This window comes from Lagenorhynchus albirostris, chromosome 1 (assembly GCF_949774975.1).
Source record: "Lagenorhynchus albirostris chromosome 1, mLagAlb1.1, whole genome shotgun sequence".
Taxonomy (NCBI): domain Eukaryota; kingdom Metazoa; phylum Chordata; class Mammalia; order Artiodactyla; family Delphinidae; genus Lagenorhynchus; species Lagenorhynchus albirostris.
The window spans coordinates 131,981,645-132,088,678 of record NC_083095.1 but is presented as its reverse complement, the minus strand read 5'-3'; the positions used below and the strand labels follow the sequence as shown (position 1 = coordinate 132,088,678).

General features: G+C 53.8%; 6 protein-coding genes and 1 long non-coding RNA gene across 14 annotated transcripts in view; 3 read left to right on the top strand and 4 right to left on the bottom strand.

Moving 5' to 3' along the window:
* SCAMP2 (secretory carrier membrane protein 2) overlaps positions 1-15,137 on the top strand; it is a 21,838-nt gene extending 6,701 nt beyond the window's left edge. The window contains exons 2-10 of one of the 3 annotated variants that reach the window (XM_060154095.1): positions 4,917-4,985; positions 5,424-5,522; positions 6,090-6,218; positions 7,491-7,608; positions 8,139-8,267; positions 8,959-9,118; positions 10,241-10,342; positions 13,225-13,342; positions 13,599-15,137. In XM_060154095.1, the coding sequence (XP_060010078.1) occupies positions 4,917-4,985; positions 5,424-5,522; positions 6,090-6,218; positions 7,491-7,608; positions 8,139-8,267; positions 8,959-9,118; positions 10,241-10,342; positions 13,225-13,342; positions 13,599-13,733 (1,059 nt within the window). In that variant the 3' untranslated portion in view covers positions 13,734-15,137. Of the gene's footprint in view, positions 1-3,294; positions 3,403-4,916; positions 4,986-5,423; positions 5,523-6,089; positions 6,219-7,490; positions 7,609-8,138; positions 8,268-8,958; positions 9,119-10,240; positions 10,343-13,224; positions 13,343-13,598 lie in introns of all 3 variants that reach the window. The other 2 variants (XM_060154076.1, XM_060154086.1) reach the window with 2 other exon arrangements.
* A 598-nt stretch (positions 15,138-15,735) lies between these two features.
* ULK3 (unc-51 like kinase 3) lies at positions 15,736-22,392 on the top strand. 4 transcript variants are annotated; one of them, XM_060154052.1, is made up of 17 exons: positions 15,795-15,915; positions 16,357-16,484; positions 16,599-16,739; positions 16,824-16,944; positions 17,507-17,611; positions 18,082-18,225; positions 18,405-18,487; positions 19,016-19,171; positions 19,343-19,448; positions 19,653-19,693; positions 19,911-20,013; positions 20,150-20,214; positions 20,301-20,379; positions 20,455-20,495; positions 20,862-20,909; positions 21,065-21,131; positions 21,252-22,392. In XM_060154052.1, exons 2-17 carry the CDS (start codon positions 16,374-16,376, stop codon positions 21,266-21,268), a joined length of 1,428 nt encoding a protein of 475 aa, XP_060010035.1. In that variant the 5' UTR covers positions 15,795-15,915; positions 16,357-16,373; the 3' UTR covers positions 21,269-22,392. The 4 variants fall into 4 exon arrangements, with proteins under 4 accessions (XP_060010026.1, XP_060010046.1, XP_060010035.1 ...); XM_060154063.1 differs by lacking the exon at positions 16,357-16,484 and having other exon boundaries at positions 15,738-15,915; XM_060154037.1 differs by having other exon boundaries at positions 20,301-20,495.
* Positions 22,393-26,505: 4,113 nt separating this feature from the next.
* CPLX3 (complexin 3) lies at positions 26,506-29,873 on the bottom strand. The gene is made up of 3 exons (XM_060170112.1): positions 29,710-29,873; positions 28,447-28,534; positions 26,506-26,730 (listed from the first exon to the last, which is right to left on the bottom strand). Exons 1-3 carry the CDS (start codon positions 29,871-29,873, stop codon positions 26,506-26,508), a joined length of 477 nt encoding a protein of 158 aa, XP_060026095.1.
* Positions 29,874-30,945: 1,072 nt separating this feature from the next.
* LMAN1L (lectin, mannose binding 1 like) lies at positions 30,946-42,112 on the bottom strand. Its single transcript, XM_060164543.1, has 14 exons — positions 41,980-42,112; positions 39,290-39,444; positions 39,066-39,173; positions 38,916-38,974; positions 37,397-37,496; positions 36,909-37,029; positions 36,474-36,487; positions 36,298-36,348; positions 35,540-35,672; positions 35,080-35,231; positions 33,984-34,144; positions 32,891-33,014; positions 32,114-32,245; positions 30,946-31,071 (listed from the first exon to the last, which is right to left on the bottom strand). The coding sequence occupies exons 2-14, from the start codon at positions 39,401-39,403 to the stop codon at positions 30,946-30,948; spliced, it is 1,395 nt and encodes a 464-aa protein (XP_060020526.1). The 5' UTR covers positions 39,404-39,444; positions 41,980-42,112.
* Positions 42,113-47,483: 5,371 nt separating this feature from the next.
* Positions 47,484-65,392, bottom strand: CSK (C-terminal Src kinase). Of its 3 annotated transcripts, none has more exons than XM_060154004.1 (13): positions 64,735-65,392; positions 52,391-52,470; positions 51,933-52,094; positions 51,698-51,810; positions 51,130-51,349; positions 50,233-50,326; positions 49,973-50,038; positions 49,790-49,889; positions 49,610-49,700; positions 49,046-49,119; positions 48,765-48,960; positions 48,570-48,656; positions 47,484-48,343 (listed from the first exon to the last, which is right to left on the bottom strand). In XM_060154004.1, the coding sequence occupies exons 2-13, from the start codon at positions 52,403-52,405 to the stop codon at positions 48,161-48,163; spliced, it is 1,401 nt and encodes a 466-aa protein (XP_060009987.1). In that variant the 5' UTR covers positions 52,406-52,470; positions 64,735-65,392; the 3' UTR covers positions 47,484-48,160. The 3 variants fall into 3 exon arrangements, with proteins under 3 accessions (XP_060009987.1, XP_060009996.1, XP_060009976.1); XM_060154013.1 differs by having other exon boundaries at positions 51,933-52,046; positions 64,735-65,391; XM_060153993.1 differs by lacking the exons at positions 52,391-52,470; positions 64,735-65,392 and having other exon boundaries at positions 51,933-52,382.
* LOC132523265 (uncharacterized) lies at positions 64,188-72,214 on the top strand. Its single transcript, XR_009541449.1, has 3 exons — positions 64,188-64,717; positions 65,696-65,929; positions 69,461-72,214. It is a non-coding gene; the product is annotated as an uncharacterized LOC132523265 (long non-coding RNA).
* Positions 72,215-93,618: 21,404 nt separating this feature from the next.
* Positions 93,619-98,830, bottom strand: LOC132531970 (cytochrome P450 1A2). Its single transcript, XM_060170097.1, has 6 exons — positions 98,000-98,830; positions 97,297-97,417; positions 96,736-96,825; positions 96,337-96,460; positions 95,098-95,184; positions 93,619-93,916 (listed from the first exon to the last, which is right to left on the bottom strand). The coding sequence occupies exons 1-6, from the start codon at positions 98,828-98,830 to the stop codon at positions 93,619-93,621; spliced, it is 1,551 nt and encodes a 516-aa protein (XP_060026080.1).
* Between the last annotated feature and the right edge of the window lie 8,204 nt (positions 98,831-107,034).

The following is a 107,034-nucleotide window of genomic DNA, read 5'->3' as shown; positions in this document are numbered from 1 at the left end:
GTGTACGTGTGTGTTTAACGTAAACATAACATAATCACATTATAGAAAATTGGTAAAACAAAGTAAATCATCCATATTTCTACCAGTCTTTTACAACCGTTGTTATTTTGATGTATTTTCTATATGAGTACTTCTGATAGAATTGTCATTTGATATTCATATAACCAAGCCTTTTCTCTATTGCTGCCCTGAGTTCATAGCTGTGATTTTTAGTGTCTGTTTAGGCCATTGAGGGGATGTGCACCAAAATGTACTTGTGCTCGCTGTCACTGGATATTTAAGTCGCTCCCTGCTTTTTTTCCCCTGTTGTAAATACTGGTGCAATGAATACATTTGCAGCTACAGATTTTTACATATTTTCCTCATGTTTCCTTTGGATAGCTTCTCAGGCTCTGGCTCAGAGAGTACCAAGGTTAACTGTGGCTCTTTGTACACCTGGGACCCAGCCAGCCGATCTGGCGATGACTGCCCCTTCTTGTTCTATGACACACAGCCTTGGCGCTAAAGCAAATAGGACTTCACAGAGGTTCCGAAGTATTGGTGACTCTCTGCCTCCCAGAGAAAGTGGCCGAGTTTCTTTTAGTCCATGAGGTATTTATTTAATGTATTTATTTGGAGCCTGAAATAAATCTCACATTGGGAGCCTGGGTGGAGTGTAGGGTGGGAAAGCAAGGAAGAGTCACAGTAAACTCGAGCACAGCCAGGACCTGGGAGATGCATGGAAAGGGGTTGCCAAACTAGTGAAAGCAAGTGTGTTTTTCAAGGCCCTTCCCCGGCAGAGTTGCAGCCTAGCTGTGCTGCGTCTTTTTCTCAGTCCCTCACACCCCAGCTCCACGGAGTGTTCCTTTGCCCCGCAGCTGTGGTGGCCTGAGCTTTCTGACTGGGCCTTTGCTCCCCTTCCTCCCCTCCTCTTGGAACTGTGCCTTTCTCCAAGCCCGCCTGGGCCTCCTCTCCCCTCCCCTCCCCTCCCCTCCCCTCCTGTTTTTACTCCCGTGCTGTGTGCACGTGTCTCAGCTACCAGATTTTGGTCTCCAGAAGGGCAATAGCCGCGTCCTTTTCCTCTTGGTGTGTCCCTCACACTGTTTGTGACTGCTTGCTGAGTGAAAAGAACTGAGATCAGGAGCATTCTGTTTGTTATAAATTCAGTAAAGGGCATTAACCAGTTTGAGTCCTTTGGGCACTGAGGGAGTGTCAGGTTACTTCTTTGTAGTTGAAACTTAGGTCTCACCATGCTTTTAAATAACTACTTGACCCACTTGTGAGCCAGCTGATGCTGGGTGAGTGGGAAGGAAGGTTGCTGCTGTTGACTTCTTACTTGTGACTTGGAGTAAAATCTGAGGGTCCTCATTCAGGCCAGTCAGTGTGGTCCTTACTTGCAAGATTCTCTGCCTGTGTCCTACCAGGGGTGTTCGCCAGGAAAGACTGCTCTGAAGTCTGGGAATAAAGAGCCGAGCAGAAGCAGTCGTCCCAGTCACTCACGGTGCCCTTGTCAGCATCCCTCGACCCCTCAACCCCACGTTGACTGAACACCTTCCGTTGGTCAGCCCCCAAGCCAGGCTTTGGGGACGCACTGCCCACTCAGGTTTACCACTTGTGTCTTTGGAGACAGACAGACTTGGATTCAAAATTGGGCTCAGAGACTTCCCTGGTGGCGCAGTAGTTAAGAATCCGCCTGCCAATGCAGGGGACATGGGTTCGAGCCCTGGTCTGGGAAGATCCCACATGCCGCGGAGCAACTAAGCCTGTGTGCCACAACTACTGAGCCTGCGTTCTAGAGCCCTTGAGTCACAACTACTGAATCGCGCACCCTAGAGCCCGTGCTCCACAACAAGAGAAGCCACTGCAATGAGAAGCCTGTGCACCACAACAAAGAGTAGCCCCCGCTCGCCACAACTAGAGAAAGCCCCAACGCGACCAGAAAGCCCCAACGCGACCATAACTAACTAACTAACTAACAAAAACAAAATCTGGCTCAGCCACTACAGTCCCTGAGGTCTTGGATGAGCTACTTCCCCTCTCTGAGCTGGGAACTTCCCCTCACAACAGGATGGTTGTGAGGTTGAATGAGGAGGTGCGTTGTAGCTTTTCTCAGCCAGTGCTGGTCAGCTGGGCTGTGGAACACAGAAGCTGAGTGGAGCTAGTGTTTTCTCCATTCTCCCAAGGATAGAACATAACCAGGACTGTTCTAGATGTGCAGGAGAGAAGTCAAGTCACTGCAGACAGTGGATGCCATGGGGCAGTGGGGCTTAATTCTGTCGAGGAACCAGGTTGAAAAAGAACCTGGTAGAACCTTCTTTTCTGGTGGCTTGACACAGTGGCCAGTTCTGGGATGACTAGAATTCCACAGTAGCATCACTGTGTGATGAGCCTGGCACATGGTAGACAGTAAATGTCTGCTCCCTTGGCTGTCCCTCTTCTTCCCTCCCTCTCTCACCAGGCCTCAGCCTCTCTTGAAGCCGTATACATCTTTCAGAAAGAGCCTAGATCTCCTCAGGTGGAAAGTACCCATGTCTCCCAGAGTGTTCCAGGCTCCTTTTCCCAGGCAAGGTGCTTCTGGGCCCCAGGGCTGCTGCTGTGATGCAAGTGGCCCTCCCCTTCTGTGTGCCCTAGCATTTGGGCAATAGCTCCTGGAGAAAGCAGAGGAGGGCCTGCAGCATCTAGCACTTATTCTCAGACATTACCTGAGCTTCTGCTTGCATCAGGCTCTCTTCACCAAGCACTGGGGAGCCAGAAATATGAACTAGATCCAGAAACACCTGGTTACAGAGTTTATAGCCTGCTAGAGGAGACAGGATTTGTTTGTGGTGAGCCTGGTGAGGGTCCAGGGCCGATTTTTTTAAGATTTTAGAGAAAGGAGGAGGGGTCACTATGGATAGGGTAGTCAGTCCCCCTGCCTCCCAGAATCCTCTTCTGGCTGACCTTGGTAAAGGAAATGACATCTCTTCATGGCTCTGGAGGCTGCCTATTAAACATGCGTACCACAGCCAGGCGTGTACGCTGGCTCCTGAAACTGCTGCCAGAGCTGCCCTGCTGTCCTTGTCCTGTAGTGACAGACTCAAGTTCCTTGGACAGTGGATCTGATTTCAGTGACTTCAGCTCACTTTCTCTGCTGTGGCTTGATGTCTGTAGAGTCTGAAAGGGGAACAGATACTGAGCCCCAGATCTTTCATGCAGGAAGGCAGCTCAGTAATTCTGGGATAAATCTGCTAGATGTTCAGCCAACAACCTCAAGGCCAGTTCGCCAACTTCAGGTGGCCTCTCAGGCCTCACCTTGTCACTTTGTCCAAGTTGCAGGAGCCACCAGGCAGGGATGGTGTCCAGCAGAAAGGACACAGCCACACTGCCTCTTTGCAGAGGAGACTGGGTGAGGTGCAGAGGACAAGGACCATCCAGAGATGGGAAGTGAGTTGGGGCTGGGCTAGGCCCTGGGGCCCTGCAGACACAGTCTCACCTTCTAGGAGCTGACGGCCTTGGTAGGAAGTTAGTGTGTGTGAAAAAGGTATGTTCGGTGCTGACCCGTGGCTCTATAAATGTTCAGAATAGCGAGCCAGCTCCCATTTTGAGACCTAGGACAAGTACTGCACTGTGGCGAATATCCATTTCCACATCTAAAAATTGAGGGGTGGTTTTCTGAGGGTCTGTCTGTTGTTAATGTTGTGTTTAAGAATCCAATCTATGGAGGCTTCCTGCTGGAGGGGAAGCTGGGCATGAAGGACAGGAGCATCCGGACCAGTAGTGAGGGACTAGGGGTGAGGTGTACAGACAGGGGAGCCTAGGTGAGGCCTTATAACGGGGACCTTGGCAGAGTCTGGTGGCAGCTGTTTCCCTCAGAGGCATCTCTGTCCAGCTGGACCTGAGCCCCATGCTATTTTGTATGGGGAAGGGGAGGGAGTGTACAGGAGCTCTGTTGGGTGAGGGGCAGGATGAAGACAGCCCAGCCTCAGGCCAGCACAGAAGCTGCTCTGGTGGAGAGGGTGGCGGAGATCCCTGCGTGAGGCCCTCACCATGAAGGGTTGGCCTCGGCAGAGATCAGATGGGAAAGGGAAGATTGAAAACTCGGGAAAAGGCTGTGTTCTGAGGACATTTTTGCATTTTCTGAAAAGAATCTGGAAAAAAAAAAACCCAAAACAATTTCTTGGCTTTTCATCTGCGTCCTTCATATCTGTATTCCTAGCAAGTGTGCATGATTTAATAAAATTAGCACTGGCAGCCAGCAGCATGTTTTTGTTCCAGAATCTTAAACTGTCCTTTAAAAAATAAGAGGAATAAATGTTTTCTGTAAAATAATAAAACAGTACAGAGAGGTTAGAAAGTGAAAAGTACATATCCATCCACACCACCTCATTTACCCGCCTCCCCCACCTGCTTCCCCTCCAAAAAAAAAAAACAAACCCTCCCTGGAGGTAAATACTATAAACCATTTTAAATTTCTTTGTTTTCTTTGTTTTTTTTTTTTTTTTTTTTTTGGCTGTGCTGTGTGGCTTGTGGGATCTTAGTTCCCCGATCTTAGTTCACTGGCTTGAACCCAGGCCCCGGCAGTGAAAGCGCCAAGTCCCAACCACTGGAGTGCCAGGGAATTCCCTAACCGTTTTGAATTTCTAAAGGGCACTAATAGGAACTTGTGTGGTGTCTATTCCCATGCCTCAGAGTGTAGACCTTGCTCTGGGTCTCTTCCGGGAAGTCATCTGGGCTGAACCGCTCCTTTTCCAGAAAGGGAAAAGCGATTGCAGCTGTGGTGTGGCAGAGGCTGGGCACAGGAGCCTTCGGGAGAGGCTTTCCAGGGCACTAGGAAGGGCCATCAGCAGCCTTACTTCAGCCAGGTGTCCCTGGGAGGGGCCAAGAGATGTGATCTCCCTCTGCCTCACCAAAGTTCTCCCTTTTCCCTAGCGTCTAATGGCTCTTTTTCACCTTCTCAGGATCCCTCTGTGACCCAGCTGACCAGTGCGCCACAAGGAGGCCTGGCTGAATTCAACCCCTTCTCCGAGGTTGGTGAGCATGCCCTCTGTCTGAGTCCCTGGGTCCTCTGGGTGGTGCTGGCGTCTCTGGGGTAAGGAGACTTGGCAGAGACAGAGACAGAATAGCTGCAATCCTCAAAGGGACAGTCCTAATGTGAACTCAGGGGGGTGGGGTAAGGATGAGGAACTCATCCATTCTCCCCCTGGGGTCCGTGATCTGGGCCCCTCCCAGAACAGGGCCAGGCGATGCTGGGGAGCTCTGGATCCAGCAAGGGTCTGGGTTAGGCATCACATCGTCCAGAGCCTGAGGCTCGTTGGCCAAGAAGGTGCAGAAGGAGGCCCAGGGAAGGCCCAGAGGGAGTGCCCCTCACAGGCAGGGGCATATCACTCACCCTGCTGTGGGTTTGTCCCCACATGGCCAACTAGTGGAGGCCCACTCACCTCCGTCCTCTGATCTGCCCCGTGCAGACAAATGCGGCGACAACGGTTCCTGTCACACAGCACCCCGGGCCCTCGCAGCCGGCAGTTCTCCAGCCCTCAGTGGAGCCAACACAGCCAACCCCCCAGGTACTGTTGACAGGATCCCTGTGACCGTTCCTTTCCAGAAAGGGACACACCCAGACCAGTAGCTGAGCCCTGAGATTGAGGGGTGGGCAGAGGGCTTTCATCCCTGGCTTCCCTTTCAGGGCCCTTTGGATCATCTCTTGGAAGTTGGTCACTTGCAGATGGAGAGTCTGCTCTGCCAACCTATATCGTCTCCCAATATCCTCTCCCCCACCCTACTTCCACCACCCAAAATAAGCTCTACTCACCAGGCCAGGGTCCTTGGTGTCAGAGAGAGCATTTGATCCCGTTGTGCCATTCCACATCCTCCTTGGGCCTTTGGTTTGTTCTCTCTTACACAGGGCCCAGAATCTCTCTTCTCTCCCTCCCTTCCTCTCTCTCTCTCCTCCTCCTTTTTTTTTTTTAACCTCATTTATTCCCGCCCACCTTCCTGTTTTCCTTTGTCCCTTCACCAAATACTGTGAATCTTTCTGCTTTGTGCCCGACACTCCCCTCCATGCCTCACTGCCCTACCCCACGCTCCTCACTGCCCCCGGTGAGTATGGCCCACAGTGGAGTTGTATGTTGCAGCTCCTGCTTAGACAGGCCAGCAAGTTCCTGCCTACCAGATTCCTGGCAGTGAGCGAGCTCTCAGAGAGGCAGATGCTACTAGGAGGAGATAGTATTCTCAGAGACAGCTACATGCGAAACCTTCCGAAGGTAGGCAAAGTATAGATGAGCAAGAGTGAGGGCAAGGCCTATAAATGTGCAGTCCAAGCTGGGCTGTGGACTCTAGCGGGCCCCAGGCTGCCCCTACCGTCTGACTGGACTTGCTCTGAACGTTCTGCCCTGCCTGGGCCCTTGAGCCCCACCCATGGCCCTAGAACCCTGTGGAGGTGAGGCAAGGCTTAGGGGCAGGGGTGACTTTGCTGTTCGGCAGGGTGGTGGGCCGTAGGGACCTGGTCCTACTCAGCTGAAGTTGCAGACTTGGGAGAGGAGGCTAAGCCCCTCCACGTGGTCTCGGGTGGTCAATTCCTCCGCCCCCACTGCTTGAAGTTTACCTCCTGAAGGTAGCCTTAGCTCTTTGGAGAACGCCTTTTGGAGAGAGAGCGCATGCGCGTAGCTACGTATGTACAGGTATGCCTGCCTTGTCATCCTGTGAGATGACCTGTTTGATACCTGCTCCCTAAAGAGGACTGTAGACTTCAGGAGGAACCAGGTCCCAACAGGGGGAGCAGGGCCCTGGGCTGGAACACCAGACCCAAGCCCAGCCGTATTCAGCCTCACGTGTAGTATCCTAGCTGCCTCACTCAGAGGGCCAGCTCTGCCTGGAGAGGGAGAAAGCTTGGACTCTTCATGCCATGAAAGGCAGGCGAGGCAGGGCCACACCTAAAGGGCTGTCCTGGGTTATACTGGGTAACAGTTCAGGTGGACCTCTGGGCAGCTCCTGGGGGTGGGGCGGGGGGTGGTGCTTAAACATAGATCCCCAAGGCTCTGGGTACCCAAGGCTGTGCTCGAGTATCTCCCTTCCCCTCGCACTGCTGGTAGGATTGCACTGTTTCCCCTTCACACACACACACACACACACAAACACACACACACACACTTCAAGTGAGGTTGGGTCTCTGGGTTTCTGGCTGTAGGTTAGTTTCTTGTGAGGTCTTTTTCCCTTTGCCGTTACTCCAGAAATCACTTTAACTGAACTTTGCCTGGACTCCAATATGGGAAATAACCCTAACCCTAACTCAAGCTCAGGGATGAAGGGGAGAGAAGAGCCCTGGTAATGGCTAAGGGGCCAGAGGTGGTATAGAGGTGGTAGGGGGCAGGTCACCTTGGCCTCTCTACGGTGGTCTCAGGTACCCAAGACACCCTGGGGCTAGGACTCTGGGCTCTCCCTGCATGGGGGCAAGGCCCCTCTGACTTCTGCTCATGCTGACACTGTCTCACTGTCTCTTGTGTCTGGCCACCCGCCACCTCCTCTGTTCCCTCCAGGCTGTGGCCTCTGCAGCCCAGGCAAGCCTGCTCCGGCAGCAGGAAGAACTGGACAGGAAAGCAGCTGAGCTGGAACGCAAGGAGCGGGAGCTGCAGAGCACTGTAACCAACTTACACAGTAAGGGAGGCCACCGTGCTTGGCTTAGGGAGTTCCCCAAGCCCTCTTGTTCTGGGGCAGCCTCGGAGCTTTGCTGAACTCCTGTTCATCTTAGAATGGCATTGGCCTTGGGGAATACCAAGTAAGGTGGAGGTTAGGAGACTTGCCATGTACTTCTAATGGATATAGATTATTTCTACACTCCTTCCCAGCTCTAGAATTCTTAGATAGAGTGGGGGCAGTGGTCCCAGGATTCCTTACTCATGATGAGGACCCTTTGCGCTTATGGTCTGGTTGTTAATGAAAATAATCACTTAGGCTGTTGAGCTCTGTGTTTCCCAGTACATTTGGGGTCCATTATCTTGGAGTGAGCTCATGGGTATTTGTGTCCCATCACCCTTTTCCCATCCCACTCCGTATCCATAGACCCCGAGCCCCGCCTGCTGGCTCTGCTCTGGGAGCCCTGGTTTGACCCATGAATGAGGCCAGTGTGTGCATTCCGCCAAGCTGCTGCTGAGGCTGGGCTCACGTCCTCACCTCTTTCCACACAGTGAGAGAGAACAACTGGCCGCCCCTGCCTGTGTGGTGCCCTGTCAAGCCCTGCTTCTATCAGGATTTCTCCACGGAGATCCCTGCCGACTACCAGCGGATATGCAAGATGCTCTACTATCTCTGGATGTGTGAGTCCCGTTCCTGCCCCTTTGAGCTCCAGGGTGAAATGGGCTGTGACTCAAGAGCCCTATCTCTGCTCTGGCGGCTCCTCCCTGGCGGGCTCCAGCCTTTCTCAGTGCTGGGCTGGGGGGTGCCTTCTGCCCGCATAATTGGCCTTCTACAGTCTGCTGCCTGTCCTAGGAACCTCCCCTCAAGGGCCAGTCCAGACCATGGATCGGGTAGAGTGGGACTAGCTGGAGGCTTCTGAGTTCCTGCAGAGCTCACTACACTAAAGGACCCTCCTTAGGTGAAGGCCTCCCCTCCCCACAGTCCCCTCAGCTCCTAGGAGTGAGGATAAAAGACTTCCTGTAGCTCCATTGTGGGCTGTGCAGGACCAGGGGAAAGAGTTGCTGAGAGAAAGACTTCATTCCCCAAGGGTCAGCCCTTGGGTCTGCATCTGCCCCTCCACTGCCATTCCTCATATACCTATGCTGTCCCATCGTCTCTTAGGAACTTGGTTTGGTCCCTGGTTTTAAGGTTGCAGAAAACCAGGATTTGGGAACTAACCCCGCTGGTGTACAGACTGAGGTCCTCTAGTATTTCTGCAGCTGCCCTCATAGCCTGGACTTCTTTTCCTCTGCAGGGGGTGGTTTGCCTTGTTGGGGAAGCCTTCAGTCACCTTGGTACAAGCCTCTCTATCTCTCCCCTCTCCTTTCCCAGTGCATTCAGTGACCCTGTTTTTGAACCTGCTTGCCTGCCTGGCCTGGTTCTTAGTCGACACCTCCAAGGGAGTAGACTTTGGCCTCTCAATCTTGTGGTTTGTGATCTTCACCCCCTGTGCCTTCCTTTGTTGGTACCGACCCGTCTACAAGGCTTTTAGGTGAGTGGGGCTGGGGCAAGGGGTGAAGCTGGCATCCCCGGTCGCAGGCCAAGGGCCATAAGCCCTGGGGCCCCATCCTAGTCTTAGAGCAGAATGGATTGGTGGGCAAATTCACTTTCCCATTTCCACCCATAGTGAGAGCAGACAGGAAAGCTGTTTTCCTCAGTTGTACCTGAGGTCTGCTCTGGGCCCTGTCCTTGGACTAGACACAGGAGACCTAGAGAGGAAATCAGGAGCCTTACTTGCCTTCCCCCTGCTCCCAGTTTGTCTGGTTCGGTGGGATTTTAGTCACTGGGAAGAGGGTGTGCTTCTCTGATAGAAGTGGGACTTCTCCGATAGTCAGACAGAGTCTGACAGATTCGGATAAGCTCTCAATGGCTTACCCCTCCATGCTCATTTCTGCTCCTCCCCCACCTCCCCAATAACTCATGAGCATCGCTGAGTGCCAGTATTTGACCGGATGACCTAGAGTCGATTCTGTGGACATGAATGAATCCACCTCACAACCCCCTAGGGCTTTAGAACTGTGCCTCAGAGTTGATGCTTTCAGGACAGAGAGCCCAGCAGGCCCCTGGAAGAGGGGGTGGGGCAAGTGGCTGAACCCTCCCATGCACTCAGCAGGGTTGCACTCACTGAATATGCACTCTGTATTCTTGCCCTCCAGGACACCGAGATGGAAGTACTCAAAACACCAGTTTTGTCTGATATTCCCTACTCCCCAAATACCTTTTCTTCTGCCCAGGACTACAGTTCTATTATAAAAGATTTATAATCTTTATAACAGGCTTAGATTTTCTTCCCTGTTATAATGCAAATAAGTACTCCAGGAAATGGACTGTTAGGCTGTTTACATTGTCCTTGGGGTGAGCAACTTTATTAGTTCTTTGAGGAAGCAGTCAAGCACTGACCCCTTAAATTGGAAGGCAGTGGAAGGCAAGCCCTTTTTGATTATGGTGGTGAGTGCCTGTGTCCTTATGGACAGTGTGGCTGGCCCGCTGGAGCTCTTTCTACTAGCATCCTACCTCCTGGCTCCTAGCGAGGAAGGTGTCATAGCAAGTGAGGAAGGCTGAGGAATGAGCCCCAAACCCTCTTGTGACTTCTCGTTTCCCCCTCTCTCCACAGGTCTGACAACTCTTTCAGCTTCTTCGTGTTCTTCTTTGTATTCTTTTGTCAAATAGGGATCTACATCATCCAGTTGATCGGCATCCCTAGCTTGGGGGACAGGTGAGAGCTGGGGTAGCACAGAGGGAGTTGTGCCCTGTTTCTCTGCTCCTAGAAAGCCCCCACAGATGACCCATCTTCCACCCTGGCAGGGAGAGGGGACGGTGGGTCAGCTGGGGTGTGCCTTTGTGCCCCCGTCCACTTCTTCACTGGTAACCTACACTCACTGTCTTGCCTTGCTCACCACTTTCTGGGGCATTGTGAGTGGACTTGGCCTGAATCCTTAGGCTACCAGGGCTGTGTCCTGCCCGGGATGGCCTCCTCCTCCTTTTCTCCTGCCATGCCCTCCTAGAGGCTGGTGCTACTCTCATAGGCCCCAGACAAGCCCTGAGGTTTGGGCAGCTGCTGATGGGTGTCCTGGCCTTTGCAAACTGTGAGCTGTGACTTTTTGCAGAGGCCCTGTCATCTCAGGAGATGGAGCCCTTGCCCCTTGTGAATCGGCTCCTTCTGGCTGCTCTCCTTGAGCACAGCTGGCTTGAGTGTCCTGGCTACTGCAGTCTTCAGCTCAGAATTAGTCTCAAAAAGAAAAGCCAATGGCTGATGTTTTCCTTTCTGCTCCAGTGCACAGGGAACATTACAGAAAGGTCAGGCTGGCACTTGGCTGAAAGCCTGAGCCTGGAAGGGCTGTACTATTTTGGTCCCCTCCCTCCAGTGGAGCTGGCAAGTCCAGAGTGGTGGGGAGGGGTGACTCAGCTCGCACTCGGAGCAAGTGCACGCTGCCCTCCCCCCACCCCTCTTCCTTCTCACCTTGCTGTTTCTAATCTGGCCCCTTTTCTCTTTGACTGGTGACCCAGTTTCATTACTCATTACCCTAAGTGAGGTCCTGGTAAAAGGCTGTGATTAATAACTGCTGTTTATACCCCGGACTGGGAGCCAGAAGGCTTGAGTTCTGGTCCTGGCTCAGCCACTCACTGCCCTGCCTGGATGAGCTCTGCAGCCTCCAGCCTCCCAGTGCCTTTCTCATCTCACCTCAGAACCCCCCCCCCGATTCGGTGGATATAATCCCCCCTCCCTTTTTTGTTATTGATTGTAAAATACACATAACATAAAATTTATCATTTTATTTACCACTTAAACCATTTTAAAATGTACAATTCAGTGGCATTTAGTACATTCACAGTGTTGTGCAAACATCACCACTGTCTAGTTCCAAAACATTTGCTTCACCCCATAAGGAAACTCCATGCCCATTAAGCAATCACTCCTCATTCCCTCGTTCCCTTGTTCCCTGAGCCCCTGGCAACCACTGAGCTGCTTTCTGTCTCTCTGGATTTGCCTATTCTGAACATCTCATATAAATGGAATCATACAACATGTGGCTTTTTGTGCCTGGCTTCTTTCACTTAGCATAATGTTTTCAAGGTTCATGTTATTACTTCATTCCATTTTATGGCTAAATAATATTACATTGTTTTTGGAGATACTGCATTTTGTTTATCCGCTCATCGCTTGATAAACATTTGGGTTTCCACCTTTTTGCTGTTGTGAATAGTGCTGCTGTGAACATTTGTGTACAGGTTTTTGAGTACCTGTTTTCAGTTCTTTTGGGTATGTATCCTGGGGTGGAATTGCTGGGTCATATGGTAATTCTGTGTGTAATTTATTGAGGAACTGCCAAACTGCTTCCCACAGAGGCTGAACCATTTCACGTTCCCAATAGCAATGTATGAGAGTTCCGGTCCCTCCATATCCTCACCAGCATTTGTTATTTTCCTCTTTTTTTTCCTTTTTTCTATTATAGCCAGTCGAGAAGTGTGGTAATTCATTGTGGTTTTGATTGCTGTTTCCTGAATGATTGTGATGTTGGCCATCTTTTATATGCTTGTTTGGCCATTTGTATATTTTCTTTGGAGAAATGTCTATTCATATCGTTTGCTAATTTAGTAATTGGGTTGTCTATTGTTGAGTTCTTTATATATTCAGCATTGTAGCTGCTTATCAGATATAATTTTTTTTCCTTTCTGTGTGTTGTTTTTCACTCTTGATAGTATTCTTTGATGTACAAAGGTTTTAAATTTTGATGAAATCCAGTAGTTTTAGTTATTATTAGGTTTGAGTTAATTTTTGTATGTGGTCAAAGTAGGGTCCCCCGTCATTGTTTTGCATGTGGATATCCAGTTGTCCCTGCACCATTTGTTGAAGAAGCCATTCTTTCCCCATTCAGTGGTCTTGGCACACTTGTCAAAAATCAGTTGACGATTGGGATTTCCCTGGCGGTCCAGTGGTTGGGACTCCACACTTCCGGGGAACTAAGATCCCACATGTCACGTGGCCAAAAAAAAAAAAAAATCAGTTGACGATAATATATAGGTTTGTTTCTGGGCTCTCAATTCTATTCCGTTGATCTATACATCTGTCCTGATGCCAGTACCGTACTGTTTTGATAGCTATAGCTTTGTAGTAAGTTTTAAAATCAGAAAATGTGAGGACATCCCCTTTATAGATGAGGACACTGGGGCTCAGGAAGGAGACATGACTGGCTGGAGGCAGAGGGGCTGTCCCTGGGCCGCAGTGGCAGGAGCTGAGGTGAGAGGATAAATGTAGTGGGTTGGCCAGTGGTCCTCCTTCTCAGAGAGGGGGCCCTCAGGAGTGAGTAGCCAGGCTTTCCATGTCCCCCCTAACCCCCAGAGCAGCAGGAAAAGGCTCTACCCAGGGCTATTCCTGACTGTGAAGGCAGCAGCCACATCCTCCTTTCCAGACCTCACATGGCCCAAAGATTCCCAGTGGGCAGTGTGGGGCCTGATGGCCTTCACAGAGGCATGGCCTCTGCAGGGAGATGCCTGGGTGGTGTTCAGCACACAGTGGCCATTTGGAGAAGAGCCCCTCACGGGGAGCTCTGGGGCCCAATCCCACTACACTCCCTACGGCCTCTTCCTCTCTTGCAGTGGTTGGATCGCAGCCCTGTCTATACTGAAGCAAGACTTGGCTGTGTCGATCATCATGATGGTGGTGGCCGGCTTCTTCACCCTCTGTGCCGTGCTCTCACTCTTCCTCCTAAAGCGGGTGAGTGGTGGGTGCTGGGCCAGCTGCAAGCCCAAGGAAGCAGGCACCTCTCTCCTGCCTTCTCCATGGGGGTGTTCACCACTACAGCAGTTGGGCCTCCTGGGTCCTCAAAGGTCCAGCAGCTTCCTCCAAGGTTCTGGGTGGGAGGTCAGGCAGGCTGGGGTTTGTGGTGGCTCCCTTGGGAATATAACCTGGATGACTTGGTTCCTGGTGGCCCACAGGGCGGGGCTTCTCTCACCACAGCCTCTTTCCGCAGGTGCACTCCCTGTACCGCCGGACGGGGGCCAGCTTCCAGCAGGCCCAAGAGGAGTTTTCCCAGGGCATCTTCAGTAACAGGACCTTCCGCAGCGCCGCCTCATCTGCTGCCCGAGGAGCCTTCCAGGGGAATTAGTCCTCCTGACTCTCTTCCTCTGCCCTGGCCTTTTCTCTCACCTGCCTTCTGAGCTGCACTTTCCGTGGGTGCCTTAAGCAGTGACTATGCCCAGCACAGACCTGGGGAGGGTCTTGCCCGTGGCTCTTCCTCCTTCCTCAGCAACCAGCTCTCCCTTCCACCCGAGGAAAGTGGCGGGAGGGACAGGGACTGTTTTTTACACAAGAGGAAAAAAAACAGCTGTCTTTCCTTCTCTGGTGGTGGTTTGGTAGGATTTTTTTGTCTCTCTGGAAGCAGCGGGACTGAAGTTCTCTTCTCCCTACACACATACACACACATGTACTCACACACATACAGACACACATGTAAACACTTGGGGTCACTGGCAGCCCTTGGCCCACCCCAGCTGGAGTTTTATTTCTGCTGGAGTCCTGAGATTCCACTCTTTCCCCAACAGGCCTGGCCTGAATCTGGTGTCACAGACCCAGCCTGTGACTCCCACAGTCCTGCCCTTCTTTCCTGCCCAGGCTGGGGTAGCCTCCTAAGGGCTCCCCTTTAGATGAGCTGCAGTCTGAACTCTGTTCCTCAGATCACTGGAGTGGTCTCCGGGCTTCCAGAGCCTCTAACCTGGTTGCCCCAGCCTCTTTTCCTGCCTCATGTTTCTCACAAACAGTTTCATAGCCCTTTAGGCCCCCTGCACCCTCCCAGTGTGCCCTCTGGGGCCCTTCCCTCTTTAGACTTACTGAACGTGCAATGGGGTTGGTAGGGATTTGCGGATGGAGAGGGATAGAGGACGCCGACCCAAAGTTGTCTTGGCCAGCCTTTGGCTGTCTTCTAGGAAGGTGGGTTTGACTGTTTGCTTGTGGTTTATTTGGTCCTGTCTGTTTTGATTTCTTCTCTTCCGGAGAGATAGCTGCCCTTTCCCTTGGCCTCAGATTCTGCCCCCCCCACCCCTGCCCCCCACCATCAGCAATATCTAGCTTGTATGACTCAGAGGGAGGGCAGGGGGAATCAGTTCAGAACTGCATCCTACAGGCCACCTTTCTGAGGATTCCAGACTAATCCTCTAGGGTTCTGCCATACTCCCAAGTAGAGTCTAGGTCACCTTCCACTAGTCCTGGGGATTCCCAAGGAGGTGTGTCACTGTGATGGGTGCTTAGGAGTTCATGGTTAAAACCTGTACCCTGTCCTCCAGAGGCGGTAGGAGTCGGTGGGTGGACTGAGGGGACTTCTCAAAAAGCTGGCCAACCTGCTACCCAGAGACAGCCCTCAAGCTGCCAGCTTACACAGCCCCAGAGCCACTGAATGATAATGGCAGTGACCAAGGTTTTGTAAACTCCTTTCTGGTATTTTTTTCTCCGTGTATAAATGTATATGTTATGTCTCAATTTTGTCCTTAAATAAAAACAAGACATTTTCAGACAATACTGGTCCTCATGTCTGCTGGACTTGGGAGGATGGGAGTGGCCCATAGGGTAGGGGCTGAGGCACGCCAGCCATAGGCGAGAGGAGACAGTGAAGACTCTGCGTCTGGCTGCTCTACTCCCTGGCTGGCCCCGTACTGAGATTGCTTGTTGTCTTACATGGTACTTTCTCGTCCCAGTACTTCCACTTTCAGAGCTGCTGGTCTTGGGGGCGGGGGACCTCTTTGAACCCCCCCTCCCCGTCTTACACACCTGCTCAGCCGGGCTTCTCTCTTATCACCCCTTCACGTGGGCGATCTCTAGGATGCTGTCTGAGCCTGGATGGGATTCCCTAGGTGACCTCGTCTGCTGGCCTCCACTAACTCCCGTTAGGCCCGCGAGCTCCTCAGTATCCCCAAACGGATCTTGCGGGTACTGGCGGGTCATGTGATTTCCAGTGCGGGTGGAGGCGGTGGAGGCGCCCAGGAGCAGCCACTGGAGCCCCTGGAGGGGGCGGAGCTCGGGGGCGGTGGGGAGCCGGCGCCCCGCCCCGCCCGCCGCGCTGCACTTTCGGCGGGCTCCGCTGGGGGCAGCGTGGAGTTCTGTCCTACAGCCGCGCGCTGTCCGTTGTGGGCTTCTGGCCGGAACCTGGCGCCGGAAATCAGGAAGCGCCCGGCAGCGGGCGTGCGGCGGTCGGGATGGCGGGCCCTGGCTGGGGCCCCCCGCGGCTGGACGGTTTCATTCTCACCGAGCGCCTGGGCAGTGGCACGTACGCCACGGTGTACAAGGCCTACGCCAAGGTGGGTGCGGGGCGCCCCGGGGCTTCTGTGCGAGGCAGGAATCGGGGGCACGAGAACTTTTGAGGGCCTGGCCCCGGTGCCCGCCAGACCCTGAGCAAGCCCAGGCGGGTGCCGGGCCGGGAAACTAGAAAGGGTTAGAGAGGGTGTGAGAGCCGTTAGCGGCCCACGGCCTGCCCCGTCCCAGGCCGACCTTCCGTGGAGGAGGTGGGTGGTGACCGCCACCAATAGGTTTTCAAAACAAACACACATACACACACCCCTGTTGTGTGAAGAGACAGGTGGAGACCTCGATGGAGCCTCGGTGTCAGTGGCTGAAGAACAGGCTCAAAACAGGGAGGATACCTATGGTCTGGGAGGAGTATGGGGCAGGGTTCTAGAAGGCTGGACCCACTTAGGAAGCAGAGTGGGCAGTTTAGAACAGTGAATAACATGCTTAAACAGGGGCACTCTAGAATACAATGAAAGGGATTGTGGAGCAGAGAACACCAGGCTGGTGGGGAAGCCGGGATTCCAGAATCCGGGTGCCTCATTGGCCTGAGAAGGGGCAGCTGGGAAGCCTGGATGCTAGTGTGAGTGGGTAGGCCCTGTGAGGGGGAGAGGGGCAGAGGGAGCCAGAGCCCTTCTGGCCACACGTAGTCCCTGGTACCCTCAAGGCAGAGCCGTCAAATCTCCTTTCCCCACAGAAGGATACTCGTGAGGTGGTAGCCATAAAGTGCGTGGCCAAGAAGAGTCTGAACAAGGCATCTGTGGAAAACCTCCTGACAGAGATTGAGATCCTCAAGGGCATTCGACACCGCCACATCGTACAGCTGAAAGACTTCCAGGTGTGGGCCTGGGATGGGGCCACCCCTAAAGGGGGCTGGAGAAGAGACACTCTCCTCAAGCCTCCTCTCTGCCTTTAACCACAGTGGGACAGTGACAACATCTACCTCATCATGGAGTTCTGTGCAGGAGGTGACCTGTCTCGCTTCATCCATACCCGCAGGATTCTGCCTGAGAAGGTGGCTCGGGTCTTCATGCAGCAGCTGGGTAAAAGCCTCTGACCCCAGCCTGACACCCCTTCCCATGATCTCTGCCCTCTCACACTACCCCTGCCCCAGGCTTAGTGCTCTGACACTCTTAGCAGTTGTCTCCCAGCCCAGCTTGGATTTTTAGGGCCCATCCTTCCTATGTGCCCATCCCTGGCTTAAGGATGCTGTGAGAGAGACGGGGAGGAGCCTGATCTGTGGGGAGTGCAGGCTTCCACACGTGGAATGTAATGCAAAGACCTTATAGAACATACCAAAGACCCAAGTGCTTTGCTAAGGAAGAGAGCAAGGACCTAAAGGGCTGGGGCATCTAGGGAAGCTTCTAGGAGGATGGGAGACTTGTGAAGGGGTACAAGGGAGGAAGGAGGTCACTTGAGGTGGGGGTGGGGAAAATTCTTAGCAGAGGGGGAGCCTGGTGCTTGTATGTAAAGCATTTGGTAGACCAGCCAGGTCAGAACTGGGCTTGTGCAGACTTGAAGGGGCAGATATAAGGCTGGGGAGGTGAGAGGGTGTGGGAGATGGGCTTCTCTGACCTGTCTCTCTGCATGGATCCTACTCCCCAGCTAGTGCCCTGCAGTTCCTGCATGAGCGGAACATCTCTCACCTGGACCTGAAGCCACAGAACATTCTGCTGAGCTCCTTGGAGAAGCCCCACCTTAAGTTGGCAGGTATGAGTCTGGAACAAAAGGCATGGAGGTTTGGAGGGTGGCTCTCATGGAGCCCTCTACTGAGTCATCAAACAGTGACAGACTGGGGAGGTCCAGGGATGGGCCCCATCACCAAAAGGTAGGGCCTTTCTCAGGCTACCCAGGCTCGACTCCAGCAGTGTCATGGGCGGGCTCAGGGCTCAGTGTGTGACCAGAGTCAGGTTTCAGAGTGTGACCAGGGTTAGTACTTTATCTGTCACCAAGATTGGGGCTCAAAGTATGACTCAATCTGTGGTGGCAGTGTTGGAGAGTGTGAGGTGGGAAAGCAGTGGTTGTGGCCCCTGATAAAATTTGGAGGAGAACTGACTTGAAACTGGAGGCCAGAGAGGCACCTTAACCTGAAACTGCACTGGAGCCCAGGGTGAGGCTGTAAAGGCCAGGAGCAGAAGCAGCTGGAATCTGAGCCCTGCTGCCTGGCCTCTTGCCTGCAGACTTTGGCTTTGCACAGCACATGTCCCCCTGGGATGAGAAGCATGTGCTCCGTGGCTCTCCCCTCTACATGGCTCCCGAGATGGTGTGTCAGCGGCAGTACGATGCCCGTGTGGACCTCTGGTCCGTGGGGGTCATCCTGTATGGTGAGAGCGCTGTCCCCTGCCCCCACCTGGAGGCCTGCACTGCAAGGCCTCTCTGGGCCACTCCTGAAGCGTTTTAATGAGAACGCTGACTCTCCTGGTCTGGGGCTGCTCCCCAGGAGTGGGCCAGGCCAGGCTTGACCCTATCCCCTCCCAGCCTCCCCTCTGCCTCCCTTCCACAGAAGCCCTCTTCGGGCAGCCCCCCTTTGCCTCCAGGTCGTTCTCGGAGCTGGAAGAGAAGATCCGGAGCAACCGGGTTATTGAGGTAGGTCTAGCAGGGCCTCGGCACCTGCTGCGGGGCGGAGAGAGTCAGGGCCCTGAGGTAGGAGACCTCACTGCCACCTGCACAGACTGGGGTGTGGTCTCCAGGCCACCTTCATGGAGCTGGGGCACACTCTAGCCTGGAAGTCGGCTCCATTCAGTTCCAGGGACCCAGATCAGCCACAACAGGGAGCAAAGCCCGCTGCAGGCCCCCCATGGGGAGAAGGCCAAAGCAGACCTAGGCCCAGCCTTCCCTGAAACATATTCCAGAGAGGGGAAAAGGATCTGGAAACAGGGTTCCATGACAGCTACGGGTTCCAGTGAGGGCGTGGACAGGAGCCTGGGGGAGGAGGCTTGGCTCTCACTGGCTGCGACACTTTGACCCATCACTGTTCTTCCTGGTCTCACTTTCTCTATCTGTCAAATGTGTATCTCTGGGGCGTCCCAGGACAGGGTAGTCCTGACCGGCGCCTGGGGCTGGGGGCCGAGGTGCCGGAGCCCAGTGTGATCTGTACCTCCCCCACCCCCGCAGCTCCCCCTGCGTCCCGCCCTCTCCCAGGACTGCCGGGACCTGCTGCAGCGGCTTCTGGAGCGGGACCCCAGCCGCCGCATCTCCTTCCAGGACTTCTTTGCCCACCCTTGGGTGGACCTGGAGCACATGCCGAATGGGGAGAGCCTGGCACAAGCAGTGAGCAACCAGTGGAGATGGGTGGGCTGAGGGCAGGTTGGGGGTTTCATCTACCCCTTTCAGTGGTGACCAGGTGACTTGCCCAGCAGGAGGCAGAGGGTGGGCTCAGGGCATCGCCCCTTGTGGTGAGTATGGGGGGTGGGCATGACTTCTCACCTGTCTGTCCCCCAGACCGCCTTGGTGGTGCAGGCTGTGAAGAAGGACCAGGAGGGGGACGCCGCGGCCGCCTTATCTCTCTACTGCAAGGCTCTGGACTTCTTTGTGCCTGCCCTGCACTGTGAGTGCCAGGCCGGGTGCAGCAGGGGTGGGGTCAGCCGTAGCTGCAGTGGCTGGAGTCCAGAAGCAGCTCCCCTTCCAGAATTTTGTGGGAGACAAGGCAGAGGGTAAATCTGGAACTTAGTGCTTTGGGGGATTCCGGAGGGTTTGGTGTGGGGCAGTCGTCTCCTCGCTCTAGACTCGTATAAACCCACACTTTCTGCAGATGAAGTGGACACCCAGCGGAAGGAGGCAATTAAGGCAAAGGTGAATGAGAGTCCCCTGAGGAAATGGGTGAGGGATCCCAGGGCCTCTGGGGATTGGCTCTTAGAGGAACCTCTCTCCCTGGGAAGGGGGTCAGGCCAGCCTCAGTTGACCTCTGACGTTACAGTTTGGGGCGGTCCCTGAGGGAGAACCTGGAGGTGGGTGCTGGCGAGGCAGGCAAGGTGAGAGAGCCCTTCCTCGGCCCCTTGCCCTCCTGCAGGTGGGACAGTACGTGTCCCGGGCTGAGGAGCTCAAGGCCATCGTCTCCTCCTCCAATCGGGCCCTGTTGCGGCAGGGGACCTCTGCCCGAGACCTGCTCAGAGGTAGGCCCCAATCCTGGCTGACCATCAGTTCCCAGCAACTTCCCTCCAGCCTGAGGGGGAGGCAGGTTGGGGTCAGCATCCTGAGATGAGAAAGCAGGCTGCTCCCCTCACCCTGAGCCTTTGCGCCTCGTCCCAGAGATGGCCCGGGACAAGCCGCGCCTCCTAGCTGCCCTGGAAGTGGCTTCAGCTGCCATGGCTAAGGTTTGTAGCCAGGGGGAGGGGTCTGGGCAGGGCAGGGAGGAATCCAAGTCATGCCCCTAAATGACCTGGTGTCCCTGTGGCTGCAGGAGGACGAGGCTGGCGGGGAGCAGGATGCTCTGGCCCTGTACCAGCACGGCCTGGGGGAGCTGCTTCTACTGCTGGCAGGTGAGGCCCCATCACCGTACTCCCCTAAGCCTCTGGCTGCCCTGCCCTCACCACGTGCCCTCCCTCTCTCTGCAGCGGAGCCCCCAGGCCGGAGGCGGGAGCTGCTTCACACTGAGGTGCCCACTGGGGTCGGGAGGCTTGGGGGGCTTCCTCTTCCCTGTTTGCCCCTCTCCCATTTGTGGGGACCTCCTTGGGTTCCCTCAGGGTGCTCCAAGTCTGGGAGTTAGACCACACAGACTTGCTAAGTTGGTGGCCCCTCGCACTCTGTCAGGGCTTGGGTGCTCAGGTCAGGGCAAGGGGACAGGCAGGATCTGGGAACTCAGCAGCAATCGGGAGGCTTCCTGGAGGAAGGAGCAGATAAGGACTCAGCGGCAAGTTGTTCTAATGAGGCAGAGGGTTCTGGAGAGCATCGGGAGTGAGGAGGAGCTCAGTTTGGAGGCCTCTCCTCGCCCCACGTCCATGGGCATGTCTTCCCTTGGCAGGTTCAGAATCTCATGGCTCGAGCTGAATACCTGAAGGAGCAGGTCAAGGTGGGCACATGGGGGCCCACACTGGGATGAAGCTGTATGTGTTCTGTTCCTCTCTGCCTGTGGCTGTCTGTCCCCTGCTCCCCGCTGTGTATGTCTTCCTCTCGTCTCTGTCTGAAGGCCTCTCCATCACTGTCTCTGCCCTTTATGTTCCGCAGATGAGGGAGTCTCATTGGGAAGCTGAGGCCCTGGATAAAGAGGGGCTGTCGGAGTCTGTTCGTAGCTGTGAGTCCTGCCCTGGGGTCTGACCCTCCCCGCAAGGAGGGGTGAGAGCTGGGGCAGCCCTGGATTCTGCCTCTTTTGCCAGAGACCTGAGACCGACGCTTCCCACTTTCCCCTCCACAGCTTGTACTCTGCAGTGACGCTGCAGGATGATTGGACAGGTCACTGGGAATTGGGGACACTCTCACCCCAGCTGACCCTCAGAATTCTGTGGCCCTCTGCCACCCTGCGGAGCAGGCTTCCTGGATGGGCAACTCTGGGACACCCCACATCCCAGCATCCCCAGCACCACTTGAAAGACTCTTAACCCCCTACCCACTGTGTGTACTGGGAGCACCGGGGTGGGGAGGACTCTGGGAGAAGAGTGTTTCTTTCACGTGACTTCTGTTATTTGGTGGTTGCTGAGCCCTGAGCCTGTTGATTTCTGGTTTTGCTCTGAGACGATCAGGGAGCCCTCTGCAGGGCACTTGTTCTCTTTCCCCTCCTTGCCAGGAGGCAGCTGTGCCCACCCCTTTCCTTCCTGGGAGCCTTTATTGCAACTTACCTCCCTCCTTGCAGTGGAGCAGGGCACTCCAAGACCCCTCAGGGAGCACCCATCCCACCATATGCACTCAGCCCCACAGAACTCACCAGTCTTCCTGGGAGCTGACCCCTGCCCACCCTCTCAATATTTTAAGATAATCCTTCATGCATGAAAATAATATCTTTTGTAGAGGTGAGGCAAATTTGAGAAATCCCATGCCTTGTTCTTGCCCTGGCCTGGGGGGTACAAGGGGAGGGGTCCTCAGTCATTCCTCCCACCTTCATCCCTCTGTGGGGAATGCCCCTACTGGCCTCGGAGCTGGTCCTGGCCTGGGATGGGGAGGCATGGGGGCTGCCTGGCCTTTCAGGCTCCAGGGGACCCAGTGATCCAGGAGACCTGATTCTAGGTCTGACACTGCTGCTACTCCAATGTGTGACCCCAGGCAAGCTCCTTCCCCTTTCTGGGCCTGGGTCTCCCCATCTCTCCAATGGGACTGCTACTATCTCTTCAACCCCCTACATGGGCTTTCAGGAGAACAAAGTGACTTTAATCTGGAAAGAATATATACACCTAGAGTTATTTAGGGGTTTCTTTTCTAAAAAGTCAGAGAGGGTGTTAGTGATTTCTAACCCTTCTGCCCTGAAATGCCTCCTTGGGGCAGGAGTTGTCTGCCTTCCCTATAGGAGGCTGGGTGTAAAGAATGTAATTCATTGTTTTTCTATTAAATTATTTTCTAAACTTGTTCTTCTCTTCTTGACCTGGGAAAAGCTGGAGGTAGCCCCTGTTCACAGGCTGGGACTAGAGGAGCCCCAGGAAAAGCTGGGTGACATGAGGGAGGGCTGGGGAGGCCCCAGGGTGGGCGAGTGAGAGCCACATCTGCCTCCTGCCCTTAGCCCCTGGGAGATCTGGGAGAGTCAGGTGGACCAGCCACCAGTCCTCCCACCACCCAGGAGACCAGCACAGGCCTGGGAGCCCAGGCAAGGCCCTTCCTCTCTGCACGTGGAGGAGGGCTCAATGGCAAGCGTGCAGTCCTGTTACCCTCTGTGCTCTGCACTGCACACTCCCTCACCCCAGTCGCTACCCGCTCTTACCCTGGGCCAGTGAGTGGGCAGTGAGCTAGATCGGGGAAAGGGCATCCTCTAGGGTGTCCTGTGTTCATGCTCAGCTCCCCAGACCCCCCAAGTTGGGGTGGTTTCCAGCAGCCCTCACCCCAGCCACTGATGGGGTCTTGGCCTGAATGGCACTCAGGAGCATCTTTGGGGACTTAGGGGAAGGGGAGCTCACCCCCTGGACAGCCACCAAGGCTGCTCAGCCTTCCGTGCAGACCTTAAAGGGCTGCTGTACAGGGAAGGAAACGTTAGGAGGGACCTAATGTCCCTGAAGCCTGGCTGTTGGGAGGCAGTGTAGAGCAGTGGCCCAGAGGGCAGGAGGCATAGCTAAAATTCTGGCCTTGCCATTTGGCCCTGAAGCTTGGGACCCACTGATTAGCCTGTTTCTCAGTAAAATGACGATGAAGATAAATGCCCCGTGGGAATGTTAAGGATTAAATGAGTCACCATACATGAGCCTGGCACACAGAATTCAATAAATGTTATTTTCAGATGGGGAACGGGCTGGACGAAAAAGCCTCAGTGAGTAAAATGAGGGGAAGGAAGGAGGAGAATGAATGGACCCAGCTGGGTGGGTGAGTGGAGAAGAATGGGTGGGAGGGAGAGTGGGAGTGAGGAGGACAGGGTTTGTGAAAGACTAATTGAATAGAAGGATGATGGGATGAAAGGTTGGCCCCTCAGACCCCAGTTGTTTGTGATGTCTGCATTGGCTGTCTGAGAACAGGGGCCTGGTATTATGATACATGTGGATGTGGAGAGGAGTGGGCCCCCATGGGGGCACTGGGTACAGGAAAGGCCTGGGAGGCTGAGGCAGGTGGAGGAGGCCCTGGGGAAGGGCCCTTCCTGGGCAAGACATTTAGATGTGTCTAAGCCACCTGCCAAGGAGGGAGGCAGCCCAGCCAGAGGAGGTGGGGCTCCCTAGGGCTTTCTTTGAATGACAGAGGCCTATGGGAAATATGCTAATCTGCTTTTTTAATAATATGGTTTTTCTCCTAGGAGTGAGAGTTGTTTCTGTCTCTCACCTTTAAAACCTTGAAAGTGCCCAAGTAATGTTTGTGATGTATCTATGGTTCTTGACTACCAGTTAGAACTAGGTCTGTAAAAAAAAAAAAAAAAAAAAGTGCCCAAGGCAGGGCAGGCCTCCTCCACCCCCCTGCTGCCCACCACCCCCTCCAGCATCTGGGCGCTTACTCTGCCCTGTTCTCCTACCTCCACTAAGTCCCCCAAGCCCAGCCAGCGTTGGGCCCTTCTCCCAAAGGACCAACCCTGGGAGAAGAGCAGGGGAAGGAAGCGGGAGGCGGGGGAGGCCAGCAGAGCCTGGGGACCCCTCAGCCTGTCCTCCATGCCCATCTCTGCCTGAGCCCCAGAGCCAGCTCCTGCCCCAGAGCCTCCACTACCCACCCCCCACCCCGATTCCAGGGACGTGCAGACAGGTCAGAGCTGCTCAGGGTTCTCAGGCTGTGAGGAAGGAACCTGCCGCTCCCTAACCCCAGGCCCCAGCCAGCCCACTGTGTGAGGGTTCAGTGAGTGCTCACCCCCCAGCCTCCCCATGGCCCACATTCCTGCCTCTTTTGCTCTTGGTCCTGAAAACCACTGAGGGGAAAGGGGTCTGTCCAATCCCATTAGGCAGAAGGCCCCGGAGGGTGGAGTGCTGACGTGAGCCTTGCTGCTGACGCTGCCAAGGAGGCCCATGCCCGCCCCCCACACACAGCCTGGGGCCGGGACTTGGTCTCCTCCAGCTCCAGGAAGATCAGGAGGGGTTTTTGTCCAGTGACTACCCCGGGGGGCAGCCTAGGAGCAGCTCAGAGGCCCAGACCCCTTCCCCTGGGATGCTCAAGAGAGAAGGCCCAGCGTGACAGCCTGAGCAGCAGTGCCCAGCTCCTGGGCCTGCGTCCTTCCCTGCCTCCACCCTCCTAACTCCTCGTCCTCTCTCCTCCACCTGTCTCTCCCCACATTACCTATTGCACAGGTTTTATGTTCCTTGTTCTTATTTTACAAAGGAGGCCTAACAGAAGCTTTGCCCTTGAAACCAAACCCTCAGCTCTTCCACCTGTAAACCTTGGCTGGCTTCTCCACAGGCTGGTGTCAAGTGGGGGCACCAGGGTCAGCCTGTAGCACCTTGTTCCTCTCAGGCCCCTGGGATGGCCTGCTTGTGGACCCTCCTGGTTGGTCTCCTGGATACCCCCACCCCCCCACACACACACACACCAGTGAGCAGGATGAGAGGATGAGATTTGGACTCTTCACTTTTTTTAAAGAACGGGTTACCATTTATTGATACGGTCCATCATGTGCCAAGGGCTTTACGAATGGTCACCTTTGGAAACGTATTATTATTGGGTGGGGTGGGGCTCTTAATTTCACAGGGGGGAAAACAGGTTCAGAGAAGGAAAGGGACCTGCTCAAAGTCACACAGCAGTGCCTGGGCTGGAACACAGTTGCCCTGCCTTCTTTTTGTTACACCTTCCATTTCCAAGGTGTGGAGGGGGATATAGGCACAGGTGCCAGAGACAGCTGTGGTTGAGCCTCAGCCCCTCCTACAGTCTCAGGTAGTGACCCAGCCTTCCTGAGGTGCCGCCCACCCAGATGGCTGCCACAGCCTCCTCAAAGCCCAGAGTTATTTCATCGGGCCACAGGCTGAACCTGGTGCTCAGTCAGTGCGGGGACCCCGCCCCAGCCCAGGGCCCTGAGAGGGCAGAGCTTGAATATGCTATAGGAGCTGGCACTCCTGTGAAGCTGTGGGTGGGAGGGAGAGGACACCCCTCCAAGGGCAGGGTTAGGGGCCTGTGAAGCCCAAGACTCCTGGAGGTCAGTAAGAAGTGGGAGAATAGGCAGGTCATCTGGAATTTTTATTTTTCACTGAGCTGAGAGAGGAAATCCAGCTATGGAATCCAGAGAGAGTTCTACAGGAACAGAACAGAAATTGGCTGGGCCCTGGGCCCAGAGAAGGCCCGGAGCCACCTGGGCTGCTGTTCAGTGCCAGCTTCATCCTTGGCACAAGGCCCCTCACAGCATCACTCAGCTTCCGAGAGCCAGCGCCCACGGTGGCAGCCGCTTAAGGCGGTGGCTGCAGCTGCTGCCCTACCCAACGAGGGCTGTGGGGTTGGCTCTCAGGGGCCGGGGAGGCCAAGCTAGAAAGCCTTGGAAATCACCCAGTCCACTCCCATGTTACAGATGATGAAATAAGGCCCAGAAAGGGCACTGGGTTTTAAGGAGAATAAATGTGGAGACTTGAACTCAGGCCTCCTGACTGCTGAGGGTGTCTGCCTCAAGCCCCTCTCTAAGCGCATCTGAATGTCGGTGTCTAGAGGAGCTAGGCACCCAGGGGAGCTGGCCTGTGTTTGTGTTTGCGTGGGCCAGGATGCATCTGCGGCATACCCCTCTGCACATGCAGGGTCTCTGTGTCCCTCTGTGTGTCCCTCTATGTGTGCTTCTATGTTCAGGAACTTGGGGCCATGGCCAGAGAGGGTCGGGCCTATTCTTACAATCTTGGGAGGCCTTCCCAGGCTGAGTAGGGAGGGTGGGTCCTGAGGGGTAGGGTGAGGAATGGAGACTTGGGTCCCATGGGAGAGGGAGAAAGCAGAAGGCAGATTGGAGCCATGGATGAGAAGGGTCCTGGGGCTGGCCTGGGGCAGGGAAACAAAGCCGAGATGGGCTATGGGTCCCTGGAATTTGAGGCATGCTGTTAGCACTTACGTGGGGCCAGCCCTCTGGTCACCCCCGTGGGCAACCCCAGAGGAAGTAGTCACATGATGCGGCACTTCTCAGCTGATTGCTTGAGGCCCCCCAGTGTGGTCTGGGCCTTGTCCTTAAGTGAGCCAAGGTCCAAGCCAGGGAGACTGGGCAGCTGCCCAAGGACCGAGGCCCTTTCCTCCTCCTCCACTGTGTCCTCCTCAATCATCTTGGCCAGCTCCCGGGGCAGCTCCACGTCTCCACCTGCCATCTGGATCTGGCTCTCATCTGTCTCATTCTGAAGGGAAGAGGAAAAGGGGTGGGGTGGGGTTGGAGCTCTGTGAGAACCCAGAGTTGAGTGGCAGGGAGGAGGCCTGGGCTGGGTTCCAGGCCCCAAGATTCTGGAGCTCCATGTTCCAGTGAGCTCAGTCCCCCTCCCCCATCCCAGGATCAAGCTTTTGACGCTGGGATATGGAGACCTTGCACTTTTACACCACCTCACTTCACTCTGAGATGCTGAAGGTAAGACACTAGCATAGTGAGTAATGACAACATGAAAATCCTTCAGAGACAGACTGAGTCAGCTAAGTCGTCTGTTGACTATCATTAACTACACTGAAGGATGTTACCAATCACAGTGAGGGGTTCCATTCACCAAACACCTATCCTGTGGCTGACACTGAGCTGAGTGCTTTTAATTCTCACAACAACCCCGTGAGGTAGGTATTGTTTTTCCCATTTTACAAAAAAGGAAATTGAGGCTCAGATAACTTAAGTAACTTGCCCAAGGTCACACCACTAGGAAGTGAGGGAGCTAGATTTAAACCTATGTCCCTGATTCCAACATCTGTGCTCTCCTTACACAGCACCTGCCTACTGATTGTCATTGCACTTCCCTGTCCCTTTGGGGGCCCTGGGGCTTTCCACTTTATGTCCTACTGAGTTACAGCCAAGTCTGCTCTCTCCTACTGGACTCAGTGTTCCCCGATGGCAGAGTTGTGTCTCTTATACGCTTAGTGCGAGCATTGGAGGAATGACTCCATTCCTAGCTGAGTTTAACTCTCCCTTTGAGAGATTTTCAAAAGACTAGTGTGCTCTGGGGAGTCAGAGGCAGCCACGGGCTCAGTGAACATTTGTTGAGTGAGTGAATGTGACATTCACATATCTGATCTTCCAATTCAAGTGGAAGATCAAGGTCAGGTGTACCGCAGCCTGTGCTTCTGTATCTCTTCAGAGTCTAGCACAATTCTGGGCACGGGGAGTGGCTTGTGCCTCAGTTCCCTCCTTAGGCAACAGGAGTAGAACACTTACATGGTCCTCTGATGCTGCAGTACCTAGGGGAGACATCCTCCTGGCTGCTTGGCCAACCAAAGGGGTTCCTTTGCTCTCTGCAGACAGACTTCATACTCTGGAAGGCAGCAAGGGGTCCGGGAGCAAGTGCAGGCTCAGCGTGCAGAGGCTTGATCTCTGATCCCGGTTCCATCACTCGCTGGCTGTATGGCCTTAGCCAAGTCCCTTAATTTCTCTGAGCCTCAGTTTCCTTATTTGTAGGTGTGGGTAGTAGCTACCTGGCAGAGTCACTGAGGGGTTAGGTAAGAGTGTGAAGGTCAAGTGCCTGGCCCACAGAAGGTGCTGCCTTCTTTCCACCCACCTCCCTCCCTGGGTGTTCAGAAGCCCCAAGAGATTTCACCTGTGGTAAAATCTACTGCCTTCCAACTCTCCATCTGCCTAGGCCTGACTCTGGGTTGGGTGAGTGGGGGTTGGAGGAGAGAAGGGGCCTGGAATGGCTCCAGAAACACAAACCTATCAGTCCCCCGAGGACTGGACTACCCCTCAGCGCCAAGCCCTGGCTTGGCGGGCTCCAGTTAACAGTGAATGAATGAACGAGTGAGAGAACCCATGATTTAATCAAACACTCCCTGAGAGCTGCGGCGCCGGGAGCGGGGCAAAGGAGTTCGGGGCCCAGAGCTCAGGGGTCCCGGTGGTGCCTTACAGCCCGGGCTCCTAAGCTTACCTTGGGCAGCCGGTATTTGTCTCGGAAGTGGCTCCGCAGCGTGGCCCGCTCTGCCTTCCTCTGAGTGAACTGCGCGTCCCGCTCCATCCTGTGGGGGCACCGGGGGCGGAATCACTGCCCGGGCTGTGAAAATGGGCGGGGTCTGCGAGGAAGGGGCGGGAAGGGTCTCTGGGTCCTGGCGGCAGTTTGCATCCCTCCTGCCCGAGGGCCTGTATTTTGGGTGCTCGGTGCTCTGACCAGCCGGGATTAGTCTTTACTGCCTCTCCCAGCTATCACAGAGCCCTTTATCGCCTCCGTACCCGTCGCTGGACGGGAGCTATCGGGGCGGGGGTGTCTGTCTGTCTCTGCGGACCCTAACATATGTCCCTCGCGGTCTCCGACTCGGTCTTTTCCTTTCCTGACAGGTTGTGTCGTGTGGGGCGAAGTATTCAGGACAGACATGGGTTCGCGTCCTGAATCCACTACCACTTTGTCTTTGAGTAAGTCACTTACCTTCCTCTTTTGTAAAATGGGGATAAGACTTTGCAACTCACAAAACTGTTATCACGATTAAGTGAAATAATAGCTAACATTTAATGACTTGCCATGTTCCAGGCGCTCCGCTAAGCAGTTTATGTGCATTAAGTAATTTAACCCTCATAAATACATAAGGCACGTTTTATTACCATTGCCATTTTACAGAAGAAGAAACCGAGGCACAGAAAGGTTAAGTAACTTGCCTAGGGTCACCCAGATAAAAAGAAACGAAGCCAGGATCTGACCCAAACAGCTTAGCTGTGGAGTTCAGCCCCTAACGCCACCCCAGCTCCCTCTCTATCCCAGCGTCGTCCTCACACAAGTAGCCTCAATTATCTATGAGTGCCCCCATCTCAGGATCTGTCTCCATGACTGATTCCGCCTCAGCTGCACCGCTTTTCTCAGAGCCTCAGGCTCAGAGGAGCTCCAGCTGGAAGACACAGACGGCTGGGACCAGATCGGATTAAGGGATTACTTGTTTCGTCAGAAACAAGTAATGCACGTGCCCTCACCTTGTCCCAGGCCCCTATCTCCCCGTCCCCCACTCCTTCTGGGCCCGAGTGTGGAGCGGGGTTCTGGGTTTGAGATGGGATGGCTCTGGGGGCAGCCTAGAGGGCGCATCCCAGCCTCTCACCTCGTCTAGAAAAATAGGGGAGGGGCTCGGGGTCTGAGACTGCCCTAAGGGTGGGCCGCGCGGCCCTTGGGGGGTGGGGAGGGCTGCTGGAGCCCGGAAGGGATCCCACTCACTTCTCTTCCACCAGTTGCTTCTGGTACTCCTCATACTCCTCTCGGCTCATGCCCTGCGCTTCGGCGGCCGACTTGTCCCCGTCCCCCTTGTCCTCGCCGCCCCCCAGGCTCCCAGTAAGGTTCTTCAGCTGGCCGCCCACCATGGTCTTCACCATGAACGCCATGGTCTTCGCTGGCCCGGGCACCGGGCGCCGGGTACCACGCGGCGGGCACCCAAGCACGTCCGCGCCTACTTCAGCACTAGGGCTTACGGACAGCTCCTGCCTGCGGCAGGAGCCCCACGCTCTGCACCGCCCACCGCCCGCCCCTGTCCGGGCCCGCCTCCACCTCCCCAAACCCCTCCTCACAGGGGGCGGGGGGCATGCACGGGGCTGAGGAGGCGGGACCACGTGCTCGCTCCTCACACCCGCCTCCCCCACGTGCCTCCTTCAATGCCAAGCTCCTCTGGGCACTGCTGCCAACGGATTGGGGCCGGCCGCGAGGGGTTCGGGGAGGGGGTCGCTCCCCAGGGGAACGAGCTGTGCTGTTATACGCCCAGTACACAGCTCCCTATTCTCCCGCCCACTTCCTCCTCCCCGGGTAGCCAGGATTTCAGCTGGGAATGCGAGTAGCCGTGGTCCCTCCCAAACCTTCTTTCCAACCCACTGCCCCAGCAGCTGCCCAGACAGCTTGACACTGGGAAAGGGAGGGAGATCAGAGAGCAGGGAATACCAATTATGGCTCCATGGGTTGCCTCTCAGAGTTCTGGGTCACACGCCTGCCCTGCTGACCCCTGGAGCTACAGGGAGCATCGAGATAGAGTTGTTCGTGGTGATGCTGCCTGGGCTGGACCGGGAGGCACCACTCCTTGTTCTGGCTGAATTTGGGAACAGAATTATACACAGCTGTGACTCCATCTCCCACCATAGCCCAGGGTTCAAGGCCTGTGGGGTAACTGGTCTTTTGTCAGTCAAGCCAGTCCTTGGCCTCCTTGCCTGCTTGGAGCCCACTCTCAGCTACCATCTAGAAGAGGTTGCCTTCAGAGAGATTAAGGTGAAGCTGGAAGGTAAATGACCATATCAAAGCTTGAGGAGAGGGAAATCACCTTTAATAAGGTTGGAGCTCCCCAGAAGCTAAGGTGTGGGTAAGAGCTGGGTACCCAGAGGCAGAGGACACTGGCCAAGCTCTCCACCTCCCAGACGTAGAGTGACTTCCTAATGATGAGAAGTGGACATTTCTTCAGGGCGTTGAGGTAGGTCACCCATGTATGCTGGGGGAGAGGGGCTGCCTCCTCAGAGCCCCCAGCGTCCTAGGGACTTGTGGTGCAGGACTCAAAAGAAGGCTGCCTGTGGACAAATAGTCCTGAAGGTTCTTGTCCAGCCCCTGCTTGCTGCCAGGGAGAGAAGAAGTTTACTTGGGCTTCTCCCTTCTGGGCTCTCGAGACCAAGCTCCTTATATTTACTACACCCACCTCCCTGCACTCACTGCACCATAGCACCCCCTGCTCTGGGGCCTTCTGTGGCTCCCTTGGCCTGCTCCATCAGTACCACACTTTCCTCCTGGCATTCAAGGTCTGTCCAGGTGGTTCCAGCCTTATGGCCACCATTGCACTCATATATAACACGTAAGCCTGTCATCATTTCCACCTCATACCTTTGCTGTTCTCCACATCTGCCGGCCATCCCCTCTCCCACTGTGCTTTTAAAACAGCACACTTCACTCCTCCTCCAGGACCACCCCAGCACGCACTGATTCTTCTTGTCTTGAAATACCACCAACAAGGACTGTCCCGTTTCTAAGCTCCTTAGCACACCTTACATCTCTAAGTGTTTCATTCATTTACGAACACTCATTAAGCAGAAACGGTGACCTCCCCCCAACCTTTTAAATTCTCTTTGCCCAGTTTCACAAACTGGTCCCACCCTTTGCTCTACAGTATTGAACTTGCCACTTTTTCTCCAAAAGATATATTTTTTCATGCTTCCATGCCTTTTCTCATGCTTTTTCCTCTATATCAATGCCTTTACTTATCTTGTCAGGCTGGAAATCTCCTAGTGGCCTTGAGGACCCATATCAAATGTCCCTTCCAGGTGATTCCCTGATCTCCCCAAGCTGGCTCAAGTACTTTTTCCTGCACTCTTATAGCCCCTGAGCTTCCTGCCATCATGGCATTGACCACAAAGGACATGACTGTCAGTTACTTGTCAGTTTCTCACATTAGAGAGTGAGTTCTGTGAGGGTAGGACCTAGACGGGACCGGGAGATGAGCAGTCAGTCAGTAGTCTCTATTGAAAAAAATGGGTCCTAACTTGGGCGCTGCTTCTTGCCAGCTGGGGGACCATGCAGGTCCCCTGCTGGGCCTCAGTATCCCCTCTCTCAAATTGAATAGAGAAGTCCTATGTGGGAAGTCCTGCCATGGGAAGGCCCACCTGAAGTGTACATAGCAGAAGAAGCCTGCAGTCTGGATGAGGAGGAAGAACAGGAAGATTCCAGGCTGCAGACACGAGGAAACCCCTGGGGGCCGACCAGGTGGGCAGGAGTCCTTGGCTGCCGCTTTCTGAAAGGAGATGTTCTAAGATCCTGGATCAGCTTCTTACCCAGAAGGAGGGAGGGGACCTAGAATCTGGGCCACTGTTGGCTTTGTTTCCCTCTCCCAGTGTTGGGGTACCCTGACTCTCATCCAGGGAACTTGGAGAGAGGGCAGAGTACAAAGCTCTGATCCCATGGCTCCATCTGTGGGAACAGCTGGGAGGGCCTGGGGCCTGGGATCTCCAGGGGGCCGAAGTCTCTAGAGATAAACAAGAGAGAGAAGTAGAGAGCAAAAGACAGAGTGATGGAGAGGGCAAGGAAAAGAGCAAGATGGGGCGGGGCACAAGGAAGAGTGGACTTCACCACGAAGCTTTGAATGATCTTGGGCACAGCCCATACCCATTTATCTTCTGGTCATTGTGGAAGCTGGGCCAAGTGGTCTCCAGGGCCCTGCTGGTACTGAGTCTGTGGGACTCTCCAGAGAGCAGAGAAGGCAGAGAGAAGATGATATCTGTGGGCCTGCATGCCTGTGTGCATGCACACACAGACACAGACACAGGTGTGCCTGACAGGAGTCCCAGGAGGGGAAGGCAAAGGCAGGAGGGGCCTGGGGCTGCAGAAGTGCTGGAAGAAGGGGGCTGAGCCCCACGGCCCCCCCTTCCTTGCCCCTCACCACTGGACCCCGCAGGTCCTTCTGCAGAAGGCTCAGGATCTGGGCCAGCTCTAAGAAATGATGCTTGGTGCCCACAGGCAGATAGAAGACCTGGGCTCTTGAGGCCATGTGAGCAGCTGCATCCCTGGTGCAGGGTGGAAACCAAGGGAAAGAGCTCATTATCCCCTCTGATTGCGCCCAAACTGCCTAACCATTTCTCATAATCCCCAAAGGCAGCACCTGGGTGAGAAACAGACGCCATCCATATGGCTCCTTTTGGGGACTGGTCTTTTTAACCCCAGAGCTTCTCCTCAAGACAGCTTTAGCTCAGAGAAGCATCTCCCTAAAGCTGTCTGTCTCCACCCCAGGCTCCCTGGGCTCTGCCTTCAGTCTCTGGCCCCCAGGGATTTAGATCCTCTTCCTCATTCCATCTTCCCTCCCCCAGGCATCTAGATGTAGGGAGGAGGGCTGGGGTTGGGGTGCAGCCACAGCATACAACCTGAAGCCATCCTCCTCCCATGGCATCAAGGTGACCCCCTGCCCCCAGGGCTCTATGGGTAACTCCAGAGGCCTGGCCTAGAGAGGGCTGCTGGGAGGCCGGAGGAGGGTAAAATGAAGTCATGGACTGCCCACCCCCCAGCTGGGCCTGATTTTGGTTGTGCTCCCTCCAAGAACCCCATCAAAATGTTCCCTGCTGGGACTTCCCTGGCAGTCCAGCGGTTAAGACTCCGTGCTGCCAGTGCAAGGGGCGCGGGTTTGATCCCGCATGCCGCGTGGAGCGGCCAAAAAAAAAAGTCCCCTCCTTCCAGAAGCTATCACTGAAGGAAGGCTCAAATTTACTAACCCTCCTGGGGTGAGAATGTCTCAGGGAGTTGTGCTTAAACTAGGAGTTTCAAAATTTTCACTTGATTCAGTTAATTTCAGGTCAGTTCAACAAACCTAACTCAGCCCCTAGCCCCTCGCTATGCTGCAGACTTTGTGCTGGGTGCTCGGGAAATGATGAAAGGAATAAAGGATTAATGGGGGGGGGTGGTCTTCAGGCAGAGAAGCCAAGTTGGTGGATGGAGACTTCTCCTTCCTCTCCCCCAGGATCCTCATCTCCCTGTGCCCTTACCTCATGTCTTGCAGGTCTTGGAGCAGAGTCCGCTGTCCACGGAGTAGGGCACTGACCTTAGCTGAGTCCTGCAGGAGTGCCAGCCTCTTCTCTAGGGCCCAGGGCACAGCCCCTCTCTTCTCAGAGTTCACCTTCCCCCGGGATTTGCAGCCCTCTTCCTTCTAGAGGCCTTACCCCATTACCTGGGCCCTCCTCATTTGGGATACCTTAGGTTTATCTAACCCTCTCCACCTGGGCTTCTGACTCCCGCCTCCTCTCAAAGCCTCTCCTTGAGGATGGTGGTTTCCCCCTTGACAGTGGCCAATTGGGAGCTTTCTCAAAGTCCCTCCCCTTTCCAGTAGTGGTTCTGCCCCGAAAGGAGGCCAGTCCTCTCCTCCCCACTTCCCCCAGGGCACAGTCAACTCCCGGTGCTTGGGTCGTTGGCCACCTCTCTCAGGGGTGGGTAGAACCTGGCAGGGGGAGTCCTGGGCCTGGCCTTGGAGTGTGGCCTCCCTCCCCTCTGCCCCACTCCAGCAGCCCAGCCTCAGCTGCTCTGTCCTGAGGACATGATTCAAAGCTCACAGGAGCCGCTGGCCTCTTCTGCCCAGCGTCTAACATCTTGACTGAGCTCAGCTCTCAGGCCCCAGGCTGGGTCTGCCATGGGACATGACTCCCCAGGGGAGAAGCCAGGATGGCAGTGGAGGGGAAATGAGGATTCTGAGCATTAAGCAAGCGTATGTGAATCAAATCACACGTGGAGCTACATGCAAATAAACACCCGGTCTATTTCTGTCCCTTGTCTGAAGACCCACATCTAAATACGTGGCAACTCGTTTCCCCAGCCCCAGCCGTGGGGCTCTGTGAGCCTTTGCTTGTGCAGAGCCGCCCTCCTGCCCCCATTCCCCTGCCTGGCAGGTCCACCCCATCGTGCGACCTGCAGCATTTCACCCCTGCCCTCCGTTCCCTCCAGACCCTGGGGGAAACTAGTTCCCAAGTACGGTGGTTGCTCCTCTTTCTGGACAGAGGGAGTGCACCGGTGCCATCAGACCCAGTGCCCGTGGGGCTCGGCTTCTCCAGGCCTGCAGGCAGCCCCTTGGATGCCTGAGGGGCCACTCACCCAGGCTTCCTCCAGCCTGGCTTGGCCTGGGGACACCAGCTGCTTCTTCCGTTGCCTCTCAGCCTGTGCCAAGTGCTTGGAGAGACCCTGGAGAGCCTGCAGAACCTGGCTGTGTCTGTGCAGTGTCTCCTCCAGGGCAAAGCTTCTTCCCCCTGGGGATAGGGGCAGAGCTGGGACAGGCAGCCGGCAGCTGGGGTGGGGCAACAGATCCTATCTTTCGAAGGCTTCTTGGAGGGCCAGAAAGGTGTGGCTTCTGCCTCCAAGACTCTCCCCTGGAAAGAGGTGTTTGGGTGGTGGGGCAGGGACAGGACACATCACCTGGGCCCCAGAGCCTGCTTACATATGGCCTCCTCAGGCCTCCGTGTCCCCACTGGTTAAAGGACTCCTGGTTCGAAGGGAAGAGGATCCTGTGACCCTCAATCGAGCCCTTGCCCCACCTGCCCGTTCCCTGGGTCCCTACCCTCTTCCTGGACTTCACAGTTCGGCTTTGGAATCATGTCCTCCTTGGTGCCCAGGGCCAGCCTTGCCCGCAGCCCTTCCAGCTGCCTTGCCAGGCAGAGCTGCTCTGTCTCCAGGAAGGGCTGCGGGGGAGGCTGGAGGAAGAAGATGAAAACTTAGGCCCCAAACCCATGGGAGATCTGGGGGCCGGGGAGTCTCCTCACAGGGCCTCCCACAAGCCCAGTCCCCCTCCCTGACCAAACATTCACCCCAGGATGGGAAGACACCCCCACCCCGCTGGTTCTCTTTCCCATACAGCTGGTTCTCCTTCTGCCACCAGGCCCAGAACTTTCCAGCCCTCCCAGCCCCACTGCCCTGCCGACCCTCACACCCTTCTCTCCTGCTGCAGCCCAGACCCCAGCAGCTCTCTCAGGCCTCAGGCCTTGGTCCATGCCACTCCCTGTGTTCTTCCAAGCTCATCTTTGCCATGCGGTCTTCCCGGCTCTCCTGGCTGGTTAGGACCCCGCTGTGCTCCCATAGCTCCTAGTCAGGCTGGGAGGTCCTTGAGGACAGACAGGGCCTGGCTCTGGGTCACCTCTGGTCCCCAGCACCGCCTAGCACAAGACTTGGCCTGAGCAGAGCTCCATGAGCCGGTAGAGATAAGGGTTGGAATGACAGGTCTGGTAGCTGGACATGAGAAGAGCATCTGGGGAGGGGAGGGATCCCTGGGCTGCCTCTCCCCCAGCCCTGCCCCCAGGGAAGGCCCAGGGCCAGCGCCACCTCTGCACCCGGCTCACGCAGACTGAAGGTCAGGAAGGACATCACGGTCATCTGGAAAGGGGGGTAGAGAGGGAGGGTAGCTCCCACCCGGCAACTCACTCACTCAGCCCTCTCTCCCCAGCCTCCATTATGTTCCTGGCAGGCAAGAGATCTGGGTGACTTTGGGCAGCTCTGACCCTTGTCTTGTTCACTTCATGGGAAAGGTGTGAGGATCAGACCAGCAGAGACCCACACACAGAGCCAGAGGGGGACCGCCAGTGAGTGAGAAAACTGGACCGTCCTGACCTAGAGCCATGATCACAGGCCAAGCAACCCAGAGCCTGGCTGCTGCTGGCAGGAGCCACCACACAGAGGCCACTTCCTCCGCGTGGCTCTGACCATGTCACTGTCCTCCTCAGCAACCTTCCATGGCTCCCCAGCCCCAGCTCCCAGAGTGTAAAGACCAAAGCCCTGTCGTTCCAGGACTCCCACCTCTGGTTGCTCCCTGCTCCCCAGCTGAGTTCCTCCACGGGTTCTCTGTTATATCACATCCTTTTGCTCCATTTCTCTAAATGTCCCTTGCAGCTGTCCCTCCTCCTCTTGCCACACAGCTCCCAGCTAGGGGCCCTCACCTGCCAGGGTGCTGGTGGCTGCCGAGACCCCAAAGAAACCTCCAGGGGCCAAAAGCAGGGGCCCCACATCGACACAGACCTCATCCGGGTCGCTGGGAGTGAGGTCACTGTTCAAGGACACCTGAGGGGCACAGAGGGCGTGGGCCCCTTGCAGAGGGAGCCCACTCCTCTCCCCTGACCCCGGCAAGGGGATTGTCCCCACCTGACTCACTGGCTCCCCTGGCCCGGAAGGCGGGCAGCAGCTTGGTGTCAGAGTGGTGCAGAGGGGCTCGCACACCCGGTCTCACGCCAGCCCTCCCAAGCATGTGCTCAGGGCCAGTTGGGAGTCTGTGTAGGGAGGAGGATCCCTGGGGTGCTGCCTGCATGGACCAGGGACAGTGTGTGGTGTCACAGGTATGTCTGTGGGGTCATGGGCATTCAGAAAGCTCGAGCCCTGTCATCTGCACTCCCTGCCTGGTGAACCCACAAAAGCAGGAGGGGAGACTCACACGCAGCCTCTGCCCCCAGTAGGTGATCTGTGCTCTGAAGGGGTAAGGCCGGTTCCGGAAGTCCTGGTGGCAGGAGCCCAGCACCCTGCTGGCTCCATCCCTGTCGGCACTTGGAATCCAGCCAGGCCACACAGGACCCAAGGCCTAACCAGCAGGTGTGGTCCCAGAGGCCGTTCTTCCCAGGCCTGCAGTGCCAGCCACCCCCACTGGTGCAGGACCTGTCCTTGCTGTCTAGCTCGAGCCTCCCTTGCTGTCTCCTGCTCCTGTAGCAGAAGAGAGGGGAGCGGGGAAGCAGGCCTTGCCTGGCAGAATGCTGGGACTCGGCCCTCCCTGGGACTCCTCCCTAGGGGGCAGAGCCTGGACCAACAGTGGGGTTTCCACCCCCAGTCCCCCGGGCCTCGTCCCACGGGCTTCCCTCTGGGTATGGCTTCTCTTTCCTTTCCCTTCTGCCAAGCTTGGCCTGCAGCAGGACAGACAACACGAGACTCATCCTAGCAGCCAGGGACAGTGTGACCAGCCTGCCTTCCCCGCAGGGGCGGTGCTGCCAGCTCTGGGTGTTTGTTAGGAGTGTTGAGCCTGAGACGTCCTGAGTCTCTCTGGGCTCATGGACACACAGAAGCTGTCACACCAGAGAGCCTGTCACCACTGCCTTCAGCCACGAGGGAGGCGGCGCGGGGCAGGGGAAGAGCCGTGTGACCTGGGGCAAGTTACCTCAGCTTTCCAAACACTAGTTTCCCTACCTTTAAAATGAAGATAATAATTGAGATTCCCTCATAACATTGTTATGAGGGTCAACCAAGTAATGAATGTGAAGTACTTGGCGCTGTGCCTGGCGTACAGTAAGCTCAGGTCGTAAACGTTAGCAATTATTCTAATTGTTACGAGCTAGGGGATGCCTGCCGAGAGACACTGACGAGCTGGCCCAGCTACTGAGGAGGCAGCCTGGCTCAGGAGGGATGGGCAGCCACGTCATCTGAGAGAAAGAGACGGTGCAGGCAGGCAGCTGGTGCGGGAAAGGCGTGGACACTCCATGGGCAAATCTGCCCTCGTATCTCAGCTCTGTGCACAACGGTGTGACCTGGGGCAAATCACTTCCCCTCTCTGGGCCTCAGTGTCCTCACCTGTAACTGGGCACTAATGATCCCTGCTTCTCAAGAGTGTCAATATGAGATGATGTGAGTGAAAACACTGAGCATGGGCCCCACCTCGCGTCATTTCTCTGCTCCCGCTGCCTGAGGCTGTTGGGTTGAATGAGTTGAGGACTCAGTGGGGGGTTCCCAGGAACAGCAAGCAAACTCTGGTCCCAGGCCCCGGAGGAGGAGGCACCTCTGGGACCGAGTGGGAGGGAGTCCCAGGGCAGTGCCATCAGCTTAGATGAGAGACCAGAAAGGAGGGCACCGCCCTAGGAGTGGGGCTCCTCGCCAGAGGCCAGGGCAGGGGCATGGTGGGCGGAGCGGGTAACCGCCAAGCCCCTGGCAGCGCAGGAATGGGGTGCGGGGCAGGCCAGGCGGGGCCTTACCCAAGCGCCTCGCAGGGGTTGTGCCCATCACTGGCCAGCACACGGATGGCAGGGCTGTTCTGTGTGGGAGGTGACAAGCCGCCTGGGCCACGGGCACAGGGAGGAGGGGGAGGGTGTGGGCGGGACGGCGGGCAGGAGACCATGACTCACCTGGGTGTCCTCAGCTGAGGAGTCGAAGAGGGTCCCAATGCCGTCCCCCGAGTCCAGCGCCCCCAGGACAGAGCCTACTTGGCCCCTGCCCTGGGTGTACCACACGGCCTGCGGGTCCCCAGCAGCTGCTCAGCTCAAGGGTCCCTACAGGACACTGGAACCCTGGGCTCACCACCAGCCCCGCTGACTCACCCCCTCTACTGGACCTTGGTGGGGCCACTCACCATGCCCTGGGCTCCCCGGCGCCCCGGCCCAGTCACCCTCATCTGCATTTCCACCTCCCAGGCAGAGAAGAGGACGGGGGTCCTGCTCCACACGGCACCATTCCAGTTCCGCATGGCTGGGGCCAGCCGTACCTCCTCCGGGCCTGGGATGGCATCTGCGGACCAGGGCAGCTCAGGGCCTGGGCCCCACCAGCCCCTGCTCCCCCATCATTCTCTCTCATTGGTCAAGGCTGGGCTCCAGGAGGAGGAAGGAGGTAACATCACAGCCATTAGATAACAGGCTGGCTAGTCCGACGCAGGAATCCACCGAGGAAGTGAGACCCCAGCACGGCTGGATGGGCCTTTGCCAGGGGAGGGCAACGGAGACCAAACCCACACAGAGCACTTGCCCCGCATTCTCATGTGAGCCTCACCACAGGTCTGTGTGGCCTGCTTTTATAAGTCCCCCTTTTATAGATGAGGAAGCTGAGGCTCAGAAAAGTTAAGGAGCTAAGTGAATTGGAACTCAGCTCCGTCTGACTCCAAAGTACAAGTTTTTTCCCCCATGAGACAGATTTGTGTCCAACCCTTTGTGTTTCTCAGATGAGGAAACAGAGGCCCTATGAGGGAAAGGACATGCCTTGAGACCACAGAACACAGGGGATCACCTGGAGAGAATAACCACGTGGACGGTCAGAACTCTAGACCCTGAACAGACACTTGGGTGTGTCCAGACGTGGCTGGGCCTTCCTAATGGGGGCACCTAGGGGACATCTCAAGGTGGGGAAAGTATGAAAGCGAAGGTGGGAACTGGTCTGCGGGACTGAGGAAAGGGTGAGGGATGGAGTGAGTGTGAGAATTACCACTGGTGTGGGCGGGGTGGGGGAGGAGGGAAGAAAGGGGTGAGAAACTGAGGCAGGCTTGGCAGGAAAAGGAGAAGGGTGATCAGAGGCCCCGCCCCTGCTGGCTCCCCTCCTCTGTGGCCTGCCAGCCTGGAACGTGGCCCAGGGCCCAGTCCCTGCCGGCTGCTCTAGAGACTGATAATCCTGTTTGCTTGGCAAAGGCCAGAGCTGGGGGCAGGGAGGCTCAGAGGCTGCAAGGCCAGGAGTGCCTCTGGAGTGGCGGGCGGGAGGCAGAGATTGCCCACACCTGCCACCCTTCTGTGCTCTGCCTCATGTGGATTGTTCATGGGACCTCCCCCTAGACTGTGGGCTCCTTGAACCAGACTCAGCCCTGTGGCTCTGGGCTGGGCACACAGGGCATGGGGTGAGTCTGATACAAGGAGGAATGAATGAATGGACAGTGAGCATATCACTGGGTGGCCTTGAAGAATATACCTCTGCTCCCCTATATGGCCTGGGACACCCCAGACTTGGCATGGCCCAGAGCGTGAGTGTGGTATGGGCCTTGCCATCTTGGCCCTCAGGCATCCTGGCCCCGAGGCAGGGTCTGGCTCCGGGCTATGAGGAAGAGCCCCCTCCTTGGCTTACCTCCTGTGTCTCTGCGAGGGAGGACTGGGCCTAAACCCTGCCGAGAGGGCTGGTCTTCTTAAAGGGATATTTGTTCTGGTCTCAGTTAGGAATCATGCTGTTTTTCGGAATTTTCATCTCGCAGACACGGAAATACACAATGGATCTGCTCTCTCTCTTTGGTTTGTCTGCTAGGAGGCTCTGAACCAGATCCACGGCCCAACTCTGAAGGGTGGGCAGACTTCACAGCTTATGTTTTGGCAACAAGCCACATTCTTGGACTCATTTCAGGACTTAACCCTAAGTCTTATTCTTCTTGCTCACTCCTAATTTAAACTCCTCTGTATTGCATAGGTCCTTATAAGTCCTCCAGAATCTTTTTAGAACAAGACCAAGCAGGAGAGAGATTCTTCGTAGGTCTGGATTTCGAAGGCCCTGGACACAAAGTATGGGCTAAGATGCTCTCATGCTTGCTTCCACCCAACAAACATACAGGGCAGGGCTGGGGCCCTCTCTGGCAAAACAGCTGGCCATGGGGATGCCTCCCTCCAAGCAGCCCCCTAGCTCTCTTGGACAGCCACAGACCCAACAGCGTGGAGCCAAAGTGTAGGTTGCTGCTGGTCCAAGTTGCCTGGTGTCTGTGTGTCTGGGACTCATCCTATGAACGTGTGTGTGTGTGTGTGTGTGTGTGTGTGTGTGTGTGTGTGTTCACAGGTCCAAGAGGCAGGGTGAGGGGTCCTCCAAGGAGGGGTAAAAAGAGAAGAGAGGGCTTCCCTGGTGGCGCAGTGGTTGAGAGTCTGCCTGCCGACGCAGGGGACACGGTTCGTGCCCCGGTCTGGGAAGATCCCACATGCTGCAGAGCGGCTGAGCCCGTGAGCCATGGCCGCTGAGCCTGTGCCTCCGGAGCCTGTGCTCCGCGATGGGAGAGGCCACGGCAGTGAGAGGGCCGCATACCGAAAATAAATAAATAAATAAATAAAATAAAGAGAGAAGAGAGAAGCCCCAGGGCAAAGAAGAGGAGAAGCAGAGAGGAGAAACTGAGGCTGCTGGGTGGGGGTGGGGCTGTCGTGGAGCAGCAGACAGGTCTGGGAGGGGTCCTGGGCCCCTGGCACTGGCTGCCCAGGCCTGGCCCCATCTTGGGCAGTGGCTGGTACTGGCAGGCCTGCTCCCCACCAAGTCACAGCCACCCAGAGCTGGTCAGCCCCTCCAGTGTTCCACCCTGGGCATGGCTGGCCCCCTTACCTCCGTGATGGCTCCAGAAGGGTATTCCAGCCCCAGGCAATGCCAGCCTTGGTCCTTTGAAGCTGAGCTTGTACTCAAATCTTCGCTGAGGAGGGTGGCCCCACTCAGGGCCGTGAGGGTCCAGGGGTAAGAGGAGGAGGAGAGGCAGAGCAAGGGATCCAGGCCACGGACCACCAGCATTGTGAAAGGATCTGGTATCTGGGCCCAAGGGTGGATTTGCAGCTGGGAGGCCAGGGAGGGCCTCCTGGAATGGGGCCAGGTGGGGAGGAGCTGGGATGGGCCAGGAGCTGGGTTTTGGCACTGTCCTCTCCCCACCTGCCCAGCACAGACATCCTGTTCCTTCTAGGCCTGACCTCAGGCCCCGCCCGTCACTTCACCTGCAGCCTGACGGGCAGCCCGACCTCTTGCCAACCTGAGCTCTGCCCCTGCTCCTCGTCTCAGGCCATCCTTCTACCTCCCTTCTGCCCCAGCGGCTGCAGGGCCTCAGGGGTCACTGGGATGGGCCACCCTCCGCAGCTCTGACTTTCTTCCCTGCCTGGGATGGGCCCCTACATCCTGCCTCCTTCCCACAGACGGATGTCCCCACTGTCTGGCCATTACCTACCCACCCCATCCTTCCCTATCCTGCTCTCCCTGCTGCAATACTCCGCTCTCTGCCATATTCCCAAACGCTCATGCCTCCAAGCAACCTGGTTTCCTCAACAAATAAAGTATATGAAAATAGAAAGGGAGTCTTAAGAGACAGAGTAAATAAATGCAACGCATAGACCTTGTTTGCAGCCTAATTTTAACCAACTAAATGTGGGAAAAATGAGACAATTGGGGAAATTTGAACAACGGATATTTGATTAAATTAAGGAATTCTTGTTAGAATTTTTAGGAGTAATAATGGTATTGTGGTAGTTTTTTTTTTTTTTCTTATGTCTTCTGGAGAAACATACTAAAGCTTTACGGATGAATTGACGTAACATCTAGGATTTGCTTCCAAATATCCCAGAGCTTGAGGGGAACAGGGTGCGCATGGCACAGGACTGACCTTGAGCTGATGACCGATGAAGTTGGGTCATGGGGACGTGAGGCTTGCTTATGTTCTTCTCTCTACTTTTATCTGTTTGATAATTTCCATAATAAAAAAGGTTTTAAAAAGTAAGAAATCCTATATTTCAAATATTTTCATCCAAGTACATTTTGGTTTTCCAGAGTAGCTCGTTTGCCAAGATTTCTGGGTAGCTGAAGTTTTACTGTACTTTGTAAACCCCCAGTAGGATTACAATTCTGGAGCTCCACAAAGTAATTAAAACCAAGGCTGTAAATGGAAAATGTTAGGACACGCTAAAAGAAGAACTTCATTTCTCTACACTAAGCCCTCAGCTACCTCCACCTGCTCTCCCGCTTCACCTTCACAGCCAAGCTGTGGAAAGGTGGGCTCCCCTCCAGCCCTGCTTCCTCACCTCCCCCTAAGCCCTTCCAGCTCCTGCCCTCCCCACCTCCGCCTCCCAGGAAAACTGCTCCAGCAAGGCCTGACGATGCCCGTTCTCTGTGCTTAGCAGACAATTCTCAACACGGTCTCTGCAACGTGAAATGCTGTGGACACCCCCTCTCTTGCCCCTGCTCTGAGAACCCCTGCCCCAGGGCTCACCTGCCTCTCTGCTGCCCTGGGCCATCCCAGGAGCTGCTTCTTGGTCACTGTTCTCCCTCCCTGGCCCCTTACGGGTCACGTCTCTCCTCAGGCTCCACGTGCTACCTGGCCAAGCTCGTCCACGTCCATGGCTTCAAGCACCATTGCTGTGCCCATGATCCCCAAATCTCTACTTTCAGCCTGGCTTCTCCTGCAGTCACAGCCCCGAATGAATGTCTAATCCTGGAGTAGACCTCTCTGCTTGGATGTCTCAAAGACTCCCAGACAACACATCCAAACCAAACTCCTCTTCTCCAACCCCCAGCACATCCTCCTCCAGGGCTGAGGGGAAATGGGTGGCACCACCCACCTTATCAAGCTGGAGACTGGAATCCCCCCAGATCCCTTCCTCTGCCTCATCCTCGCATCAGCCATCAGCAAGCTCTTCAGTTTGCTCCTGCCACTCATACTGTTACCTGATGCTTCAATCTCTCCAAGCCTCACTTTCCTTATCTGTAAAATGGAGATAATAATAGCGTGTATCTCCAAGAGTTGTTTGGAGGGTTACGTGAGGTACTACATCCATTAGAACAAGGCATGACAGAACTCAGCTCAGTAAAACACCAACTGTGTTCATCTTCCCCTCCACTTCCTACCAGCTTCCCTAGTCCAGGCCACCATCAGTCACCTCCTGTCTGGCCTCTCAGCCTCCTCACCATCTCCCTGTCTCCACTCCAGACACCACCACCCTGTTTCCAAAATCTTGGCTCTCTGTGCACCGATGCCGGACAGAAATACGGAGACAGAGTTATGGAGGAGAAAGAGCGAGCGGCTCATAGTTCTTGAGGCGCTAGACTACTGTGTTGCCTCTTTGCCTGGCAAAGAAATAAAGCCACTCTTTTTTTCTCCTCTATAACTCTGTCTCCGTATTTCCGTTCCGCAGCGGTGCACAGAGAGCCAAGATCTTGGCAACAACCTCCTCTAGCCAGACTGCAGCCAGAATGATCTTTCTGAAGTGCAGATCTATGTCACTCTGCCCTAAATCCTTCAATTGCTCTTGGTCATCTTTGCATAAAGTTAAACTCCTTGAGGGGCCTGCAAAGCCAGGTGGGGTCTGGGCCCCGATTTCTCTTCAGCCTCACCTGCTCCCAAACTACACCCCATGGCACCTTATCCCGGCCACACTTAAGCACCTCACCGCCTTTGCCCAGTCAGTGCCCTTCCCTTGCCAGGATCGCCCCACCCCGTACCTGACTGCTCTCCACACGTCTGAGAAGCCGCCCCACGCCTCCGTCCCCTGCCTCACAGGCTCGGTGCTGGTGGTGGGCAACATCCACCAGATTTCTGGGCACCGAGCTGAGCCCTGAGCGGATTCCCCCAGGTCTGTAAGCTCCTTGGGTGAGAACTCTGTCTCGCTCATCTATGACATGCCAGTTGCCAGTAGTTGCCAGTAGAGCACAAGGGGAGGAGAAGAGAGAGAAGAAAGAGGGGGAAGAAAGAGAGAGAGAAGGGGAAGAAGGGGGAAGAAAGAAGAGAGAGAAGAAAGAGGGGGAAAATAAAAAACCGTAAACCAAGGGAGAGAGGGGAGAAGTAATGAAGGAATGGGAGCAGGAGGGGGGCTCACATGCCACCAGGTAGAAGGAACATCCCGTTACCTGCGCCTGCATTCCCGCAGCACCCCATCAGCCGGAACTTGCCCCTTTATTCTTTTTTTTTTTTTTCGGTACGCGGGCTTCTCACTGTTGTGGCCTCTCCCGTCGCAGAGCACAGGCTCCGGACGCGCAGGCTCAGAGGCCATGGCTCACGGGCCCAGCCGCTCCGCAGCATGTGGGATCTTCCCAGACCGGGGCACGAACCCACGTCCCCTGCATCGGCAGGCGGACTCTCAAAACCACTGCGCCACCAGGGAAGCCCGCCCCTTTATTCTTGCTCGTCACACTTGGTGCAATTCTCCATTATGACGCCTGCCTGGCCCCTCTTGTGGCCTCATGGCCACAGGCATCTTTGCATGTTTCTGAACCTGAACTGGCTTCCAGACCAGCTAGTGAGAGCCTATTGTCAAAGTCCACCCTGATCCCTGCTTTCAGTGAAGTCAGGTTGGTAGCATGAAATCTACCCTGGCAGAGGGTACACCATGGACACCGGCACACTATACATCAGAGCTCCCTTCCCCCACACCTGCCCTAGACCTGAGTGTCAGACATTTACCACTGCGTGATTCCCTCTCCTTGGCAGTCTCACCAGGACAGTCCCTCTCCCATCGCAGACCCACTGCCCCTTACGGTCTGGATTCCAGCTGCCCGACCTTGCTCTAGGGAAGGTTCCACCTTCAATCACTACCATGACCTCCCCTCTCTATTTTCCGCCTCCCTCTCAGTATGTGGACGCTATCCCAAGGTAAACGTCCTTCCCTTCGGCAGTCAGATTTGCTCAAGCCTCTGCTGCCTTAAATATCCTCTCACCCCCTCTCCTCTTCATGACGGCTAGGCTCCTCCAAAGATTGTCTACCTTCCCGCATTCCTCGCACCTCCTCTAGCCATTGTGATCTGGAATCCACCCCCAGCAAACTCAGGTCTTGCTAAAGTCACCAGCAACCTCCTTGTGGCTAACACCTATGGCAGGCTCAGTTCCCCTCTCCAGTGATTTCTGGGAAGCAGGGACCAGCTGGCTCCTCCCTCTTAGTATGCTGCTACCCACTCCCTTACCCTCCCGTTCATCCTTCTGACGCTGCCTCTTCTGGGAAGCCCTCCCTGATCTACAGTCAAGGCCCGATTCCCATGATGTATGTTTCTTTCACAGCATTTATCAGTTTGTAATTGTCTATGTGATTGTCTTCCCCACTGTGAACTCCACGGGGTCTGTTTTGCTCACTGCTGAACCCCAGTCCTACACACAGCAGGTATCCAAATATTTGTTGTTGAATGAAGTCTAGTTTTAGAAAAATGAGTCTGGCTGTGTGCAGAGAGAACGGACTCGGGGAGGTGAGGAGTGGCAACACTGGGCTGTGGGAGGTGATGGTGCTGGACCACGGTGGGCCGAGGAGCTGCAGACGCGAGGCGTACTGCCAAGTCAGAACTGCCTGGATTTCAGGGCTTGCTGGCTAGGAAAGGCGGGCACGGAGTGCCAACGACAAGGGGAACCCCACCCCTGCTGCCTGTCTCAGTGAATGAGGTGAGCCTCCCCACAGCCCTCAGAGGTTCCACACTGACCACTGGCCCTGGGGAACCCGAGGGGAGAAAATCCCATGGCTGGTCCGCGTTCTCCATCTGTGCCCCACAAGGTGCGGTGGGGAAGACCCCCCCCCACCTTTGCGTCCTCAGGCACGGGGCTGGGCACACACAGGGCTGGGGACGGGGCGGCAGTGCTACATCTTAGGCGGACTGTGAGAACCACCAGCGTATCAGAGTGTCCCCTTCCCCCTCCCACTCCAGGTCACCATCTCCTCTGAAGCACCAGACGTTTATCCTGCCTCCTACCAAGGGGAGCCCATCTCCAGCTGGTCAGGCCTGGCTTTCTCCCCGGTCGGGGGCTCCAGCCCTCCTCGTGCTGAGGGCCTGAACAACACGGCAGGAGAGGCGGCCGGGATGCCCAGGCACCACCCTGTGGACGGGACCCAAGCCCGGGGCGGCCTCAGGGCCAAACCTGCCTGGCAGCGGGACACTGGGAGAGGCGGGTAGTGAGAGCTCTCCCATGGCAGACACAGGACACTCGCTCGTGCAGCTGACATAAGGCGGCGGCTACATCTGCCCGCGGTGCTCCCCACCCCGCCCCACTCACAGGGCAAGCACAGCCTCACTCACAGAGACAGGGGGATGGACAAGATGGCACGGGGATGGGAGGCCGGGTGGGACAGGCAGGCTCGGCGGAGGAAGCGCCGAGACTGGGCGGCGGGGTCCTCATGGAGTGGTTTATTACGATTCCATCTCACAAGGCAGGTGGGTGGGCGGGCGGCAGCGGCACACGGACTCCAAGCCCCCGACAGACGTCTGCCTCGGGCGCATGCAAACAGTGCAACATGGTCAAGCGCAGACACGGGGCGACCGAGGCAACACGGACAAGGAACACGGGGTGGGGAACGAGGCTGGGGCGATGGGTCCCTAGAGAGGGGCCTGGTCTCCCCAACCCTTGTGGGCAGGACAGGAAAAATAAGATTCGTACTTCTTGTAAAATGCCCATTTGCTGGGTACTTTCTTTCTCCTTATCTTGAAAAATAATAAAAAATAAACACACGGAAAAAAATCTCAAAAAAGGAAAGGGATAAAACTCTAAGAAGGCGAGATATGGGAGGCCAGGGGGAGCCTGACCCCAGTAGGGCTCCTCAGCCTCCTCCCTTCTTGGCCCTTGGGCGGGGTTCCCAAAGCCCCACAGGTGGGTCCATGAGAGAAGGTGCCAGGCCTAGGCGGGGTCTCCGGGGGCCAGAAGGGGCGCAGGCTGCGACAGAGAAAAGAGGCCCACGGTCCTGCTGGGCTCAGTTCGGGTTTGGGCCCAGCGAGTGGGGCACCAGGTCCGCAATCTCTCTGGGTTCAGTCCCCACAGGCCCGCGACCTGGGCGGAGGCCGGCAGTCACAGGTGCAGCTCGTGGGTTTTGATGTGCTCCAGCTGCTCACGGAGCTGCAGGAAGGAGGGCCGCACGGCGGCGTCCAGGTGCCAGCAGTCCTTCATGACCTCGTAGACTGCAGGTGGGCAGCCATCGGGGGCGTCCATCTTGTAGCCCTTCTCCACCCGCGGGACAACGTCCTTCAGGGGCTGCGGGCAGGTGGGTGGTACGCATCGGTGTAAGGCCTGACCCCGAGGGGACCCCCACTCCCCCCTAGTTCCGCCTCAGCCCCGGCCAGGGGAGCGCCTGGAAGGTCCCGAGGGCAGGTCTGCAGCTTCTAGGCCTCAGGCCGGGGAGGTGGGGCCCAGCCGGTCCCCCTCCCTGTCACCCCCTCCCTTGCTCCAAGCCCCACCCAGCCCCAGCGCCCACACTCACAATTCTCGGATAAGGCACTCGCCCGAAAGAGTAGATTTCCCAGAGGAGGATCCCAAAACTCCACACGTCAGACTTGGTGGAGAATTTCTGCCGGTTGGATGGGAGAGGCAGTGTCAGGTCCTGGGAACGGGGGGGTGCGGGTGACCCGGGAACCCCACCCACCACTGCTCAGGCCCTGAGGAGAGGCGCGCCCACCTTCTCTCTCAGGGCCTCGGGGGCTGTCCACTTGACTGGCAGCTTGCCCGTGTCCTGGGTGCTGGAAGCTTCCTTGGTGAGGCCGAAGTCGCTGACCTTGGCCACGTTGTCCTCGGACACCAGCACGTTGCGGGCTGCCAGGTCCCGGTGCACGAAGTTGTTGCCCTCCAGGTATTCCATGGCCTCGCAGACATCTCTGGGGGCGAGCCAGCCACATGTCCCCTCAGACAGGGATCCCATAGCAGCCACCCGCCTCCCCAATCAGGCATTGCTTCACTCACAGTGAGAACTTGAGGAGACAGTCTCCGCCCAGCACCGACCGACCCCGAGACCGCAGGTAGTCCACCAGACTCCCCTGGGGGCAGGACAGACAGACCAACAGGCCCTATAAGTCAGACTTGCCCTCTAGACCCTGGGAACAGTGGGCCTGGGGCTGGGTAAATGGCGACACTCAAGGGAGGTGTCAGGAGAGGGGAGGGGCAGGGGAGAGGTCAGGACGTCACTTCTGAAGGAATATCAGAGTCTGGACACTGGACGCTGTGCTCAGCAATTATCATGCATTATCTCCTAATCTTCATAAATCTCTGAGGTAAACTTTGTTACTACCTCCATTCACAGATGAGGACCTGAGGTTTGGAGGGGTGACACAACTTTTCCAAGGTCGTAGTGAATAAATGATGAGCCAAGACTAAAGCCAAGCCCTGGTGACTTCAAAGACCAGTTGGAGAGAAGGGACTGAGGGAGCAGGGGCCCAAGGGTATGGTGGGGGGCTTGGGGCAGCTGGAAGGCTCGAGCCCCAGTGTTTAGCTCCAGGCTGGCAACTGGATCGCGGGGCAGGCACACACCTTGGCCATGTACTCGGTGACGATGTAGAGCCCACCTTTCTCCTCTACGATCACGCCCAGAAGCTGTACCAGGTTGCTATGCCGAAGTTGCCTGGGGCAGGACGGGGTGGTCAGAGCCTGCCAAGCCTCCCCATCACCTCTTGGCCCCGGGTGACCTCCCCACCCCCTGCCCCAACTCACGTCATGACCGAGGCTTCAGCCAGGAAGGCCTGGGCAGTGGCGTCGTTCTTAATGCACTTGACGGCGACTTTGTTCCCTCGGTAGTCACCTAGCATCACGTCTGCGGCAAGAGAGTTGGGGGTCGTTTCCTGGACTCCCCCCAGTCATCAGCCTCTCCTAGGGCTCCCACCCTCTCTGGCTCACCTCCAAACTCCCCCTTCCCAATGGTCTGCAGCAGCTTCAGGTCCTTCATGTTCAGCGCCCAGCCGCCTGTGGGGGGAGTGGGTGGTGAGTGAGGGGTGCTGAAGCCAGAGCGGGGGTCACAGCAGAAGCAGACTGGACTGTGACTTATGTGGGGTTCCCTGGACGTCTCCAGAGCCTCCAGGAGGGGGTAGTGCCAGGAAGCCCGGGTGGGAGGAGGCGGGTGGGCAAGTGAGGAGTGGGCGTGGGGGGGTGGCACTCACTGCGGAAGAACTCATCCTGGGCCGCCACGGTGCCCTCCATGACCTTTGGCTTGATGAGGCGAGTACAGAGTCCATCTGCGTCTGAGGTGTAGTGCTGCAGAGGGCAGGGCAGGCGATCAGGGCCAGCCCCCTGTGTACCACCCGCGGCTCCCGTGCACTGCCCTGGTCTGACCACCAGATGGCAGCAGAGGCCGGTCCCACCCAGCCCAGAGTTGCTTTGGGTCAGGAGGGCTCTCCATTTCTAGCAGGGGTTAGGGAGGCCCCAGACACATGGTCCATCTCCCATGCCACCCGACACCCAGGTGCTGGACGGATACCGGGTTGTTGTGATCACTCTGGGCCTCACCAGCATCCCAAAGCAGAGGACAAGCCCTGGCTCAGTCTAATACCAGCCTCTAGCCGGGTGTGCACAGGACCCTCCCCTGTCATAGGCCAAGCCAGGCCAACAGGGGGAAGGTGCTGAGAGTGAGTACAGGAGGCATCTGGAGGCTGCCTGGGGTAGAGGTCGCCTTGGGAGCTGCAGGGACATGTGGGCCGTCAAGGTGAAGCTCGTGAGGACATGTTTACGTACACACAGCTGGGCACACAGCTCTATGAGTGGCTGGAAGGAAGCTAGTTCTGGGATCAGAATACTCTAGTCCTGGCGCCTCCAAGTCACAGCTGTGCGACCAGAGGCAGGTCTCTTAGCCGCTCTGAACCTCTGTTTCCTGGCCTGTGAACTGGGTGCCACCTCCCTGTGCAGGCATCGTGGGGTCAGAGCTCAACGCGGGCACACAGCACGGGCTCTATCGAGGCGCGAGGAAACGTGGGCTTGCAGAGGCTGCAGGACGTGCCCAAGGTCATCCAGCTAGAGTGGTGGGACCACAGCTGGAATCAGGGCCGGCGCGCTCCGCTCACCTCCACCAGCTGCATGAGGTTCTCGAAGTACACCTCCTCGTCGATGCTAAGCTTGCTGGCGTGGTATATGATGCGGTAGTGCTCCACCTTGCCGTCGCAGCTCACGCACAGAGTGTAGTCCCCGGGGTAGTTGGTGCTCTCCCGCACCAGGAACAGGCCTGTCTCTGGTGGGCACAGGAGCCGCTCTGCCTGCTCCCGCGTGATCTTGCCATGGAACCAGCTGCGGGGAGGCCAGGCCTGGGGTCATGGTGGCCCAAGGGCACTGCCAGCCTCCACTTCCCGAAGGCCCTCCCTCTGGCTGGCACCTCTCCACAGTTCAGGGCTCAGACAGGCTCTGGAGGCCCTCATCCTCTGCCTCCTGCCCTTCTTTCTTCAGCCCTCCTAGCTCCGTCCTCCCCTTTGAGGTCCGGCACCCATGCCCTTGCCCTCGTCTCGAGAGGCCCTCACGGACATCCCAGCCCCTCACTCTCGCCTCCCTGCTCTCCGGACTCTCTTCTAGGGGTAACAGGGCTCCCCGTCCTCCTTCCTCCCAGACTGGGAATTCCCAACCGTACCCAGAGGTACTCACGGCATGAGGCTGAGCTTGGTGCCTGCCTTCACGCCCTCCCGCTTCTGGACATAGTTGGCTGGGATGATGCCCTCACGGCCCACCTTGTTCTTGGCTTTGTACCAGTTGGGGTCCTGGGGAGAGGGGAGCCCAGACACGCTCTCAGGCTCACCCTGCCGTGCAGGGGAGACAAAACCCACCCTCCCGTGCAGGGGAGACAAAACCCAGTGGGTAGGGGTGTGAAGTCCCTGGTTACCTTGGTGACAGCTACAATGGTGAGCACGTCTCCTTTGCAGAAGGGAAGGTCCTGCTCAGCAGTGCCGTGAAAGTTGTACTTGGCAATACATTCTGTACCGGATGGCCAGGCAGCCTGCAGGGCAGGCGACACGTGGGCGGAGAAGCCTGGGGCCCCACCCACCTGCAAGCCCTCAAGGTCACAGCCTCTTGGCTGGCCTCCCTGAGTCTGGGTGAGGTGCCCTTCCCCTGGAGAGCTCTGGGTGTCTTCTAGCTGAGACTTCCCCACGGCCCCCAGACCTGTGCTCCCATCTTGAGGGCCATGCATCTGACAGTGGGCCCTGGAATTCCATTTTGCTGAAAGCCAGGACTGGGGAAAAGGGGAATGAATCGACCTGAATCCTCATTCTCACTCTTCTCAGCACCCCCGTGGTGGTGGTGGGGATACTCCACTGCCCTAGAACCCTGCCCCTGCAGTACCTGAATTGCCGACATCTTCTCAGAAGATCTGGTATCCCCGTGTCACAGGAAGGCCAACCTGTCACTTGGTACCATGAGAGCTGTGGGGAGAGGGGAAGATTGAGGGAAGGCTGTGAGAGGAGATGGTTCCCTCCATCACTGAGACCCTACTCCTTCCCCATAGCAATGCGAACAGATGCCAGAGGCTTCCAGAGCTGGGACCTGGGGCAAGGGCTGTCCTTTCCAGTCTCAGCAGGCTGAGGGCACGGGGCAGGGGAGGAGGCAGGGGATGAAGGCTGAGGACCCCCAAGGACAGAGGGCCGTCAACCCTGAGCCCATTGTGGCCTTACAGCCCTTGGAATGACCAACAGAGGCTACAAAGCGTAGTGGGTAAGTAGTGTCTGCCCCACCAGCCCCCCATGGCTGGATATCAGCTAAGTGGTCTGTGGGGGACCACAGGGCAGCTGTGAACCTGGGGAAGGTGCTTGGGACCTTGGGAAAGTCCCTTGTCCTCTGTGGGCCTCTTAGTTCTGTCACCTATAAAAACTCACCCAGGCAGTATCTCTGAAGCCAAACGTATGCCAACCCCATGGCCTGGCAACCCTACTTCCCAGCACACACCCAAGAGAAAACAGGGCAGGCACTGCTGACACAGGCACAGGAGCACACGCAGTAGCACGGTCTGTAACGAACCTCACACTGGGAACTGCCCAGACGCCCGTGAGGAGTGAGATGGATAAACTGTGTACATTCACAGAGTACTGGCCAGCGGTAAACATGAATAAACTACAGCTATGAAACAACACTGATGCATCCAACCATGCTAACCAAGACGCCACACAGAAAGCACACATGCCTTGTGATTCCATCTGTATAAACTCCACAGTCAGGGGATTTTCCAGTGCAGGATGGCGACTCCCCTTGGAGGAGGCAGCGACTGGAAGGGGGCAAGTTCAACTCTGTAGCGCTTCACTGAGCTGTACCCTTGTGGCTGGTATACATTCTGGTGTATGTGTTTACTTCAGTAAAACTGACTACCCCGAGATAGCTACCTCAGCCAACCCCACGCCCCAAGAGCAGCTAGTCAACCCCGTCTTGCACACAGACTCTTTGTGGCCCCAGCTCAGCACTCCCTCTATGACCAGCATCTTCCCAAACACAGCCCAGAGCCCCCGAGTACCTGTCCCAGGAAGCAGAGGGATGGGGCTACTGTTCTCTTCTGACAGATGAGGAAACTGAGGCTCAGACAGGGCCAGTGACTACTCCGTGCTCACAGTATGTTAGAAGAAAAACTCCTCCATGTGCCTTGTTCCCAGGCTCATTTGCAGGACACACAAGGCCTGGGGCCTGGTTGACACTCACAAACTTTACCACCTACCCCAGGCCAGGCGGTGGAAGAAGACATTTGAGTGCAAGTGCCTAGGGGTGTGAGGTGAGTGAGGACTGCAGAGCTTAGGTGGGCTTCCTGGAGGAGGGAGCACTGGAGCTGAGCCCTGAAGGTTAGAGGGCTAAAAAAAGGCAGGGGCACCCCAGGCTGGAAGCCCATGGTGAGGAGGGCGGGAAACAGTCCCTGACGGTCTGAGTACCCCGTCAGTCTGCGGCAGGGGACCGTGTGTACTGGGTCCGCCTGGCACAAAACTTGCAGGGATGCGGGGGCTTCAAATGCTGACGTGAGGAAACAGGGTTTGCTTCTGAGGGCCATGGGGTCTGTGGGCCTCAGCAGGGGAGTGTGTGGTCTTGGAGACCAGAAGGAGCCGGGGAGAAGCACCACTGCGTCCAGGCCCCACTTCCAGGCTTCCCTTCCTCCCGGCATACATAGTGCTTCCTGTCCCAAGGCCAGCCCGTCAACCTCTGCCATCTGGGCAGGGAGCCTGGGGCACAAGAAGGATGAGCCTGGACTCCTCTACACACACACATACATTGACACGACTGAGCCACCATGAGTATAGGAAGCACCTCCAGGCTCCCAAGAACCACATGTGGGAGCCGTGAGCTCCTCTTGCCCCCATTTTATAGAAATGGAAACTGAGGCTCATGAGGTTTGAACAACTTGCCCTACGTCGCACAGCTAGTTAGGGGCGATGGTCCGGAACTTGAACTGGGGTCCCTCCGTGGCTGGCTGGGTCCCCAATCTTCAAGACCTTCTGAATAGGGGCTCTGCCAGCTCTCCACATCCCCTTGCCTCCCCCTCCCTCGCAAGATTCACCACCACCAAGGGAGAGAGGGCGAGGAGGCTGAGGCACCATTAGTCACCCTCCCAGCTGTCAGTTTGCAAACACTCCCTCCCCTGCAGGCCTGCAGCTGCTGCTGCCGCCTCCCCACTGACTAGATGATAATAACAAAAATAATAATAGGTCCTGTTTGCTGAGCACTTATTCTGTGCTGCGCCCTGTCCTTGGCACATTATGGCTCATCAAATCCTCTAACAACTGAGAGGGAGAGGCTATTATTATCCCCATTTTACAGATGAGCCAGGCTGAGAGGCAAGTGGCCTTACCTGAGGCTACACCTCCAGTGAGCGTCCTGCCCCACGCAGATGTCATATGCCTGAGCCAGCAGGCCAGTTCGACCCCCACCCCTGGTGCCTCCTGCTTTATGTGCACGCACCATGCGGGGGCTGCCAGGAGGCTGGGACCACACTGGCCTCAAAAAGAGAGTGCAAGGGAAGAGGGAGAATCAAGCGGTGCTCAGAGGAAGGGGCAAGGCCAGGAGGGTCAGGGTGGCCTTCCTTGAGGGTCTGGGTTTTGACAGATATGGAAACGAGAGGGAGGAGCTAGCCTCTCCCCTTTGCTCTACTGGCTATGACTTCAGGACAGAGTTTCCCCATCTGTACAATGGGCTGGTGACAACCCTATAGCTCCCAGGGCTGTTCTGAAGCCTGCTTTCTTCCCACAGAAATCCTGCCAGCAGGAGCTGCAGACCCTCTCTGATGGCTCCTCCCTGGTGAAGTCATGAGGCCAGGAAGGTCCCGTCCTTAGGGCTCTGAGGGTCCAGCCGGGCTATCCCCTTCCAGGTCAGAGGCCAAGAGTCAGAGTGGCTGGGAAGCGCTACTGTGAACCTAGGCCTCTAGTCAGGCCTTGATCAGGCACAGAGGGGCCCTTCCAGGGTTATGTGAACCTTGTTTCAGGCCACTTTGTGGAAGAAGTGCAGGAACATTGTCCAGGGAGTCAAGGGCTCTGAGTCCTGTTCCTGGCTCTGCCACCAACTTGTGTGACCTTGGGAAAGTCCTTTGACCCTTCTGGGACTCACTGGCTCTCCAGCACCTGAACCAGATCCCTTTCTCACCCGCTGCTCCTAGGACCCTGGTACCCCACCCACCTTCCCGCCTTGGCATTCCCTCTCCACTCCTTCCCCCTTCTCTACCCAAGGAACTTCCACTCAACCTTCAGGGGTTGCACGTGTGCCTAAGAAAATGTAGTAGGACAGTCCCTGCAGTACTGTTTGTTGTAGCAAGAGATTGGGAGAAACCTTTATGTCCGTTAACAAAGAACCAAGTAAATATATGACCAGATAGCCTGAAAAGGCAACAACACAACTCCAGCTGTTATGGGGCCAGGATGGATCTCTGGGTGCTGATACAGAAACCTCCCCACGATAGGGTAAGTAGAAATGGCAAAAAGCCAGCTCAAGTCACGAAGGAAACGTTGCTGGGGGAATAGGACAGTGCCATGGCATCTAAGTACCACCCTCCAGATTAATCAGAGAGAGGAAAAAGCACCTCCACCACAGGGAGATGTGGCAGGGACCTCGTTAACCGAGTGATCAAATTAAGCATCACCAATAATGAGAGGCGCACACTGAGTGCCTCCTGCACTAAGGAGGGCACAGCATCCTCTGTGCGATGGGCCCGCAGAGCTGCTTAACCTGACTCCAATCAGGAAGACGTAGGCAGACAGAGACCAAATAACCGGCCTGGACTCTTAGAGTCAATGTCATAAAAGACAAAACAAACAAAGAAAGGCTGGGGAATGTTCTGGATTAAACAAGACACAAAAGAAACATGAAACGACAACAAAATGGTAATTATGCGAGGTGAATGATGTGTTAAGTAACCTCATTGTGGTAATCGTTTCACAATATGCACATATATCAAATCATCACACTGTATACTTTAAACTTACACAACATTAAATCGCAATTATATCTCAACAAAGCTGCAAAAGAAAAAAAGAAAAGAAAAGACACATGACAGCAAGATTCAATGAGTGATTCTGAATAAGATTCTGGATCAGAGGGAAAAAATAGCTATAAAGATCATTTGGGGACAACTGGGAAAATGAAAATGTTAGATAATGTTATGGAATTAATGTTAATTTTCTTAGGTGTGATCATGGTACTGTGATTATGTAAGAGATACACGATAAAGTACTCAGGAGAGAAAGGTACGATGCCTGCAACTAACACTCAAATAAATCAGCAAAAAAAAATACGTATACACATATGTCCATGTATATAAAAGAAGAGGTAAAGCGAATGTGGCAAAATGTTAAGAACTGGTGAAACTGGGTAAAGTATACATGGGTATTCATGATACCATTATTTCAGCTTTTTGGTAGGTCTGAAATACTCAAAGACCGAAAAAAAAGCAGGGGGCAGGACATCCCCCATGGTATATTACAAATCATTGTTTTTTAAAAGGACATACCATTCACCCCTAACCTTAGATATACACGGATTATCTCTGAAAGATAGAAGAAACTGATAACAGAGATTGTCTCTGGGAATGGGAAGGAGTAGTGAGTATCAAGTTCAAGGGAAACTTACTGTTCGTTGTATATTTGCTATTTTGTTCTTTTAACTTTTGTTTTTTTAACCACATGCATCTATTACCTTCCCCCTAAAAATAAGATTAGTAAGAAAATCAATAACTGTTTGAAAACCACTTGTGCCAGGAGCCTTCCGTGGCTCCCCAGCTGTGCTGGCTGCTCGGGGCCTCCAGAGGCTCTCACGCCCCATGCTCCAGCGAGAAGCTCACTGACCCTGTGGGAGCCCCTGCAGGAGGGGAGCCGGGCCCAGGGCGGCCGCTCAGCACGTGAGTGCTGAATGAATGAATGAACCAACAAACAACAGGGGGAAGCTAGGCTGGCTGCACCACACTGCGGTCCCATAACCGACAGGACTATACTTAACCCCTAAGGGACAGCAGCTGCCACCCCACCCCCGCAGGGCTGGGGGACAGGGGGCTTTCACTCCGACTTCCTGCCCCAAACCCTGCTCCCAGGAGTTCTTGTGCTGGGGTCCTGGGAACAGGCTGGGCATTGTGCCCAAGCGCTGAGGTCAGTGACCACAGCCTCAGGCAGGCCTTTCTTGGGAGCCCAGGCTGGCAGGCAGGGGGGAAGCCCAGCAACTGCCCTTTGCCTGCCTTGGGGAAGCTGTAGACCCTCACAGCCTAGCACGTGCTGAGGGCCAGTGTAGGTTAAGGGGCTCCTGCCCTGCCCCCCTCACAAAACTCCACTGCCTAATGGGGCGTGGGAGCCTTCAGTAACTGTTTACACCCAGCTAAAAATAGCCACTGAAAAGGGAAGTGCACAAGAGACCTGGGGGAACTCTGGGGGCCATGGCCCCCAGAGACTCTGGTCCTGCCACGGGACCCAGCTGGAGCCTCTGTGGGGCAGGGCAGCCCCCAGAGGCAACAAGCAGGTCCACCTTGCCCTCTTATTCTTTGAGCCACTGTTTCAAGAGGCTCCCTGTGAGCCCAGCCCCATGTGTGGCAGCCAGGATGGACAGGAGGGGGGAAGGGCCCAGGAGGTCCTGCCCTTGGGACCCCAAGAATGCTACTCAGCATCTCTGCTCTGTGCGCAGCCCTGCTCCAGCCCTCCTGGCTACCAGCTGATCAGTCCCGGCCAGGTGTGCTTGGGGCCTCCGCAGAGACAGACAAAGGCCACTGGGGAAGGCTTCCAGGAAGAGGGGGCGGGGAGGGGAGGATCTCAGGTAGAAGCGACTGTGCTAGCTCCGGCCAGGATTAGGATTTCAAACCGCGGTACAGAGAGAGTTAATGAAGGCGGGAGGAGGCTCAGGGTGAGGCGGGTGAGGGTCAACAGAGGCTCTGAACCCAGGCAGCCTGGCACACAGCTCTGCGTTTCTGATTGGGCACGCCCCTCCGAAAGACACCTGAGGAGGGCGGGGCACCAACAGCAGCTGGGCTGGTTTGGCAGCAGTCAAATCAGCCCCACCTCTGGTTCTAGAAGCACAGGGCGCCCAGGCTGACGGCACTGTGATGCCCCTGGCGACGCACCAGGCCATGGGCTGGAGGCTGGTTCCCACTGAGCCAGATGGGTGGTCCCAGAGCCCTCAGCTGGGCAGCTGCAGAATTGGGCACAAGACCCTTGGAGAGGCCTGAACCTCCCCGGGGGTCAGGAGAGGGCTGGAAGGATGGACGGTCCCACTTTGTCTCCAGTGTGAGCTGCCCCACCCTCACCCCCAGGGTTCCCTCAGCATCCAGCACCCCTGCCCTAAGGGGAGGGGTGAGTTTAATGGCTGCAAAGTGTTAAAGACCAAATTACAGCAACTCATTGGCTTTTTTCCTGCCCCCCAATGGCTCAGTGGGGGCTGGAGCTAGAGGAGGCTAGTAAGGGGAGCCGCCTTCCCCAGGCGCTGCTGCAGCCTGAGGCTGACACTCCTGGCCCAGAAAGGTTTCTAATTACCGCTCAGGAGCCTAATTACCTACATGCACTGGGCAGTGGGGACTCCAGGCCTCTGTTCCGCCACCCACCTCAGCACAGGCTGTGGTCTTTGCATCTTCATTTGCCTACATTTACATACAGCCTCTCAGCACTGACCTCCAATGAACCCTTAAAAACCACCTCCAACGAACCCTTAAAAACCAGAGCGTCCTTGTCCCTCACCCCAAAGTCCCCTAGGCACGTTACAGGTGGGGAGATTGCGGCCCAGAGGCCGGTGAGCTGGCCACCAGATTCCTGGTCTCCCCATCTCAGAACTGGGACCCCGAGAACACATGGCTCAGAAGGTAAAGCTGAGGGGGCCCAACTCAAAGGACGTACAGTCTTGCTACCCAGTGTAGGGAGAAGGGTTACCAACACCCTCGCCCCACGGGATGGACTGTAAAAATGAAAGCACGAACAGTGACAGCCTACTGACCCAATCCTGCCTTAGTTACTTAATCCTCCAAAAAACCCCATGAAGTTTTACTGCTGATCTGTTTGACAGAGGAGGAGCCAGGCTGAGGAGGATCACCCAGCTTCCAAGGGGTAGAGCAAGGATTTCAGCTCAGATTTGTCTGAACCTGGTCGGGAGAAAACCCCTCCACCCTTCCCTTGGGCAGGACAGATGACAGCCTGGACAGAGAGGTGCGAGTAGGCAGCTGAGGGGAGGTCCACCCAGAACTCGGCCCTCCTGCTCTGGGAAGGATGGGTTACATCTGTGCCATACTGTGCCTCGCACAGCAACTAGAGAAGCCAGCAGCCCTAGAGAGTGGAGGAGCTCTAAGCAAGGACCTCTGCCCCTACCCTGTCTCTTTCTCCAACGCTTCTTGATTTTCATGGCCCTTCCTCTCCAGGAAGCCCTCCTGGCTGCTCCAGCCTACGCAGATCCCCAGCTTCTGAGCTCCCCGGAGCCCTGCCAGGAAGTTGGAACCACAGGCCTCTCCCTACTGACTGACTCCTCTCTGACTCTGGCCTCTTCTATTGGTCGGCAGGGGGGCCTCAGGGTTCCTTCTCTCCTCTCTCCTCCAGTCTCCCTGACAGCATGGGCCACAGACGTCCGGCCGGTTGGGGAGCAGCGGCTGGGCTGGGCAGGGCTGAGAAGCAGCAGCCTGGGTGTGCAGGCGTCAGATGACACCCAGGTTTTCACCCACCCACAAGGCTTCCAACTGTGCAGAGAGGAGGACCCGCGGGGAGGAGGAGGGCACCAGGCAGCCTCTCCTGCTTCTAGGGGCCTAGACCACGGAAGGGGAGGGGAGGCGGAGGGAAGCTGCGGTTGGAGGCCCAGTCCCACTGAGGCGTACAGAGCTGGTGTGTGATGAGAAGCTACCCTCATCACAGTACCTCAAAACCAGGAAGAGAAACTGAGCTGGCAGAAGGGCGAGCTGGGCTGCGTGGGGCCCTCAGGTCCCTGGGGGCCTGCCAAGGGGAGCTCTTTGGACAGTCGCTGGACAAACCACTTGTCCCTCCCAGGCCTCAGTTTCCCCACGGGAAAAATGGGATTCTCTCCCTGGTCCTGCCAGTCTGACCCTGATTGGTACGGGCTGCATCATGCCTGACGCCCCCCAGTTAGTGGAGTACTCCTGGTCCCCCAGCAGGCTCTGGCCTCTCCCGGGTAGCAGGGCTTGGCCCCCCGAAGTGAGCCTCGCCCTGCCTGCTTCTCCCCTCAGCCACGCAGGGAGCACACTAGCTCTTCCTCACCAGCTCTTTATTTTTAGGTCTGAATTTGACTTTAATCATTACTTAGCGGATTCTATTTCCAGCCCTTGGATGAAGGGACCCAGAGGAGAGGAGGAGGGGAGGCAGTGCTCCCTGCCTGGTGTGGAGGGTGGCCTGCCTCCTCCACCCATCCTGTCCCCAACCAAGGAGGGGGGGCACTGAGAAACTCCCAAAATGCTCACCCCAGCCAGGCCAGCATCTTGGAGAGGACCGCACCCTGTGACCTCATCCCAGCCCGAACTGTGGGACAGGAGGGCAGTTGTAATGCCCGCCTCCCCTGCACCAAGACCAGGGACGAGGGGGACACTCCAAAGGCAAAAGTATGGTGGCCGGAGTCCGAGGTCATGTGCCTGGGAGCCCTCTGCAATGAATGGGCCACCTTGGGGAGGACCCTCTACCCAGGTTAGTCCTGCGCCATACCAGGGTCAGCTGGGGCTATGGTCTCCTAGGCCCTGGGAGTGCCAAGCTGAGACTGTTTTCTTCCTACTGTCCATGGGCTGACCCTAGCAGGGCACTCCCAGTTCTCTGATCTCCACAGACGTGGAACAAGAGGAAGTAAGCGATGTCACAGCAGTACACGCTCAGATTACACCTGGGGAGCACCTGCTGAAGAGAAGGACACTAACACACAAGACTTCCCTAGTGATTTGTAGACCATCTATGTTCCCCTTCAACTCCCAGCTGGGAGGTTCTAGAATCTCTGCCTCTGACCCCAACTTTCTTCCCTTCCCCAGCCACTGGGCGGGAGGATGAGGCTGGCATGGCTGTCCCTGGCTTGGGGCTCCGGATGCCGGGGTTCCTTGCTAAGACTCAGTTTTCCCAGGGAAAGTAGGCCTCTATCTCCACTGGGGAAATGCGGGGCTGGCCTAGGAAGTAGCTGAAGCTGGGGGACAGGAGGCAGCCAGGCTCTCAGAGAAAAAGCCTTGTCCGTTCAGCTCTGATGCTGAAAGAACAGAGGGAGAATGGGTGGGGCCAGGCCCCAGAAACCAACCAGTAGCCCACCTTCCACATGGTGGTGGGGACGGGGGAAGGCAGAGAGGGGGGACAGGATACTGGCCAGAGCAGTCTCTGAACACAGGGTTTCTGAAGGGCTCCCTGGGCAGAGACCACCCTTGGCTGGGTGAGCCATCAGCCAGCCCTGGCCCGGGTGTCTTCTGTACACGCTGAAGCAGCCTGCAGTGGGCATTCCTTCAGCAAAGCTTACCCCTTCTCACAGAGCGCCTAGTGGATGCCAGGGGGTGTGCCAGGCACCTTCTAGTACCTTGGTTAGTTAGTTCCGTGTCCGCACACTCCCCTCTGAAGTAGGGATCACCGTCCCTGTTGTGTATATAAAGGAACTCTGGCTCAAAGGATGACCTGTCCAAGGTCCCTCTTCCCTGGCCTAAATGGCACAGCTGGGCCTGGAATCACGTTGGTTGGGTGCCAAGCTGCCCACTCTCTCCAATACTCTCAGCTGCTTTGGGGGCCTGCAGTAACAACAATTACAACAGCAACAGACGGGAAACAACGATGCACAAGCTTGGTAAGAGGGTTGGGGTAAGGCTGCTGCGGCAGAGCTTTCGGGAATATTTTGTAGCTTTTTAGGAGCAAAGTTGCACAGATTGTGTAGCAACATGAGAAAATGCCCAGATATGGTATTAAATGAAAAAAGGTGTGATGGCACGCATACCCAAATGAAAACAGCGACAAAGGCAAAAAAGATGAGGAAAAGACTGGCTGGGAGCTCCAAGATACTAACAGTCACTATGCCGGTGAAGAAACAGTGGGTGAATTTTCTGTGTTCTAAATTTTCTGTAGTGCTGTTTTGTTACTTTCTAAATTCAGAACCCTAATACTATTTACCTACATACGTAGTTTTCTGAGCTCAGATTTGCTTCCTGGGGACCCACCTGCCACCCAGCTCTGGTCCTGGTGTCTGGGACATCAAGGGAAGGCCTTTCTGATTTGGGACAGCCCCTCAGACACATGAGGGTGCTTCCCTACCTTCTCATTCCCAGACCAAACACCTTTGGGGACAATGAGGTTCAAAACCTCCCAAAGAACAAGCTCAGAACTGGACCCAAGCCGTCCTGCCAGAACAGGCTTGTTGGGGCGGCCACGTCACACTGTGAGCCCTGGGCCTCTGTCTCTGCCTGTACTCTGGTCTGCTCTGTGATGGCTCAACCCCTTGGGGCCTGGTGCCCTCTGCAGCAGTGCTGGGGACCGTCTTCTGGTCCTTCTCTGTCCCAGACCCAAGGCAGAGAGAAGAGCAGGGAGGAAGACACCAAGCTCGCCACATAAAAAGTGAAGCCCTGCACACGTGCTTGCCTGAAGCCAGACCCCTTTCTACAAGGGTCTTGGGACCCCGGCCTGCACCCAACAGTTCACAGGCGTCCAACCATGTCAGGCTTCAGCCCCAGGCCCTCAGGCTGGCAAGGAAGTTAGGGCTGGGTGAGGGGAGCCTCACAGGCCCAACACATCTGTGTCCCCTCCACTGTGCATGTCAGGGCAACCGGAAACAACTCTAAATCAAGGGCAGAGGCCCGAGCGGGACGAAACTGCCAGCAGCCCCAAGGGGCCCCAGACACGGCTAAGTATCCCCCAGGGAGACTCCCACACTTCCAGCAGCAAAAGGATCCTGCCACAGTCCCAGTCTCCTTCCTGCTGCCTTCACCCTGTTCCTGCTGGGGCCCCACCAAGAAAGACACTGGGAACACCAGGGTGTAGGGAGCTTGGAAGAGACACCCTGGGTGTCCCCACTCTGACAATGTTCCCATGCCAAGGCTGAAGGGTGCTCCTTGTGGAAACAGGGCTCTCGCCTTCCCCATCCAGATCCCATTCACCAGCTGGGCCAAAGGTGTATAGGAGGGAGAGGTCAGGAATGACCACCAGGCTGCTTCAGTTCAGCACCAGGGCTGCACCCCGTGGGTGCCCCACACACTCACCGCATCCCTCAGTGGGACCCAGCCTCAGGCACTAGGGGGAAATCCCACGGGCAGTGCCAATGCTGCCCGAGCCCAGACCCAGGCAGAGCCGGGGCCGGAAGCCCTCTCCCTTCTCTCTAGCCCTCTGTAGGGGAGCACGTGCTCACCCCACAAGGACCCATGGGCCAAGCTGGGGGCTTATGTCCCTGGTGGGTAAAGGCACCTGGCTGGTTTCTCTCTGCCCACAGCAGTCCAGCTCTGCAGAGCCGGGGGGATGAAAGGACAGATAGCCTAACTCTGCCAGAGGCCTGGGATAGCAACTCCCCCTTTAAGCCTCAGTCCCCTGGTCTACAAAACAGGAGGGAAGATAAACCCCTAGTTAAGCTCCAAGAATCTAGTGGCTGGACACGCCCCTTCCTGACACCTGGCTGGGCCCTGAGGAGCCTGGGAAAAGGGGCTGACAAGGCTGCCAGGAGGTGGGGCATGGTCCTAATGCCCAGTGTCACCTCCACCAGGACAGAGGCCCAGCCCAGTTTCCCCACCCTAGGGTCAGAGGTCCCTTGACTTAGGCCTGGTCTTCTGGGAGGCCGAGGGTGACAGGCTCAACCTCTGGCAGGCTCAAGGGAGGTGGCTGGGCCCTGGGCTTCCTGGAGACGGCAGGGCCTCCGCAGGGGAATGCGGGAGGGGTCAGAACCAGGCAGGCCAAGGAACCCGCAGGGAGGCCCTGGGCCGGGAATGGCAAACCGCCCATCCTCCTGGGCCCTGGCCCATGCCGACCCCCTCCCTCCAGGCTCCAGCCAGCCCCCACAAGAGGGGGAGGACAGACTCGGGGTGGCCAGAGACAAGTCTGTGGGGCTCGAAAGGTAGTACCTCCCTCGTGCGCTCCCCTCCCAGTCGGGCTGGGCTGACAGTGACTCCCGGGAGATTTCGAACCCGGGAAGGAGGGTGTAAGGGAGGTGGGGGATGGGTGTGGACGCCACGGCAGCTGCAACAGAAGCAACGGAAGCGGGACGAGCGACCTCCACCCACCTCCCGCCGGGAAGCACTCGGACGCCCACCTCCTCCAGGTCTGTCAAGCACTCACCTCTCTCGGGGCACTGCGGTCCGGGCCACCTCGCTGCGGGCAGCATCAGCGGCCTGCGGGGCAGTCCATGCGGCCAGGGGGGAGGGGAGGGGCGCAGGGGTCCCCGGGTGGTGCGGTACAAAGAGGTCTGGGTGCGAAAGGAGGGGGAGGAGGGACGGCCAGACAGAGGCAGGGGGACGGCCTCGCGGCCCGGGTCGGGGAGGGAAGAAAGGCGGGGGAAGGGGGGCGGGAGGGAGTCGGGGGGAGGAAACAATGTAGCCGGCGCGGCCCCGGTAGAGTTCCGCTTCCGAAAGCCGCCACAGAGGTTCGATTTTGGGACGTCGCGCCGGCTGCCCCGGGCTGCCCCGGACCCTGGATCGGGGCCGCAGGGGGTCCCCGCGTTCCACGTCCCGGAGGCTCCGGCGGCCACAGGCTGGCTGGGGCGGGAGGGACCGCTGTCCGGGGGATGGCCCCGACGGCGGCGCGGCCGGGCGATCGCCCCGCTCGGACCCCACCCCGGCAAGACCTCCGGGCAGGCTGCGGGGTGGGGCGAGAGCTAGAGGGCGACGGTGGTCTCAGTGGCGGCGGCCAAGCTCGGCTCGCCCTGGGCTCCGCTGGGAGGAAGCTCGCAGGCCTGGCGAGAGGAAGCGCGGCCCGGATCCTCCGCCCGCGGCAGCGCGCCTGCGCGAGGGAGCCGGCCCGGCGCGCCGCGGGGCGTGGGCCGGCGGGGCGGCGCCCCCTGCCGGGCTCCGGGGGCACTGCGGGGGGGTGTGTCCGCGCCCACGCCCTGCCCCCACCTGCCCACTGGCGCTGAAGGATCCTGAAGGCCCCTCACCGAGGGCCGACCAGCCCGCCTTGGAGCAACCTCCAAGCCTTCCTCGGGCGCAGCTCCCCCGATGTAGAAGCAATTGAGGCCAGGCCTGGTCCCCTCTCCTCGGATCTGTTTGTGGAGAGTGGGCCTCACTCACAGCAGCATTTATAGATTCACAAGCATTTCCTGGCGCTGAGAATGTGACAATTCAGGAGTCTACTAGTAGGACCACTTCGTTACCGTCAAGGAGTTCCCAGTACTGACAGGCCAACAGACAAGCGCCAAGAGATAACTGATAAAAGTGAAGAAGTGGTGTACAAGGTCCACAGGAAGCAGAAAAGAGGGAAGGCCTAATGAGACTTCACAGAGCTGGGACCTTAGGCAGAAGGAACAGCATGGACAAAGGTAGGGAGAGGTGAGAGCACTTGATGGCTCTGGGAACTGTAAATAGCTCAGTACGGCTGCAGTTTGCAGTGTGGGTCCAGGAAAGTAGTGGGAGATGGGCTCCCTGCAAGCCCCAGAGACAAGAGAGATCCAAAGGGCCTTATGGAACTTTCCTGGACTTTGTTTTCAGCTTGGCAGCAGTGAGGAAGTTGTCAGTAGCTATGTGATTTTGGGAAAGTTACTTAACCTCTCTGTGCTCTAGTTTACCAAATGGGGGAAGTTATAACACCAACTTCTTAAGGTTTTGTGGGGAGGAAATGAGTTAATACGCTTAAAGTGCTTAGCGTGCAGTGGGCGGCACGTGGTCAGCCCTTAGCTAAGTATCGCCTGTTATTATATATTACTGTTAACGAGGAGCAGGGCGTGATCTGCTCTGAGCTCAGGAGCAGACTGTGTGTGTGTGTGTGTGTGTGTGTGTGTGTGTGTGTGTGTGTGAGTGTGAGGGGGGAGCATAGAGTTGGGGGCGGGGGCAATGATGGAGGAGAGACCGGAGACTCCAGTGTGGGTACAAGGAGGCAGGCTACTCCCTAGGGACTGGGCCCTGAAGGAAGGGTCAGGATTGGTGGGGCAGAGGGGAGGGGTATTCTGTGGTGGGGAAAATGAGGTGTACAGGCAAAGTCTTGAAATTCAAAATAAGTGAGGGACTAGGGTCCTGGAGGAGAGTGAGTTGAGAAGGCAGTGTGGCTGTACATTGCAAAGAGCAGAAGTTGGGTGTGCCTCCCCAGACAAACTGCAGGATGGCCCTCTGACCCAATGCACCCCTTGGCCAGTTTCCAGAAAGGAGCCAGCCCTTCAAGGAGGGAAGTGGTAGTCACACCACAGCCCTTTGAGGAGACATCCAGTAAGTCTCAGAGATAGCTATGGTGTGACAGGAAAAAGCATGGATTTGGGGTTCAAATTGTAAAGTTAAATTTCAGCTGGGCCACTTCCTAGTTGTGTGATCTTGGGCTAGTTACTTAACGTCCCTGAGCTCAGTTTCCTCTTCTGTAAGATCAAGCTTAAAATGCAACTGTCTCACAAGAGATAGTGCAGATGCAGCAAGATAATGGCCTAGGGGTGGGGGAGGTGGGGAGGGTGTTCAGCTTGGCTGGTTTCCCTTTCTTTCCTCTGAGGTCAAGATGGAATGATAAAGTGGGACCGGATGGGGCCACCTCTCAGCCTGAAGGAAAGCACTTCAGAGCTCTGCGAAGGCTTCTGGAAGGGCCAAGTTGATATCTCCCCTCCCCTGACTGATCAGCTGGCAAAATGGGAAAGGGCTGTGGGGATATGTGGAAAATGCTCTAATCCCTGTCCCAGTTTTTCACCAATGCATTTTCCTTTACCCCCCAAACATGTTTGACATTATCCCCTGGGTTTGCTGTGGCCTAAGTGTGAACTTTGGAGTCAAATAGACTTGTATTTGCATCCTGGTTCCACCTCTTCACGGTAGAATGCAATAAATTTGTTAACTTCCCTGAACCCCAGGCACAGGGGACAAATCAATAAAGGGTCCTGCCCCACAGAGCTATCCTCCAGTGGAAGAGCCAATGAACTTCCAACCTCACCACCATTCATTCATTCATTCATTCCCTCACTCAAATACTTACTGAGCACCTACTAAGTGCCTGGCACTATCCTGGATGCAGGAGTTGAAAGGGCGAGAAAGACCACTGTGGATAACCATGTGGTTATCCCCTCATGGGATAAATAAATAAGCAGGGCAATCAGACACTGTGGCATGAGGGCAATGAATGTTTGATGGAGGAGAGCACGGGGCGGGGAAATAGACACAGAGGGCCCAGCAGCTTAAGGGACAGCCAGAAGGCCAAGGTGACAAGACCAGCAAGCGAGGGGGAGTAGTATGAGAGGAAGGGGCTGGATCTGGTGGGGTGTTATGGGGCGGGGGGTTTATTACGTGAGTTTGGATTTTATTACATGAGCGCTGGGGAGCCGCTGAAGGATTTTTAAGCAGGGGAGTGACACGATTGAGCAGAAGTCAAGAGACCAGTGAGGAGACTTTGCATATTATGGCCAGTGATGATGGGCATGGACCCCAGTGGACAAAAGGGAGCCACGTGGCAGCTCTGGGTGATGGGCTGTTCGGGGGAGTGAGGCCCCAGGAGAAAGGGGGCCTGATCCTTAGGTACAGCTGGAACCTGGGGAAATGCTGGTGCTTTTTGCTGAGGTAGGGAGGACCTGAGAGAGGCGCAGGCTGGGGGTAGCGCTCAGGAGCTGTACTTTGGACAAGCTAAGGTTAAGACACCTGTGAGACAGGGAGATGTCAAGATGGCGTTTGGAGCCACGTTTTACGGACAAGGCCACTGAGGCTTGAAGCACTCAGAACTTTCCCAGAGTCCCACTCCCAGAATTGGGGTTCCAATCTGAGGACCTCCAAAGCCTGGGGCACCAAACAGCCTCCCCTCTCAGCAGACCCTAGGAAAGGAACTCATCAGAGAAGGGTCTTCTGGTTCTAGGATAGGGGAGGAAATTTAAGAGGAGCCCCTCCCTGCCAGGTAGGCTCAAGTGCTAGCTTTCCCAGGCTGAGCTGTTGTCCCCACCTTGGGGGAATGGAGAAAAGAGGGGAGGCTTGAGACCCCTGGATGTGGGAACAGGGCTTAGGACTTCTGGCTGCATTTGATGACACAATGCCACCGCAGTAGCTCGATGCAAAGTTGGGTTGGTAGCCAGAAATCCAGAGCTTAAGCACCTTTATGGGTGGACTGAGCTCTGATCCCAGGGTCCCCTGGGAAGGAAAGGACTTCCCGCCACGCTGCCTCCTCCTCTCCCCCAGCCTCTTTGCTCTGAAATGACAGTTTAGAGAAACTGGTGTGAAATAGTTTGAAACTCAGACGTCTGGGCAGTCCCTCAGGGCAGAAAACAGGAAGCCAAGATTAAAGGCAGATTTCCAGCAAAGTCCCCTTCTACTTCCTGCAGAGCAGGTGCTCAGGCTGAGCTGACTGTGGGCAGCTTCCCTCGCTGACAGCACCTCTGGGTGACTCTGCACAGGCCGGCTCTCCTGCTTTAGGAGCTGTTCTTCAACCTCGTCATCACCATCCCCACAGGAAGCTCCTGCCAGGCCCTTGGGGGAATGAGCCTCCTGCAGAAAGAGGCTGTGGAAGGTGGAAGGAGGCACCAACAGGAAACAGCACCTGGGGACACCTAGGAGGCAGTGAGGCCAGGCGGAGAGGGCATGGGCTTTGGGATTGTTCAGCCCTGGTGTGAATGCCACTTCTTGCTGTAGGGTCTCACTGACCTGTGGGAGTGGGTCGAGGGGTAGGAGCAATGCAAAGGGGGACTTCAGGGAAGGTAGCCGGGGAGACTGGACCAGTGCTGGGGCCTGGGAGGCCTAGGGGAGGGCAGAAGCAGGAGAAAGCAAGTGGCCACAGTGGCCATCTCAACATCAGGGACCACTCGGCGGGGTGGCCAAGCTGATATCCACAGCTGCTAAAGTCTCAGGGAACCAGGGGCCAGCATGGGCCTCCCCCGTGACCTCTTTCCCTTCCTGACCCGCAGGAGAGCTGGCTTCCGTGGGCTCCGTCAAGGCAAGAAGCTACGCCTGCCTCATGCAGAGGCAAAGCCGTGACCTTCCAGATAAGCCCTGTGTTCTCCTCAAGGGGCCTGAGACCCCACCCACCCAAAGCTGTCCTTGGGAGGACACCTGCATCAGAGGCATCATGCGTTGGAAACCTCCCTTCTTGGATGGCTGAGTTTATCACGAGGACAAGGCATTGCCCTGGGAGACCCAGGTTCTAGGGACAGACTGGCCTCTGATTTGGGGCAAGTCCTCCCCATCCAGGCCTCAGTTTCCCCTCCTGTGTACCGAAGGGTTGCATCTGGTGATCTCCTGCAGCTCTGACTTCGTGTGCACAGGTGGAGGCCCTGGGCATGGGGAGGGTGGGCAGCTGCCAACGGACTCCAACTTCTGTCCCCCCGGGACCAGGGAGCTTCCATTTACTGAGCACCTACTATGTGCCCGATACTTTATTATTGTTATTGATGATGATACTGATATTTACTGGACACTTACTATGCACAAACATTTTTAATGTCAGATTAAAGTCTCTTCTCTTTACTGCAACAGTTTGCTCTAAGGGGATTTCTAAGGAAGCTTGTTTGTTTGTTTCCACCATGATGGTGGCAGAAGTCTTGGTGCTGATGGTTTGGTGGCTTTTTGGCTTTTGTGGTTTTAGTGGTGGTGGTGACCCAACCGAGAGGCCATTGAGAGCTGGAGGACCTCACTCTTGTGGCTTGAGGCAGCCGGTACATAGGGCTTCCTCGACCACACCACAGGGGTTAATTGGCTGGTCTCCTGACCTTGAAGGTCATGGGTCTGGGCTTCGCAATTCAGAATCTCTCTGGAGCAGGCAGATGCAAAACCAAGTTCATGACATGAATTGGTCAAGGAACCTGGGATCCCTGCAAACTATCTGGTGCCTTCCTCCAGGAAGGCATATTTCCTCCAGAAATGTGGCACATATTTCTTTCCTCCTTGGTCCTTGGTCTTGCAATGTTCTGTCTGGTGGGGCACAGATGTTAAACAGCGTGATGAGAGTTACTAGGAGGGATGTGCAGGTGTGATGCAGGTGCACAGCAGAGGAGCCCTCCTCACCTGAGTGCTCAGACCCTGCAGGAGGAGAGATGCCTGGGATAGTAGGAGCAGAGGCCCTGGAGCTGGAAGGGGTTGAGCTTTGGGAGAAGCAGAAAGAGGCTAGGATGGGCTGAGGGGCAGGGCATGCGGGGCAGTCTTGGGAGCAGAGGTCAGTGACCAGAGCCTGCAGGGCCTCCTGTGTCCACCTCAGGGCAGAGGGACCCTGCTCTTTGAGGGTTTCACCAACGCCTCAGCTGTGTGTTTGCATTTTTAAAAAAATATTTATTTTTTGGCTGCGTTGGGTCTTCGCTGCTGCACGCAGGGCTTCTCTAGTTGCGGCGAGCAGGGGCTACTCTTCATTGCAGTGTGCGGGCTTTGCGTTGCAGTGGCTTCTCTTGTTGTGGAGCACAGGATCAAGGTGCACAGGCATCAGTAGTTGTGGCGCACAGGCTCAGTAGTTGCGGCTTGCGGGCTCTAGAGCACAGGCTCAGTAGTTGTGGCGCACGGGTTTAGTTGCTCTGTGTATGTGGGATCATCCCGGACCAGGGATCAAACCTGTGTCCCCTGCGTTGGCAGGCAGATTCTTAACCACTGTAACACCAGGGAAGTCCCTGTGTTTGCTTTTTTTTTTTTTTTGTGGTACGCGGGCCTCTCACTGTTGTGGCCTCTCCTGTTGCGCTCCGGACGCGCAGGCCCAGCGGCCATGGCTCATGGGCCTAGCCGTCCCGCCGCGGCATGTGGGATCTTCCTGGACCAGGGCACGAACCCGTGTCCCCTGCATCGGCAGGCGGACTCTCAACCACTGTGCCACCAGGGAAGCCCTGTGTTTGCATTTTTAAAAGATCACTTCTTCCTGTTGATGGAGAATTGACTGGCTTTTTGTCCTCCAGGAAGCTGCAATGGCCTTTCCCAAATCCCCAGGCTAGATCACTGCCCTCTGCAGTGCCCCTCAGTGGGCCCTCTTCTCAGCTTTGTAGCATTGACTACCTGCTTTGTGCAAGTTTCCTGGTCTGCCACTGGAGGCTGAACCATGGTGTTCAGATGTTGGTTGAATGACTGAGTGATGTGAATTTTAATAAATAATAATAATAATAATAGTTAACACCGATATAGGCTTTACCATATGCCAGACACTGTCCTAAGCACTTTACATGTCTTAAGTGTCATTTAATCCTTGTAATATATTTCCAAGGTATGTATCATTATTCTCTCCATTTTGCAGAAAAGGAACTGAAGGGGATTCCATGAGGGAACTCAGCCACCAGACCCTGCGTAGGAGAGGAAGGATTCAGGATGCCATTGTATCATTCTCACCCAATTTATTTTAACAGCTTCTGGGTTAGAGTCCTGGCCTCACTCCTGCCCAGCTGTGTGACCTTAAGTAAAGGTCATATAACTTTCTGAGCCTCAGTTTCCTGATCTCTAAAATGAGAGGCTCACCTCACTTGTGATGCTAAACAGAGAAGAAGAAAAGCTCATCACTTAGCGCAGTGCTTTGGCCCCAGGCACACTTGCACTCACTGGCAGTGAGATGAATATTTTTTTCTCTGACTCCTGAAACAGGCTGTGTAGTACTGGCTCTCCCCTGCTGTCCTCTAAGTCCAGCTTCCTGAGGCTTTTGTCTGTTCCTGAGCCTACAGTTTCACAATGGCTTGTGAACAGTAACCCTCCTCCATCCATTCCCCAAATATTGAGGGCATGTGTACTACTTCCCAGGCACCAGAGCCCCTGGGGTTAGGCAGAGCCAGAGCTTCCTTGGTTCTTGGTACCCGGAGTCCTGGGCTCGGAAAGCTTCTGAAAGTTTGATGCTTCCCTCTCAAGGCTGCCTGGAGACCTTCTCCTGCCGCGTGTCATCTTTGAGCTGGACCAGCCTCCACCCAGAAGTCCCCGGGCTCAACTGCACAGATTGGAAACCCAGTTGGTGTTGTTCTGCCTTTCTCATGGGAACTGTTTGGGGGAAAGCCGAAAAGGGGTTCTGGCTTCTTCACGGTACAAAAGTTGGAAACTTGGCCTAGGATGGGGGTGGGCAAGGAGAAGCAGCAGGAGGTTTGCCTGGCTTGGGCTGCAAAGGGAGAACAGCTGGGTGCTGCTACTGCCTCAGGCCAAGCTTTTGCAAATCACATGCAAATCCTCTTGCCCAGGTGTTGTACCTGTGAATAAACTTGTGTGTCTGTGTCTGAGATCAGGGGAGCTTTTGGAAGAGTGGGGTGAAACTGCGCAGGGAGGAGATCCTCCGTGAGCTGAGGAGCTTTTAGAAGCTGCCTGAGACAGGGATGGGCACCTGGAGGGACATGTCCCTTCCCTTTGATTTTTAAGGCCCTCAGAGTTTAGTTCTGAAGAGCGGGTGCCTGGGTGGAGAGGAGAGGGATTGTCTCTCCATGGGGCAAACAGTAAATGTGTATTGAGTGAATAAGTGAGCAACTGAATTCTCCTTGGGGTCTCTGGCTGCCATTCTTGCCATAGGTCTCGGGGCTCCCGTCCCAAGGAAAAGGGCCTTGCCTGCCTCCCTGTTGTCCTTTCCCCCAGCCCATCTTCTTAGACCCCTGCTCTTAACCACTGGGTCTCCAGGAGCGCTCTCCTGACATAGAGGTCCAGGTCACATCTCTCTCCAGCCAAAGCCAGTTCTGGTTGTAGAGGTGGCCCTCTTATCTCCAAAGACCCGCCCCCCCCATCCCTGGGGCCAAGCAACTCCAGTTTCAGGTACACCTAGTGCAGCCAGCCTTCCCCCCCTCCCCCTGGCCCTCAACCGTGTGGCCAGTCAGCAGTGAGGGTGGCAGCCTCAGAGGAAAGGCGGGCCTGCCTGAGTCTGGGAGACAGGGTCCTAGGTGCCTGCTGTTGATATGAGTGAAGGATGAAGGTTGGGGTGATAGGACCAAAACTTGGGAGGAGCTGGTTGCTTCCCCGAGCTCGTGGTGCAAGGGAACATGAAGCTTCAAGTCAGCGAGGGTGAGGGTGTGTCACGGAGGAAAGCAGTGCCACGAACTCTAGGGACCCTTGATTATTTTCAGTTGCAGCTGGGAGCAGCATCCTGTTCAAACCGCACTGGAGGCCTGATGTTGGCTGTCTTCTTTGAGTGACTATCTTTTCTGTTGTTTTGGTGAACAGCACATTTATTTTTTGCTTGTTAGCCAGAGGTCGGTTTCTGTTGTTTGTGACTCAGAACCCCACCCCGTGTCCCCGACCCCACCCCCACTGTGGCGGCTGGAGGATGAGGTACGGTCCTGCGTGGGAAGTGCCAGACTCATAGCAGCGATCAGACAAAGGCCATTGTCTTCCCCTTGCAGTCTCCGCTGTGACTTGCCTTTTGCTGTCTCTTAGAATTTGGTCTCATTTAACGATGAGGCTTGTGGTCTCATCGGGTCTGAGGGGGAACAGCGCCTCCTGGTGGCCAGAGTGCAGATCCCAAGGGGAAGGGAACGTGATGGGGCTGGAGGCAAGGCAGTCTCAAGGTCCTGGCCAGCAGTCCCAGGGCCTCACCTGTAGAGCCGGTGTCTGCTCTGAAAAAGTTGGCTTCTAGAAGCCTGGGCAGGACCCTGTCCAGGGCTCAACGAGGGCCAGAGCCAGAGCTGACCCTCACCAACTGAGAGTGCCACAGGGTGGGTTCTGAGCAGGGCTGGCCAGGGTAGATGAGGACAGAGAACCCAGGGCAGCTAGAAGGGGAGAAGATAAGACCACTTCTGGAAAGCATGGGTGGATTGGTCATCCCTTTACAGAGGGGCAGAATCCAGCTGTTCCAGAAACCACCCCTAGTGGCTGTTGTCTGCCTCTGGAAGGGCTTTTCCACATGGGATGCTGGTGGGGGACAGCCAGATCTGCCCTGGCTGCCAGAATTCCCCAGGGTCCCCCACCTTGGACTGTTCTCTGATTCGAAGGCCATTACCACACTGGTCCCAGGTGCCTGACTGGCCTGAGCATTGCTGATTCTCCTGGTATTCTTCCGAATAACAAGGCAAGGTCGAGAAGGAAGGCATGCTTTGTTGAGCACCTATTGTGTGCTGGGTGTTTGTACATTGGATTTCATTTGATCACTGTCCATCAAGGAAAACAGTAGCATCTAGATCTTATCTGTATGGCCAGGGAGGCCCACAGAAGGTGATTTGCAGAACCATCTCGAAGCCTGGGCTCTCTCTCCTGCCCCATCAGGTTGGTCTCAGACGGCAGTTCCAGAGTCCCCAGGCCATAGGTTTGCTTGGCAGTGAAAGGGCAGTGAGCTGTGGGGAGGATGTTTACATCCCGCCTGCCAGTCCTCCCTCGAGGTATAGAGGAGCTGCTGGTGCAGGGCAGGAGGGTCTGGTTGGAATGGCCCTGGGCCTCAAGGTGGGGGCACTGGTGGAGGCAGAGCTGGAAGGGAGGGGCATGAGGGGGCAGGCTGGGATCAAACTTCTGGCTTCAGAGTCCACCCTGAACCTTCTCAGCAGGTCTGACTTGGGCCCAGACGTCATGCGTTGGGGCGGGGTAGTCTGCACGAGCTGCAGGAGCCACCAGCAAGGCTGAGGTCAAGTCCACCTCTGCAAATGACTAGCCATGACATCCTGGCTGGGTGACCTCCCGCTCTGCACCCCATCCCCATCTGCCCAGCAGACACGAGTGCACTGCCCTTACAGTGCTGTGAGGACTCAGTGGGGCAAAGTGCTGGGAGGGACCTGGCAGAGAGCAAGTGCTCAGGGGACTCTGGCTGATTCTCAAGCAGAATTAAGGGGGCAGTCAGCCTCCAGATATCTTCAAGATTCCAGGGCTAAATTCCTGACTCCAAGACCCCTGAGAAGGGCTTCCCTGGTGGTGCAGTGGTTGAGAATCTGCCTGCCAATGCAGGGGACACGGGTTCGAGCCCTGGTCCGGGAGGATCCCACATGGCACGGAGCGGCTAGGCCCCCGTGCGCCACAACTACTGAGCCTGCGTGCCACAACTGCTGAAGCCTGCGCGCCTGGAGCCCGTGCTCCGCTGCAAGAGAAGCCACTGCAATGAGGAGCCCGAGCACCACAACGAAGAGTAGCCCCAGCTCGCTGCAACTAGAGAAAGCCCGCATGCAGCAACGAAGACCCAACGCAGCCAGAAAAACCACAAAAAGACCCCTGAGAAGAGGTAGGTGAATGTGTAGGTCCTTGTAGCACTGGCCACGCCCATCTCTGTGCTGATCAGTGCACCTGAGGCCCTTGTTTGCTTACCTGAGCAGTGTGAGTCCTAGGAGATCAGGGTGGGTCTACATTGTCAGTGTTCCTGGTGCCCCAGAACAGAAAAGATGATGGGACACACTTGGGCGAGTTCCCTGTCTCTGGAAGTAAGAGAATGGAAGTGAACGCCTATCAGGAAGCTGGACAGGGAATTTCTACTTTAGGTGTGTCTCTGAAGACCAGGCCAGGGAATGATGGGGAAGGGTTGGGAGGAGAGTCCTCTGGCCATTCTTAGTGGCTTCTCCGCAATTTCTGGGAGGGAAGGACTTGAGAGTTGTCTTGAAGCTGCATTTGCGAAATAAACTCACTTTTCCTTAGATTGTCTATTTATTTGTCATGGGGTTCCCGGGGCTGCAGGTGATGGGTCAGTGGCTTCGGGAAGCATGTGCTTCTCTGAGTGGTCACGAGGGGGCAGCCCAGACTGCATTAGCGCTGCTCCAGCTCCAAGCAGGAGGGAGGATGGGGGCAGATCCTGATCTGAGATCTGGGGGCAGGAAGAGGGGCACAGAATTGAACAGCTGCAGGGGTGGGGCACTCTAGGGACAGATTCCCCCTCCTCTGGGGCAAGGAGAATGTAAGCCTATGGCTGCTGAGAGGAGGGAGGAGGGGGCCTAGAGCACAGGAGGAGAGGAGCCCCGAGGGCAGTGCTGACCCCAGGTGGGAGGCATGGCGGGTGGCGAGCTGTGGGCTATCCCCCTTCCTGGAGTACCTCTCATCATCCCCGGGGAGGGCAGACTGTGGTGCAGGCTTTCCAGTGTCCTGGGCTTGCACATCCCTCCAGGGAAACAGACCTTGCAGGGAAAGGAGGCTAAAGAGGGGCTCTGGTGTGGGAGGGAGCAGGCCTGTGTGTAATGAGTACGCTCATTTCAGAGCTCCTGGCCTCCTCCCAGGTCAGCTGCTCCCCTGGGCTCTGCATGGGCTTAGCACAGGCACAGCTGTGGGTAAGCAAAGGACTTCCACCTGCCCTCGGAGTGGGGCCTGGGGCCCTCTCTGGGTGAGAAGATAGGGTGAGGGAGTAGCCTAGGGAGAAGGCAGCCCCTTGTCACACTCACGCATCATCCGGTGCATCCCTGGGGGTGCAGGGCAGAGAAGGCCAGGACTCCCTCGGGCTGCAAGTTGGGGGTACAGGGCAGGGGCCAGAGAGTTCAGCTACATCCCAGGATGGCAAAGGGATATCCTGCCCATTCCCATCTACTGCCTGCCTGCCCAGCTGTGTGGGAGCCCGGCAGGAGGAGGACAGGATCTTGCAGTCCTGAGGAGGGTGGCTTCTGGGAGGGGGCCCGCCTGGGAAGAATGAAGGCTAGGGTTTTAGCCTTGCCTACATCAGCTTGCTAGGTTCCTATCTAGATCTCAGTTTCCCCATCTATGCCATGAGGCTCACTTATTCATTTATTCATTGCATGTTTATCTAGTGTTGAGCTAAGGGCAGGGGCTTTGCCATCCCACACTCCTGGGTCTGAGTCTTTGCCACTTACTTGCTGGACAACTTATGTGATGATCTGGGCCTCAGTTTCCTCATCTGTAAAAAGGGGTGAATAATAGTGTGTGCCCCATAGGATTGTTGATTAAATTATTATTACACAATGAGGAAAATGGGAACTGGATGCTGTTCTTGGGAAACGCTCAATGTAAACACTGAGAATACTCACACATAAGCTTGCAGGTACACAAGGACACACATACTTGTGTGCCCTGAGGTTTGTACACAAAAGAAGCAGCATTCTAGAAGAGGCACCTTTCGAGACTTCCCTGGTGGTCCAGTGGCTAAGACTCCATGCTCCCAATGCAGGGGGCTCGGGTTCGATCCCTGGTCAGGGAACTAGATCCCACATGCTGCAACTAAGAGTTTGCATGCTGCAGCTAAAGATCCTGCATGCTGCAACTAAAAAAGATCCCATGTGCTGCAACTAAGACCCAGCATAGCCAAATAAATAAATAAATATATTAAAAAAAATTTTTTTTAAAGAGGCACATTTCAAAGTCTGGGGCAAAGTAGAGGGCGTATCTGACTTCAGGCCTGAGATGACCATGGTAGGTTAGCAGCTCAGCTGCCTGGGGTGTGGTTGGTGCTCAATGGTGTGTGTGTGTACATGCTTGCACGTGCACGAAGCCTCTGATTTCCCCCTCCCTCAGGTCCTGAGATGGTGGAAAGAGCCAGGGGAATGGCCAACTTTTCCCCTCTTTACCTCTGCTCCTGGTCTCTGTGATCCTGCAAAAAAGTCCCCAAATGAACTGAGAATAGCTCTGAGTTCATGGACTCAAAAGATACAGGTGTTGGTCCTGCCTCGTCAACTTTCCTGGGGAAGCTGCCTTCCCTGTCTGAGGCTCTGTCTCTCCATCTCTTAAATGGAGTTATTTCACTTGTGAGGCTGTGCTTCCCTGAGAAGGGTGATGATTTGCCCTGGGCACACAGTAAGCCCCTTCCTGCCTCAGGACCTTTGCACATATTGCTCCCTCTGCCCAGAACTCTTTTTTCCTCTTCCCTTCCTATTTAATTCTTCCTCCTGGGAGAAGCCTGCCTTGATCCAGCCATCTAAAGCCATCATCCTTGTCTCTTTATTACACTTTTGCTTCTTCTTCAGAAATCTCATTACGATTTGTAATTGGGTATTTACTTGTATGTTTACCTTTTTTAGTCTGTTTCTTCACTAGACTTTAAGCTCTATGGGAGCAGAAATAACCATATGCTGATCTTGTTCACAGCTATGTCTCCACCAGCCAGCACAGAACCTAGTACGTAGTAGATATTCAATCAGTATGATGTAAATTCCTTTTTTTTTTTTTTTTTTTTTTGGTGATACGCGGGCCTTTCACTGTTGTGGCCTCTCCCGTTGCGGAGCACAGGCTCCGGACGCGCAGGCTCAGTGGCCATGGCTCACGGGCCCAGCCGCTCTGCGGCATGTGGGATCTTCCCGGACCGGGGCACGAACCCGTGTCCCTTGCATCAGCAGGCGGACTCTCAACCACTGCGCCGCCAGGGAAGCCTGTAAATTCCTTTTTTGGCATAGGAAATCTATACACATGATACAAAATTCAAAAGTTACAAAAGGATAAAATCTCTCTCAAACGTGTCCTCTGGACATCCGTTACTTTCTTTAGAGAAGAGACTTACTTTTTCTTATACATCCTTGCAGGATCTTCTCTGCATGTATTAGTATAGTGTGTTTAAAAACATAAATGGTAACAAAACTAGATACTTTGTTCTGGAGAATCTTCCATATCATACATATTATTTTGTATGGATCTATCATAATTTATTTAGTCATTTCCAGATTATTGGAAATGATGGAATGCTGCAGCAAAGATCCTTGAACATATTATTGTCATTTGTGTAAGCTTAACTGAAGGATCAATTTCTAGAAGTGGAATTGCTGGGTCAAAGAGTATGTACTTTGAAAATTTTGATGAATACTGTCAGATTCATTTATTAGAGGTTTACTTTTTAACTTAAATGCACCTTCACCAAAATGAATGAGTGCCTGTTTTCAACACCCTTCCCAGTACAGTGTGTTAGCAGACATTTCATCTTTGCCGATCTGATTGGTGAAAAATTGTATATCGTTTATATTTCTTTTATTATAAGTGAGGTCAAGCATCTCTCTCTTTTGTTTTGTTTTTTATTAAGGTATAGTTGATGTACAATATTGTATAAGTATCTCTTTATAGTTTAAAATTTATTTGTATTTTCCTCTTCTGTTAATCATGTTTTTTGTCCGTTTTTTATTGGATTGCTGTTTTTTGGTTGGACCTCTTTGCATATTAAGGACATTATTCTTTTATCTGTGTATCACGCAGCATTCCAGCAGGAAACAGATGGAATTCTCAATTCAGGTTAATTTGGGGAAGGGTTAATAAGGGATTATTTAAAAGGCTATATAGGCAGGGAGTAGTGGGGGCTCTCGGGGTAGTTCAGTTGCCTGAAGGATGCCACTAGAGGGAGCTGTTACTAGACCCCCCCACCCCACCCCCAGGGAAAGAGCTGCACGCGGAGGGATGCCTGAGAGGTCACCTTTCCCATCTCCCATTAGAGATTCGGTTCCAGGAAACCAACTAGAAACCAGGGGGCAAGGGTGCCTGTGGCTGAGGCCCCTGCAGGCCAACTTCACAAGACAGAGAGCAGGGTAGACAAGGGTAGAGAGGGGATCTGGAGGGGCAAAATGGAAGAGATCAGCACACATTTGTTGTATGTCTTTTGACTTTACGATTCTTTTAAATGTAGAAATGATTTACTTTTATGTAGTAGGATCGATCTTTTCAATTATTTTCAACATGATTTATTCAGTAACATATCTTTGCCCCATTGATTTGAAATGTTACCTTTTAGTAAAAGCTTATATGAATGAATGAATGAATCAGTAGCATTTCTGGGCACAAAAACTCACTGCTGTATCATTTGTTACACAGCACTAGACCCCATTGTTACCCGTGGGCCCTGCCTGGGGTTCATGTCCAAAGCCCTGCCATACCCCTAGTATCCTCTGAACTGCCAAAGTGGACATGGTGTGGGTCCATAAGAAGATGGAGGGCTTCCCTGGTGGAGCAGTGGTTAAGAATCCGCCTGCTAATGCAGGGGACACGTGTTCGAGCTCTGGGAAGGTCTGGGAAGATCCCACACGCCGCGGAGCAGCAGAGCCCGTGAGCCACAACTACTGAGCCTGCGCTCTAGAGCCCGCGAGCCACAACTACTGAAGCCCGCGCGCCTAGAGCCTGTGCTCCGCAACAAGAGAAGCCACCGCGACGAGAAGCCCACGCACGACATCGAAGAGTAGCTCCCACTCGCCGCAACTAGAGAAAGCCTGCGTGCAGCAATGAAGACCCAACGCAGCCATAAAAAAAAAAAAAGATAAATAAAAGTTAAAAAAAAAGGAAGGTGGTGTTCCTGTGGGGTGGCCCAGCCAAGCGTCCCAGTGGGCTGGTGGGGAGTGGGGTGGGGGTGGGCATTCATGTCAAGGCTAGTCCTGGGGAGTGGATAAGCCCGCAGATGTGGGGCACCCTCTCTCTGTGCGTGCGTGCACATGGGCAAGCATGAGCCTGGCGTGGTCAGGTGTATACCTGTGCGTGAGCCTGCCAGGTGTGCGTTCAGGTGGGTCAGCATGCCAGCCAGGTATGTGCGTGCTTGCAGCCAGGCGTGTGTTTGCAGGTGTGCCTGCAGTCTCCTGTGCCCTCAGGGCCACGGGAGCTGCTTGCTCGCGTGCCTGAGAGTCCTTCTTGCCGTGGGAATTGAGGAATCTCTCAGGCCCCAGGTTAGCACGTCCTCCAAGGTGGGGGTGGAGTTGGGGAGGCGGCCGGTGGGGTAACCAGTCAGGTTTGCGGAGCGTGTTTCTGCTCCTCCCTCTCGCTAACGATGGTCACGCCTGAGAGCCTGGAGACCTGGACCTGGTGACGCCATCTGCCTGGACAGGGTGAGCTGAGACCCTGCCCAGAGCTTTGGGGGGTTGTGGTGTTGAAAAGGAGTAGCGGAGAGAGATGCAGATCAGACAGAGCTGTGCGCTGGGCAGCCAGGCCAGGAGGGCCCAGCTACGGGGATGGTCCCACCCAGTCCACCCCACACACAGGCTGCCACGTGGGGAAACTGAGGCCCAGACAGGGTGCATCTTGTCCAGAGCCTCTGCTCAGCAGCCCACCAGGGGTGAACCCTCCGAGACATCCTGCTGGGTGTGGACAGGCACAGTGGAAGACCCCCTCCCCCCACATCAGAGGGCTCCCCGTCTGAGGGTGGAGGCGCTGGACCCACCTGGAGTGAGGGTGATTGTGCATGAGAGAGGAAGTTGGGGGTGTAGGTGAAGATGCTGCTACATAAGTGAAACCCTGAGTGCCGGAAGGACTTCTGGGGGGAGGACATCCTTGGTCCCGCAGCAGTGTGCCCTGTGCCCTCTGGGGGGCTCTCTGGGGCTCTGACCTCATCCCTATCTGCAATGTAGGAGTTTTGGCTGAGCCCTGAGACAGGTCCTTCCCTCTCTCTCATCTTTCCTGGCTCAGCCCCTGGGCCCTGACCATCCCTGGGCTGGCTTCTTGCACTGTTATTTACTCGGTTGGTCAACACTCATCAGTTGGGACTGCTCTAGCCCGGCCACTCTGGGGCCACAGAGATGAATGAGAACAGGGCCCTGGACTCTTGCAGGAGGACCCAGCCCAGCCCCTGGGGAGGGGGTCAGGGATGCCTCTGAAAGGAGGTGGGGGAGGCCAGTCTAGGTTCAAGGACAGAATGTACCAAGAATGAGAGTCCTAGAGTGCACAGGCCCTCCCCTTGAGCAGCATGGGGGGTCTCCAGTCTTCCCTGGGGCAGTCATCAGGGGGGTGGTGGCCTGTCCCACAGGGAGGTGAGTTTCCTTCCGGCAGCTCCTTCTCACGCAATGGGCCGGAAGGGGTTGGGGGCCCATTGTTCCCTGTCACGCCAGCACCCCCAGCCCTCCCCAGCTGCTGGGTGGGGGGAGCAGTGGAAGGAAGTAGGCTGAGCCCAGGCCCTGGCAAGACCCCAGTGAGAGGGTGTGGGGTCCTGGGAATGCTGGCTCACACACGGACCTGGTATATGCACAGCTGCACATGCCATGCCCATGTCGTGGGTTCAGTCCTGCCCCCAGACCACCTTTCCCAGCATTCCTGGTGTGCGTGCATGTGTGTGTGTGTGTGTGTGTGTGTGTGTGTGTGTGTGTGTGTGTGTGTGTAGCATTGATTTAATACCTGACGCTTTACACACTCCATCTCATTAGGCCCTCCCCAACCCTGTGGGGTAGGATTATCATCCCCAGTTGCAAGCTGAGAAAATCTAGACTCAGGAAGGTTATGCAACTGGCCCAGCATTAGTGGGCGAGCTGGGATTTAGCCCTCTCTTTGTGAGCCAGCCTCCTACCTTATCCCCTTTCCCTTTCCCAGGCCCTGCTGGGGATTAGACTCTTATCATTAATTACTGGCCCAGGATAGCATAGAGGGTGCACAGGTGAGGGGGTGGTTTGGGGAAGCATATCAAGTATCACCATGTCGTCCTTCTAATACTAGAAACATCTGCTAGCACGCAGGGCTGGCAGGGAGGGCGCAGGTGGCCTCAGTGGAGACCAGAGGCTGCCTCCAACATCAGTGCAGGTTGAGGGCTGTTGGGTAGGCTCCCTATCCAAAAATGCCCCCTCCCCTGCACAACCTGAGAGCCGCTGCTACAGTTGCACAACCTTGAATCACGGCCCCAATTCCAGGGGCATCCTGCGAACCTGATGTTATGTCGTGGTACAGGTGTAACCAGAGTGTGGGATCTTGGGGGCAAATTTTGAGAGAGGGGATCATTAAGGGATGGGGAACTTGGCTCAGGGTGTGATAACCTCTGGTGGCAGCCCCCTCTCAGGGACAGGAGCCAATGACAGGGATAAGGTGGAGGGCTGACTCATGGATTGCGTCTTTGAACCATATACACTTTGGACTAAGAAAATCCAGCCTCTGGTTTCCCCCACCCAGATGGTGCACTCACCACCCTTCTTTCAGAAGTCTGCTCCCTCCTCAGAGTCCTTTGTCACTTGGAAAATCCTTCCTTGGGGAGCAAGTTGCCTTTGGACTAAGACTTATCTGGGCAGATCTGGGGGGTGTCCCCAGTGACTGGGTTCATTTGCATAGGGACCAAGGGGATCCTGGGAGGAGGTCACCTTCACCCTGAGGAAAAAAGGAGCCAGGCAGGACCACCTACCCCAGTGTCACAGTCCCTATCGGAAAAAGGATGAGCTGGGCCAAAATAAGAATAGTGATTTTTTTTCGGTAATTTGTCAAGAAACCTAAACTTTTGGAGTCTCAGGGAGGACTGAGAATGAGGGCAAGATTGCTTTGTACTGAAGGTATGGGGAGGGGTGGGCAGGGCAGGAGAAAATAACAAATGGAGTCTTTTGTGCGGCTCTGTAAGCTTTCTCCTGTGCCTGTCTTTCCTGGGCCTGGTGTGCAGGGTCCACCTGCCAAGGTGGCATGTGTGCTGTGACTACTTGGACCAGACACAGATGTTGCTCCAAGGGGACTCAACACTGACTGACACATGGCCTGGTTCAATCAAACTCCTTTCTCAAGAACCTGAACTGAGTTAAGTAAAGCAAAGAGCTGGTTAGTGGTGGATGCTTGAGATAAAAGGAGTTGAGAGACTGAACTGAACAAGCTGGGAGACTTAGGGAAATCACTTAATTTTCCGTGTGAGGCTGACATGGGATTCTCAGCCCAGGGCTTTTCCCACCATTTCATGGGATTCCCAACCCAGGGCTTTTCCCATCATTTCATCTTAACCAAATTACCCCTTCCCAGTGCACTGCACCCCACAGTTTGCCAGATTCTCACGGGATTTCGCCCACAGCCTTAAGTGAGGCTGGTAGACCAGGGGTCATTGCCAGTGGCCTGATCTTCAGGTTTATGGTGCTGGAGAAGACCACAGAGGTGGCTGAAGATGGGGGATCTGAGGCCCAGAGAAAGGGAGGGACTTGCCCAAGGTCACCCACAGGTAAAACCTGAGCTTAGGATTCCTAATCCTCCAGCCCAGTGTTCTTTCCAACTCTGCACACGGTTCAATGGTCGTGTTGTCCTTCTGAGCTGCCCTGTTCTATCCGAACAGTCCTGGCTATGTGGGTGAGGCAGGAGAAGAGACCCTGCACAGGGTATAAGAGACACAGCCCTGAGTCCCTCCCCAACCACTTCCCAGCTCGGGCTTCTGAGCCTTGCGTTCCTTATCTCAAAAGGGGCTATAGTGGTGTCTGCCTCCTGAGGTTGTCGTGAGAACAGCCTGGGATGGTGTGTGTCCAGGACCTGCCCAGGGAGGGGCAGGACAGAACCGTTGCAGTCTACCTCCAGGCTGCTGTGGGGGGCAAAGTCTCCATGTCCAGTTTCCCCTCCTTTGGCTCTGACCAGAGGGGAGCCCTAAGCCAGCCCAAGTGAGTTAAAGATTGGCCAGGTGTGCGTGAGAAGGCTCAGGCCAGTTCCTGACCACAGGGAGCCAGACAGGGCAGTGACCCTGAGTGACCCCTGGGCCTGAAATTCCCCAGGGAGCTGAGTCTTGGATTGACGAAGTATGGCAATGTCTGTTTGTTGCTTGTTGGGGTCTTTACGTGTGCCACTAGGGTGCTTCGATGGAATTTTCCACTAGTGAGGGGCTCTGAAGGGTAGGACCGTGTCCCCGACAGACTGGAGCTCCCAGAACAAGGGTTCGTCTCCTTCCTCAGACAGGGCTGTGTTTCCTGAGATTCCGGGGGATGAGCTGCATCCCCCTCATCAGACTGGGACTTTTAGAGCAGGTTCATTTCCCCCTCAGACTGGAGCCCCCCGGTAGGTAGGCCTGTGTCTCCCCGCTCCGCTTGTGACGTGCAGGACAGGGCCACGTCGGGCTCACCTTCAGGTTCCCAGGAGAGGACTATCTTCCCCTTCAGACTGGAGTTCCCTAGGGCAGAGCTGAGCCTCCTTTGTCTGACAGGTGAGCTGAGTTTCCTCAAGGGGTTCCTTGAGGAGTTTGCTTTGGGTTTGAGGACGGTCAAGTGGAGCTTAGGTGAGGTGCTTCCTCCCTCCAGGACTTTAGCACAGAATCCGGCCGATTTGATTCTTAAATTGATTATTTTCTTCAAAGCCACAGACAGCCGTGATTATTTCCAGAATGTTGAGGCAATTCTGCCATTGGATGAACACTTTGAAAATGAGGTCTGGCTCATTTTCATCTCATTTCAGAAAATCATGATTTGTAGGACAGATAAGGCCGAATCTTGATTAGTAATAGAGAAGGCAAAAACAAACTGACGGGGCTTCCCTGGTGGCACAGTGGTTAAGAATCCGCCTGCCAATGCAGGGGACACGGGTTCGAGCCCTTGTCCCAGAAGATCCCACATGCCACAGGGCAACTAAGCCCGTGCATCGCAACTACTGAGCCGGCGCTCTAGAGCCCGCGAGCCACAACTACTGAAGCCCGCGTGCCACAACTACTGAAGCCCGTGTGCCTAGAGCCCATGCTCTGCAACAAGAGAAGTCACCACAATGAGAAGTCCGCACACAACAACAAAGAGTAGCCCTGGCTCGCCGCAACTAAAAATAGCCTGTGTGCAGCAATGAAGACCCAACGCAGCCAAAAATAAAAAAAGAAACAAATAATAAAGTTCCCTTTAAAAAAACAAAAATGGGGCTTCCCTGGTGACGCAGTGGTTGAGAGACCGCCTGCCGATGCAGGGGACACGGGTTCGTGCCCAGGTCCGGGAGGATCCCACATGCCACGGAGCGGCTGGGCCCATGAGCCGTGGCCGCTGAGCTTGCGCGTCTGGAGCCTGTGCTCCGCAACGGGAGAGGCCACAACAGTGAGAGGCCCGCGTATCGAGGAAAAAAAAAAAAAAAAAGGCAATAGGAAAATAGGATTCACTTTGCAGAGATCCGCTCTACTGCCCATGTGGCTGGATGAGGCGATTCCAGAAAACAGGGCATCAGGATAGATGTGCAGGTACAGCCATTCTTTCTGTGTCATTCTCTTCTATCTCCTTCTGGGACCCTCCCTGAGAATTCCTCCATCATTTTCCTTCCTTTATCCCCAACCCCCAGGGTGGGTACTTTGGAGTCACACTATACCCAGTTGATCCCTCCAGGCATAAAGGTATGTCCTTGGAAAGAGCCTTGGGCTGGAGGGACAATAAGGAAGCAGTGGTCAGTTCAGGTGTGTGTGGGAAGGGACAAAGCCCAAATCTCAGCGTCCTCAAGCTCTGTTTCTCTGTATCCATTTTTTTTCAGTGGTGAAGGGCCTTGCTCATGCATATAAAACATAATGAACAGGTCTTCCATTTTGCGAAGACCAAAGCAAACTTATTATGCACTTAGAATCGAGGGCTCTTATGAGATAAACTAATTCAACTCTTTGCCTCCATTTTTCAAGTGGAAACACTATATTTTAGGGAGCTTCGGAGCAGAAAAGGGGCCTCTGGCACTATGGAAGTGAGCACAGTGACTGCTCCAACCCCCAGGGCTATGTGAAGAGAGGGTAAGGCCTGGGCCTTTTTTCCCTAATGTTTTGCCAATATTTTATTGGATTACTTGCCTTTTGTGTTTTTAATTGATAGACTTTAGTTTTGGAGCAGTTGTAGTTTATAGAAAAATGAGCAGAAGGTACCGAGAGTGCACATGTACCTGCTCTCCCTGCTCCCAGTTTTCCCTGTTATTAACATCTTGCATTAGTAGCTAATTATTTTACAATTGATGAACCAGTATTGATAAACTTTTATTAACTAGAGTCCATAGTTTACATTAGGGTTCACTCTTCGTGTTGTACATTCTTTTTTTTTTTTTTGCGGTACACGGGCCTCTCACTGTTGTGGCCTCTCCCGTTGCAGAGCACAGGCTCCGGACGCGCAGGCTCAGCGGCCATGGCTCACGGGCCCAGCCGCTCCACGGCATGTGGGATCTTCCCAGACCGGTGCATGAACCCACGTCCCCTGCATCGGCAGGCGGACTCTCAACCACCGCGCCACCAGGGAAGCCCATGTTGTACATTCTTTGGTTTTGACAAATGTATAATGCTGTGTACCCACCATTACAGTATCATACAGAATCGTTTCACTGCCCTAAAAACTCTCTGTTTTCCACGTGTTCATCTCCCCCTCCTCCCACCCACCCCCTCACCCCTGAAATCCTGGCAACCACTGATGGTCTCCATAGTTTTGCCTTTTCCAGGATGTCATATAGTTGGATTCATAAAATAGGTAACCTTTTCAGATTGGCTTCTTTCACTTAGCAATATGCATTTAAAGTTCCTCCATGTCTTTTCGTGGTTTTGATGCTTGTTTTTTATTGTACACAATGTTTTATTGTGTTACTTGCCTTTAAAAATTGTGGTAAGGTTGGAAGGACCTAGAGTCTGTCATACAGAGTGAAGTAAGTCAGAAAGAGAAAGATGTATACCGTTTGCTAACACATATATATGGAATCTAAGAAAAAAAAAATGTCATGAAGAACCTAGGGGTAAGACAGGAATAAAGACACAGACCTACTAGAGAATGGACTTGAGGATATGGGGAGGGGGAAGGGTAAGCTGTGACAAAGTGAGAGAGTGGCATGGACATATATACACTACCAAACGTAAAATAGATAGCTAGTGGGAAGCAGCCGCATAGCACAGGGAGATCAGCTCGGTGTTTTGTGACCACCTAGAGGGGTGGGATAGGGAGGGTGGGAGGGAGGGAGACGCAAGAGGGAATAGATATGGGAACATATGTATATGTATAACTGATTCACTTTGTTATAAAGCAGAAACTAACACGCCATTGTAAAGCAATTATACTCCAATAAAGATGTACAAAAAAAAAAAATTGTAGTAAGGGACTTCCCTGGCAGTCCAGTGGTTAAGACTCCATGCTGCCAATGAAGGGGGCGCAGGTTCGATTCCTGGTCAGGGAACTAAGATCCCATATGCTGTGTGGTGGGGCCAAAAGATAAAAAAAAAATTTGTGGTAAAATATACATAAAATTTACCATTTTAACCACTTTTAAGTGTGTAATTCAGTGGCATTAAATATATTCACAATGCTGTGCCACTATCACTACTATTCATTTCTAGAACTTTTTCATTGTCCCAAACAGAAACCCTGCACTCATTAAACAATAACTCTCTATTCTTCCCTCCCCACCCCACCTGCCTCAGCCCTGGTAACCTCTATAATACTTTCTTTCTCTGTAAATTTGCCTAATCTAGATACCTCATGTAAGTGGAATCATACAATATTTGTCCTTTTGTACCTGGTTTATTTCACTTGGTATAATGTTTTCAAAGTTTACCCGTGTTGTAGAATGCATCAGAATGCCATTCCTTTTTATGGCTGAATAATATTCCATTGTATGTCTAGGCTACATTTTATGTATCCATATATCTGTTGTTGGACACTGGTTGTTTCCACCTTTTGATTATTGAGAATAATGTTGCTATGAACATTCCTGCGCCAGTTTTTGTTTGAACACCTGTTTTCAATTCTTTTGGGTAGACACCTAGGAGTGAACTTGTTGGGTTATACGTAATTATATGCTACACTTTTTTTTTTTTTTTTTGTGGTACGCCGGCCTCTCACTGTTGTAGCCTCTCCCATTGCGGAGCACAGCCTCCGGACGCGCAGGCTCAGCGGCCATGGCTCACGGGCCCAGCCGCTCCGCGGCACGTGGGATCTTCCCGGATCGGGGCACGAACCCGTGTCCCCTGCATCGGCAGGCGGACTCTCAACCACTGCGCCACCAGGCAAGCCCCTATATGCTTAACTTTTTGAGGAACTACCAAAGCATTTTCCACAGGGACGGTACCATTTTATATTCCCACTTGTAATGCACAAGGGTCACAATTTTTCCATGTCCTCACCAACACATTAATGTCCATTTTTTAAATTGAGATATAATTGACGTATAACATTATATTAGCGTCAGGTGTAAAACATAATAATTCAATACTTGTATATATTGCAAAATGATCACCACAATAAATCTAGTTAACATCGGCCACCACGCAGTTACAATTTTTTTCTTGTGATGAGAACTTTTAAGATTTACTCTCTTAACAAGTTTCAAATATTCAGTATAATATTGTTAACACTAGTCACCATGCTGTATATTACATTCCCATTACTTATTTATTTTATATCTGGAAGTTTGTACTTTTTAACACCCTTGACCCATTTTGCACCCCCTGCCCTCACCCAGAACCTCTGGCAACCACCAATTTGTTCTCTATACCCATGAGCTTGGTCTTTTTGTTTGTTCGGGGGTGTTGGGGGTTTTTGTTTGTTTGTTTTTGGATTTCACATATAAGTGAGTTGATATGGTATTTGGCTTTCTCCGCCTGACTTATTTCACTTAGCAGAATGCCCTCAAGATTCATTCATGTTGTAAATTGCAAGACTTCCTTTTTTATGGCTGAATTATAAATATATATAATCATAATATATATATCCCATATTTTCTTTATTCATTCATCCGTTGATGGACCGTTGGATGGATGGATAATAGCCGTTCTGACAGATGTGAGGTGATATCTCATTGTGGCTTTGATTTGTATTTCCCTGATGATTGGTGGTATTGAGCACCTTTCATTTATCTGTTGGCTATCTGTATGTCTTCTTTGGAAAAATGTCTATTCAGTTTTTCTGCCCATTTTTAAATTGGACTGTTTGGGGGTTTTGCTACTGCATTGTGTGAGTTTTTATATATTTTGGATATTAACCAAAATATCAGATATATGATTTGCAAATATTTCCTCCTATTCTGTCAGTTGCCTTTTTATTTTGTTGATGGTTTCCTTTACTATGCAAAAGGTTTTTAGTTTGATGTAGTCCTGTTTGTTTATCTTTGCTTTTGCTGCCTTTGCCTTTGGTATCAAACCCAAAAAATCATCACCAAGATCGATGTCAAGAAGCTTACCACTTGTGTTTCCTTTTAGGAGTTTTATGGTTTCAGGCCTTATGGACAAATCTTTGATCCATTTTGAATTAATTTTTGTGTATTGTGTGAGATAGTGGTCCAGTTTCATTCGTTTGCATGTGGCTGTCCAGCATTCCCAACACCAGTTGTTGAAGAGGCTATTCTTTCCCCATTGGATATTTGTGGCTCCTTTGTAATAAATTGATTGACCATATATGCATGGATTTATTTCTGGGCTCTCTATTCTGTTCCATTGATCCATGTGTCTGTTTTTATGCCAATACCATACTCTTTTGATTACTATATCTTTGTAATACAGTTTGAAATCAGGGATCATGATGCCTCCAGCTGTATTCTTCCTTCTCAAGATTGCTTTGGTCATTCAGGATGTTTTTTATGCTTCCATGCAAATTTTAGGATTGTTTGTTCTATAGCTGTGAAAAATGCCATTGGAATTTTGATAGGGATTGTCTTGAATCTGTAGATTGCTTTTGACAGTATGGACATTTTACAATATTAATTCTTCCAATCCATGAGCACAGAATATCTTTCCATTTATTTGTCTTCTTCAATTTCTTTCACCAGTGTCATATAGTTTTCAGTGTATGGGTCTTTTACCTCCTTAGTTAAATTTATTTGCAGATATTTTATTCTTTTTGAAGCAATGAGATTGTTTTCTTAATTTCTCTTTCCAATAGTTTGTTATCAATGTATAGAAATACAACAGATATTTATATATTGATTTTGTATCCTGAAATTTTACTGAATTTGTTTATAATTTCTAACAATTTTTTTTTTTTTTTTTTTGCAGTACGCGGGCCTCTCACTGTTGTGGCCTCTCCCGTTGCGGAGCACAGGCTCCGGATGCGCAGGCCCAGCGGCCATGGCTCACGGGCCCAGCTGCTACACGGCATGTGGGATCTTCCTGGACCAGGGCACGAACCCGTGTCCCCTGCATTGGCAGGTGGACTCTCAACCACTGCGTCACCAGGGAAGCCCTCTAACAAATTTTTTAGTGGAGTCTAGGGTTTTCTATATATATCATGTCATCTGCAAATAGGACAGTTTTACTTCTTCCTTTCCAATTTGGATGCTTTTTTATTTCTTTTTCTTGCCTAAATGCTCTAGCTAGGACTTCCAATACTATGTTGAATAAAAGTGGTGATAGTGGGCATCCTTGTCTTGTTCCTGATCTTAGAAGAAAGCTTTTAGCTTTCACCACTGAGTATGATGTTAACTGTGAGCTTATCATATATGGCCTTTATTATGTTGAGGTACATCCCCTCTATATCCACTTTGTTGGGAGGGTTTTTGTTTTTATCATAAATGGATGTTGAATTTTGTCAAATGCTTTTTCTGCATCTATTGAGGTGATCATATGATCACAGTCTAGCGGGTTTTTTGTTTTTCGTTTTTGGCTACACCACGCAGCTTGCGGGATCTTAGTTCCCCAATCAGGGATAGAACGTGGGCCCCCTACAGTGGAAGCGCGGAGTCCTAACCACTGGACCGCCAGGGAATTCCCAAATAGCTCTCTAGTTTTTAATTTTTATTTATTTATTTATTTATCGTTGCGGTTCGTGGACTTCTCACTGCGGTAGCTTCTCTTGTTGCGGAGAACCGGATCTAGGCACGCGGGCTTCAGTAGTTGTGGCGCTCGGGCTTAGTTGTTCCGCGGCACGTGGGATCTTCTTGGACCAGGGCTCGAGCCCATGTCTCCTGCATTGGCAGGCAGATTCTTAACCTCTGCGCCACCAGGGAAGTCTCTAGTTTTTAATTTTTATTGTAGCCATTCTAGTAGGTGTGAAATGGTACCTCATCATGTTTTTGATTTGCATGTCCCTAATAACTAATAATGTTGAGTGTTTTTTCATGTACTTGTCCATTTGCATATCTTCTTTAGAGAACTGTTTATCCAAGTCTTTTGCCCATTTCTGTTTGTCTTTTTTCCTTTTAGTTTTGTTAAGATATGATTGACATACAGCATGATATAAGTTTAATGTGTACAGCATAATGATTTGACTTACAAACATCATGAAATGATTATCACAGTAAGTTTAGTGAACATCTATCATCTTGTATAGATACAAAAAAATTAAAGAAATAGAAAAAAGTTTTCTTGTGATGAGAACTTTTAGGATTTACTCTCTTAACAACTTTCATATATAATGTAGAGCAGTGTTAATTATATTAATCACATTGTACATTACATTCTTAGTACTTATTTATTTATCTTATAACTGGAAATTTGTGGCTTTTGACCACCTTCATTCAAATTCCCCTGCCCTCCCCCTATCTCTGGTAACCACAAATCTAATCTCTTTTTCTATGAGTTTGTTTGTTTGTTTTTTTGAAGTATAACTGACCTACAAAACTATGTTAGTTCCTGATGCCCAACATAGTGATTCGATATTTCTATACATTACAAAACGATCACCACTTTTTTGCCCATTTTAAAAATTGGGTTGTTTGTTTTTTTTGTTGTTGATTTGTAGGAGTTCCTTATATATTTTGGATATTAATCCTTTACAGATATGTGAATTGCAAATATTTTCTCCCATTCTGTGGCTTATCTTTTCACTCTTTTTTTTTTTTTTTTTGCGGTACGCGGGTCTCTCACTGTTGTGGCCTCTCCCGTTGCGGAGCACAGGCTCCGGACGCACAGGCTTAGCAGCCATGGCTCACGGGCCCAGCCACAACAAGGCATGTGGGATCTTCCCGGACCAGGGCACGAACCCGTGTCCCCTGCATTGGCAGGTGGACTGTCAACCACTGTGCCAACAGGGAAGCCCTCTTTTCACTCTTTTGATAGTCCCCTTTTGATGGGACCTGCGCTTTTTGCAGGTAACCCAAGCATTTCTGGGGGGCTTATCTTCCCCTAGCTATGGATGAACAAATCAGAACACTGTGAGAGGTCAGATGTTCTCTACCTTTTGAGGATAGGGCATGAGGGATCCCCCTTCACCCATCTGCGTTTGGCCTACAAGGCTGGGTCCCTTCCTCTCTGTTCCCTTCAAGTGTTCCAAGTTGTGAATCATACAGGAAAGAAGTAAGAATAGTGAACTGAGCCTAGTCTCAGGACTCAAGAAAACAGGGCTTACTGACACATACTACAACACGGATGAACTTTAAAAACATCATGCTAAGTGAAGAAGCCAGTCACAAAAGACCATTTATTGTATAATTGCATTTATATGAAATGCCCAGAGTAGGCAAATCTGTACACACAGAAAGTAGATTAGTAGTTTTCTAGTGCTAGCAGGGTAGGGAAGGTGGGTTAGGGGGAGATGGGGAGTGACTGCTGAGGGGTATGGGTTTCTTTACTGGGTGATGAGAAGGTTCTAAGATTGATTGTGGTGTGATAGCACAACTCTGTGATATACTAAAAGCCATTGGATTGTATACTTTAAGGAGGTGAATTATATGGTTTATGAATTATATCTCTATAAAGCTGTTAGTTAAAAAAAAAAGAAAAGAAAAGAAACAAAGTTTCCTCAGTGACCTCCACCCTTCCCTCTGCCTCAGAATGCTGGTAACTTCTTCACTTGATGGGGAAGCGCAGCCGTGCCTGGATATGCTCGCAGGGGGCAGGCTTCATGGTCAGCCCGTAGGTAGGGGTTAGGTCCACTTTCACACCTGGTGGCACACTGAACTCCAGCTGCTGAAGCAAGATGGCCAGGAAGAGGAAGATCTCCCACTTGGCCAGGACCTCCCCTATGCACCGGCGCTTGCCCATGCCGAAGAGCATCATTTTCTCACTCAAGGTCTTGCTGATGGTGGTGTCATGGGCAGTGAGGAATCTCTCCGGCCGGAACTCAGATGGGTCCCCCCACAGCTTCCTGCGAGATGAACAGAGGAAGTGGTATCTCTGGGCTGGGGAGGCCCTTTGGGAAAGGCCTGGGTGGGGGACATCTGTGTTAGAATAGATCTAGCGCAATGAAAGGAGAGTGGGGAAAGGGGCCAAACTGTATTTTGATGTTTATTTCTTTTACATAGCTCTCTCTAAAATCACCAGCCTTGAAAATAGTGCTTTGTAATATTATTTATTTATTTATTTATTTATTATTATTATTTTTGCTGTACGCGGGCCTCTCACTATTGTGGCCTCTCCCATTGCGGAGCACAGGCTCCAGACGCGCAGGCTCAGCGGCCATGGCTCACGGGCCCAGCCGCTCCACGGCATGTGGGATCTTCCTGGACCGGGACACGAACCCGTGTACCCTACATCGGCAGGCGGACTCTCAACCACTGCGCCACCAGGGAAGCCCGGCCAGTTTTTTATTAATGGATATATATTTGTGTGTGTGTGTGTGTGTGTGTGTGTGGTAAGCGGACCTCTCACTGTTGTGGCCTCTCCCGTTGCGGAGCACAGGCTCCGGACGCGCAGGCTCAGCGGCCATGGCTCATGGGCCCAGCCGCTCCGCGGCATGTGGGATCTTCCCGGACCGGGACACGAGCCCGTGTCCCCTGCATCAGCAGGCAGACTCTCAACCACTGCACCACCAGGGAAGCCCTAATATTAATTTTTTATTTTAAAGAAATAATACTTTAACTAAAAGAAATTAAAAGAAGGAACACATGTCCATCTCTATCCTACTCAATATACAAGGGGAATCAACCGTCCATCCTGGTTTATGCTTATTGTTTTGGAGTAATTATTTACAGCATCCTTTTTCACACACAGAAGTGCCCTAGTTTGGATGGTAAATTATATGATCCTCCTACCTGTAAAGTGAGATTTTCCAAAGAGGTCCCTAAGCCATTCACATCAGAATCGCCTGAGATACTCCACCTTACCTACCGAAGAGGAATCTCGGGGGACTGGGCACCGAAATCTAAAACCAACTTCCTGGTCAATGCACTAAAGTTTGAGAAACATGGACCTAAATTTTGTCCCTTAGAGCAGGCTGCAGAGCCATCGAGGCACCATTCCCTTATTGTATAACCAGTTCCTAGGGGGACAAACAGCCTTCCTGACTGCTGAACTTCACACATTTTTCAGTGGGGGATATGTACTCACGGGTCATGATTGACCTGCCACTGGTTTATGAAGACACAGCGTTCCTTGGGGATGTAGAAGCCGTTCAGTGTTGTGTCCCTTATTGTGCTAAGGAGGGAAGAGGGCTCTGTCAGGCTCACGGGCTGGAAAACTGGGATGTGTCTCTGGGAGGTTGTTTTTTTTCTTTTTAACAATTAAAAAAAAGTTGACTATAGTTAATTTACAATGTTGTGTTAGTTTCAGAGGTACAGCAAAGTGATTCAGCCATATATATACCTATATATTCTTTTTCAGGTTTTTTCCATTATAGGTTATTACAAGATATCGAATATAGTTCCCTTTACTATACAGTAGGTTTTTGTTGTTTATCTATTTTATATATAGTAGTTGTGTATATATTAATCCCAAACTCCTGATTTATATCCCCCCCCCCGCAGAGGTTCTTGCTCCTTCACCCCACTCCAATAGCCTGTCCACCATGGTTTCTATACCGTACACTAGGAGGGAATAGCAGGGGCAAGGAAGGGTTGAAATTATTCTTCCCCTTTCTCAGATCCTATTCTTCAACAAAGTTTACTAAACTTTTCTCTGTACTCAGCTGTGCCCTTGGCCATTCTCTGGAGCCGAGAAACAGGCAGTCTGGGCCAGTCCTGGGGAGTCCCCAGCTTGGCTGAGGCATCAGGCCTCTTCCTCTGGGCATAACTAGACCAAAATATGGGCTGAAGTAAGTGTTCATTAACTCTCTTGACATTGTTAAAATCCCAGGACCTAATCAAGGACCAATGGCTGTAAGTCCTACAAAATATCAGAATGAAGTTATGCCAGCTGGATGAATCAAGAAAGGCTTCTAGGGGAGGGGAAGTTTGTGTCAGGATAAGGTAGGATAGGATTCTGGTAGCCAGAGAAGACTGTAGACCTTCCAAGCAGAAGGTCCAACATAAGCAAAATTGGAGGCTGGCTGGTTCATGCTTGTAAGGGATGGTGAGGCCAGCCTGGCGGGGTTGAGAGTACCTGTAGGGAGGGAATGTGAGCAGAGGTGAATGAGAGCTGAGGTCAGAAGTGTGGTTTTTCTCCTGAGAGCTGGGTACTTTGATCATGTTTGGACTGGATGGGGGCAGAGTAGAGGCCAAGGTCTGTGAGGAATCTGGTGTCATGGCCAGGAAGGAGATGCTGAGGTCTGACCAGGGCCAGGGCTGAGAAGCTGGGGAGAAAACATGGCAATGATTTCAGAGGTGGGAGGGCAGAATAGGCAGGCCTCACCTGTGGGGGATGGTGAAGGGGACGAAGGAGGAGTGTCGGAAGGTCTCCAGGATGAAGGCCTCCAAATAAGGCAGCTGGGATCTGTCAGAGAGCCGGGGCCGCCGCTCCCTGCCAATCACTGTGTCTGCAGAACACAGAGGACGGACAAGGCTTAGGGGTTGTCCTGACTGCTCCATGGCATCTGCATCCCCAATCACACCAGGTGTCACTCTATGTGGTACTATGTCTGTTTACAGGTCTGAGACCCACTGACCCCCCAGTATCCTCTAGGCAAGGGTGGGCACCATTGTATGCCCAGGGCTTGTACTTAGTAGGTACATAACAGCTATATGTAGATTGAACAGATGACCTGGGACCCCAAGGCTTCTCTCCACCAGAGGGTTAGGGGACTCTACATACCCAGCTCCTCCTGGATCTTCCTCTGTATCTCAGGATTTGTCACAAGGTACAGAAGGCTCCAGGAGATGGCTGTTGTGATCGGATCAAGCCCTGGGCAGCATGGGGCAAGGTGAGGAAGAAAGGAAGACAGGAACAAGAAGGCAGCATTTACCAAGCACCCACCATGTATGTAGCAAATATTGTCTTTCTCTGTCTCCTTTTCCCCCAAAGCCCCTCACCCTGAATTTTCTAAGGGCAGAGGTGGAGTCACCTCAGCACAAACTTGAGTCACTGCTTTCATGATTAGTTGCTGGAATTACAAGGGCCTAGACTTACAGCCCAGAGAAGCCTTTATTGTTTAGTTGGGGAAACTGAGGCCCAGAGGAGGAGAGGGACTTGGCTGAGTTTTCACTGGGAGTTGGTGGTACAGCCTGGGCTCAAACCTTGAGCCTGGGCCTGGTCTCTGTGTCCTGCACCATCTGACATGTAGTTGGTGAGTTATCTGATGGACCCCGGGGCTGGGCAAGGCTGTGTGTGAACAGCAGGCACTGAGGGATGGAGGGGCAGGGGTCTGGCTCCTACCGGCTCCAAAGATGTCGTTGACAAGGCTGACAGTCTTCTTCTGGAGCATGAGGCCCCCACTAGCTCTGGAGTTATCCTCGTAGTGCTTGAACAGGGCACCTACGATGTCCTGGACTCTGTTCTGAGGGGGCACAAGCTTAGGAGCACCCCAGCATTTCTGGGGTGGAAGTCTAGACCTTGCCCCATCCCATCTGGCACTGCCAGCTGGCCTCTGGGCAGTGGGTTGAGCTCACGACAGGAGCTGGTAGCAGCCCCAGGTAGGACTTAAAGTATCATTTCATGCCCCATTGACTCTTCCCCCCAATAACCCCAGGGGTCCAATTTCAGAGAAGGAGGTTGGAGTGAGTACAGGGAAGTAAGGTGACACCCGAGCTGGGAATTAGTCTCTGTCTGGGTTCAGTTTCCAGCAGAACAAAAGCCTTCTCATGATAACAGCACCCCACATTACAGGGCTCTGCCAGGGCCCCATTCATGACCTTATCTCTCTGGGGCTTTGAGCAGCCCTGAGAGGGAGGCTATAGGCATGAAGAAACTGAGGCCAGAGAGGGAGAGGGCTTGGCTCCAGGTCACACAGGTGATCTGAGATGTCCCAGAGCCTTCCTAGGCCTTGGCTGCACACCAGGTGTGTGGGTACCTTGGAGCTGGGCAAGAGGGGCCACACAGACTCTTGGGTGCCCTCACACTTCCCGTACCCTGGGCTTACCTTGTCAAAGTCCTGATAGCACTCCTGGACCATTTTCTGCAGGAACTGCAGGAACCTCTGGTTGAAGCTCTTGTACTTTTGCAGAGCAGGGTTGGGCAGGTATTTAAGGATGGGGAAGAAGTCCACGGGGCTCCCGGAGGAGGCAGTCTCCACGAAATCATGGGTGTTCGTCACAAGGCTGACCATCTCCTCACTGCTCTGGGGGAAGTGCTGCCCGAAGCATATGGCACCAATGACCTTGGCCACGGACACCACCACGTGGTCATAGGGGTCAAAGCGCCCAGGTCCTGCCATCAGCTCCTGGAACTTGCTGATGAGGGCCTCAGCCTCCTTGTGCACATGCATCTCCAGGTAGCAGGAGGATGAGGAAGCCGGGTCTGAGGCAACGGAGAAGGATTTGAGAGCATTCTGGGCCAGGCGTCGCCGGGCAGCCCACACTGGTCCAGAGTCTGGGTTGAAGGTCATACTCTGGCCATCAGCGACTAAGGTGAAGCTGTAGAGGTCAGGCCGGCCCTTGAAATCATCACCCTGCCGCACCAGGGCCTGCCGGATGGTGTCCAGGCCGCTGAGCACCAGCACGGGTGTGCAGCCAATGCGGATCTGCAGCACGTCTCCATAGCGCTGGCTCAGCCGCGACAGGGCCAAGTGTGGGCTCTTCCCCAAGGTCAGCACGTGCCCGATCAGGGGCCAGCTCCAGGGCCCTGGTGGACTCTTCAGGCCTTTAGGGACCCAAGGCTGCCAGGCCCTGACCACCCAGAATACCAGGCAGAAGGTGGCAGAGGCCAGGAGAAGCTCTGTGGCTGAGAAAGGAGTGGCCTGGGACAATGCCATTTGTACCAACTACAGGGGAAGAGAACGGAGGAGCCAGACTGAGGGACGAGATAGAGCCACTCATTCATTCATTTACTCAGTCAATAAGCACTTGTACATGTTCTGTGCTTGGCTCCCAGCTGGACACCAGAAAGACTAAGTTGCATTCACTAAATTACATGGATTCTTCATCCCAGGAGCTCACCCATGGTGTATCACAGAATCTGAGCGCTGGAAAAGAGCCCTGAGATTCCCAACTTGAGCGTCTGAAATCCCAGCCCTGGCCATCCCCTCTGCCCATCACCTGTTACCAATTCTGAGGCTGAAGTGATCACTTCAAAACGGAGCACTCTTGTGGACCCCAGTGCAGGGTGTATCCTGGGCATTGTACCGCGGGGACCCTTCCTGCTGATACCTCCTCATACCCTCGGAACAGGGAGCTGCTCCCCGCTAGCAACACTGATGGGATCAAGGTCCCAGGGCTGACGCAAATGGCTTCTGATGCCCCCTTCCCCAGGGCATTCTTTATCAAGACCAACCAGGACACCTCCTCCAAGGACAAGTCCCCATTCTCTCAGTCTTTTTTTTTTTTGGCTGTGCGGCACAGCATGTGGGAATCTTAGTTCCCAAACCAGTGATCAAACCTGTGCCCCCTGCAGTGGAGGCGTGGAGTCCTAACCACTGGACCACCAGGGAAGTCCAAACCCCCGCCCCATCCTCTCACAGTCTGGAAGGCTGAGGTTGGGCTGCACCCAGGGCCAGGGCTGCCCTCATGCCAGGTGGGGTGCCCTACCCACCTCTTCAATCCAGTCACACTAAGGGTCCTTAGAGGTGGCCCAGTCCAAGCTTCTCATTTAAAAATGGGGAAACCAAAGTCTGGAGCTGCGCAGCAAGAACTAGAACTCAGGACTTCCCTGGTGGCACAGTGGTTAAGAATCCACCTGCCATTTCAGGGGACACGGGTTTGAGCCCTGGTCCAGAAAGATCTCACATGCCGCAGAGCAACTAAGCCCATGCGCCACAACTACTGAGCCTGAGCTCTAGAGCTCGTGAGCCATAACTACTGAGCCCACATGCAACTACTGAAGCCCGAGTGCCTAGAGCCTGTGCTCCGCAACAAGAGAAGGCCCCGCTCGCCGCAACTAGAGAAAGCCCACGTGCAGCAATGAAGACCCAATGCAACAAAAAAAAAAAAACCATAACTCAGACCTCCTACACCTAACCCAGTGTTCCCCCCATCCCTCCATCTCCACGGGTTCCCAGGATTTTTGATGGGGAATCCCAAGCGCTAAGACATGAGCCCAAGAAAGGTACCTGTAGAGGCAGGTGCTTGAGATCAGCAGGATTGTGGAAGCTGATACAGAGCTTCTGGCTCTGGGTGAGTGGTCTTTCATAACTACCACCCCAATCAGATTGGCCTTGCTGTCCTGGTCACCTGATATCAAAGTCACCAAAAAAAGTTGAAAGGATCAGCTCTTGGCCTTGGGCCATGATCCCTCAGCTCCACCTACCTCCCAGGGCCCAGGGGCAGCTCTTCTGGGGATAGGTACTATGTCCCTGGGGAGGAATGTCCAACTCCTTTCAGGGTCCAGAGTCTGGAGGTAATGCTTATTTCTCTCAAGGGCAAGGCAGGGTGCTGGGAGTGAAAGTTCTCTGGGCTAGTCCAACCTACTTTCCCATTGCACCCACGAGGAGGGACCCTGCCTGGGGGCACTCAGTCCAGGCTGATCAGCGGGGGAGACTCACTGCTCCTCTCCAGAAAGGTGCCCTGTAATACCCCTCCAACAAACCTGTGAAACCAGATAAGAAATAGGTACGTTCTGACCGCCTCTGAATTTCAGCCCTGGTCCTTAATCTGGAAACAAGACATGATGAGGATCCTATATTGTAAAGAGAGGCCCCCTCAGCCTCCTCCCTCTTGGTGAGAGATGGTAAAAGTGAATGAAGAAAATTCATGTTGTGGGGGCATAGCAACCGGCTTGGAATCTTCAAAGTGGTCAATGTCATTAAGAAAGAAAGAAAGAAAAAAAAGACAAGGGCCTTTCCTAGAGCAAAGAGACTAAAGAGACCACCAAATGCCAAAAATGTGTGAACACTGGGGCTTCCCTGGTGGTGCAGTGATTGAGAGTCTGCCTGCTGATGCAGGGGACACGGGTTCGTGCCCCAGTCCGGGAAGATCCCACGTGCCGCGGAGCGGCTAGGCCCGTGAGCCATGGCCATTGAGCCTGCGCGTCGGGAGCCTGTGCTCCGCAACGGGAGAGGCCACAGCAGTGAGAGGCCCGCAAACCGCAAAAAAAAAAAAAAAAAAAAAAAAATGTGTGAACGTTGATTGGGCCCTGGATTTAAAAAACTTTTTTTAAAGCTAAAAAAGACATTTTTGGGACAACTGAAGCTACATAAACAAGGACTCGAGATTAGATGATATTATGGGATTAATGTTAATTTTTTTCGATATGAGCCTAGCATCATGATTATGTAGGAGAATATTTCAGGAAATATTCTTAGGAAATTAATGTTCTTAGGAGATGAATGCTGTAGTGCTTAGGGGGTGAAATATCATGATTTCTGCAACTTACTTTTAAATGGTTCTGTTTAAAAAAATGTACATCTATCTGCGTATCTCTATAGAGAGGAGAGAGAGAGAGTAGATATGACAGATGTCAGCTATCTAAGAACCTACGTGAAGGTACGTGGGTGTCCGTTGTATGAAAGGGAGCTTTGAAGTGGAGGGCTGGCTGTTGTTTGGTAAGGAGTCCCATGGTGCTTCTCTCCTCCCTCATCTCACAAAGCCAAGTGAAGGAGCTCCAGGAGACCCAAACCTTAAGAGTGGGATAGCTGCAGGAAGGGAACTCCTCAGCTGTGAGTCCAGATGGGTTGGACCATGGTGAGGGAGACTGTGGCATTCGTGTATTTATCACAAACTTTACAACGCCCTATGCTTATGGGCCGGCGTTGTTATAAGAGCTTTATATCTGTTAACAAAAAAACATTCTCAGTAATCCTATGGGATGGAAATTAATACTATTCTCATATTACAATATGAGGGGTAACGGAGGCACAAAAAGTTATGTAATTTGTTGTAGGTCACATAGCAATGTGTTAGAGTTGGGCTCAAACCTTCAGAAGATTGTGCTCCAGACCACTATGTGCACCTGCTTGACATGTGTCCCTGGATCTGGGGGAAATGTGTGGACATATGGAGGCAGAGCAGAGTAGCCTGTCATGGCAGGGGCAGCAGAGGGCAGCCTGCACAGCCCAAGTTGGGTGCCTTACTAGGATGTGAGTCTCCGAAGGGCCAGTGGACATGCTGAAGGGAACTGGACTTGAACTGCATGGATAAGACCTGGCTACAGAGGGGTGAGAAGCCCCGCAATGACGGGCTATAGGGGGTACCCTGCGGGAACTAGCTGAGGGGTGTGCAAGAGGGCAGCCAGAGCCCAGCAGCTATGTTAGGAACTGTGTGATGTGGAGGACACAATGGGGCTCAAAGGTACTCGATGAAAAGCTGGCAGTGGAATGTCTGCTACATACAAGGGCATTCGGAGCTAAGAGGCAAGATAAACAGCACCAGCCAAATAAAAAGAGATTGGTTCCTGGAACTCTTCCCTGGTGGCACAGTGGTTAAGAATCCACCTGCCAATGCAGGGGACATGGGTTCGAGCCCTGGTCCGAGAAGATCCCACATGCCGTGGAGCAACTAAGCCCGTGCACCACAACTACTGAGCCTGCGCTCTACAGCCCGCGAGCCAGCTACTGAAGCCCATGTGCCACAACTACTGAAGCCCGTGTGCCTAGAGGCCGTGCTCTGCAACAAGTGAAGCCACCGCAATGAGTAGCCCGCACACCATAACGAAAAGTAGCCCCTGCTCGCTGCAACTAGAGAAAGCCCGCGCGCAGCAACGAAGACTCAAAACGCAGCCAAAAATAAATAAATAAATTTCTAAAATACTTAAAAAAACAAACAAACAAAAAAAAAGGGCAAGGCTGGGGAATCTGACAAATCTGTCTGAAGACTGTGGCTGAGAGGAAAGGAAAGATGTTTTCTCTCTGTACCTTCACTGGGTTCAGCTCACTCTATAAAAAAGGTCAAGGTTTGAAGTTAGAGTAGGTTTTGTAGAAAACTGACTATTTCTCTCTGTCTCTCTTCCCTCCTGTCTTTTCCTTTCTCTCTCCCTCTCTGTCTCTCTCTCTCTCTAATTATCTAAAGTCATACTTTATTCAGATTTTCTTAGTTTTTGCCTAACGTCCTTTGTCCTTTCTTGTTCCAGGGTCCCAACAAGGAGGACACCACATTACATTGAGTCACCATATCTCTTTAGGTTCCCCTTGGTTGAGACATTTCTCAGACTCTTTTTTCAGGAGAACTGGTCAGGTATTTTGTAGAATGTCCCACTATTGTGATTTGCCTGATGTGTTTCTCATGGTAAGACTGGGGTTATGGGTTATTGGTAGGAAGACCACAGGAGTAAAGTGCTATTTTCATCATATCATATCAAGGGTACATACTATCAACTTGACAGGAAGGTTGATGTTGATGTTGGTCAGCTGACTGCAGTAGTGTTTTTCAGGTTTCTCCATGGGAACATTACTCTTTTCCCCTTTCTGTACTGTGCTCTTTGGAAGGGAGTCAGGTACACAGCCCACACCAACAAATGGAGAGTTCTTCTCCCCTCCTTGAGGACAGTCTCTGTGTAAATTATTTGGACTTCTGCATAAGAGATGATTTATCTTTTTATTTTAAATATTTTCTTAAAACTTTTTATTAAATTACAAGATACATATAGAAAAGTGCAGATAATCTGTACAGCTCAATGAATTTTTTACAGATTTAACAAAAGTCTTGTAATCAGTCCTCAGATCAAAAGACAGAATGTTACCGGCACCCTAGAAACCCCTCGCGCTCCCCTAAGGATAACAATGACCCCAACTTCTAATAGCATAAATTAGTTTTGTTAGTTTTTGTTTTTCATGTAAATTAAATCATGCTGTGTACTTTTTTTGGCATGGAACTTTAAAAATTTAATAGATTTCATTTTTATAGCAGTTTTAGGTTTACAGAAAAATGGAATGAAAGTACAGAGAGCTCCCATATGCCTCCTCCCCCAATCAGTTTCCCCTGTTATTAACATCTTGCATTAGTGTGATACATTTATTACAATTGGTGAATGAATATTAATACAATATTATCAACTAAAGTCCATAGTTTACATTAAGATGAACTCTTTGTGTTATGCAGTTCTATGAATTTTCTTTCACTTTTAAAAATTGTGGTAAAATATAAAACATAAAATTTACTGTTTCAAACATTTTTTTTTTTTTTTTTTTTTTTTGCGGTACGTGGGCCTCTCACTGTTGTGGCCTCTCCCGTTGCGGAGCACACAGGCTCAGCGGCCATGGCTCACGGGCCCAGCCGCTCTGCGGCATGTGGGATCTTCCCAGACCAGGGCACGAACCCGTGTCCCCTGCATCAGCAGGTGGACTCTCAACTACTGCGCCACCAGGGAAGCCCCCATTGGATTGTTTTTAATCTTTAGATTTCAGCCATCCTTGAGTGTCTGTTGACTACTTCCCTTTTTAAAACCCCTCAATGTTCCCCATAGATTTCAAGATAAAAACTGAACTCCTTTGCTTGGCACCCAAAGGCTTCCGCGGCAGCTCTTGCTTAACTTCCCTGGCCTTGTTGCCACCACATCCCACTTGCCCCGCCTCCATTGTCTTTCTCCATATATTGATCCCTTTACTGGAAACCTGCACCCCATCCTGTGTTCCCTGGCCAGCTCCTGCTCATCATTTTATACGCTGCTCAGCTGTCACCATGCTAGCTGGGTCTGAACCCCTCCTCTGAGATCCCACAGGCCCCAAACTGCCCTCCTCGACAGCCCCCATCATGCTGTTTCCCCCATGGACTGTGAGATCCTTGAAGGTCAAGGCAACCTCTGCTTTTCTTCAGATTTCTAGTCTCTAGCACGGGGACTGACACACAGCATGTATTTAGAAAAAGATTTGTTGAATCAATTAGCGTTCACAAGTGAGAGTGCTAGCCTGTGTTAAGAGTTTCGTGAAGACTGCTTTCAGCATTTTCCTGCATTGGTTTTATAGAAATGACAAGTAATAATCCTTACAGTTGAAATTTATTGAGTACCCACTCTGCCCCAAGATCTGTGCTGTATGTTTAACACTGGCCGTCTCTGTGAGCTTCATAGCAGCACTATGAGATGGGTACTATTATTGGCCTCATTTTACAGTTGATGAAATGAAAGCCTAAAGATGTTAAGTAATTTTCCCCAGAGCCAGAATACGGGGAAAAAGCAGTTCAGTGGGCACGGGGCAGGGGAGAGGGCAAATCAGGAAGCTATCATGAGAGAAGGCACATTGAGAGTTGACTATCCGGGGGGAGCCCAGGGAGAGGCAGGGTGTGGCTACGGTTAGGGTGAGGGTCACTCAACAAGTTTATCTAGTGCACATTCACCAGCCTGGCCAGTGGTCAGAACACAGTAAATGGCAGCCTTTTCCCTGCTTCTGTGGGGCAAGTCCTCCTCTGTGCCCCTCATCATTCCATTCTCACCTCTCTTGTGGATCTAGCCACAAAGAGCTGTAGTTTGGGGCTGAATCATCATCTAAACTAAACCCTAAATCAGACTGTGGGTCCCTCGAAGACAGAGGCTGAGTCCCATTCATCTCTGTGCCCAGACCTGGCAGAGAGGAAGGACCATGGTGGACACAGGTGCTGTGGGAAGCACAGGCAAATAATTAAAGCTGGGGCGGGTGTGTGTCTCACAATCTATTATATAAGGACCGGGAGATTCAGTCCTGGACATCCAGTCACCCGCTACTGCATGTGTCCACCCAGAGGGCCCCTGCCCCTGCCTCCTCAACATGTCCAAATGGATGATGTCACCTCCCTGCCCAAACACCTTCCCTCTGGGTCGTCACCCTAGCTAGAAACCTGGGAATCCGCAAAGACTCCTTCTCTTATTCACCTCCCACCAAACTCTCAAGATTCTACCACCTAAATACCTCTTGAGTCTGACCGATTTCTCCATCACTGTGGCGCTGCCTGGAGAAGATTCTAAGCTCTGCTTCCCACCTGGACTTTTGCAGGAACCTCCTATCTGGTATCACTGTCTCTAGGGCAGTGTTGCCCAGTAGAACTTCCTGTGATGATGGAAATATTCTAAGTCTGTGCTATCCAATAAGGTAGCCACCAGTCACATGTGGGTACCGAGCATTTGAAAAGGCTGGTACAACAGAAATACTGAATTTTTAATTCTATTTAATTTTAAATGTAAGTACCTGCATGTGGCTAGTGGCTACTGTATTGAATGGCACAGTTCTAGGCTCCCTCCCTCCCATCCCTCCAATCTGGGCTCCACAGTGCCGCCCAGCTGAACTTCCTGAAATTGCAAATCTGAGCAATCCATATCCCTTTGTAAAATCCCTTAGTACTAATTTCTTAAGACATTCAAAAACCAAACCAAACTCCTTAGCTCAGCATGTGAGCCAGTTCCTACTCCCTTCTCTCACTTTGTTTCCCATGACTCCCTCCCTCTCATGCATCTTTCCCACCAGTCAGAAGGAACTCTTAGAATTCTTCTAGTTTTCTGCCTCTGTGCATTCAGACGTGTTGTTCCCTCTGCTTGGAACACCCTACCCTCCTCTCAATCACCTCTTCCCCATCCAACAAACACTCTCATGGAAATGCATTGCTTCCAGGTTAGAGATGCTTACTTATATTGCAGTACTATGATGCATATATGACAAAGCATTCTCATCTCTCCATTAAAACAAAGCCTCCAAAACTCTGCTCCAGGTCCACCTCCTCTGGGGTGTGTCCTGACCCCCTACTCTGGTTTAGATCCTCCTCCTTTGGGCGTAGCTCTCCCGTGGCACAAACACCACGGTGGCATATTGCTTTGGTTTCCTTTGCCCTCTCTAGACCGCGAACAACTTGAGGCAAACTATGTTCTTATTTACTCAGTTTTTAGTACAGTACCTGTCACATAGTGGACGTTCAGCCATATTCTTTGAGCATAAATTATGTTGCCAGCCACTGTTCTCAGAGGAGACTTAGAGCAGTGAATAAGGCAGACCTTGCCTTTGTGGAGGAGACGGACAACAAGCAAGCAAACAGATGAATGAAATCATTGCAGACCCAGGTTGTGCTGAAAATCCTCTTTGTCCTCCACATCCACTCCCCCCTTCTCCACCCCACTCTAGGCACTGAG

Bases quoted from the DNA above. Each gene is read 5' to 3' on its own strand.
- LOC132531970 (XM_060170097.1), bottom strand. From the start codon at position 98,830: ATGGCATTGTCCCAGGCCACTCCTTTCTCAGCCACAGAGCTTCTCCTG. The intron at 97,418-97,999 runs GTAAGCCCAGGG...GTGCCCCCTCAG, and splicing joins GCTATCAGGACTTTGACAAG to AACAGAGTCCAGGACATCGT. The intron at 96,461-96,735 runs GTATGTAGAGTC...TGTGTTCTGCAG, and splicing joins GAAGATCCAGGAGGAGCTGG to ACACAGTGATTGGCAGGGAG.
- CSK (XM_060153993.1), bottom strand. From the start codon at position 52,238: ATGCATGGCCCTCAAGATGGGAGCACAGGTCTGGGGGCCGTGGGGAAG. The intron at 49,701-49,789 runs GTGAGTTGGGGC...GTCCTGCCCCAG, and splicing joins GCTGAAGCCTCGGTCATGAC to GCAACTTCGGCATAGCAACC. The intron at 48,344-48,569 runs GTGAGTGTGGGC...ACCTGCCCGCAG, and splicing joins GAGTGCCTTATCCGAGAATT to CCCCTGAAGGACGTTGTCCC.
- CPLX3 (XM_060170112.1), bottom strand. From the start codon at position 29,873: ATGGCGTTCATGGTGAAGACCATGGTGGGCGGCCAGCTGAAGAACCTT. The intron at 28,535-29,709 runs GTGAGTGGGATC...GTGCCCCCACAG, and splicing joins AAGCAACTGGTGGAAGAGAA to GATGGAGCGGGACGCGCAGT. The intron at 26,731-28,446 runs GTAAGCTTAGGA...TCTTCCCTTCAG, and splicing joins ACAAATACCGGCTGCCCAAG to AATGAGACAGATGAGAGCCA.
- ULK3 (XM_060154037.1), top strand. From the start codon at position 16,374: ATGAAAGGGATTGTGGAGCAGAGAACACCAGGCTGGTGGGGAAGCCGG. The intron at 16,485-16,598 runs GTGAGTGGGTAG...CTTTCCCCACAG, and splicing joins TGGGAAGCCTGGATGCTAGT to AAGGATACTCGTGAGGTGGT. The intron at 19,449-19,652 runs GTGAGTGCCAGG...CACTTTCTGCAG, and splicing joins CTTTGTGCCTGCCCTGCACT to ATGAAGTGGACACCCAGCGG.
- LMAN1L (XM_060164543.1), bottom strand. From the start codon at position 39,403: ATGCGGAACTGGAATGGTGCCGTGTGGAGCAGGACCCCCGTCCTCTTC. The intron at 32,246-32,890 runs GTGAGGGGCAAG...ATCTCCTTTCAG, and splicing joins AGGACCTGCGGGGTCCAGTG to AAAGCGGCAGCCAAGGACTC. The intron at 31,072-32,113 runs GCCTTCCCATGG...GGCAGCAAGCAG, and splicing joins GCTATGTACACTTCAGGTGG to GGGCTGGACAAGAACCTTCA.